Source organism: Oryctolagus cuniculus, chromosome 15 (assembly GCF_051225735.1).
Source record: "Oryctolagus cuniculus isolate XC-2025 breed Fujian yellow rabbit chromosome 15, ASM5122573v1, whole genome shotgun sequence".
NCBI classification, from domain to species: domain Eukaryota; kingdom Metazoa; phylum Chordata; class Mammalia; order Lagomorpha; family Leporidae; genus Oryctolagus; species Oryctolagus cuniculus.
Genome location: NC_142881.1, coordinates 70,681,191 through 70,796,896, shown reverse-complemented (window position 1 = coordinate 70,796,896; position 115,706 = coordinate 70,681,191). Strand labels below are relative to the sequence as shown.

Sequence of the window (115,706 nt, the reverse complement as noted above, 5' to 3'; positions counted from 1 at the left end):
AGCCAGGAGCTTCTTCTGGGTCTCCCATGTGGGTGCAGGGGCCCAAGGATTTGGGCCATCTTCTGCTGCTTTCCCAGGCCACAGCAGAGAGCTGGATCAGAAGTGGAGCAGCCGGGACTCGAACTGGCACCCATACGGGATGCCAGCATTGCAGGCGGCGGCTTTACCCGCTATACCACAGCGCTGGCCCCGGGGACTTTGGATTAAACTCTGCAAGCAGTCATTCTCCTGTGGAAGTAGAGACAACAGCCAGTGTGACTGCAGTCTCCTTCCTGTGCCAGACCGAAAATGCCTACCAAAGCTTGCGGCACTCGAGGCCCACGTTCCGCCCTGGGTCTGGACCCTGGACTGCAGCAGCTGGCTCCCATAGGACAGTCGTTATTTGCTGTCCTCAGCTCTGCTGCTGTCAGTTTAAGTCACGTTCATACCTCAGGGACAGGGGCTCAGGGTACCAGCTCACGGCTCTGCATTCACATCCGTCAAATGGGCTTCCCACCTGGGCCCAGCCTGTCTTCCTTCTCTGTGGCTCTCAGAGGTGGGTCAGCATCCAGGGTCAGGCGGGTGTGCCACGGCAGGGCCTGTGATCCGGAAGGCCCCGCACTTGTGATTGTGTAAGTGACCTGTACTTTGGAAATTAACAGGATCAGGGATTTTGTTTTTTTCATCACCCAAGAAAGGATCAGATGTCATCAAGGGGCCTGGGCTGGAGTGCCGGGAAGTGGATTTGGTAAGGTGATGTCATAGCAATCCTGAGTGGCTGGTAGAGAGGAGGTGCTCAGGGCATGGGTCCACCTGGGTGGGGGTGTCCCCCCCTTCTGGCCGCCTGTGTGGTGAGGTTGTGTTCACAGTGCATTCAACTAGGAGCCAGTGGTTTGCCCGGGCAAACACAGGTGATTTACTTCCAAGAAATTCAGGTCCAAGTAATCCCTTTATTAACTCAACAAATGCTACGGACAAGGCTAGCCCACTGCATGGTCCAGCCTGCCCTGCCCTGAGAGACAGAAAGCTGGTCTCTCATGAGGCTCCTCGGAGAATTGCCCGGGATGACTTACAAAATCACAGGGTTTTGGTCTCAGTGGATTACAAATGTCTGAAATTTGTCATTTTACGGGGGTTCTCGTGTGACCCAGATGTCTGGCCGGTTTTGGAAACCACAGCCCTGGGAAGCCAGTCACTATGGTAGCCTTTTGCCTGTCTCTCACCACCCCTGGTAGGCCCCATATAAAGTAAAGAGGGTCCTGCTTAACTCTATACCATCAGACCCCAAGTAGCCTCCCTCGACTGGCCAGTAACTGCAGGAGTGCATTCGGCCTAGTGGCAAAGATGTCTGCATCCCATACTGGAGCGCCGAGGTGCAATACCCAGCTCCTTGCCTTAATCCACATTTCTGCCAGTGCAATCCCTGAGGGGCAATGATGATGGCTCAGCTGGGCTTCTGCTACTCAGGTTCGAGACCTGGATGGAGCTTCTGGCTGCTGGCTTCAACTCCAGGCCTGGGGCTGTTGTGGGCATCTGGGGAGTGGATAGGAGTTCTCTGTCTCTCCAACAACAACAAAGCCTACCTGCTGACTCAAATCCTTCTCTATACATTTCCAGGGTCTTACCACCTCCCATGTCTTTAGCGAGCAGAGCCGAGATTGGACTGGCTCCGAGGAGTGGCAGAGCGTGGGAAGTGGTGGGCCTGTGAGAAGCTGACTGGGGAACTGTGAGCGTGTGGACCTGGGGCTGTTGGCCTACACCCTTCTGCGTGTTTGAGCAGGTTCTGAGGGTCTGTATGCACACCAGCAGACCTGGTGCCTGAGTCGCAGCGTCCCGCTGTTGGGGGAGGGCACAGTCCCTGGACCTGACCTCCTTAGCCTGGGACTTGCTGCACAACCCTGCTGGCCAAAGGGTGTTTCCAGGGGCTCTGGGTGAGGAGTGTAGGTGCTTGTCCATGCAGCAGATGACCCCAAATGGCCCTGGGCTGCGTTCTAGGACACTGGGGCTCCACAGAGACTGTTGGGCACTAATGCTCTCGTTCTCCCCTGGCAAAGCTCGGATCAGAGGTCACCATCGCCACTCTGTCTGTCCCTGCATGAGTCCGTATCTGACCATGGACTCTGAGGTTGGATCCAAGACAGAAGCCGTTTCTGGGGATCCCTGGCCCTAGTGTGCCAGATACGGTGGCCTTTGCTGCCCTCTGCTGGTTGTCACCAGAGATACTCCATGCACGAGACCCTCATCACTTGGGACACACCTGCTTTCCTCTCTATTTTTGCTCTGGTGGCTATGCCCATTTGGATTGTGCCCTGCCTTGAAGGGCCAGGAACAGATGCACGCTACTCCTGGGTGACCAAGGGCCAAATCCAGTAGTCCTCGCTGTCCAGGAAGCCTCTGGTGCTGGTGGGATCCTCTGCTCCTGCCAAACCTAACCTGTGCATTCCACCCCCAACCTCCTCCTTGTCTGCCCCTCACAGATCTCAGCGCCCAGGGGGATTTCAGGATCCCCTCGCCACAGGACTTGTGGCTGCTCGGTAAAGGCTCTTGGGGGCTTCTACTGGGCTCCCTCTAGGGGGATCGCCAAAGTGCAATCTTTTTTTTTTTTTTTTTTCTTTTCTCATCATCAACAGGGAAAGACTGGACTTTGCTCCGAAGCAGTTGCTTTGGGAAGACTGTACGGTTGACTAACCATCTTTGTGATGGTGTCACACACATCCTCTCGGAAGTACAAAGGGGACCTGTAACTCAAGACACCAAGGCCAGCCACAGAGGCTGCAGTGCATGGAGTGGGGTGGTGGTCACTGGCAGGTGCCAGTGGAGAAGGCATGGTTGCGCCACCAGCTGTCAGCCTGTGGTACAGCACCATCCTGTGTTGTGTTCCCAGCTGCTGAAACACCAGGGTTCTTGCAGAGATCCTAGAAGCTGCTTTGCTGGGCTCATGGATGGAGCTTACGGATATACATTCTCCTTGCTGGGCTCCCTCTGGCCAAACATTAGCACACGCCTTACCCCTCTTCTCGCCCATGTCAGAGGCGAGCACAGCTAATCAACTAGCTCCCAGACACACTGAGTTGTAGGTAAGAGCTTTTCCCGGTGAAAACATCCTCTGGAGAGCCCAGCTCGCCTCGCCGAGCGGATCCTGTGCGGGAGCAGCCCTGGGTGATCGTCTCTGTGTGAGTGGACTCTGATGCCCCTGGGCTGCAAAGGCAGGAATCGGAAAAGGCGGCGAGAATTTTGGATTCACTATGGAAAAGGCACTGGGGAGTCCAGAGGTGGAGGCGCCCGGATGAAGTGGGAAAGTGAGTAGAGATGGCTGAGCATGACACACACTCCTGTATGACCGACTAATGCTGACTAATGTACCAAGGTTCTAGGCTAAATCCTAGGGCAGGGGGAAAGCGTGCTACCCTCCTTCTCCCTAGCCAGGGAGCCGTCAACCACCTGGAGCTTCAGCGCAAGAGGTGTAGAATCCGACTCCATGACACAGAGCAAAAGCAAGAGAGGGGTGGGAGGACGTGCCAAATCCCTCAACCCTGGCCCCCTTTCAACCCGAATCAGTGCCAACAAGGAGGGGACTGTGTTATCTCAAAATTCTTGCCATCTTTGTGATTATCGGTCCTTTCTCATTGCTACGACAGTGAGTCTCTGTCATATGGCGGGTTGATTTATGACTTTTCAATTTTATGATGGTGTGAAACGGATACACATTCAGTAGGAACTCAACTCTGCATTTTGAGTTTTGAGTTTTTTTTTTTCCTCCAAGTTTCCCTCCTGATTCTGGGCAGCTGCAGTGCCGCGCAGCTCCCTGACAGCCTTGCCCCCATGACTGGAGGCACAGAGACACCACGGTGCTGTGGGAATTGTGGATCCGGGGTTTTGTGTTCTCCTATGCCATCCTACCTACAAACCAACCATCTGCGAGTGTCCGTGGGATACTCAACACTTTGTTCTACTACAGGCTTTGTGTTAGGGATTTTTTCCAGCTGTAGGCTGAGTATGTGGGAGGCGAGGCTGAGCGCAGCTGGGCTGTTTGCTAGGGCAGCGGCATTAAAGGCACTTGGATCCACAGTATTTTCAACCTCAGACGGGTTTCTCAGGATGTGATCTCACTGCAAGTCCAAGAGCATCTTTGTACGGTGGCTTCCCCTCCAGTGCAGATTTATCAGGATGTGTTTTTCTAACTTGACTTTTAAAAACTCGAGTTTCCAGGTTAATGTATCACTTCTATTACTTTATTGATTTTATATTTTATTGATTTCACTTTTATGCTTCCTTGTTTTGTCCCTCTTATTTTTCATTGTTGTTATTTTTAAAAGATGAGCTCTTAGTTCAGCTATTTTCAGTCCATGCTTTTAAAATTTTTTTTTTTTTATTTTTTGACAGGCAGAGTGGACAGTGAGAGAGAGAGACAGAGAGAAAGGTCTTCCTTTTGCCGTTGGTTCACCCTCCAATGGCCGCCGCGGCCGGCGCGCTGCGGCCGGCGCACCGCGCTGATCTGATGGCAGGAGCCAGGAGCCAGGTGCTTTTCCTGGTCTCCCATGGGGTGCAGGACCCAAGCACCTGGGCCATCCTCCACTGCACTCCCTGGCCACAGCAGAGAGCTGGCCTGGAAGAGGGGCAACCGGGACAGAATCCGGCGCCCCGACCGGGACTAGAACCTGGTGTGCCGGCGCCGCTAGGCAGAGGATTAGCCTAGTGAGCTGCGGCGCCGGCCTAAAAATATTTTTAAATAATGAAAGTAAGGTTATATTTTTAAACATAACTTAAAAGCAAAGTCATACATTTTCCTCTGAGTTTAGCTTTAACTATTTCCCATAGATCTGGGGATATTTACTGCTGTTTCAGTTAATTCAAATTTTTAAAAAAATTTTATTTTTGAGATAACACATTTTTAATTTACATTATAGTCAAGGGCTCAATGCTCCACCCAATAAAGAGTACAACAAGTGGGGCCAGCGCTGTGGCTTAGTAGATTAGGCCTCCGCCTACAGCTCTGGCATCCTATATGGGTGCTGGTTCTAGTCCCAGCTGCTCTACTTCCAATCCAGCTCCCTACCAATGTGCCTGGGAAAGCAGTGGAAGATGGCCCAAGTGCTAGGGCCCCTGCACCCACGTAGGAGACCTGGAAGAAGTACCTGGCTCCTGGTTTTGGTTCGGCTCAGCTCTAGCCATTGTGGCCATTAGGAGAGTGAACCAGCAGATGGAAGACCTCTCTCTCTGTGTCTCTCCCTCTCTCCGGCTGTAATTCTACCTCTCACATAAATAAAAATTAAAAAAAAAAAAAAGAGTACAACAAGCACTCAGCAGGAATTAGGCAAGGGCGTTTTCCATATCACTGGCAGTATCTCCTTCCGTGAATTTCCTCTCCTTATCCCATTTTTCCTGTTGCAATAGTCATCCTTGCCTTGTTGATTTGTCTGTTATACACATGGAAAATTCATGGCCTTTTCTTTAAGTTTTGCATTGCACTCTAGGCTTCAGCAGAGAGGTTCCTGTATTTCTTAGGTCGTCAGATGTGTGGATATGCGTGCCTCGGGCTTGCCCTGCTGTCAGAACCTTTAAGTAGCTCTCTCCCTCTCCAAGACTTCATAGATCATTACTTATATTTTCTCCTGATTTTGATTTTGATATGGCACCAAAAGAAAATGACCTCACGTTTCTTCTAAATGCCTATCTAATCCAGCATTGTTAATTGGCAAGCCATTGCTTTCTTGCAATTTTTGTACTCGATTTCTATAACTATGTATTTATTCATATTTGAGCCCATTTTTTAGATTTCCTGTTCTTCCTCATCATTCTGACTTCCTATACAATTAATATACTATTTTCTGATTGACCTAGTCTTTCTGACTGTGATTTTAATCAATGTTCCTGACTCTTCTAGGATTCACTTTTTCCTTAAGAGTTTTAGAATCATTTCATGAAGCCTCACAGCTTCCATAGCTCCCTCTTTGTTTTTCTGAAGATCTTACAGGCAGGACACTTGATTTCCCGATTCCTTGGAGGACTCGCGTCCCTTACCCTCCTGTGTGCACTCGGGCGCTCTCTAGCTGGGGACACTGCATCAACACCCCCCCACCCCGCTTTCCTCCCCTTCCTGCCCTGACCCATTCCTCTGGTCACAAAGCATATTTGCTTGGCCTGAAGTTGTCATCTGACCTTTCAGTGCTGGCCTGGGTCCAGCCACTTACACCTAAAATGAAGTATTGAGGGAATTTAAAAATAAATATGTAGAAGGACTGGCAGCAAGGCCTCTCTGCTCGTTCTCAGATCACAGGACCTGGTGGCCTCTTAAAAACACTTTATTAGTCCTACAAGTAAGACTTACAAGTAGGAACCAGGGATTTCATTCATTCGACTCTCACTTATTCACCCGTTCATTCCTCTACTACTAAATAAAAATGGAAAGCACCATTTTTCTCTCCTAAGTCCTTCCCCATGGCTCAACGGTGTTTCAGCCAGGCAGTGTGAGAGAGCCTACAGAGTCTTGCATGGATGGAGGGCAAATGTTTATAATGTATCCAGAAAAGGCAGGCTAGGCGTGCTGCATTTTTTAAAATTTATTTATTTATTTATTTGAAGGGCAGAGTTACAGAGAGGCAGAGGCAGAGGCAGAGAGAAAGAGAGAAAGAGAGAGAGGTCTTCCATCTGCTGGTTCACTCCCAAAATGGCTTCAATGGCAGGAGCTGCACTGATCTGAAGCCAGGAGCCAGGAGCCAGGAGCTTCTTCCAAGTCTCCCACGCAGGTGCAGAGTCCCAAGCACTTGGGCCATCTCTCACTGCTTTCCCAGGCCATAGCAGAGAGCTCAGAAGAGGAACAGTCAGGACTCGAACTGGCACCCATATGGGATGCTGGCACTGCAGGTGGCTGCTTTACTCGCTACGCCACAGCATCGGCCCCAAGCGTGCTACATTAACAGTCCCCAAATTCACTCCACTTCCAAGTGGATCTTGACGATGTTCAAAGGCAATTGTTTTCCATAAGTTTGGTCAAGTTTCTAACTGCTTAATTGTACCACTTCATACCCACAAATCCTTCTGCAGTCGCCACGGCCACAGAAGACAGTGAATTTCAGAGATGTGCCCTGGTCCTTGTGTGCCCTCACCCAGAAGTGACGCATGTCACAGGTTCATGCATGCCTTCAGAAGGCCTCTCATCAAACTGCTGCTGAAGAACTGTACACTACATAAGATTCTACATGTGGGGAGCAACTCGGACTAGACTAAGTTACTGGAATTAAGACTTATTCTATGCATCTGCTCTCCCACAATATGGCACTGGGAGAGGAGGAAACAGCTTCTACACAGCTGCCTCCAGTTCAACCAATAAACTGTAGGACCTGCTCCTGATTGGAGGAGAGCAGCATACTCGGTGTGTGGGTAGCAGAGTTGGGATTGGCGGAAGAGGACTATAAAGGAGGAGAGAGACAACATGCACCAGGAACATCTAAGAGGAACATCTATCTGAAGGAACACCTGTGCAGCCCCCGAGAGAGCTGGCCGGCGGTGTGCCGCTCCCCCGCGGAAGTGGGGAATGTGGCAGGGGGAACCGCCCTTCCACGGAGGTGGAAGGGACAGTAGCCAACCCGGGAAGAACCAGCAGCAAACCCGGGAAGGGCCGAGCAGACGAAAGAACAGCGCAGGGTCCTGTGTCGTTCCTCCACAAAGACGGGGAGCGATACTACACTACATAAGATTCCTGCAATGAGCCACACAGAGGCTTAGAAGTCAGACAATTAGGGGCCAACACTGTGGTGTAGCAGGTAAGGCCGCCTACAGTGCTAACGTCCCATATGGGTGCCTGTTCAAGTCCCAGCTGCTCCACTTCTGATGCAGCTCTCTGCTATGACCTGGGAAGGCAGTAGAAGATGGCCCAAGTTCTGCACCCACGTGGGAGGCCCAGAAGAAGCTCCTGGCTCCTGGCTTCAGATCAGCCCAGCTCAGGCTGTTGTGGCCATTTGGGGAATGAACCAGCAGATGGAAGACCTCTCTTTCTTTCTCTGCTTCTGCCTCTGTGTAACTTTGCCTTTCAAATAAATAAATAAATCTAAAAAAAAGTCAGACAATTAAAGTTGGCCGTCATCAAGAGGGTCTCTGAGTAGCTTGTTGAATGAATGAGGAGATGGATCTCCTCTACTCTGTGCTTAAAAGCTCTTAAAATTCACCCATTCATTTAGAATCTATTAATGGAGTGTCTCTTTTGTCCACTGATGGAACATAATTCTACAGATCATTTCTCTGTAATGTTAGGGATGTGCAGAGCTACAGGACCTATGAGGACATAATTGGCCATTTCCATATTTCTATCCAGTGCCTAGATAGATACTTGACATGTACATTTTTAGAAATAATATTTTATTTTCCCTCACAGATATTTACTTTTTTTTTCACTCTGGGATGTAAAACTTGGGTGTCTTGGAAAGGCCAGGAACATTAAGAAACTTGAATTAAGATGGGCATTTGGACATTTGAAGGCTGAACTTTCCAGAGCTTAGTTAGCTCAGTTGTCCACATTGCTTGTCAGGGGAATTCAGCACAAAGCTGGAGTCCTAGGGAAGCAAGTGGCAGAGGGGTCTCTACTGACCGCCACTGTGCGATGTGGGCAGCGCTGATGCCAGGAGACGTGAGAGGCAGGGGACACTGGAGACTATTCTAGCACACTGCACAGGGGTGAGGACTCTGCAGACTGATCTAGCACACTGCGCAGGGGTGAGGGCACTGCAGACTGTTCTAGCACACTGCTCAGGGGTGAGGGCGCTGCCGGCTGTTCTAGCACACTGCAAAGGGGTGAGGACACTGCAGACTGTTCTAGCACACTGCACAGGGTGAGGGCACTGCAGACTGTTCTAGCACACTGCACAGGGGAGAGGATCTTCAGACTGTTCTAGCACACTGCACAGAGGTGAGGGCACTGCAGACTGTTCTTGCACAATGTGCAGGGGTGAGGGCACTGCAGACTGTTCTAGCACAATGTGCAGGGGTGAGGGCACTGCAGACTGTTCTAACACAATGTGCAGGGGTGAGGACTCTGTAGACTGTTCTAGCACACTGCACAGGGGTGAGGATCTGCATTGTTGTAGCACACTGCATAGGGGTGAGGGCACTGCAGACTGTTCTAGCACACTGCACAGGGTAGGACACTGCAGACTGTTCTAGCGCACTGCGCAGGGTGAGGGCACTGCAGACTGTTCTAGCACACTGCGCAGGGTAGGACACTGCAGACTGTTCTAGCACACTGCACAGGGTTGAGGGCACTGCAGACTGTTCTAGCACACTGCTCAGGGGAGAGGACTCTGCAGACTGTTCTAGCACACTGCACAGGGGTGAGGATCTGCAGACTGTTCTAGCACACTGCGCAGGGGTGAGGACACTGCAGACTGTTCTAGCACACTGCACAGGGGTGAGGATCTGCATTGTTGTAGCACACTGCACAGGGGTGAGGGCACTGCAGACTGTTCTAGCACACTGCACAGGGGTGAGGATCTGCATACTGTTCTAGCACACTGCGCGGGGTGAGGGCACTGCAGACTGTTCTAGCACACTGCACTGGGGTGAGGGCACTGCAGACTGTTCTAGCACACTGCGCAGGGTAGGACACTGCAGACTGTTCTAGCACACTGCACTGGGGTGAGGATCTGCAGACTGTTCTAGCACACTGCACAGGGGTGAGGGCTCTGCAGACTGTTCTAGCACACTGCAAAGGGGTGAGGATCTGCAGACTGTTCTAGCACACTGCGCGGGGTGAGGGCACTGCAGACTGTCCTAGCACACTGCACAGTGGTGAGGATCTGCAGACTGTTATAGCACACTGCAAAGGGGTGAGGGCACTGCAGACTGTCCTAGCACACTGCACAGGGGTGAGGGCTCTGCAGACTGTTCTAGCACACTGCGCAGGGGTGAGGGCTCTGCAGACTGTTCTAGCACACTGCACAGGGGTGAGGATCTGCAGACTGTTCTAGCACACTGCGCAGGGGTGAGGGCTCTGCAGACTGTTCTAGCACACTGCACAGGGGTGAGGATCTGCAGACTGTTCTAGCACACTGCGCAGGGGTGAGAATCTGCAGACTGTTCTAGCACACTGCACAGGGGTGAGGACACTGCAGACTGTTCTAGCACACTGCACAGGGGTGAGGGCTCTGTAGACTGTTCTAGCATACTGCGTGGGGTGAGGGCTCTGTAGACTGTTCTAGCACACTGCACAGGGGTGAGGATCTGCAGACTGTTCTAGCACACTGCAAAGGGGTGAGGGCACTGCAGACTGTCCTAGCACACTGCACAGGGGTGAGGGCACTGCAGACTGTTCTAGCACACTGTGTGGGGTGAGGGCACTGCAGACTGTTATAGCACACTGCACAGGGGTGAGGGCTCTGCAGACTGTTCTAGCACACTGCAAAGGGGTGAGGATCTGCAGACTGTTCTAGCACACTGCGCGGGGTGAGGGCACTGCAGACTGTCCTAGCACACTGCACAGTGGTGAGGATCTGCAGACTGTTATAGCACACTGCAAAGGGGTGAGGGCACTGCAGACTGTCCTAGCACACTGCACAGGGGTGAGGGCTCTGCAGACTGTTCTAGCACACTGCGCAGGGGTGAGGGCTCTGCAGACTGTTCTAGCACACTGCACAGGGGTGAGGATCTGCAGACTGTTCTAGCACACTGAGCAGGGGTGAGGATCTGCAGACTGTTCTAGCACACTGCACAGGGGTGAGGACACTGCAGACTGTTCTAACACACTGCACAGGGGTGAGGGCACTGCAGACTGTTCTAGCACACTGCACAGGGGTGAGGGCACTGCAGACTGTTCTAGCACACTGCACAGGGTTGAGGTCATTGCAGACTGTTCTAGCACACTGAGCAGGGGTGAGGATCTGCAGACTGTTCTAGCACACTGAGCAGGGGTGAGGATCTGCAGACTGTTCTAACACACTGCGCGGGGTGAGGGCACTGCAGACTGTTCTAGCACACTGAGCAGGGGTGAGGGCACTGCAGTCTGTTCTAGCACAGTGCACAGGGGTGTGGACACTGCAGACTGTTCTAGCACACTGTGCAGGGGTGAGGATCTGCATACTGTTCTAGCACACTGCACAGGGGTGAGGATCTGCAGACTGTTCTAGCACACTGCACTGGGGTGAGGATCTGCAGACTGTTCTAGCACACTGCACAGGGGTGAGGGCACTGCAGACTGTTCTAGCACACTGTGCAGGGGTGAGAATCTGCAGACTGTTCTAGCACACTGCACAGGGGTGAGGATTTGCAGACTGTTCTAGCACATTGCGCAGGGGTGAGGACACTGCAGACTGTTCTAGCACACTGCACAGGGGTGAGGATCTGCAGACTGTTCTAGCACACTGCACAGGGGTGAGGGCACTGCAGACTGTTCTAGCACACTTTGCAGGGGTGAGGACTCTGCAGACTGTCCTAGCACACTGTGCAGGGGTGAGGCTCTGCAGATTGTTGTAGCACACTGTGCAGGGTTGAGGGCACTGCAGACTGTTCTAGCACACTGCGCAGGGGTGAGGGCACTGCAGACTGTTCTAGCACACCGTTCCGGGGACCTGAGACAGCTACTGTGAAAGCTCCCCCTTCCAGGTAGGGATGGAGCCCAGCCACTCACACGGTATCACCTGACATTGTGCGCGTCATCGTGTCACCTAGGGTCGAAGAGTCACAGTGCTGGCTTCACTCAGCACCCAGGCTGCTAAGAGGGAGCCTGGCTACTCTGGTTGGAGGGGGAAGGGGGTGGAGACATGCTTTACCGGCTGTGTTGACCTTTGCCCATGATGTTAGCGCAGGAGAGCCCTGTGTGCCCCAGAGTGGGAGTTAGGAAATATTTGCTGTAGTCCTCAGCATTAATCAGGCTGTGTCTCCAAGTACTGGGCTCTGTGGCATAGAATAAACCAGACCCCCATGGCCTTTGGTGCTAGTGGGTTTGAAGATTCTCTTTAGGGTTTGGACAGCTCAACATTCTGGGCTTCACTCTTTGCACAGTACTTACTCTTTCCTTCCCTTGTCCAAAATAATAATAATAATAAAATTAAAAACCCTTTGAGAGAGTCTTCCAAGACCCACACAACTTCCCCAAATCCCAGTGGCTGTGCTGCACTGTGTGGCCCCACCCCCAAGTTCAGTTGATTGGCTCGGGGGTGGGCATCCGAGACAGGCAGACCATTCGCATCAGAGTTTCAAGTTAATGTCAAGTGCGAATTTCTCATCTCGGTGCAGCACTCTCAGGGAGCAGAGGAAGCTGGCTCACAGAGGAGGAAGAAACACAAAGACGCACAGAGAGGCAGAAGGCAGGGAGATGGCAATGCCCAGTGGGCACCCATCCAGAACCCTCTGTTCTTAGAAGAAGAAGAGAAAATGCTGTTCCTTGGTCCAGTTGCTTTCTCTTCCTTGCAATGAGAAGCGCCCTTCTGAGCCCCCTCCAGGGTGCCCTCTGTCTCGGGGAATTGTTTGCTCACTGTTGTGTAACCAGTACTGCAGAAGCTGCCAGGAACTGCGGATTGTTTTCAATGACAGGAGAAAGATCCTAGCAGGTAACACGACCCGCATGCTGCCTGGAAATGCGAGTTCTGTTTTTAGACTCGTTGTCCTACATATGAGGTGTGGCTGCGGGAGAGCTCAGAGAAGGGGTCGGGTTGGGTGCGCCATTCAGAAAGAACGGTTCTTTAGTCCCTGCGAACAAAGGAGAGAGTTTCTGGCTTCCTGTCTGGAGGAAGAGACGATCTGGGTTTTGCCTCTTTTATGGGCCTGTGGTTCGTCCAGGCGCCATTCCCATTTCTTGAACACAGGTGCCTTAAATCACTTTTGAAACAGCATGCCAGCAAAATGAACCAAATATACAAGGGGTCACTGGCCTATATATTTCCAGGTCAAAAGTATAAGCTTTGGGATCACAACGACCCCCTGTGTCCCTGCACAAATCTCCTGTCATTGTGTTTTGGTTTCAATAGTTGCAAAATGAGGAAGAGCTTTAACTAGATTATCTTTGAGGAAGAGTGGGGTAAGACCATTCCTGGAAGGGCCAGCAAGAGGAGGGTTGGAGTGAAGTGGGGCATGGCCAGACGCCCTCTGCTCCAAAGTCTCCTGCAATCCCAGAGGGAGCTAGGATCACGCAGCTCATGGTCCTCCCATGAGCCAAGAGGCTCACGATGACGATAATGGAGAGAGACGGATAGTGGCTTGGAGTGCATTAATGAGAAGGCGCACACTGGGTACAGGGCTGGGTACTCTGGCTGGGGAGGCAGACACTCCCTTCCGGGTCACCTCCCTGTGCTGCGCAGCTTCCTGGACTCAGGCCTTGAAACAGGGGGTGGCCTTGGAGGCTTCTGGCTCTGGGGCTCCGGCCTGCATTGGCTAGAAAAGTCTGGGGACCTCCAGGCAAGAAGCACCAACCTGGAGAGGGGACCTACAGGGGACAAGATGAGGCTGGCTCTGGGGCTGAGTTTCAGGAGAGAAGGGAGCTGACGGTGGAAGCTCAGCCAGTCCACTGGGAAAGGAGGGGAAAAGTGACTGTTAAGGACGAGCCAGGACAAGAGTCAACGCAGGCGAGGGTGGTATTCTGGGGGCCCAGAGGAGAAAGAATTTGAGGGAAAGGAGTGATCACCAGGGCCAAGGGCAGCTGATGGTTTCTGAAGGAGGAAGGCTGCCCTGTGTGACAGGGAACTCAATCAAGACTTAGTTTCAGGGGCTGGTGCTGTGGCATAGTGGGTAAAGCCGCTGCCTGCAGTAGTGCCGGCATCCCATATGGGTGCCGGTTCTAGTCCTGGCTGCTCCACTTCAGATCCAGCTTTCTGCTATGGCCTGAGAAAGCAGTAGAAGATGGCTCAACTCCTTGGGTCCCTACACCTGCGTGGGACACTCGGAGGAAGCTCCTGGCTTCGGATTGGCCCAGCTCCAGCTATTGCAGCCATTTGAGGAGTGAACCAGCAGATAGAAGATCTCTTTCTCTCTCTGCCCCGCCTCTCTGTAACTCTGCATTTCAAATAAACAAATAAATATTAAAAAAAAAGACTTAGTTTGAGTTTTGGCAGCTGGAATGGTTCCTTCTTGCCCTGCTAGGCCTTCCAGTGGGCAAAGGCAGATGTGTAGTTCCCTGAGAGAGAGGCTGTTTGCAGTAGCCCTACCTTCTGGAGAGAAGCCCTGGATGGCAGAGGTGGGCACCTTTTTATTAGGATGTCGGCAGCACAGAGTCTGGGCGCTGACTTGCCAGCCAGCCTCCTGGGCTACAAACCCTGCCCCAAGCACCCACCATGGCTCAGAACTCGCAAACCACAAGGCGTTCCTCTCCACAAGCCTTGTCGTTCCACTTGCCGTTGGTGAAGATCTCCACACAGTTCTCCGCACCGCCGTTGTTGTTGGGTTCCCCCGGGGCCCAGTTGGAGTAGACCAAGGGCTCCCCTGTGGGGTAGGTGAACGTGCCCTCCGTCTTGGTGTCAGTCATGCTCAGGAAAGCAGCCTTGTTCTGGGCTGCGACCAGCTCTTGCAAGGCGTCATTCTCAGCTGCGTTGCGTGGGGAGGCCAATTGGCCACCGGCCTGAACACACACACGCTGTGCATCCACGAAGAGTTTTTCAAAGCCTGCTGCCTTGAAGATCTTCTCCCCAACATCTTGGCCGTTGGGGAAGACAAGGACTAGAGAAGAGGAAAGTTAGATTGGGGTTATGGCAGCACCCTGTCAGAGTGTAGGAACTCCGAAACCCCTGTGCTCCAGCTCGCCTCTGAAACCTGGCCGTACAGAATATACATATACCCACCAGAGAGGAGGAAGTGGACACACAGTGTCAGAGAAGCCCCAGCTCCATGCTACACCATGAGTTTGACCACGCTCCCTTGTTTAGAGGTGAAAGGGTTGGAACTCAATAAGATGCCCAATGTCAAGGCAACCATCAAATAAGCAGTTAGGAATTAAAACTAATGCAGTCTAATAGCAGAGGTTGATCACGCTGAGTTCCAGCCAAGGTTGTGTGCCTAATCTATTTGTTGATTACGAGGTAGAATTGGACAACTGCTGTCGTTGGAACAGAACCTGGCTCCCTGACTCATGCAGTTGCTTAATTCCCAAGGTCAAGGACTGATGGTGCTGACGGGGAGGAGACTTGATCCATCTATTGTGTTGGAAGGTGAGGCTTTCAGGAAGTGATTAGGTTGGGTTACATTGCTGGGTTAGAGCTCCAGGATCAAGTCATGGTGGCTTTATCCAGAGAGACTATCAGGGAGTCCTGTCTCCCTCCTGCCTCCTGGCTCGCCACACAACCGTCCCCCAGTGTGTGTTCTACCCTCCACCACTCTCATCAACCCCAGACTAATGAGGCTGCCTGATCTTCAACAGTGAACCTCCAAAACTGTGAAAAAATTCAACCTTCTCAGTGACTTTCACTGCAGTCATGAAAAGCTAACACGAAAACTTCTCCATGGGAAATGATTATCAAGGCTTTCCGGGCCCGATTCTGAGAATACAGGAAAATGCAATGCAGTGAGCCCAGTGTCCTCCCTGCCATTACACTGTGGGGTTACCAGAGGATGCCTGTGCTCCGTAATGGGGTGAAAAGAGAGGAGAAGAGAGAATGTGAGAGCCAGGAGCTGAAACGTGATGACCCATGCTCTGGCCTAGCTCCACGTTGGCTTCTTGTTGTGCATGTGGGTGAAGCCCCAGCAGGTCAGCCTCCCCTGGAGGCATGGAGGGAGGGGATGAAGGCTGCCTCTCATCTGCCCTGTACCCTCAGAGAACTATGCCAGCCCTAGCTCTCGGATCAACACCTGGATTCTGTGCTACCTTGGACTGTACAACATCTCTGCTCATGCCCGGCTCCATAGACATAAGCAATGTGGTCTGTGCTGGGTGTTCCCATGTCTATCACAGAAACCAGCACTAGGTAGGCAGGAGTGAGGGCTACTGAGCTGCACTGGACTCAGCATCAGTCTGTCTCAGGACGTTGGTGGCACTGAGGTTGGAGGGTGCTCAGTCGCCCAGAAGTCTTGCCCGTGCTTCTGCTAGCCTGGTGAGCAGGTGCCATGGGTCACATCCTCCTACTTGTCCCTTAAATCATTTGCTAGCTCTTGGACCATGTGGCTACCCTGCTCCAGCCCAGCCCTAGCCTTAACCCCCTCCCTGCCCGAGTCCCAGGTCCAGCCCTGCACACAGTTGCCCCAACTCTTTTCCATCCAGTTCTTGGGCCAGACCCAATATCAGGTCTGGTCAAAGGCCCATCCCCACCCCCAAACCAAGGCTCAGACCCAGCATGGGGCCCAAAATCAATGCCAGGTTCAGGTTCAGACCCAGGAACTCACCTTTCCTATATATAGAGAGGGTGGCCTGGAGTTGCTGCAGCCGTCCCTGTAAGGCTTCCACTTGCTGTCTCAGAGTAGTGATGTCTATGGGAGGAGAAATCGCTTTGAGAAGACTTGTCCAATGCAGCCTAGGGATAGCTCAGAGCCCGGGCCACGTGGGAAGGATACCCAGCTGCACACATGAGGGCTGGAGATGAGGAGCTAGACCTACCCCTGGCAAAGCCTGAATCTGCTGACGCAGTTGGCCTCTGTGCAGATTTTTTTTTATTTTTTAATGATTCTGTGATGGTCAAGCAGAACGAGTCCCTGTACCTCAATGACACTGAATCAAATGACATTTCTACTCAAATTCTTGAGACATAGTGACAACTTCATTTGAAGGGAGGGGACAGGAACACAAGGTCCTCACTCCCGTTCATTGGGTTAGTTGATGCTCAAAACTATCCTACGAGGGGCCGGTGCTGTGGTGCACTAGGTTAACCCTCTGCCTGCGGCGTGGGCACTAGTTCAAGTCCCGGCTGCTTCTCCTCCGATCCAGCTCTCTGTTATGGGCTGGGAAGCAGTAGAAGATGGCCCAAGTCCTCGGGTCTCTGCACATGTGTTGGAGACCCAGAAGAAGCTTCTGGTTCTGGCTTTTGATAGCTCAGCTCCAGCCGTTGTGGCCATTTAGAGAGTGAACCAGCAGATGGAAGACTTCTCTCTCTCTTTCTCCCTCTCACGGGCTGTAACTCTACCTCTCAAATAAATAAATAAAATTCTTAAACAAACAAACAAACAAAAAACTGCCCTATGAGTAGGGAAGCCAGCTCTTGTTTCCTGATGGTCAGATGAAGAAACAGCCCAGGTTTGCACTCCCATGAGTCCCAGCTGGCTAAGACCAGAGCCCAGTGTTCTTGCCTTGCAGTCTGTCCTGGTCCCCCACCCCGCCTGTAGTTAATGTAGTTACTTTCCGGAGGAGGGCCTGCCCCAGGCTGGAGAGGCCTCCTCCCCACTCATGCCCTAGGGGATTCCCAGAGCCAGGAGCCTCTCCCTTACCTGGAAGTCCGCTTTCACCTTTGGCTCCTCTGTCTCCAGGAGCACCTCTGTCCCCCTTCATTCCTGGGGGACCCCTGGCACCTGGGGCTCCCTGTGGACCTGCAGCTCCAGGAGACCCTGGGGTCACAGAAGAGCAGTGGGAGCTATGTACCTGTTTCCCAGCATTTTCACCTTCCCTGTGCATGCACACACACACACACACATACACACACACACATACACACATACACACACACATACACACACACATACACACATACACACACATGCTGTCCTCACTGCCCAGCATGACATACTCCTCACATACAGAGCGTGCCCAGGCCCCAGCCACACCCCTTCTCTGCACTCTGAAAGTCTATCACACAGCAATCTTCCCCTGTGCACTGCATTCCCCAGTATCCGACGACCAACTCGCCTAGGCACAGATTATCCCCGTGGCTTAGCACCGCTCCCTGTCTGGATATGTAGCAGTTCCCAGAGCTCCAATGCCTACACGCCTTGGATGTAGACTCTCCCAACACCCAACAATGCCAGCTCTGACTTCAGCGCGGTGGCAGCGGAGGGGTTAGATGTTGGCACCTCCAAGAAGGCTCAAGACAACCAACTCCAGCCCCGCGGGAGCTCATTTGACCACTTACCAGTACTTCCAGGGGCGCCACGCTCACCAGGGGAACCTCTCTCCCCCTTCAAGCCCGGGGGGCCTGTTGCTCCTGCAGAGCCCTGTGTGCCCGGGGCACCAACTTCCCCTGAAGAAGGCACACAAGGGACAAGTGAGCTGAGACCATGTTCCAGCATGAGAATTTCCTCACTAGCAGAGCATTTTACCCACAACCCAGGGTGAGAGAGGGAACTGGGGAGACGTCTCATGGCTGCCTGGGGCTCCTCTGTGGCAGGTTAGAGGCAAATACTGCTCATGTGTGAATGCTGGGTGCTTGGCAAAGCCCTCATGCCCTGGACCCTTCCTGGCACTATCAGGATGCCTCCGGCCACATCACAGGCCACTCCTGCCATTCCTCCCTTCTCCCTCCCAGACTGCCCACAAATCGTCCATCTACCTTTGGGCCCAGCCTCTCCTTTTGGGCCTGGTTTTCCTTGAGGTCCTAGATTCCCCTGCTTCCCCAAGGCACCCTCTCTTCCAGCTGGACCAGGCACTCCCGGAAGTCCTGGAGGTCCTGGGGGAAAGGTGTAGCTCAGTTAGGAATACTGTAGGTCATATATAATACAGGCCAAGAGGCGGCATCATCCAACCACCTGGCAGTAGGCCCAGGGAGCCCTGCAATAACCCCGTGGTGTCTTCTTCCCTCTTCCTGGGATGAGCTCTGTGCACATCCTGGTGGCAGCAGCACCACCTGCAGACATCTGAGTTCTATGCCCAGGTGCTCACCAGGTGGTCCAGCGTCTCCCTTTGGTCCAGGTTCTCCAGCAGAGCCATTGTCCCCTTTGGGCCCCACTGGGCCAGCTGGCCCAGGCATGCCTGCTGGCCCTGCAGCTCCTGGGAAACCTGTAGCAGCAGAAGAAATGGACATAAACCTGGCCCTGAGCCCAGGAGGGGCCAGCTCCCTGCCAGCAGGGTCAGGTCCCCTGCCATTTCACTGACACACACTGGGGTCCAGCGGCGATCCAGAAAATGGGTGTCAACATGCCCCCTCTGAGCATCTAAGACTTCCGAGAGCTGGAGGCAGATTCAAGCCAGGGCCTGTCTGCCTCTCCACGTGGTACCCTTTCCCCTGACTTAGGGCGGCTGTAAGATGGCAGGAAGTCTGTCAACATTTACCTGTGATCATGGACTTCTTGATTGCTTTTATAAACATCACAGGAACCAAAGCTTATATAAGGAATGGCACCATACATGTTGTGATAACCTTAGTTCCTTGTCTGCTCATTTATCTACTCACTAAGAATCCATCTCTGCAACACCTACTTTAGGCATAGCATTGGGCCAGATGCAAATATTAGCATCAGGTCCTAGTCCACAAGAGATTTATAATAAAATGTGAGACAAGGATAACAGACATGGAAGACAATTCATAATACATCGTGTCTCTCATTCTATGCCAGCACACATGTGCATGCACACACACACACACACACACACAGGGAGAGAACCGTCTGCCTAGAGGAGGAAGCGAGACTTGCATGGCAAGAATTTAGAAGGACTGGCCGAGAGATGGTGGTATTTAAGACTTTGTCATCATGCCGCTGTGCCGGAAAAGGCCAGCTCTTCCTGGAGTAAGAGTGTGGTGGGATGGGAGAGTGGAAGATCCTGTGCTGGGCACTGCCCTGCTGCAGGTTCAAACCCTCCCTAGGGATGCTATGGGAGCTCAGAAGGGTGCAGGATGGGCCCTGCCTCTCACATTCGGCAGTGAACTGTGCTAGGGCCTGCAATGCCCTGACCGAGGGGAACAGCTCACTGTCTGGACGGGAGTGTTAGAGGCTGCCCATTCTTGGTGCTCAGACCATAAGTGGCTGTGAGAGCACTGAGACAGAAGGGGGCGCCCTCCTGAGCAGCAGCACCCAGGCCTCCCAAAGCACTACTTTTGCATTCTGGTATCCCCAAAGGCCTAAGGTGTACGCTAGAGATGCCCAAAATGACACCGTGTAGCCCAGCATTTAGGTCCCTTTTGACTGCCCTAAAATTTCTTCTCTCCTTCCATATCACAGTCATTCATTCCACAAAAGCTGGCGAAATAGTAGCAAACAAAACAGACCCCCAAAAAATCTCTTCTTCACGGAGCTTCAACTCAACCACATCATGGAAACAGATTCTAAACGACTAAAATGTATATTCTATGGTCTGTTAGATTATAATAAGTGGCACAGAGAAAGAACTCCAAAGAGCAGGGAGTGTTGGGGATGGTGGTGTCTGTTTTAAGGAGGGTGGTTGGGGAGCGTCACTGGGCAGGTGTTCTGTAGAGGTGAAGAGTGAGCCACAGGGCCATCCGTGAGAGCGAGTGACAAGGTCTCCAGAGGAAGGGGCTGAGTGTGGAGGGGCATCTGCTGGAAGCCAGGGTGGGTGCAGCTGGGTGGACGTGGGGAGGAACATCCCCAGGTGAACCTCACTGAATCATTCCAGGCAGGAGCACCGGGGGTGCTGAGGAGTAAGGGAACCATCCCCGACAAGACAGGGTCTGGGTCTTGGCCGGCGCCGCGGCTCACTAGGCTAATCCTCCGCCTAGCGGCGCCGGCACACCAGGTTCTAGTCCCGGTTGGGGCGCCGGATTCTGTCCCGGTTGCCCCTCTTCCAGGCCAGCCCTCTGCTGTGGCCAGGGAGTGCAGTGGAGGATGGCCCAAGTGCTTGGGCCCTGCACCCACATGGGAGACCAGGAGGAAGCACCTGGCTCCTGGCGGCCATTGGAGGGTGAACCAACGGCAAAGGAAGACCTTTCTCTCTGTCTCTCTCTCTCACTGTCCACTCTGCCTGTCAAAAAAGACAGGGTCTGGGTCTTACTTGCTGTCCATGATATGTGGAGCATCAGCACAGCACCCCGGCTCCGCATTGTCCCTGCTCCAGGGCCTCTCTGGCTGAAGACCACATGCTTCAGGGGATTTTGCCACATGTGTCAACTCCAGCCCCCCCCCCCCCCCATCTATGTGCATCAGGATTCTGAGGAGGCTCCGAGCCCCCCAGGCCTTTCTCAGATGCAGCGTAGTTGAGTGAGTAGAGTGGAACTTCCTCTCCTAGCCTGACTGTGCACGCTCCTCTGTCCGAGCACCAACTGAAAGCCAGGCTGGGATGTAGTGGGCTGGGCTATCCATATAGGAAAGGGAGGTCTTGTCCATACTCTCTGGGTGATGGGTCACTGTGGAAAAGGACCCAGTCCAGGGTCCCTCTGGGAGTCGGAGAGAGAAGGCCAGGACTCAGCGAGAGAGCGAGTCCATGGAATTCCACTTTTCTGCGGTCGGAGCTATGTGACCCTAATGATGTGGAGGGCTGTTTTCTCTTTGTAAAGGACACTCACTTTTCCCATTACCCCACCAGACCTAAGGGTGTCACATAGCAGCTTAAATGTCATTATTTTCCTTCTTCCTCCAGCCAAATAGAAGCCCTGATAGAGTCCTTTGGTTTCTGTTGCTGCTTCATTTTGTTTTGCCTTTTTTTTGCCAATAAGACCCAAATCCTCCCCTATTCCCCAGGAAGGATAAAGCATTACCAGGGACAGCCCCCATTATTCATCAGTACCTCCGGGAACCTCAGGAAAATTCACCTAATTGGTACAGAAGGAAGATGTAGCTTTATCTTGAAGACCTAATAAAAAGCAATGCACTTACTCCTCATGTAGGATCTCTGTCCTTAATGTGCTGTACATTGAGACTTAATGCTATAATGAGTACTCAAACAGTATATTTTGCTTTGTGTTTCTATGGGGGTGCAAACTGTTGAAATCTTTACTTAATGTATACTAAACTGATCTTCTGTAAAAAAAAAAAAAGAAGAAATTATCAATTCCCAACTTGACTCTCACTGGGATTAAACATGACAATAGGTCTGATCTGATTTCATCATCATTTAAAAAATCATCTATTATTTTTCACTTTATGTTTGTGTGGGAGCAAACTGTTGAAATCTTTACTTAATGTATGCTAAACTGATCTTCTGTATATAAAGAGAATCGAAAATGAATCCTCATGTGAATGGAAGGGGAGAGGGAGTGGGAAAGGGGAGGGATGCGGGTGGGAGAGACGATATGGGGGGGAAGCCATTGTAATCCATAAGCCGTACTTTGGAAATTTATATTCATTAAATAAAAGTTAAAAGAAAAAAAAGAAAAAAAAAACAATGCTCTTTGCTCAGTTATTTGCCACTGGATGGCAGTGATTATCCCCTTTGACAGAGAGGCTAACTGAGACTCTGTAACTCTGAGTGACTTGTCCCAGGGGTTCCCCACTGTGTAGACGGCGCTAGCCCTATGTTCTCTTTGATGCAGAAACTCTGCCTTTATGGGGCTGTTGCTGTGGTACAGTGGGTTGACACCCTGGCCTGAAGTGCTGGCATCCCATATGGGCACCAGTTTGAGTCCCAGCTGCTCCATTTCCTATCCAGCTCTCTGCTATGGCCTGGAAAAGCAGCAGAGATGGCCCAAGCCCTTGGGCCCCTGTACCTGTGTGGGAGACCAAGAAGAAGCTCCTGGCTCCTGGCTTTGGATCAACATACCTCCGGCCGTTCTGGCCAATTGAGGAGTGAACCAACAGATGGAAGAGCTCTCTCTCTCTGCCTCTCCTCCCTCTGCATAACTCTGACTTTCAAATAAATAAATAAGAATCTTAAAAAAGAAAGGAAGAAAGGAAGAAAGAAAGAAAAGAAACTCATGCCTTTGTCACCTTCCTGAGGGTATTTGTTTAGCTTTTCTGCATCAGTTTCCTTCCCCATCAAGGGAGATTAGCCTATTCCTTGTAAAACCTTTAAGAGGATTAAATGAACTACTCCACTGAATGCCCCAGCATAGGGCCAAGCAAAGAAATGTGAGCTTCCCATCTCCCCCTGTAATGTGTTAGGGAAAATGCTGTTGATTAGGCCTGAATGTTTGCCCACTTTTAATGCGGTGAAGTTTAATTAAATATTAAAGATATTTAACACTCTGCGTAGGCATCATTAGTCAATGAACACCTGTTAGCTATCTGAAAAGGGCTCTAGAGGGCCCTAAATATCAGTAACTTACCAACTATTTGGGGGTAATTTACTAACTATTTGCTTGTCCTTAGGGAGGGAGCCAGCTGGGGCCTTGGGGAGGAACCCGGAGGGTTGGGTGATACAGGGAGGCAGCTGGGGGCTCAGGAAAGCCTCTCACTTGCCAGCCGATGGAATGGACATGGTGCTGCAGAAGAGGGAACCAACCCCTGGAAGGAAGATCCCATCTCCGGGTTTTCCGTCACAAGCTATCCAGATGGGCTGGATCGGTGACAATTCCAACGCCCACCCCGCCCACCAGGACAAGCCCTGGGTCCCAGCTCTACCTGGATCCCCCTTCTCGCCCCGGGGGCCCTCTCTGCCATCCCGCCCATCTCGACCAGGAAGGCCATTCTCCACTGGGCCACACATGACCAGGGTGCAGGCGTTGCTCACTGTCCTCTGGGAGTAGGTCCTCATCTCTGCTTCCAGGCATCCCCGGGGCTGGGCAAGCAGGAACAGTGGGGTCAGGAGGAGGAGCAGCATGGCCTGCGGAGAAGAACAGAGAGGAAAGGACATGATTTCAGCTCTAGCACACGGTATAGGGCATGGCCCAGCTCCTGAAGGTCAGAAGCAGCCACTCCTTACCCCTCCCACTTCCTGCTATGGAGCTCAAAGCAGCCAGATGCTCAAAGTGGTTTGGAGACAAGATGGGCACATGGTCCAGCCTTGGAGAGCACTGGGACTCTCACATGGGTTGACCACAATGTCCTCGTTCTCACGTCCCCCACGCCATCCTCCATTCTGCCTTTTCTTGGGCACTGCCATTGGCACAGCGGCCAGCATGGTGCGTCTTCACTGAGGCTGCATATTCCATCCCCAAGGACCCAGTGAGTGCTCCCTCTGGGCAGGACTTTTGCCTTCTTGGACTCCTTCACCTTGTCTATACCAGGAGGTGGTTGGCTCAGCTCAGACAGGCAAACTTTTACTCCCTCACTGACATGCTGCCTTGAGTGTGTTAGCAATGGCAACTTACAGTGTTGTGAAAATGAGCGGGGGGTGGGGTGGGAGGGAAGGGCACTGTGGCATAGCGGGTAAAGTCACCGGCTGCAGTGCTGACATCCCATATGGCAGCCGGTTCAAGTCTCAGATACCCAATTCCGATCCAGCTCTCTGCTGTGGCCTGGAAAAGCAGTGGAAGTTGGCCCAAGTCCATGGGCCCCTGCACCCATGCATGACACCCAGAGGAAGCTCCTGACTACGGGTCGTCACAGCTCTGGCTGTTTTGTCCATCTGGGAAGTAAACCAGCAGATGAAAGACCTCTCTCTTTGTCTTGGCCTCTACCTCTCTGGAACTCTGCCTTTCAATTAAGGAAGGAAGGAAGGGAGGGAGGGAGGGAGAGAGGAAGGAAAGAAGGAAGATGAACCAGGGTTCTCAATGCCTAGTGACATCTGACTGAGCTCAGTCTGCAAGTGCAGCTGCATTTGCCAGGCGATTTGTCAGTTCTGAACCAGAGGTGGCCCCCAAGGAGAAGAAAGCCCCCGAGGGAACCCAGGGCACGTTTTCATCCAAGTTTAACCCACCAAGTTAGCAGCTGCAGAGACTCAGCCCCTCAGCTCTTCCCAGTGTACCTGAGAGGGCTGGAAGAGGGGACTTATGAGGGAAGGTGATACACCAGGTGGCCCCGGCCAGGGGAAAGGGCCTGTGGGACGTATGAGCAACTACCCAACAGGACATTCAGTTACCACCTGACAGGAGATGGTAACAGAGCACAAGGTAAGCGCAGGACCCGGGCCACTCTCTGCATCTGGGTGTCTTCCTGCCAAAGAGAGAAACCGTGAAGTAATGAGGGTGGAAGTGGGAGTCTCAGAGGCTGGACACAGAGCCAAAGGGTGCCCTGCAAAGACAAAAGGGTCAGCAGGCCAGCTCGGTCAATGTCAGGAGAGGGGCTACCTGGCCAGAGGGCCCCTCTCCAACAGCTGATAATGCGCCGTGTAGGCGACCCCTGTAACTCACGAGCCTCTCGCGCTGTTGAATTTGCCACCTCCTCAGGTGCCCCGCAAGCCTCTAGAAACACTAAGCTGAGCTCACAGGCTTGCACTCGTCCTGGTAGAGCCTTCCTGATCACCCAGGGGCCGACCCAGGCCAGAACAAGGGCAATGTCCCCTGTCCCACAGCTGCGTCAACTCTGGGACCCTGACACTGATTTGGGGGAAAAATGAAAGCAATACACCTTCTCCCACCAGCTCAAGATGGCTCAGAAATGCCATCACCCATTGCTGAAGGAAGAATCCAGACACAGGCAGGCTCAGAGGTCTCAGGCCTGAGATTCAGGTGGACAAGGCAGCCACAGCCCCTCAACCCATGCAGGGTTCACTTTAAGCTAAGCCTCCAGATAAGATTTTATAGGAAAAAAAGGACTCCTCTGGACACATGGTTGGAAAGCCAGAGTCCTAATTCATTAAGAATCATTTTAAGTCAAGTCTAGAGGCCAAGAGAGAAGCATCGGGATGGGTGTCGAACCCAAGCCTGTGAATGCCGGATCTGTTTCTCCTCCACTTCTCTTTCTGAAGAAACCAGGAGCAGACAAGGAGCCAAGAGAGAAGGTGGAATTGCACTGCCCACCTGAGGCTTCCAGGCAAGAGCATCTAAGAGAGGGTGTCCCATCCTACTCACCCACCGCACCCCCGTTCAGCAAGCAAGTGCCCTGCTGGTTCCATGCCGCTTAGTGGAGGGCAGACGGGCACCTCCCCACCCCGTGTGCCCCCACCTCCCAAACCCAACTGCAAGACCAGAAGAGCTGCAGACCCTCCTCCCTTCAACTCCAGCATGGAACACTGTCCAGACGGCCACAGGATATTCATAGGCCACAGGGAAAAGAAAACGAGACACTCACAGGCTACTTCCTCTGGGGCCCCAGGAGCTCCAGACAAACTGGTCCTGGCTTGGCAGGTGCGCACTCTTTATGCCTGTCCTGTAAGCTGAGCTGCCAGGCCCTGGTCTTCTGAGAACTCCCTTCAAGAAGTGGAGGCAGTTTTCTTCCTTGTTGACTCACTCCCTCTTACCCCCAACTGTGTGCTAAAACCCTGATGCTGATAAACGGAACACTTCCCACATCATCACGTTAGGGTGATTCCCATCTGCACCCCACTGAGGCCCTGGGAGCCCAAAACAACCCCCTCAGTGTCTGTATTTTAGAGATGTCCATGAATCTGAGGTCCAGACATTACTGAGTTGCACAACGACCTAGAGTGACTTCAAAAAGAAACTCACATCTGCAGATCTCAAGAGCCAGGACCTGCCTTGTGCAATTTCCTTCTCCATCTCAACAGCCCGGATTGTGAAAGAGCTGCTTGGCATATCCGGGCAGGGGTGAGGCAGGTGCAGGAGCTGCAGAAGCAGCAGCCTTGGAAGGGGGTTGGGGGAGTGACTCGTGGAGCTGCCACCTGTCCCTCTTTGGCAACCTGCTCCAGGCCTCAGAGAGCCCCCATTTTCCTCTTGTGAGATTGACTTCAGAACCAGGCCTGACCTTGCCTTTGTTCAGACTTGTATTTTCCACTTCCTCCCCTGGTGTCTGCCTTGTGCATTGAGATAAATTAGGACCCCTGAGCTGTGAACACTCTTGTCACAGACCCACGCGAGGGAGCTATTAACTTACAGTGCTTGGGGGGTAGTGGTTCACCCTCTGCCACTGCTGTCATCTTTGCTCCTGTCTTGAGTCTTGTGACTTGATCTTTTGCATCAGTTTTGCCTAATTTTGCATGCAAGCAGACCTATTTCTCCAATATCCCCCCTTGACCACCCACAGGTGCTGCTCACTTGCTCATGGCTTTGGATACTCCTGGTGGCATCTCCTTGCATAATGTTAAATCTACAACATCACGTTTCCCAGACTGGCGAAGAAAGGTTGTTTTAAAAAATATTTATTTCTCTTTTTTTGAAAGGCAGATTTACAACAGAGGCAGAGACAGAGGAAGAAGTCTTCCATCCACTGGCTCACTCCCCAAATGGCAGCAATGACCGGTGCTGGGCCAGGCTGAAGCCAAGAGCCAGGAGCTTCTTGCGGGTCTCCCACAAGGATGCAGGGGCTCTCCTCTGCTGTTTTCCCAGGCATATTAACAGGGAGCGGGATCAGAAGTGGAGCAGCTGGCACTTGAACCCAGGGTCCACTCTGGTGCCTGGCTCAAGTTGGGAGGCCTTGAGGATGGGTGGCAGTGGCCAAGTCTTCTCAGGAACCACTTTCCACTGGAGGACCAGGGGCTGAGCTCTAGGGTGGACCCACAGGCTTTCATGAATGACGCTTTGAAAAGGCACCCTGTTCTCTGCGCTGTTGTGATTCTGCTGCATTGGAAACTGGTCCTGGGAGGGCGGCTCCTGCCAGTAATCCGGAGGCTGCTGGGGCTGCTGAGGGTGCGTTCCCCAGCCATTCTGCTGCCATTCTTCACATGGTGGGTAACGAAAAGAGCTCTTCTGCTCCTGCAGCTGTTGCATCGCTCCCTGAGCACTGGGAACACCGGGTAGCAGGGAAGGCCAATCAGGCTGCATGACCCTCATCTCTGACCTGGACCTCCCAAAATACGGTGCAGATGAAAAAGGATGAATAAACCTTGCTCCTGGAACGCCACGGGGAAAAGATCCACCTCCTACGTTCCCTTGATTCTCCAGAGCATAGCTCGGTGCCTCTTGAGCACCTCGAACCCCAGAATCCCAGGAGCCGTAGAGCGGGCTGGGAACCTCCCATGTGGGTGGAGTGGAGCAGACAGCTCCGCCCTGCACAGATGCCTGGGCAGCCTTGGGAGACCGCTCCTGGGAATTCTGCAGGCTTACACCTGGGGGACCTTGGACAGGGAGTGCATACGGCATCCTGACTTCAAGCACTCTGCGTCTCTTCCTGGCTGGTAGCCTGGCTCTTTTATTTTGGAACCAGTTCTAAAAAAGAAACAGAAATTATTTTCGAGTCTATATATCCCACAATGTAAGAGAATTTTGTAGTTCATCTTAGGATCAGTGTCATCACTGATTTGCTTCGTGACATTGAGTAAGACATGAAAAATGCAAGCACGCTTTCCTAGGGCTTCCTGTGTTATTATATTTATAATATGAGAATGCATTTACAGTAAATATGATATGTAAATGTATATATAAGTATACATTTATAATAATTAAAATCATGTAATTGTGCACAATTCTGGATTCCCATCTGCCTTCACAGGAGGCACGGGCCCTTATGTATGAGCAAATCCCTACTTTTCCAAATCTTCTACCAACCTATTTGCACCCTCTGCATTTAGACGTGAAGCAGCTGTTCTCAAAATACATTCTCTTAGCTTGCTTATTTTACTCCAACTGCTTTTCCAGAATGAATTCCTAATTCAACGTATTCTAAATCGTATTTTAAATGTCATTTTCTTCAAAGGCCATACCCAAAACAAACAAGCGTCTGCCATAACTTAGCAGTGTTACTTCATACCTTACCCTAAGTGTTTCGTGGAACCTCTACTCCTCTTTTTTCCTTTGTAAAATGAGGATAATTGGGGCCAGCGCTGTGGCGTAGTGGGTAAAGCTGCCACCTGAAGAGCTGGCATTCCTTATGGGCACCAGTTCAAGTCCTGGCTGCTCTACTTCCAATCCACCTCTCAGCTATGTCCTGGGAAAGCAGTGGAAGATGGCCCAAGTGCTTGGGCCCCTGTACCCACATGAGAGACCCAGAAGAAGCTCCTGGCTGCTGACTTCGGATCAACATAGCTCCGGCCGTTGAGGCCAGTGGGGGAGTGAACCAGTAGATGGGAGACCTTTCTCTCTCTGCCTCTCCTTCTCTCTCTCTGTGTAACTCTGACTTTCAAATAAATAAATCTTTTTCAAAAATAACACATAATATGTTTTAATATAGTCACATCCACAATGAGATGAAGAAGAAATGGGACCAAATGTCAACCCTGTCTTATGTGATGAAATGCTGTTATACTTTTTCATAATTAGTTGCTTTTTTATTATTGTCCACAAAGACATATTCATGTAAATACCTATGTAGTTTATGTACCTCGATTGTGTAAAACGAACAATGGAGTTTTTTGACCAGTTCCTCCTTGGTCGTATAGTCGGGATAAGGACTCTGCAAATGATTGATTCAGTATGTGCAGTTCCTCAGGTGTAAATTGATGGCGTGCTTTTCCTTGTCTTCTTCCATGTTGTGTTTCTATGTTGTCATGACCATCTCCTGAAAAATACAGAGAGAGAAAACATGAGAATATTAGCAAGATCCAGAAAAACAAAAGACCTCTGTGATAGAATAAAATTTTAGAAAGGTGATACCTTCCCTCTTACCTAGTCATAATAAAATGAATAATGGACTGTGGGCATATCTTTTGAAACTTATGGTGAGAAGATGATAGTATTTAGGTCATAAAGATAACAGGAGTGAAGAAGGTTTTCTTTAGCAAAAATTGATATACTACAAAGACAGAGATGGTGGGAAAACACCCAGCCACATTAGTACTTGAGGCAATGCAAATAAAGCAGCTGACAACAATGTGGTAAACAATAATTTAAATATATGGGGGCAAAGTGTCAAAGGACTAACACGGATTGACAAGGATAGGTCTGGTACCCCTATTGCTTGTTATCACCGCGTGGGCTTTTTTGCTCAATGCAATGAAGTTGAAAGTGGGCATACCCTCAAATGTGTCACTAAATGGCACTTGAAGATTTAACACCAAGTCCACAGGTCATATCCTTCACCCATGTCAGACATGCCAGCGGGAGGAAAGCACCGAGGGTCTAAACCTGTCCTCCGGTATGTGCTCATCTGTTGGATGCTGGAAGGGGAGTAGACTTTACGGACAAACCAATGTGTGCACAGTTCTCTGCTGCAGAGGCCACTAGAAGAACTGACACGAGGCAATCCTGTTTTTCCTAACTCAGAATTTAAGTGAAAAAACTTACAAGGACTGCAAACCGAATTAACAACCTTCATATGCCTGCTTCTAAGGGTATAACCTAGCTGCCAGGGGTTGGGCTGCAGTATGTTAAGCTGCCCCTGGGGACATCAGCATCCCACATGAGCAATGATTTGAGTCCATCTGCTCTACCAGTCCAGCCCCCCGCTGAATCCCCTGGGAAAGCAGTGGAAAACTGGCCAAGTGCTTGTGCCCCCACCACCCATGTGGGAGACCCAGATGGAGTTCCATGCTCCTGGCTTCTGCCTGGCCCAGCCCTGGCCATTGAGGCATTTGGGGAGTGAACCTGCAGATGGAAGACCCCTCTCTCTTTTCTCTTTATCTCTCTCTCTCTCTCTCTGCCTCTCTGTAACTCTGCCTTTCAAATAAATAAAACAAATATTCAAAAAAATTTTTAAAGAAATATCTTAAGCATTTAGCAGTGAAATGGGGTTTTGTGGGTTTTTAAAAAATATTTATTTATTTATTTGCAAGTCAGTGTTACTCAGAGAAAGGAGAGGCAGAGAGAGAGATCTTCCATCTGATGGTTCACTCCTCAATTGGCCTCAATGGCTGGAGCTGCACTGACCCAGAGCCAGGAGCCAGGAGCTTCTTCCTGGCTTGCGTGCAGGGGCCCAAGAACTTGGGCCATCTTCTACTGCATTCCCAGGCCATAGCAGAGAGCTGGATTGGAAGTGGAGCAGCCACTTCTCAAAGTGGCACCCATATGGTATTCCACCACTTCAGGCCAGGGCACTAAACTACTGAACCTTAGCACCAGCCCCCAAAAGGTATACAAGCAATTTGTATCCCTTTAACATACATTTAGAAACACACTTGTTGTTGTTTTGTTTTAAATTCGGGGCTGGTGTTGTGACATGGCAAGTTAAGCCTCTGCCTCCAGTCCAGCATCCCATATGGGTGCAGCTCAAGTCCCAGTTGCTCCACTTCCCATCCAGCTCCCCGCTAAAGCCCTGGGAAAGCAGCAGAGGATGACCCAAGTGCTTGGGCCCCTGCACCCATGTGGGAGGCTGGGAAGAAGCTCCTGGCTTCGGCCTGGCCCAGCCCTGGCCATTTGCTGCCAACTGGGGAGTGAACCAGTAGATGGAAGATCCCTCTCTCTATCTCTCTGTAACTGTGCCTTTCAAATAAATATAAATAAATATTTTTAAACATATAGATTATATGAGTAATTTGTGTAAAGCATTTTGTATGAACCCAAATTCAAACAGAGAACACACTGTTGGTTGTAACTCTTTCCTTCCAGAAGAGGCAAAGAGGGGATAAGGGCACTTTCTGTTCCCAGCAAAACTTCCCTGGGGAGCATCTATCTCTGAAATGCTCCAGGGTATCTGGTCCCTATCCCTGTTACCGGAAGAAATGCAGGGTTCTTGTCTTCATGCAAGAAGAATTCAGGCGTGAGTCAGAGTGTAGTGGGAGGTAAAATAGCAAGGTTTATTAGGGAAGGGGCATCCATAAGGATGGATGGGCACCTCTCCAGACAGGACCTGGGAAAGAGTGCAGTCGCTGGGACTGGGCGGGGGGAGGGGAGGAAAGAGTGAGGTTACATGGTTGAGTGGAGAGAGTACACCTGGCCAGAACAGGCGGGCAGCTCAGCAGAGAGGCAGAGGGCTGAGTGTGCAGTCTGGTTGAGGCCAGGGGTTTTTAAGGAGATGGGTCTTTGTCTTCACACATCTCCTCCTGAAACAAAGGATTTTATGGCTGTAAATATTAAGAAGCTCCTATCTGAGTTTTCCCTTGAAGGTATCAGACAGGAGGAAGCCTAGCTAGCACCATCCTGAGTTCAGAGGAAGGGTGAGGAGGACCCCCTAGAGAATGGGGATCCGGAGCAGGGTGTTTGAAATGCAGACACTGGGCTGCATCTGGGAGATTGTGGATTTGTCAGGCAGAAGGGGTGGGGACCCCCCCCCACCTGGAAGGTTATCAGGAAGAAGGGGGTAGGGCAGAATGTGAATACCGGGCTGCCCCTGAAACATTGTCAGCAGATGCATATGCTGAACATAGATGTCTTCTCTTTAGGCCTTTATGTCACACACACACATAAGCTCATAACTGACTTCCTACCTAACATTCTCCCCTCAAGAGGCAATACCCAAAATTCTTCTTTGGGATTATGGGTGGAGTTCCATTTTCTGTAACTTCTTCGAAGCTGGCATGTGAGCATCGAGGAGGATTTGGGTATTTCCTCTTGCTATTTGTCTTATGGTGTGCAACAGTGGCCTTGGAAAGACTGTCCTGCTCGGTCCAGAGGGCTGCTCAGGTCGTCCAGTGGAATGGGCTGGAAGCCTTGTCTGACGACCATTTGGAATTTGACAGCTTTTAGTCTGTTAGAGACAAAACAAACAAGGGCATTAAAAACACACAGTCCAAAGAGAAGCAGCAAGATTACAGAGTTATTGGGCCAAGGAGAGGAAATAGCCAGGATTTCCATGACCAGATGTCAGGCCAGAAATCCCAGTCCTGCTTGGCCTGGTCCCGGAGCTGTTTGGCTTTATCCAGAAAAAGTACAAATTTGGGTCTGTACCTGTCCAGTCTGATTGACCCAGAGACAACATTCTTCCTGGAACATGGCACAGATACCTCTCAGAGAAGCAGTTAGCATGTCCAATATGTCTTTCTTTTATAACCTTTTGTAACTTCCACGCACCCTCTTCAACTTACTTGAAACATTCCATCATTTCCATTCCAGTCTAGAGTAAACTAGCCATCAGGATAAAGTCATTCTTACAAACCATGTCCTTTCCTCATTTTAAAAAAACTCTTTGCTTCTTAACCTTTCTTACCAAGAACACTCTTTCCTTCTTAACCTTTCTTACCAACCACACATTTCTATACTCGTGATGTTTTCCATAGAGCCTCGTTGGCTCTTTCTACCTTACTGGAAGACTGAGGTCTCCATGCAGAGTGAAGGGATCAGGTTATTCCTAGGGCCTTACAAATCCCTTGTGTAACCTGGGAGATGAGGGAAGACCCATTGTCGCTTTGTAAAGATTTTGGAAGACCAAAGCATGGGATAACTTCCTTCAGGACAGTTTTGCTCACTTCCTGAGCTCTTTTACTTCTGGCTGGGAAGGCTTCTACCCATCCAGTAAAGGTGCCTATAAGTACAAGCAGGCAGGTACCTATAGCATTGACAGAGGCTGTGTAAAATCTGTTTGCCAGCCTTCCTTGGGGTAAGTTCCCTTTTGCTGTATAGACCCCTGGGAGTTATTTTCTCTTATCCTTACCTAGTTCTAGAGCTCTAGTTAAGTGATCAGTTCTGCTAACTGAGCAGAACTTCCTGGGGGCAGAGCACGCTTCAGTAACGTGCCATGCCATAACTGTTGCATACCCTGAGAAGCAGGTCCCGTCTGACAAAGCTGCTTCCATCTATGAACCAAACTTCATCTGTGATAGTCAGGGAGCTGTCTTTTAGGTCCCTTCTGCTGGCATAGATCAAGTCTATAGTCTCAGCACAGGAGTGGAGGATACCCCTTTCTCCTGGAACTGGCATTAAAGTAGCTTGGTTAGATTAGAGCAATGCCTTATTTTTACCTGAGGGTTTTCTAGAAGGAGGACCTGATATTTTAGTATTCTGCTATCTGCGAGCCAGTGAGAGCCCTTTTGCTCTAATAGAGAATTTATTTGATGTGGGGTATAAAGGGCGATGTCTTGTCCCACTGTAATTCTAGATACCTCCTCTGTCAGCAAGGCAGCTGCTGCCATTGTCTTTAGGCAGAGAGGCCATCCTTGTGCAACCATGTCTAAGGTTTTAGAAAAGTATCCCACAGGTTGCTTAACAGGTCCCAGATCCTGAGTTAACCCTCCTAAGGTGCCTCCCTGCCTCCCAGTGATGTACAGCTGGGAGGGTCTCTCTGGATTTGGCAGTCCTAGCACAGGGGCTTTAGTCATAGCATCCTTTTGCTGAGCAAAGGCTGTGGTTTCTCTTTCCCTCAAAGGAGGGGGCTCTGCTTTGGCTGCCTGTCAGGAGCCTGGTTTAGGAACTGTGCTGTTTCCCTGTATCTAGGAACCTGATAGAGAAAACTGGGACTGCCTGAAGTTTGCAGAAGTAGGAATTTGCTGCATGGCCCATATCCTCTCTAGGGCTGGTTTTCTCTCCCCAGGGGTGAGGATAAGGGTTAAATAATTAAAACTCTAATGGACTAGCAATGCTTTGTTTTCCTCTTGTCGCTCCCCCTCTTCGTGGAGGAACGACACAGGACCCTGCGTTGTTCTTTTGTCTGCTCGGCCCTTCCCGGGTTTGCTGCTGGTCCTTCCTGGGTTGGCTACCGTCCCTTCCACCTCTGTGGAAGGGCGGCTCCCCCTGCCACTTTCCCCACTTCTGCGGGGGAGCGGCACACCGCCGACCGGCTCTCTCGGGGGCTGCTCAGGTGTTCCTTCAGATAGATGTTCCTGGTGCATGTTGTCTCTCTCCTCCTTTATAGTCCTCTTCCACCAATCCCAACTCTGCTACCCACACGCCGAGTACGCTGCTCTCCTCCAATCAGGAGCAGGTCCTACAGTTTATTGGTTGAACTGGAGGCAGCTGTGTAGAAGCTGTTTCCTCCTCTCCCAGCGCCATATTGTGGGAGAGCAGATGCATAGAATAAGTCTTAATTCCAGTAACTTAGTCTAGTCCGAGTTGCTCCCAGTTGCTCCCCACACCTCTGGATACCTAATTGCTAGTTTTGCTAGAAAGTTAAGCCAATGTACAAGACTAGAGTCTCAGGCTGGGAAAAGACAAACCAACAAATCATTTACATTTAACCATCTACATTATGGATTATTGTGCACCCCCCTCAAGAGATAGGCCCTTTAAGTCCTCAGTGAGGACCTGTCCAAATAGGTGCAGGACTATCTGAGTTAGCTGTTACTAAAAGCCCTGTTTTTAGGAACTGGCAGGGAGGGCTTTCTAAGCTTAATACTGTTGGATAGACTTTTAAGGCCTGGCTGGGTGTGTGAGGCCCAGACCTATCCATGAGGTGCTGGAAGAGAATCACAAGAGATGCAAATCTCCTTTAAGGGAGGCACCCTGTTGACTTGCATTACATGGCTGGAGTAGGAGGAGAGCTGAATAGGAGGCTGATAGAAATAGGCAACTTACGTTTCACTGACCCTAAGCCATCCCCAATAGCAGTGGCTGGAGCTGGAAGCTGGGCAGAGGCTGGGCAGAGCCAATGGCTTTTTAGCTCAGGGCCACAAGGTCCGCAGTTCTGAACCAGGAGTCCTTCGACACCCAGGGCCGTTCCGTGTCCAGTGGCTTTGCTCTTGGCAGAGCTGACAGAAGGCAGTTGCTGTCATGACAGCTGCTTGCCCAATACCCTGGCTCCTTATATCAGCAACAGGTGCCATTTGGGGTGCACTGGCCTTGCTGGGTCTCCTTGATGGCAGATCACCGTGCAGAACAGCTATTGATTGGCCTGTTGCCCATCCCTACATCACTCCTGCTGCTAGCTTGCTCCTCATTCTCCTGGTCTCTAATAAAGTAGACCATGGAGGCAGCCTCTATGATGTCAGTCAAGGGGGTGCTCAACCCATCCCTGATTTTTGAAGATTTCTTTAATATCAGGGTGAGCTAAAAACCTATGGTCATGGGCAAATTCTGACACTTAGTATTTTCCTGCAAGTTAAGACCATACCCATGAGGAGAACTATGACCTTTTAGGGAAGATCAACTGTGGTGACCTGCTTGCATACTTTGAGGTCATCAGTGCAATTTCCTATCTATCCCTCAGTTTGGTGTAAAGGGGAAGTTCTGCCCATTTACCGCATACACTGAAAAATCAATCTAGCTGTCACATTATTTCATAGTTTAACCTATTTTTCTGGCTATGCTGTTTGGTCCTCTATACTGTGGCCAGGCATTATTATAGAAAAGGTCAGTCATCCCTTACATAAGGTCTGGGGATCAAACTGTACATCACAATGGAGAGTCCTGCAGAACTATAGTAACTTCCCTTCTGGAAGAGAAAAGAGAAGTGAGGCAGCAAATTGGGTCTCTAGCCTGACTTCCTGGGCTTTCAGATTTAACTGGCATTTGACCAGTGTTTACTGCATAGCCTGACTTAGAGGAGAAGTTGTGGCAGACGTCTCTGCCATCCTTTGGCTTCCAGATATTTACCATGTAGCCAGTGGGTTATGGGCCTGGGTTTCCGGGTTTAACTAGTCTTACCGTGTAACCCATAAGTTTAAGTTTTTGGGCTTCTGGGCTTTCACTGTGTAGCCTGTGGACACTAGAGCTTCTTGGGATCCTGGAACCCAGTTCTCTAGCATCTGCCGCATAACCATCCCCCGTCGTCTCTAAGTCTCTTTTGGAACACTTTCTCCCTTTTGGCTAGACCTCCCATTTGATGCACATTTGAACTAGCAATACATTTGAACTAGCAATGCCTGGTTGTTCAGCATTAGCTGGACAGAGACTTTGTCAGTCCCTCTTTAAAGGATCTGGCTTCTGAGCCAGAGACTGGAGCAGCTAGAAAGAAACACGTTTATAACTGAAGTTTAGCATCATTTCACATCTTGGCACCACTTTTAATCTAAACAGCTGATTGGTTATTATCTCTGCAAGATGAGAGATATCTCTTTCGACATCTCCAGGGGCCCTCTGGGGATGTCAAAAGTCCAGATAATTTAGAACTTTGATTTTCAGAACGTCTGTTAAAGGTGCCAAGAGAACTTAGAGTATCTGGTCAAAATTCCTTAACATCCTGAAATGATAGCCATTCAATAGTCAGGGTGATTTTAACACTTTTAGACCAGATCTAATCATAATGATATTTAACAATGCTTTTCATCAATCTGAACTTAACAGAGACAGTAGAGTACACAATAGATTACTTTGGCAGAACATGAATGCTATGTCTCTTGTTGTCGAATAAACCAGAAATAAAAACCTTGAACATTAGAGTTAGCACACAAAATCATCACATAACTCAGAATTATTTAACAGAGTCAAAAAGAGCTTACAGGACCTAACTTTAGAAATGGCAGAGTAACCGATTAAGCAGACACTGTTAAAAAGAGACGTTACAGTTTTTGCAAAAACAGATTTAAGATTTACGATTGAGACCATTTACTAACATTAGTACACATTTTTTAAAAGCCCCATTGTTGGCCGGCACCGTGGCTCACTAGGCTAATCCTCCACCTTGCGGCGCCGGCACCCCGGGTTCTAGTCCCAGTTGGGGCGCCGGATTCTGTCCCAGTTGCCCCTCTTCCAGGCCAGCTCTCTGCTGTGGCCAGGGAGTGCAGTGGAGGATGGCCAAAGTACTTGGGCCCTGCACCCCATGGGAGACCAGGATAAGTACCTGGCTCCTGCCGTCGGATCAGCGCGGTACACCAGCCGCAGCACTCCAGCCACGGTGGCCATTGGAGGGTGAACCAATGGCAAAGGAAGACCTTTCTATCTGTCTCTCTCTCTCACTGTCCACTCTGCCTGTCAAAAAATAAAAATAAAATAAAATAAATGAAAATCCCATTGTTATAATAGAAGATCAGACTTCAACTTTAGGTCAGTGTAATTTTGGCATTAACACTCAACTTAAAGAAAACTCTGTAAACAATTTTAAAATTGTAAACCTTTTAAAACTTTTCATGACTTGCTCACACCTTCTGAAACTTTACATGTGTAGTTACTTTTACATAGTCTTGAATTGTCATGTATGGACAACCTATGAGAATACATGCTAACAAACTCAGTCTCTCTTATCAAATTTGAGATGTTAAAAGTACACATAATACATTTTCCCAAGTTTTACTTAGCACCGATGCCTAGATAACTTAAAACAGAGTTATTAATGAATACCACACCATTATCTGAATTAAAAGTCAAAATTACATTTCCCATGCTTTTAAGTAACATAAGGATAACACCTGAACAGCAACAGGGACACTAGTGCATGTTTACAACTTTGAAAAGATCTTCATCATTAAGAGAAACAAGTTTAAAGCATATCAAAGACATGTAAAACTGAGCAAGTGAGCCAATGAGCAAACCTAAGGGCGTTTGCATTAACTCAATTCTCTGAACCAATCTGTATTGGCTTACTTTAGTTAACAACATAAAGGCCTGTATACACAGAATTTACTTCTCATTTTCATAAGACCACTCTAGCTGGAAAGCAAAAACATGAATACAGCATAGGTCTGACACCATTTACAACATTTTAATACATTTCACATAATCTGAGTTGACTCAAACAGCTGTTACTTTAACAAATTTTAGAGTCTCGTCCTTTGAGAGTTCCAGGGATCTGATTGGAAGCTCAAAGTTGGAAGACTTGGTTTAGAATTTAAGCTGTCAGAGAGTCAAGTGGTTTAGTCAACAATTAGTATGTTTCTGATCAGTTGGGTAATCACTCAAACATTAAAACAGACAAATAATGTAAACAACTTCGCGTTGCAGTTTTCCCAATCAAGACTCATAATGGCAATAGAAAAACACAAAACCTTCAAGGCACGTGAACGAATGCTCTCATCAGATGAGTCAGGGACAGCAGCACAGAAAAGAACTAGTCATCAGCATATGAGCCCATTGCTTAGGCTTCCATGAACTGCAAAGAGAAACCCATCAGGTTGGAAAGGGTTAATGGATTACGTGTTCTGGCTCCCTTAGGTAAGGCCAGCAGTAGTATTGAATTGGAAATTCCTCCAGGGGAGAAAAAAAGCAGCCCTGGGTGGGTGGGGGGAGTGCTCTCCCTAGAGATATCTGGCTATGCCTGCCTGGGTGCAGCAGGCCACAAGGACTGGAATAGAGTGCAGAGAAAGGCTGGGATCCCCCATTTACAGGGAAGACTGCGCACGCCGGGGCCTAGCAGGACTGGCCGTGGGGTTGGGTAGGTGTGCCATTTCACCAAGAGTGCTGGGAACCTCCTATAATTCAACCAAATCCAGATCAATCAGGACTACTGCAGACACTCAGTCAATTAAAACAGATGGTTAACTTCAGCTCCTTTCCAGATTCAGTCCTCAGGCAATCAAAGCTTAGCAACAGTAATGGTTCACAAAAACTTTAAGACGCACCAGAGCTACCATAAGCTGCAAAGACAGAAAACCTTCTACCAGGTTGGAAAAGGTTAACATGTAACAGCTTTTCCCTAGGTGGAGAGACCTGTGGAATTCCCTCTCCCTTTCTCCAGGCCAGCAGTGTAGGAATGGAGATGAGCAGAGCCTAGCCAAGAGTGGGGGAGGGAGACGGAAAGCTACAGAGGATGAGACTTGAGCGACTGCCCTCACCTTCCCCTACAAATCCCAGCTGGAGGAGAGCATAGGGAAAAGCCCTGATGTCTGGGGCTGAGTGGGTGTTTGAAATCTCCTATCACTCAAGATTGCCCACTACCTAGTTGTCCGAGTTTACCTGGAGGGCCAATATTAGCCTCGGCCGAAGCTAAGCCCTGCTCGCGTAGCAGTAGGCAGCGTGACCAGGCATCCCTCCGAGAGAGAGACCTGGTCCTCGGGTCACAGTCCGGCTGCCGGGAAGCCAAAGAAAGCTCAGGGGGTCTCCAGGCTCTCAGCCAACTGCCCTTCCTAATTTCCCTCCCCTTCCTTACAATCCCTCTGGAGTTTCGGCCATAGCTAAGCTGTAGCCTGGGGGACTCCGTGTTCTCAGAGAGCTGTGGGGTGCTGGACACTCAGTGGTCACTTCCACAGATCTGGTCCTGCTTGAGGGAAGGAATACTGACCTCCAATGTCTTCTCAAAGTCCCTCCGTGGTCACCAAAATGTTACTGGAGAAAATGCAGGGTTCTTGTCTTCACGCAAGAAGAATTCAGGCATGAGACAGAGAGTAGTGGGAGGTAAAATAGCAAGGTTTATTAGGGAAGGGGCATCCATAAGGATGGATGGGCACCTCTCCAGACAGGACCTGGGAAAGAGTGCAGTCGCTGGGACTTGGGGGGGGAGGGGAGGAAGGAGCGAGGTTACGTGGTTGAGTGGAGAGAGTACACCTGGCCAGACCAGGCGGGCAGCTCAGCAGAGAGGCAGAGGGCTGAGTGTGCAGTCTGGTTGAGGCCGGGGGGGGGGGGTGGGGGGGATAGGGTTAAGGAGATGGGTCTTTGTCTTCACACATCTCCTCCTGAAACAAAGGATTTTATGGCTGTAAATATTAAGAAGCTCCTATCTGAGTTTTCCCTTGAAGGTATCAGACAAGAGGAGCCTAGCTGGTACCATCCTGGGTTCACAGGAAAGGTGAGTAGGACCCTCTAGAGAATGGGGATCCGGAGCAGGGTGTTTGAAATGCAGACACTGGGCTGCATCTGGGAGATTGTGGAAGATTTGTCAGGCAGAAGGGGTGGGGACCGCCCCCCACCTGGAAGGTTATCAGGAAGAAGGGGGTAGGGCAGAATGTGAATACCGGGCTGCCCCTGAAACATTGTCAGCAGATGCATATGCTGAACATAGATGTCTTCTCTTTAGGCCTTTATGTCACACACACACATAAGCTCATAACTGACTTCCTACCTAACACCCCCAGCCCGGCCACTCACTAGAGCTCCACAGGAAAAGTTCCCAGTATTTCTGACCAGCAATGTGTATACCTTTAACACACATTTTTTTTTAAACTTTTATTTAATGCATATAAATTTCCAAAGTACGACTTATGGATTACAATGGCTTTCCCCCCATACCGTCCCTCCCACCCACAACCCTCCCCTTTCCCACTCCCTCTCCCCTTCCATTCACATCAAGATTCATTTTTGATTATCTTAATATACAGAAGATCAGCTTAGTATACATTAAGTATGGATTTCAACAGTTTGCTCCCACACAGAAACATAAACACACATTTTAAAAACACACTGGTTGTTGTTTTGTTTGAAATCAAATTTGTTTGTTTAAATAAAATCTCAGCAGTAAAACTGGCAGCTGAGCCCACAATCTTCACCTGGGAGGCCCCTCCCTCCCCTGTGATCCAGAGCAGCTTCTGGAAGGGCTTCACACCCTAAGGGCACCATTGTTCTGGGGCCTTGGATTTTGCCTCCAGGACAGAGTGAGGAGCTGAGAGGGCTCCCCCTCCACCATGGGCACTTTCCAAGGATTTTCTGAAGACCTCCTAGAGCTGGGAGGCCTCTGCGAGTTGATTGAGATGTCACACTCACAAGCTGCCAGACAGACTGGTGCTGACCCAGGACTTTTCTCACCCAGTGCTTGTTTAGAGAAAGAAGTCAGGGCCAGAACCCCAAGACCTTGCAACTCCAGGTTGTTTTTTTTTTTTTTCACAGGCAGAGGTAGAAAGAGAGAGAGAGAGAGACAGAGAGAAAGGTCTTCCGTCCATTGGTTCATTCCCCAAATGGCCATAACGGCCGGCGCTGCCTGAAGAATCTAACTCGGCTCCAATAGAAGAAGTCCTCAGAGAAACGAATATCATGAAACACCTATTCTTGGTTTCAAAGTGTTTTTTTGCATGAAAACATTTCTGAATTCCACTTTTCCACTGACACTGTGAAGTTCCCTGCTCCAGCAATACACGACCAAAGCTGGTTCCTACCCCTACCCTTCCCATCTTTCCCCACACCTCCCACCCCTTCATTCTGAAGGGAACCCAAGACACTGTTCTACCTAAACTACTTGCACGTACATCTTTAAAATGCAGAAAACTTTTTAAGGCAACCCCAAGTTGGGTTAATTTTTAAACACCTGAGCCTTTGGGAAATCCTACCCCTGCATTCAGCCAGGTGGTAGCCAGAGACAATGACACCTGTGACACTAGTGGCCCCTGGACCACGAGCCTGTACTTCTGATAGACGAAAGCTCAAACCCCCACAGAACACCAGGACAGAGAGAACCCAGCCTTTCGGACAAAGCCGCACACGGAAACTCACCATTGGAAGCCATGTCTGGGAGCCCTCCTGAGACTGTCTTCCTGGGCAGTGAAGTGAGGGAGGCTTGCACAGTATTCATTTAATATAAACCTGGGATGGCCACCCTAGGCACGCCTTAGATCCAGCCCCTCTCCAGCCCCTGCCACACCCTACACACAGCTCCCCCTAGGCACAACTGGCCTTCCAAAATCTCCATTTGTATCTCCAGTCACTGAACACCCACTGGAACTAATTTTCTCATTTAGCCCTGGCCAAATGATAACTGATAACTGAGAGTTTGGAGGCTGGTGAGGCCAGAGACTCACAGCGAATGAGGACGTTAAAGAATATAAGACTGCAGGCATTGTGGCAAAGCTTGTTAAGCTGCCACGTAGGATGCCCCCAGCCCATAGCAGAGTGTGGGTTCCAGTCCCAGTTACTCTGCTCCCAATCCGGCTTCACACCAAAGTAACCAGGGAAGCAGCAGGTGATGGCTCAGGTGCATGGGCCCTATAGCCTACACTGGGAGACCTGGATGCATTTCTAGGTTCCTGGCTTCAGCCTGACCCAGCTTTGGCTGTTGTAGACATTTGGGGAGTGAACCAGCAAACAGAAGGTTTCTCTCTCTCTTGCTCTCTCTCACTCAGCCTCTCAGGTACACAAAAATAAACGGTTTTCAAAAGTCAGCATAAGGGGCCAGCATTAAGGTATAGCGGGTATGGCAGCATCCCACACGGGTGCTGGCTCATATCCTGGCTGCTTCACTTCCCATCCAACTCCCTGCTAATGGCTTGGGAAAGCAGTGGAAGATGCCCCAAGGGCTTTGGACCCTGCCACCCACATGGGAGACTCAGAAGAAGCTCCAGGCTCCTGGCTTTGGCCTGGCCCAGCCTTGCCTGTTGCAGCCATCTGGGAAGAAGATTCTTCTCTCTCTCTCTCTCTCTGTAACTCTTTCAAATAAAACAAATCTTAAAAAGTCAATATAAGTCTAACATCATACAGTAATTAAATCATTGAAATAATTCATTCAAAACAGCCAAAACCTCCATAGAATAGTTTGAGAACTGGACGTCTGAAAGGACACTAGGGCTGAGAGAAAATGAACTAAAATTAAGTTGGGGAGCCGATGCTGTTGCATAGTGGGGAAAGCCACGGCCTGCCGTGCCGGCATCCCATATGGACACTGGTTCATGTCCAGGCTGCTCCACTTCCGATCCAGCTCTCTGTTACAGCCTGGGAAAGCAGTAGAGGATGGCCTAAGTGCTTGGGTCCCTGCACCACATGGGAGGCCTGGAAGAAGCTCCTGGCTCCTGGCTTCAGATCAGTGCAGCTCCAGCCATTGCAGGCAATTGGGGAGTGAACCAGAGGATGGAAGATCTCTTTCTCTCTCTCTCTTCCCCCCTTCTCCTTCTCTCTCCGTGTAGCTCTGACTTTCAAATAAATAAATAAATCTTTAAAAAATTTAAGTTGGACCTAGCCTGGTTTCCCTGGCTTTTTTTTTTTTTTTTTTTTTTTCTGTAATTCAAAGTTCAGTACCTTAGCACCGAGAATTTCCACTAGATGGTGCCTTTCCCTCTTCCATCAAACTTGTTTCAAAGAATATTTTGACCAGGTAAATTCACTTGCTGTTATGCTCTCCCCAACTCCAGGCAGTCACTTCTATTCTCATGCCATTATTTAGACATCACTGGCAAAGGTCAACATACCAGCTCCCACACTGCCCAATCTTAGGGTTCACCTTCTAAATCATCAACCTCTATTGGACAATCTCTCTTTTTCTACCTGAACAACTCAGGAGAGTTTTCATATTTTTCCTGTGGACCTTGACTTCGCGGGATGTTCACGGAGTAGTGCATTGACCTTGCTTTGTTAAGATTTACAGGCGTTGCTGGGGCATAGTAGGCTGAGCCTCTACCTGCATCACCAGCATCCCAGTTCCAGTCCCAGCTGCTTCTCTTCGGATCTGGCTCTGTGCTGTGGCCTGGGAAAGCAGTGGAAGATGACCCAAGTGCTGGGGCCCCAGCACCCGCATGGGAGACCAGGAAGAAGCTCCAGGCTCCTGGCTTTGGATTGGCCCAGCTCTTACTGTTTCAGCCATTTGGGGAGGAAACCAGCAGATGGAAGACTTTTCTCTCTGTCTCTCCCTCTCTCTCTCTATAACTCTATCTCTCAAATAAATAAATAAAACCTTTAAAATGTTATTTATTTATTTATTTGAAAGCAAGAGAGTGAGAGAGAGAAAGAGATCTTGCCTCTGTTGGTTCCCTCCTCAGATGGCTGCAATGGCTGGAACTGTGCAGATCCTAAGCCAGGAGCCAGGAGCTTCCTACAGGTCTCCCACACGTATGCAGGGCCCAAGGACTTGGGCCATCCTCCACTGCTTTCCCAGCCCACAGCAGAGAGCTGGATCAGAAGTGGAGCAGCCAGTTCTCAAACTGGCACCCATATGGGATTTCAGTGCTTCAGGCTAGGGTGATAACCTGCTAAGCCACAGCTTATCCTATATGCCTGCCTATGACACCAACACACATCCAATCCTGTGTATTGAGCCCTGCAGTGTAGGTGTGACCAGCACAAATATAGTCCCTGAAATAAGTATTCAGGTGAACTTTAGAAACACATGCCTCCCAATTATCACCTACAAGGAAAAGCCAGAACTTGGGGGAATTCCTGGCAGCTTTATGACCTGGCTCCCACTCCCGTTCAGCTTGGCCTTGGAGAATCACCACTGGCCAACTGTGAGCTCCCACCAGGCTTGTACATGTCTGAGAACTGAAAAACTCCGTCCTGCCAGCCTGACACCTGTTTCAAGTGCTACAGGAAGAGTTCCCAGTGATGCTGGAAGAAATTTGACCACAATCAAGTTATCAGCATGGCAATTTTGATAAAGGTCATCAGTTTAAAAAAGAATAAAACAAAGTGTGGTAACAAATGAATTTGAGATTCTGGTGCTCTACAGAGTGGACTTGTGTTTCCTAAATGTCTTTTCTCTGGACTTTTTATTATTATTATTATTTCCCAGAAGTTTGGAATTTTTTTCACTTTTGGGATCAATGACTTATATATTCATTTCCCCCATTGTTTCTGTGATGTCAACAGTTTAACTTAAAGTCCAAACCTATGTTCAGTTCTTGGTTTACCCGTTCAAAATGTAGTATTTTCAGAGCCAGAGTTGGGTGCAGTGGGTTAGGCTGCTGCTGTCTGCAATGCCAGCATCCCACATGGACATCAATTTGATTCCTGGCTGCTCCACTTCTGATTCAGCTCCCTATTAATGTGCCTGGAATGCAGTGCAAGAAGGCCCAAGGCTTTGGGCCTCTGCACCCACTTAGGATACTAGAAGAAGCTCCTGGCTTCAGCCTGGCTCAGCTCTGGCCATTGTGCCCATTTGGGGCATGCACTGGTAGATGAAAGATCTCGACCTCCATATCTCTCCCTTCCCCCCGCTTCGTCTCTGTAACTCTGCCTTCAAATAAATAAATAAATCTTTATTATTATTTGAAAGGTAGACTTACATAGAGAGAAGGAAAGACAGATCTTCCATCTGCTGGTTTACTCCTAAAAGGCTGCAACAGCCAAGCCTGGGCCAGGCAGAAGCCAGGAGCTTCATCCAGGTATCCTGTGTGGGTGCAGGCGAAGTAACACCTTGACAGTAGGGATTCCATTTTGGGGAACCTGAGACTCCATTCTGGGAAGGTGCCCTCCCCCCCACACATACACCATGAGGCTCTGCTCTGAAACTATGGTCTAAAACAGTTGAACAATAGCAGTCCACTACATCACACTGGCAGAGCATAGAAACCCCCTAGCATGATCGCTCAAGCTTGGAAGTGGATAGGCTGCACCTGGGTTAATGATAAAAATGTAATTTGTCTATGCCCTACATATGATTAAAACCAATACCTGGATTAATGTCAAGATTATAATTGAAATTGTTAAGATTGCAACTGGCATTGTCAAGATTATAATTGATACTCGTTTCGCATCGGTTTTAGGTCAGCTTGACCCCCATAACCATGTATTCCCCCCGATCCTAGCAACCATGTATTCCCATCCCAATTTTGCAGTTTTTGCCTTTATAAACCCTGTTGCTTTGGGCTTCAGGGTCGAGAGTTCTTTTGGGCATGAGCCCACTCTCCACCGCCGGCAATAAAGGACCATCAAATTTTATCAATGTGTGGTGCTCCTTTGTTTACACTCACTCAGGTACAACACAGGGGCCCAAGCAACTGGATCACCCTCTGCTGCTTTCCCAGGCACATTAGCAGGGAGCTGGATCAGAAGTGGAGTTCCAGCTGTTGAGGCCATCTGGGGAGAGGACCAGCGGATGGAAGACCTCTCTTTCTCTCCCTCTCTGCCTCTGCCTCTCTGCCTTTCAAATAAATAAATACATCTTTAATAATAAGTGGCACCACTGGGAAACAAATGGATGCCCATATGGGATGCTAGTATCGCAAGCAGCAGCTTAACCTAGTGAACAACACTGGCCCTAAGAAATCTTTTTTTCTTTTAATGTAGCATTTTTTTTCCATGACCTGACATGTTAAAGCCACAGCCCATCAGTTTGGTGAATCCGGTAAACTGTAAACTGGTGATTCATCAAACTGACTTCCAGCACACTGAGTTTTCCTAATGATTTTCTGTCAAATGCCCACTTAATGAGATTGCAGTTTCTTTTTTTTTTTTTTTTTTTTTTTTTGGACAGGCAGAGTGGACAGTGAGAGAGAGAGACAGAGAGAGAAAGCTCTTCCTTTGCCGTTGGTTCACCCTCCAATGGCCGCCGCTGCAGCCGGCGCACCGCGCTGATCCGAAGGCAGGAGCCAGGATCCAGGTGCTTTTCCTGGTCTCCCATGGGGTGCAGGGCCCAAGCACCTGGGCCATCCTCCACTGCACTCCCTGGCCATAGCAGAGAGCTGGCCTGGAAGAGGGGCAACCGGGACAGAATCCGGCGCCCCAACCGGGACTAGAACCTGGTGTGCCGGCGCCGCAAGGTGGAGGATTAGCCTATTGAGCCACGGCGCCGGCTTGAGATTGCAGTTTCTTTATCTTTTTCTCTTTATCTTTCTTTTCTTTTCTTTTCTTTTCTTTTCTTTTTTTTTTTTTTTTTGACAAGCAGAGTTAGTGAGAGAGGGACACAGAGAAAGGTCTTCCTTCCATTGGTTCACCCTACAAAGGCCACTACAGCCAGAGCACTGCGCCGATCCAAAGCCAGGAGCCAGGCGCTTCTCCTGGCCATCCTCCACTCTCTACTCGGGCCACACCAGAGAGCTGGACTGGAAGAGGAGCAACTGGGACAGAATCCGGCACTCCAACTGGACTAGAACCTGGAGTACCAGCGCCACAGGCAGAGGATTAGCCTAGTGAGCCGTGGCGCCAGCAATGAATGTGCATTTTCCCAAACCCAACTTTAGCTACCTGCTTGACCCTTTCTCAGACATCTCAATGCTTAATCCACTAGACTGCAACAATAGTAAGAACAACAGCCAACATTACTTTTTTACTCTGTGCCGCCTCTCACCTAACCATGAAGCAGTTATGAACGAATGTCCTCCATACCCAATTCCTGCAGGAAACCTACTGAGCATCATCATCATCAGTCATCACAATGATTTGAGCTTTACACCCTTGGGCAAGAAACCGCCCTGGTCCCACCCATATCTCAATACCACCTCCTGGGGCCAGCGCTGTGGCACAGTAGGCTAAGGACCTGGCCTGGAGCGCCAGTATCACATATGGGCGCCAGTTTCAGAACTGGCTACTCCACTTCCGATCCAGCTCTCTACTATGGCCTTGGAAGGCAGTGGAGGATGGCCCGGGTCATTGGGTCCCTGGACCCGATGAGACTGGGGGTGGGGTGTTGGGGGAGATTCTGGCTCCTGGCTTCAGATCAGCACAGCTATGGCCATTGTGGCCAATTAGGGAGTGAAACCGGCAATGGAAGCTCTCTCTCTCTCTCTCTCTCTATCTATCTTTCTCTCTCTCTTTCTGCCTCTCCTCTCTCTGTGTAACTCTGACTTTCAAATAAATAAATAAATAAATAAAAATTTATCAGATTTGTGAGCTGGAAGATCAGGCCTCCACCCCACCCCGAGTGACCTCATGCCCCTATCTGACCACACCTCTGTGCCCACCTACCAATCAGGGTAATTAACCTCTTGTCTGGAAAGGCAGGGACAGCCCTGCTATGAGTGGCATTAGGAATCAGAAGAGTTTTGATCTGCGGACAATTTCACAGTTTCTTCTAGCAATGAAATTTAATTTCACATTGTTTCTTCTAGCAACCAAAAACTACCCTAATTCTCCAGATGCATGATGCTTTCTTCATGTTGTTCTCCCCATCCGATGACACTGGGAGAGTGTGGGGTGTTTGCTGTGACTCAGCACATGCCCATCCTGCTCTGCAGACATCTCATCACACTCCTCTGGCACTACTGGACAGCCCTCTACTGCTGCACTACGTGTGAATTTACATGTGGGAGAGGAGAGTTCGAGTCCTGGCTGCTCTGCTTCCAACCCAGCTTCCTGCTAATGTGCCTGGGAGGCAGCAGAGGGTCCAAGTACTTGGGTTCCTTTCTCCACACGGGAAACTCAGATGGAGTCTTCCTGACTGTGGCTTCAGCCTGGTTCTGGCCCCACCCCAGCTGTTGTGAGCATTTGGGGAATGCACCAGAACATGGAATGGTTGTCTCTGTCTCTCTCTCTCTCTCCTGCCTCCCATCTCTGTCACTCTGCCTATGGTAACTAAGCGTACCTAAAAGGTATATATAGAAGTGAAATTGCCACTCTGAGATGCAATGATGGTTTACAGCCCTTGTCTCTACAGTTTGTTGAACTCTTTACTTAGTGTAGGGATAATGAGTATAAAGTATATATAAAGTATATATAAAGTATAAAGTAAACTGAAAATAAATCTTTGTAAAAATTAAGATTGGATGGCTGGCGCCGCGGCTCACTAGGCTAATCCTCCGCCTTGTGTGCCGGCACACTGGGTTCTAGTCCTGGTCGGGGCACCGGATTCTGTCCCAGTTGCCCCTCTTCCAGGCCAGCCCTCTGCTGTGGCCAGGGAGTGCAGTGGAAGATGGCCCAAGTGCTTGGGCCCTGCACCCCATGGGAGACCAGGAGAAGTACCTGGCTCTTGCCATCCGATCAGCAGGGTGCGCCAGCCGCAGTGCACCACCTATGGCGGCCACTGGAGGGTGAACCAAAGGTAAAGGAAGACCTTTCTCTCTTTCTCTCTGTCCACTCTGCCTGTCAAACAAAAAAAAAAAAAAATAGGATTGGGACTAGGAGAGGGAGGAGGAAGAAGGATGGGAGCGTGGGTGGGAAGGATCACCATGCTCCTAAATGTATATATGAAACACATGAAATCTGTATATAATATTTGTATATTAAACTCGTTGCTGGAGACCAGCGTTACCCTGATACTCAAGCCAGACAAGAACAAAACAAGAAACGATAGGTGAACATCTCTGATGAACATAGATGGAAAATTTTTAACATACTGCCAAATCAAAACTTACAGCAATCAAAAACATCCGTCATGGTCAAGTGGTCATAGTTCAAGGATGCCTATATGTGGATGCCAGGGCCACAGGTGGTGGCCTAGCCCACTGCACCCAGCGCCGGCCCCTATTTATCGTTTTTTAAAAAACATGTATGTATTGGAAAGACAGTGTTACAGAGAGCGACGCTTGGAAAGGATGTCCCCTACAGATAGTGACCAGGCCAAGACGGGGCTGGCCGGGCCTCCACCAGCGCTTGGCGAGCCGGGGGCCCTCTCCCTCCCTCGGGCTGGGCGGAGCTGCCGCCCAGGTCCGCCCCTGCTGGTCCCGCGTCCACCACACTAGTAGCGCAGCCGGCCGCGATGCCAAGAACACAGCTGCAGCGATGGCGATGGCGATGATGGCAGGCAACGCGGCCTACTTCCAGAGGGGCAGTCTGTTCTGGTTCGCGGTCATCATGCTCTCCTTAGGCTACTGCACGGTAGGGGCCTCGGAGTTGGGACAACCGCCTGGAGCAAGCGCTCCTCTCATCCATGGGTCCGCCTCCACTTGGAGGAGAGCCCGCGCAGGCGCAGTTCCAGCTCTTCCCCAGAAGGAGGCGCAGGCGCAGGCGCAGGCGCTGGCGCTGGCGCTGGCGCTGGCGCAAGCGCAAGCAAAGGTTTTTGGTAGGTGTTCCTGGCCCTGCGAAACCAGTTGGCCTGGCTTTCCTCACGTGGGGGCGGGCACGTCTCCCCACCTGACCACTGAGAGCCATGGTACTGGCAAACACGATGGCCGGAAGGGATGCTACCGCCTATTGCGTACCGCCTGACCATTGCCATCCCTGCTCACGGGGCTGGGGCTGGGATACTTTGCGGTGAGGGGCGGGGCGCGAGCGCGGGCACTTGTGTTTTGGCCCTCCGGGCTGTCATAGCGCGAGGGGCGCCGTGGGAACGGCGTCGGTACGCATGCGCGCCTGGCGGTTGCCTAGGTTACGAAGCCAGCGGGCGCTAAGCCGGGTTTTAGAAGGTTTAGAGTGTTTGAAGCAGGGGGAGTTGCTTGGAAAACAGCGGATAAAGCCAAGGGATGGCTAGGATTTCACTGGTGAGCAAGAACCGGTGTGACAGCAGGAGGACAGCTCTACTGCGGGGAGGAGTGACTTTCGTCTCACTTCCAGGATAACGAACGGGAAAGAAGCCCGGAAACCGGTTGGGGGTAAATCGGTATCATGTAGGAGGAAGGCGAAGCTAGTTTGGATCTTTCCCGGGAGATCCTGGAACCTGGACGGGTGTCATTTCCACAGCGGCGTCGCTCTGACCACCTCCGCCCTCCTTTCACCTTGTGCAGGATGGAGGCGTGGGACTCTAGTTTTCCCGAGTGCCCTTTCTGTGCCAGGATCCCGCGACCCTGTTCGAACACACAAGCTGGGAAACTGAAGATTCGAGTTGGGATTTAGTGGAACTGGCAGATGCCAGCCCCTCTCCACCGCGTGGTTAGGAGGCCGCAGTGATATGTTGTACTTTATTGGAATATTGACTTTAAACAGCATCCTGGGAGAAGTAGTGTTGCCTTTGGTGCAGATCTAAGTGGAGCACTAAACTTTGGAGGGGTTGACAGTGATTCACAGAAAGGCTTGTAACAGAGCCTGAGGAGGAGTTGGTAAGGTCACCACAAAAACCTTACATGAACGAGGAGTTGCTGTTAAACCTTCGCGAGCCTGATTTTCCGAGTGTGTCTGCGTGGTGTGCAAGAGTGGAAGAGCATGATTCTAACTGCGAGACTGAGCCCAAGCCACCGTTTGCAGGACAGAAGCTGGCCAAAGCACGCAGACTCTTAAAGTCTAGGAAATAATGTTTGGGGTGGAATTCATGAAAAATCGGATCCACTCCGCCAGTGCACGGAGCCTGATCATCACCTCGTTTCTTTGGTGTAAACTGCCATTGGAGCTGCTTTTTAGAAATAGAGGATGGAGATTCGGGTGCCCTCCTTCAGACCCTGTTTCCCCGGTAGTTACTTTGGTAGAATCATTGTTCTTTCCTACCTGCCGGTCTTCAGGTGCCCTAATGGTTTCTCTGTGCCTCTGGTTCTCTTTCAGTGGTTGTCCTCTGGCCGCAGAGCATCCCTTATGAGAGCCTTGGGCTCCTGGGCTCGTTCACTCAGTCCCTGGTGGACCATCATCACACCCTCCTGCACAACAGGTAAGGAGAGCTACAGAAACGACACACTGGTCTCGATGGAGACCTTGAAGGCCTACACACCAAGTAGCTACTAGAGCAGGACTGTGGGGGACAGCATGACAGAGAGGTGCCAGTAAGAAGTGCTGGATTGGGCTGGCGCTGTGGAGTAGCAGGTAAAGCTGCTGCCTGCAGTACTGGCATCCCAAATGGACACTGGTTCTGATCCAGCTCTCTGCCACAGCCTGGGAAAGCAGATGATGGCCCAAGTCCTTGGGCCCCTGAAACCACGTGGGAGATCTGGAAGGAGCTCCTGGCTTCAGGTTGGCACAGCTCTGGTCATTGCAGCCACCTGGGGAGTGAACCAGCAGATGGAAGGACCCTCTCGCTATTCTCTTTCTCTCCCTCTCTGTCTGTCTGCCTCTCTGTAATTCTGCCTTTTAAATAAATAAAATAAACATTCAAATAAAATTTTTAAGAAGTATCTTAAGCATTTGGCAGTGAAATGGAGCTATGTGGGTTTTTTTTTAAACATTTATTTATTTGAAAGTTAGAGTTACACAGAGAGAGGAGAGGCAGAGAGAGAGAGAGGTCTTCCATCCAATGCTTCACTCCCCAAGTGGCTTCAATGGCTGAGCTGTGCTGATCCCAAGCCAGGAGCCTGGAGCTTCTTCCAGGTCTCCCACGTGGGTGCAGGGGCCCAAGGACTTGGGCCATCTTCCACTGCTTTCCCAGGCCATAGCAGAGAGCTGGATTGGACGTGGAGCAGCCGGTTCTCAAAATGGCACCCATATGAGATACTGGTGCTTCAGGGGAGGGCGTTAACCCACTGTGCCACAGCGCCAGCCCCCCAAAAATTTTCAAAAAGTGTTATAGTGCCGGGGCCTGAGGCTCACTTGACTAATCCTCCACCTTCAGCGCCGGCACCCCAGGTTCTAGTCCCAGTTGGGGCACCGGATTCTGTCTCCATTGCCCCTCTTCCAGTCCAGCTCTCTGCTGTGGCTCGGGAAGGCAGTGAAGGATGGGCCAAGTGCTTGGGCCCTGCACCCACATGGGAGACCAGGAGGAAGCACCTGGCTCCAGGTTTCGGATTGCTACAGCGCGATGGCCGCAGTGCCCATTTTGGGGGTGAACCAACGGAAAAGGAAGACCATTCTTTCTGTTTCTCTCTCACTGTCTAACTCTGCCTGTCCAGAAAAAAAACTTATACATTCAGGGCTGGTGTTGTTTCATGGCAAGTTAAGCCTCTGCCTCCAGCCAGCATCCTATATAGGTGCTAGCTCAAGTCCCAGTTGCTGCACTTGTCATACAGCTCCCCGCTTAGCCCTGGTAAAGCAGCAGAGGATGACCTGAGTGGTTGGGCCCCTGCACCATGTGGGAGGCCGGGAAGAAACTCCTGGCTTCAGCCTGGCCCAGCCCTGGCCATTTGCTGCCATTTGGGGAGTGAACCAGTAGATGGAAGATCCCTCTCTCTATCTCTCTGTAACTATGCCTTCCAAATGAATATAAATAAATGTTTTTAAACATATTGATTATATGAATAATTGGTGTAAAGCATTTTGTATAAACCCAAATTCAAACAGAGAACACACTGTTGGTTGGAACTCTTTCCTTCAGAACAGGCAAAGAGGGGATAAGAGCGCTTTCTGCTCCCAGCAAAACTTCCCTGGGGAGCATCTATCGCTGAGGTGCTCCAGGGTATCTGGTCCCTACCCCCAGCCCGGCCACTCACTAGAACTCCACAGGAAAAGTTCCCAGTATTTCTGACCAGCAATTTGTATACCTTTAACACACATTTTAAAAACACACTGGTTGTTTTGTTTTAAATCAAATTTGTTTGTTTAAATAAAATCTCAGCAGTAAAACTGGCAGCTGAGCCCACAATCTTCACCTGGGAGGCCCCTCCCTCCCCTGTGGTCCAGAGCAGCTTCTGGAAGGGTTTCACACCCTAAGGGCACCATTGTTCTGGGGCCTTGGATTTTGCCTCCAGGACAGCGTGAGGAGCTGAGAGGGCTCCCCCTCCACCAGCCCCCAGCCCATAGCAGAGTGTGGGTTTCAGTCCCAGTTACTCTGCTCCCAATCTGGCTTCACACCAAAGTAGCCAGGGAAGCAGCAGGTGATGGCTCAGGTGCATGGGCCCTATAGCCTACACTGGGAGACCTGGATGCATTTCTAGGTTCCTGGCTTCAGCCTGACCCAGCTTTGGCTGTTGTAGACATTTGGGGAGTGAACCAGCAAACAGAAGGTTTCTCTCTCTCTTGCTCTCTCTCACTCAGCCTCTCAGGTACACAAAAATAAATGGTTTTCAGAAGTCAGCATAAGGGGCCAGCATTAAGGTATAGTGGGCAGGTGGCAGCATCCCACATGGGTGCTGGCTCATGTCCTGGCTGCTGCACTTCCCATCCAACTCCCTGCTAATGGCTTGGGAAAGCAGTGGAAGATGGCCCAAGGGCTTTGGACCCTGCCACCCACATGGGAGACTCAGAAGAAGCTCCAGGCTCCTGGCTTTGGCCTGGCCCAGCCTTGCCTGTTGCAGCCATCTGGGAAGAAGATTCTTCTCTCTCTCTCTCTCTCTCTCTCTCTCTTTCTCTCTCTCTCTCTGTAACTCTTTCAAATAAAAAGAAATCTTAAAAAAAGTCAATATAAGTCTAACATCGTACAGTAATTAAATCATTGAAATAATTCATTCAAAACAGCCAAAACCTCCATAGAATAGTTTGAGAACTGGACATCTGAAAGGAGACTAGGGCTGAGAGAAAACAAACTAAAATTAAGTTGGGGAGCCGATGCTGTTGCATAGTGGGGAAAGCCACGGCCTGCCGTGCCGGCATCCCATATGGACACTGGTTCATGTCCAGGCTGCTCCACTTCCGATCCAGCTCTCTGTTACAGCCTGGGAAAGCAGTAGAGGATGGCCCAAGTGCTTGGGTCCCTGCACTGCATGGGAGGCCTGGAAGAAGCTCCTGGCTCCTGGCTTCAGATCAGTGCATCTCCAGCCATTGCGGCCTGTTGGGGAGTGAACCAGAGGATGGAAGATCTCTCCCTCTCTCTCTTCCCCCCTTCTTCTCTCTCTGTGTAGCTCTGACTTTCAAATAAATAACTAAATCTTTGAAAAAAATTAAGTTGGACGTAGCCCGGTTTCCCTGGCTTTTTTTTTTTTATTCCTGTAATTCAAAGTTCATTACCTCAGCACCGTGAATTTCCAGTAGATGGTGGCCTTCCATCTTACATCAAAGTTGTTTCAAAGAATATTTTGATGAGGTATATTCATTTGCTTTTATGCTCTCCCCAACTCCAGGCAGTCACTTCTATTCTCATGCCATTATTTAGACATCACTGGCAAAGGTCAACATACCAGCTCCCACACTGCCCAATCGTAGGGCTCACCTTCTAAATCATCAACCTCTATTGGAAAATCTCTCTTTTTCTACCTGAACAACTCAGGAGAGTTTTCATATTTTTCCTGTGGACCTTGGCTTCAGGGGATGTTCACTGAGTAGTGCATTGACCTTGCTTTGTTAAGATTTACAGGTGTTGCTGGGGCATAGTAGGCTGAGCCTCTACCTGCATCACCAGCATCCCAGTTCCAGTTCCAGTTGCTTCTCTTCAGATCTGGCTCTGTGCTGTGGCCTGGGAAAGCAGTGGAAGATGACCCAAGTGCTGAGGCCCCAGCACCCGCATGGGAGACCAGGAAGAAGCTCCAGGCTCCTGGCTTTGGATTGGCCCAGCTCTTACTGTTTCAGCCATTTGGGGAGGAAACCAGCAGATGGAAGACTTTTCTCTCTGTCTCTCCCTCTCTCTCTCTGTAACTCTATCTCTCAAATAAATAAATAAAACCTTTAAAATGTTATTTATTTATTGAAAGCCAAAAACAGAGAGAGTAAGAGATCTTGCCTCTGTTGGTTCCCTCCTCAGATGGCTGCAATGGCCGGAACTGTGCAGATCCTAAGCTAGGAGCCAGGAGCTTCCTACAGGTCTCCCACATGCATGCAGGGCCCAAGGACTTGGGCCATTCTCCACTGCTTTCCCAGCCCACAGCAGAGAGCTGGATCAGAAGTGGAGCAGCCAGTTCTCAAACTGGCACCCATATGGGATGCCAGTGATTCAGGCTAGGGCGATAACCTGCTAAGCCACAGCTTATCCTATATGCCTGCCTATGACACCAACACACATCCAATCCTGTGTATTGAGCCCTGCAGTGTAGGTGTGACCAGCACAAATATAGTCCCTGAAATAAGTATTCAGGTGAACTTCAGAAACACATGCCTCCCAGTTATCACCTACAAGGAAAAGCCAGAACTTTTGGGAACTCCTGGCAGCTTTATGACCTGGCTCCCACTCCTGTTCAGCTTGGCCTTGGAGAATCACCACTGGCCAACTGTGAGCTCCCACCAGGCTTGTACAATTCTGAGAACTGAAAAACTCCGTCCTGCCAGCCTGACACCTGTTTCAAGTGCTACAGGAAGAGTTCCCAGTGATGCTGGAAGAAAATGCTTTGACCACAATCAAGTTATCAGCATGACAATTTTGATAAAGATCATCAGTTTAAAAAAAAAGTGTGGTAACAAATGAACTTGAGATTCTGGTGCTCTACAGAGTGGACTTGTGTTTCCTAAATGTCTTTTCTCTGGACTTTTTATTATTATTATTATTATTTCCCAGAAGTTTGGAATTTTTTTCACTTTTGGGATCAATGACTTATATATTCATTTCCCCCATTGTTTCTGTGATGTCAACAGTTTAACTTACAAGTCCAAACCTATGTTCAGTTCGTGGTTTACCTGTTCAAAATGTAGCATTTTCAGGGCCAGAGTTGGGTGCAGTGGGTTAAGCTGCTGCTGTCTGCAATGCCAGCATCCCACATGGACATCAATTTGATTCCTGGCTGCTCCACTTCTGATTCAGCTCCCTATTAATGTGCCTGGAAAAGCAGTGCAAGAAGGCCCAAGGCTTTGGGCCTCTGCACCCACTTAGGATACTAGAAGAAGCTCCTGGCTTCAGCCTGGCTCAGCTCTGGCCATTGTGCCCATTTGGGGCATGCACTGGTAGATGAAAGATCTCGACCTCCATATCTCTCCCTTCCCCCCACTTTGTCTCTGTAACTCTGCCTTCAAATAAATAAATAAATCTTTATTATTATTTGAAAGGTAGACTTACATAGAGAGAGGGAAAGACAGATCTTCCATCTGCTGGTTTACTCCTAAAAGGCTGCAACAGCCAAGCCTGGGCCAGGCAGAAGCCAGGAGCTTCATCCAGGTATCCTGTGTGGGTGCAGGTGAAGTAACACCTTGACAGTAGGGATTCCATTTTGGGGAACCTGAGACTCCATTCTGGGAAGGTGCCTCCCCAACACACACATACACCATGAGGCTCTGCTCTGAAACTATGGTCTAAAACAGTTGAACAATAGCAGTCCACTACATCACACTAGGCAGAGCATAGAAACCCCCTAGCATGATCGCTCAAGCTTGGAAGTGGATAGGCTGCACCTGGGTTAATGATAAAAATGTAATTTGTCTATGCCCTACATATGATTAAAACCAATACCTGGATTAATGTCAAGATTATAATTGAAATTGTTAAGATTGCAACTGGCATTGTCAAGATTATAATTGATACTCGTTTCGCATCGGTTTTAGGTCAGCTTGACCCCCATAACCATGTATTCTCCCGATCCTAGCAACCATGTATTCCCATCCCAATTTTGCAGTTTTTGCCTTTATAAACCCTGTTGCTTTGGGCTTCAGGGTCGAGAGTTCTTTTGGGCATGAGCCCACTCTCCACCGCCGGCAATAAAGGACCATCAAATTTTATCAATGTGTGGTGCTCCTTTGTTTACACTCACTCAGGTACAACACAGGGGCCCAAGCAACTGGATCACCCTCTGCTGCTTTCCCAGGCACATTAGCAGGGAGCTGGATCAGAAGCGGAGTTCCAGCCGTTGTGGCCATCTGGGGAGAGGACCAGCGGATGGAAGACCTCTCTTTCTCTCCCTCTCTGCCTCTGCCTCTCTGCCTTTCAAATAAATAAATACATCTTTAACAATAAGTGGCACCACTGGGAAACAAATGGATGCCCATATGGGATGCTAGTATCGCAAGCAGCAGCTTAACCTAGTGAACAACACTGGCCCTAATAAATCTTTTTTTCTTTTAATGTAGCATTTTTTTTCCATGACCTGACATGTTAAAGCCACAGCCCATCAGTTTGGTGAATCCAGTAAACTGTAAACTGGTGATTCAGCAAACTGACTTCCAGCACACTGAGTTTTCCTAATGATTTTCTGTCAAATGCCCACTTAATGAGTTTGCAGTTTCTTTATCTTTTTCTCTCTCTCTCTTTTTTTTTTTGGAAAGCAGAGTTAGACAGTGAGAGAGGGAGACAGAGAGAAAGGTCTTCCTTCTGTTGGTTCACCCTACAAGGGCCACTACAGCCAGAGCACTGCGCCGATCCAAAGCCAGGAGCCAGGCGCTTCTCCTGGCCATCCTCCACTCTCTACTCGGGCCACAGCAGAGAGCTGGACTGGAAGAGGAGCAAATGGGACAGAACCTGGCGCTCCAACCAGACTAGAACCTGGAGTACCAGCGCCACAGGCAGAGGATTAGCCTAGTGAGCCGTGGCACCAGCAATGAATGTGCATTTTCATAAACCCAACTTTAGCTACCTGCTTGACCCTTTCTCAGACATCTCAATGCTTAATCCACTAGACTGCAACAATAGTAAGAACAACAGCCAACATTACTTTTTTACTCTGTGCCACCTCTCACCTAACCATGAAGCAGTTATGAACGAATGTCCTCTATACCCAATTCCTGCAGGAAACCTACTGAGCATCATCATCATCAGTCATCACAATGATTTGAGCTTTATACCCTTGGGCAAGAAACCGCCCTGGTCCCACCCACATCTCAACCACCTCCTGGGGCCAGCGCTGTAGCACAGTAGGCTAAGGACCTGGCCTGGAGCGCCAGTATCCCATATGGGCTCCAGTTTGAGAACGGGCTACTCCACTTCCGATCCAGCTCTCTACTATGGCCTTGGAAGGCAGTGGAGGATGGCGCGAGTCCTTGGGTCCCTGGAACCGATGAGACTGGGGGTGGGGTGTTGGGGGAGATAATGGCTCCTGGCTTCAGATCAGCACAGCTATGGCCATTGTGGCCAATTAGGGAGTGAAACCGGCAATGGAAGCTCTCTCTCTCTCTCTCTCTCTTTCTGCCTCTCCTCTCATGTGTAACTCTGACTTTCAAATACATAAATAAATAAAAATTGATCACATTTGTGAGCTGGAAGATCAGGCCTCCACCCCACCCCGAGTGACCTCATGCCCCTATCTGACCACACCTCTGTGCCCACCTGCCAATCAGGGTAATTAACCTCTTGTCTGGAAAGGCAGGGGTAGCCCTGCTTGTGAGTGGAATTAGGAATCAGAAGAGTTTTGATCTGCGGACAATTTCACAGTTTCTTCTAGCAATGAAATTTAATTTCACATTGTTTCTTCTAGCAACCAAAAACTACCCTAATTCTCCAGATGCACGATGCTTTCTTCATGTTGTTCTCCCCATCCGATGACACTGGGAGAGTGTGGGGTGTTTGCTGTGTCTCAGCACATGCCCATCCTGCTCTGCAGACATCTCATCACACTCCTCTGGCGCTACTGTACAGCCCTCTACTGCTGCACTACGTGTGAATTTACATGTGGGAGAGGAGAGTTCGAGTCCTGGCTGCTCTGCTTCCAACCCAGCTTCCTGCTAATGTGCCTGGGAGGCAGCAGAGGGTCCAAGTACTTGGGTTCCTCTTCTCCACATGGGAAACTCAGATGGAGTCTTCCTGACTGTGGCTTCAGCCTGGTGCTGGCCCCACCCCAGCTGTTGTGAGCATTTGGGGAATGCACCAGAACATGGAATGGTTGTCTCTGTCTCTCTCTCCTGCCTCCCATCTCTGTCACTCTGCCTATGGTAACTAAGCGTACCTAAAAGGTAATCTATAGAATTGAAATGGACACTCTGAGATGCAATGATGGTTTACAGCCCTTGTCTCTACAGTTTGTTGAACTCTTTACTTAGTGTAGGGATAATGAGTATAAAGTAAACTGAAAATAAATCTTTGTAAAAATTAAGATTGGATGGCTGGTGCTGCGGCTCACTAGGCTAATCCTCCGCCTTGTGTGCCGGCACACTGGGTTCTAGTCCCGATCGGGGCACCAGATTCTGTCGCAGTTGCCCTTCTTCCAAGCCAGCTCTCTGCTGTGGCCAGGGAGTGCAGTGGAAGATGGCATAAGTGCTTGGGCCCTGCACCCCATGGGAGACCAGGAGAAGTACCTGGCTCCTGCCATCAGATCAGCGTGGTGCGCCAGCCGCAGTGCGCCACCTATGGCGGCCACTGGAGGGTGAACCAAGGTAAAGGAAGACCTTTCTCTCTTTCTCTCTGTCCACTCTGCCTGTCAAACAAAAAAAAAAAATTTAGGATTGGGACTAAGAGAGGGAGGAGGAAGAAGGATGGGAGCGTGGGTGGGAAGGATCACCATGCTCCTAAATGTATATATGAAATACATGCAATTTGTATATAATATTTGTATATTAAACTCGTTGCTGTAGGCCAGCCTTACTCTGATACTCAAGCCAGAAAAGAACACAAGAAAGGATAGGTGAAAATCTCTGATGAACATAGATGGAAAATTTTTAACATACTGCCAAATCAAAACTGACAGCAATCAAAAAGATCCATCATGGTCAAGTGGTCATAGTTCAAGGATGCCTATATGTGGATGCCAGGGCCACAGGTGGTGGCCTAGCCTACTGCACCCAGAACCGGCCCCTATTTATCGTTTTTTAAAAAAGATTTATGTATTGGAAAGACAGCGTTACAGAGAGCGACGCTTGGAAAGGATGTCCCCTACAGATAGTGACCAGGCCAAGACGGGGCTGGCCGGGCCTCCACCTGCGCTTGGCGATCCCCGGGCCCTCTCCCTCCCTCGGGCTGGGCGGAGCTGCCGCCCAGGTCCGCCCCTGCTGGTCCCGCGTCCACCACACTAGTAGCGCAGCCGGCCGCGACGCCAAGAACACAGCTGCAGCGATGGCGATGGCGATGATGGCAGGCAACGCGGCCTACTTCCAGAGGGGCAGTCTGTTCTGGTTCGCGGTCATCATGCTCTCCTTAGGCTACTGCACGGTAGGGGCCTCGGAGTTGGGACAACCGCCTGGAGCAAGCGCTCCTCTCATCCAGAGGTCCGCCTCCACTTGGAGGAGAGCCCGCGCAGGCGCAGTTCCAGCTCTTCCGCCCCGGAAGGAAGCGCTGGCGCAAGCGCAAGCAAAGGCTTTTGGTAGGTGTTCCTGGCCCTGCGAAACCGGTTGGCCTGGCCGTCCTCACGTGGGGGCGGGCACGACTCCCCACCTGACCACTGAGAGCCATGGTACTGGCAAACAGGATGGCCGGAAGGGATGCTACCGCCTATTGCGTACCGCCCGACCACCTTTGCCCTCGCTGGTCATGGGGCTGGGGCTGGGATACTTTGCGGTGAGGCAAAAGGCGCGAGCGCGGACACTTGTGTTTTGGCCCTCCGGGCTGTCATAGCGCGAGGGGCGCCGTGGGAACGGCGTCGGTACGCATGCGCGCCTGGCGGTTGCCTAGGTTACGAAGCCAGTGGACGCTAAGCCGGGTTTTAGAAGGTTTAGAGTGTTTGAAGCAGGGGGAGTTGCTTGGAAAACAGCGGATAAAGCCAAGGGATGGCTAGGATTTCACTGGTGAGCAAGAACCGGTGTGACAGCAGGAGGACAGCTCTACTGCGGGGAGGAGTGACTTTCGTCTCACTTCCAGGATAACGAACGGGAAAGAAGCCCGGAAACCGGTTGGGGGTAAATCGGTATCATGTAGGAGGAAGGCGAAGCTAGTTTGGATCTTTCCCGGGAGATCCTGGAACCTGGACGGGTGTCATTTCCACAGCGGCGTCGCTCTGACCACCTCCGCCCTCCTTTCGCCGTGTGCAGGATGGAGGCGTGGGACTCTAGTTTTCCCGAGTGCCCTTTCTGTGCCAGGATCCCGCGACCCTGTTCGAACACACAAGCTGGGAAACTGAAGATTCGAGTTGGGATTTAGTGGAACTGGCAGATGCCAGCCCCTCTCCACCGCGTGGTTAGGAGGCCGCAGTGATATGTTGTACTTTATTGGAATATTGACTTTAAACAGCATCCTGGGAGAAGTAGTGTTGCCTTTGGTGCAGATCTAAGTGGAGCACTAAACTTTGGAGGGGTTGACAGTGATTCACAGAAAGGCTTGTAACAGAGCCTGAGGAGGAGTTGGTAAGGTCACCACAAAAGCCTTACATGAACGAGGAGTTGCTGTTAAACCTTCGCGAGCCTGATTTTCCGTGTATGTCTGCGTGGTGTGCAAGAGTGGAAGAGCATGATTCTAACTGCGAGATTGAGCCCAAGCCACCGTTTGCAGGACAGAAGCTGGCCAAAGCACGCAGACTCCTACAAGTCTAGGAAATAATGTTTGGGGTGGAATTCATGAAAATCGGATCCGTTCCGCCAGTGCACGGAGCCTGATCATCACCTCGTTTCTTTGTGGCACACATCCATTGGAGCTGCTTTTTAGAAATAGAGGATGGAGATTCAGGTGCCCTCCTTCAGACCCTGTTTCCCCGGTAGTTAGTTTGGTAGAATCGGTGTTCTTTCCTACCTGCTCGTCTTTCAGGTGCCCTAATGGTTTCTTTGTGCCTCTGGTTCTCTTTCAGTGGGTTGTCCTCTGGCCACACAGCATCCCTTATGAGAGCCTTGGGCTCCTGGGCTCGTTCACTCAGTCCCTGGTGGACCATCATCACACCCTCCTGCACAACAGGTAAGGTGACCTGCAAAAACAACACGCTGGTCTCACTGGAGACCTTGAAGGCCTGCAGTTGCCTTTAGGTATTGAAAATGGATCTAGTTCACGTTTAGGAATCTTTCCAGATTTCTGTTAGATTTTATCATTAGAAATCCCCCTTAAACTAGACTGTTCCCTGCTGCCACTTTAACTGCAGGTGAAACTTCAAGCAGATGCATAGGTAATCCTAGTCACTCTGAGATGTCAGGAAGTCCAGCTGTTAAAGCCATAAGCTTTGTTCTAAATCAGATCATCCGATCATCGAGCAGGGGCTGAGGAGCCTGGCTTAGCGAACAGGGTGCAGCTGGTGCCTTCTCTCTCGTTCTTTTTTCCCTTGTTCCCCAGCAACAGCTGCCTTTGGACCCCTTGGAATGGTGGGAATAGTTAGGGCATGGAGGACATAGTCTTCAGTGGGTGCTGCCTGGGGACCAGGCGTCTGGGAGCTGGGTATGCTGCAGACACAGTGCTGACTGTTTGTCTCTGGGAGGTCCTCAGAGGGATCCTCCTGTGCAGTTCTCTATGGCTGCTGCACGTGCCTCCTCCAGCCTGCCTCTTGCAGTTCCATCCTTGGCATTTGTGTTTAGGGGAAATCATCCTCTTAGTGAGGTTACCTTTGTGTTGGGCCTCCAGGTCAGATTACCATTTAACCCTCCCAATCCCCCATATCAAGTGCCCTCCTGCAAGACCTGCAAGGCTCACAGTAAGCAGCCTCCAGTTCTCCCCGCGGGACCTTCTGCAAGTGGGGTCCTCAGGGAAGTCCTGTTCCTTTGCTCTCCCTCCGTGCAGGCTGAACCCATCTCTATGCTTTGGAGTGACACAGTCGCCCTTTGCCAGAGTGCAAGGGGATTTCCAGGTGGCTTTGTTGAAACTGTTCTCTGGGCTTGAGACTGTGGTAGGAAATGCCCAAGTGTTCTGAGACTCCTTCCCAGTGGCCTCTTGGGCCTCCCTGAGGTCTTAGCCGAGGATGTTTGGCCCAGCCCCACAGCTTGACAGCTCTTGTGACTGGCATTTGGAGCCTCTAATGAAAACCAAAAGACTGTGTTGTGTTGTACACTTCTTTGAAGGGAGAAGGAGAACAAGCCCAGGGAGGTTGCGTCTCTCTTACTGTGTTCCTAAAACCAGTCCTTTAAGGATCTAACGTGTTAGAATGTGCCATAGCTCACTATCAATCAGAATTAATACTCCTTTTGATTTGTGAGATCAATGAAAGAGTAAATAAATTTGAATGCATGAATACATGAAGACATGGTATAAATTTGGAGCTTCCCAAATCCTACTGCCCAGGAATAACTACTTGTAATATTTTGTTGAGTTCCCTTTTGTTTTAATCCATACCTGGTAATTTTTAATTCAGTCATCATCCTGTAGGAAAGAGTACTTTGTGCTGTATGTAGATACAGAACTGACCTTGGAGGTGGCAGGAAACTAACATTTACTAAGCACCTTCCATGTGCCAGTCCCTAAACAGGAGCTCACGGACACAATCAGGTTATAAAATAATCTCTTAAATCCCATGTTTTAAAAATACATACCTTTCTGAATTTCTTTTAACCAGAGATACGATTGGACTATATGTTTAACTTATGAGGGAAGGTGACATGCCAGGTGGCCCTGGCCAGGGGAAAGGGCCTGTGGGACGTACGAGCAACTACCCTACAGGACATCCAGTTACCACCTGACAGGAGATGGAAACAGCACGGGGTAAGCGCAGGACCCGGGCCACTCTCTGCATCTGGGTGTCTTCCTGCCAAAGAGAGAAACCATGAAGTAATGACGGTGGATGTGGGAGTCTTAGAGGCTGGATATAGAGCCAAAGGGAGTCCTGCAAAGAAAAAGGTCAGCAGGCCAGCTCGGTCAATGTCAGGAGAGGGGCTACCTGGCCAGAGGCGCGCCTCTCCAACAGCTGATGATGGGCCATGCAGGCGACCCCTGTATCTCACCACCATCTTACACTGTTGAATTTGCCACCTCCTTAGGCTACCCACAAGCCTCTAGAAACACTAAGCTGAGCTCAAAGGCTTGCACTCGTCCTGGTAGAGCCTTCCTGATCACCCAGGGGCCGACCCAGGCCAGAACGTGAGCAATGTCCCCTGTCCCACAGCTGTGTCAACTCTGGGACCCTGAGACTGATTTGGGGGGAAAAATGAAAGCAATAGACATTTTCACACCAGCTCAAGACGGCTCAGAAATGCCATCACCCATTGCTGAAGGAAGGATCCAGACACAGGCAGGCTCAGAGGTCTCAGACCTGAGATTCAGATGGATAAGGCAGCCACAGCCCCTCAACCCATGCAGGGTTCACTTTAAGCTAAGACTCCAGAGTAAGATTTTATAGGAAAAAAAGGACTCCTCTGGACACATGGTTGGAAAGCCAGAGTCCTAATTCATTAAGAATCATTTTAAGTCAAGTCTAGAGGCCAAGAGAGAAGCATCAGGATGGGTGTCGAACCCAAGCCTGTGAATGCCAGATCTGTTTCTCCTCTACTACTTTTCTGAAGAAACCAGGAGCAGACAGGGAGCCAAGAGAGAAGGTGGAATTGCACTGCCCACCTGAGGCTTCCAGGCAAGAGCATCTAAGAGAGGGTGTCGCATCCTACTCACCCACCACTATTTAGCAGAAATAGCAGAGCTATTTCTCCAATATCCTCCCTTGGCCACCCACTGGTACTGCTCACTTGCTCCTGGCTTTGGATATTCTTGGTGGCATCTCCTTGCATAATGATAAATGTACAATGTCACATTTCCCAGACTGGTGAAGAAAGGTTGTTTTAAAAAATATTTATTTTTCTGTATTTGAAAAGCAGATATACAACAGAGGCAGAGACAGAGACAGTCTTCCATCCACTGGCTCATCCCCAAATGGAAGCAATGACTGGTGCTGAGCCAGGCTGAAGCCAAGAGCCAGGAGCTTCTTGTGGGTCTCCCACAAGGATGCAGTTGCCCTCCTCTGGTGTTTTCCCAGGCATTTTAGCAGGGAGCAGGATCAGAAGTGGAACAGCTAGGACTCAAACTCAGGGTCCACTCCAGTACACCGTAGGGTGGGAAGATCCTGGGGATGGGTGGCCGTAGCCAAGTCTTCTCAGCAACCACTTTCTACTGGAGGACCAGGAGCTGAGCTCCGGGGTTGCCCCACAGATGTCCATGGCTGATGCTTTGATAGGGCTCAGTGTGACTTTGGGACATTGTAGGAAGGGCATGCAAAGAGGATGATGTGCCCCCTACCCCCACCCAGACTCTCCTGTGGGTCTGGATCACACAGTCTCTGTTGAGGAAACCATCAGCATGTCTGTGGCTGCTGTGAATCCACTGTGGTGGCGATTGGACAACCAGGCTCACCAAGCTAAGAGGGACCTCGGTGGAGATGGAGAACTTAAAAATACCTTCGAAATGTCCTCTAGGAGTTGATTTTGACCACATCTCACCTGAGTCAGGTACACTAAGGTACACTTTGTCCACCAAGAAATTCTGCAGTACAACCACCCTGCCAGCAGAATTCACAGAGGAACATGCAAAGACCTTAAAGGGGAGGCACAGAGCTGAACAGGGACTGCCCCAACCCCTTAGCAGGCTCCCCATTGCAGCTGCCCGGACACACGTCACCCTGCTGTTCCTGATTCTGGCTCCCTGCTGGAAGTATTGCACTGTGCCGCACTGCACAGTGGGCCCCTTGGAGCCTCCACACACCAGACAGAGTGAAGGTCTGTAGTAGCCAGACGCAAAGTCCCAGTTCCCACCAGAAACAATTCTTGGGCTTTTCTCTGCACAGTTTCAGATGCAAGGTGCTAGGGCCAGAGACTCAGTGCCTGCTGCCTCAGGTTGTCACTGGGTGGTGCCTGACAACTCAAGTGACCAGGACAGGACCTGACACACTTGCACACTTCCGGTCCCCAGTCCTGCTTTGAAAGAGGTCGCAGGAAATGACTGGCTGGCTTTCCAGGGTTCTGTGCATAAGGAGCAACTGTGTATTGAGAAGGCCCCAAACTACAGGACAAATATGGCCGCATGCCCACCCCTCCAGCTTGGAGTGGACACCTCTCATCAAGTCCTAGAGCAGCTCCCCTGCCCCTCCATATATCAGACAAAAGGGGTTCATTTGCCTGGGGAGTCAACAAATGATTGGACTCCCACGACAATTCAAAGGACTGCTTTATTGTGACAAGGAGATTGGAAAGTACAGCTCCCTAAAACTACTGCCTCTGTGAGAAGCCATTTTTGAGGGATTGTAGAGTGAGGGCGTGGCTGGGATAGAGGAAAAAGAGAAGCAAGAGGGCCCTACCTGCTCAAGCAACCCACAGCAGCACGCATCGTGTGTTCAAAACCCAACTCCTGCTGGGCTCTTGCAGCTCTCCTTGCTGTGAGGCCCAATCCCTGGGGGTACAGCATTGCAAGATCACCCTTCTTGGAATATTCTTGGGAAAACAAGAAAGAGAATAAATTGTTAGATGCTGTGCCCCTGCCCATGCCCCTGCCTGTTGTCTAAATACTACTGTCTGAGTTACAGAATTTTTTTAAAGATGTATTTATTTGAAAGGCAGAATGACAGAGAGACAGACAGGCAGACAGAGTCTTCCATCCACTGGTTCACTCCCCCAAAAGGCCGCAACAGCTGGAGCTATACCAGGAGGAGGAGCTTCTTTCGGGTCTCACACATAGGTGTAGGGGCCCAAGGACTTGGACCATCTTCCACGACTCTCCCAGGTGCATTAGCTGGGAGCTAGATCAGAAGTGGAACAGTTGAGACTTGAACTGGCAACCATATAGGATGGCGGCTTTACCCGCTGCACCAGAGCACCAGCACCTGTAGAGATCTTTTTTTTTAATATTTATTTTTTATTTGAAAGTCAGAGTTTCACAGAGAGAGAGAGAGAGAGAGAGAGAGAGAGGACTTCCATGTGGTGGTTCACTCCCCAGTTGGCTGCAATGGCCTGAACTGTGCTGATCCACAGCTGGGAGGCAGGAGTTTCTTCTGGGTCTGCCACACAGGTGCAGGGGCCCAAGGACAAGGGCCATCTTCTGCTTTCCCAGGCCATAGCAGAGAGCTGGATTGGAAGCAGAGCACCAGGTTTCATACCGATGCCCATATGGGATGCCGGTGCTCAGGCCAGAGTGTTAACCCGCTGTGCCACAGTGCCGGCCTGGGAAGTAATGTTTTTTCACAGTTCCCTACTGGGAGGCAGCAACATACACTGCTCAAGACCAGGGACCGCACCCATGGTGAAATTTAAAGGACTCCATGCAATCTGGGTTTTTCTCCAAACTTTTCTTCCAAGGGACAAATAGCTGGCAATAAAACACCAAGATTAGAAGATGCTAGTCTAAAACTTGAAAATAACACATTTTCCATACACAAATACTCTAGGAATGAAAGCCCTAATGGTACTTCAGATGATTTATAGCAGTAAATTTAAAACCCTAGATGAAATGGACTTAGTATTAGCAAACATAATCACAAATTTTACTCAAGGAGAAATGATAGTTTTCTAATCACCTATAATGAGACCAGCAGGCAAAATCTCCCTATAATGAATCTATCAGAGCCGTCATTGTAAAATCCAAACCTTTAATGAAGGGCTAAGTGCAGTGTTGTACAAAATTATAGAAAATAGTAAGAAAGGTAGCATAACTAACTCCTATAATCCTAGTTTAACATGACACAAACCCCTACAATAACTACCAGTACAAAATGTCCTTCAAGAATATAAATGCCAACATGATAGAAAATATGTTCACAACCCTAACCAGCCACGCACACAAAGGATGTACACTATGAGCTAGTTCCTTTCTTTCAAGAACCTTCGACTCCCAGGTACACAATTGTAGTATCACAGGCATCTGCTGACTCAAAAGCCCAACGCCATTTCCTGCAGCCACATTTCTAGTCCCAGAAGTTGGCACCGGTGTGTTCCTCTTTCAAAATGTCCTGGATTTCAGAACTGGGCATCTCGGGCACCACCTTGCTGCGTATCTTGCTCGTGAGATTCTGTTGGAGAACCGAGTACCCGCAGAGCTGTGCTCAACACCTGCAAGAACATGAGCTCTACATCACCTTGACTATCTCCAGGCTGCTGCTGGGACAGAGGAAAAGGCACCCTGTTCTCTGCGCTGTTGTGATTCTGCTGCATTGGAAACTGGTCCTGGGAGGGCAGCTCCTGCCAGTAATCCGGAGGCTGCTGGGGCTGCTGAGGGTGCGTTCCCCAGCCATTCTGCTGCCATTCTTCACATAGTGGGTAACGAAAAGAGCTCTTCTGCTCCTGCAGCTGTTGCATCGCTCCCTGAGCACTGGGAACACCGGGTAGCAGGGAAGGCCAATCAGGCTGCATGACCCTCATCTCTGACCTGGAACTCCCAAAATACGGTGCAGATGAAAAAGGATGAATAAACTTGCTCCTGGAACGCCACGGGGAAAAGATCCACCTCCTACGTTCCCTTGATTCTCCAGAGCATAGCTCGGTGCCTCTTGAGCACCTCGAACCCCAGAATCCCAGGAGCCGTAGAGCGGGCTGGGAACCTCCCATGTGGGTGGAGTGGAGCAGACAGCTCCCCCCAGCACAGCCACCTGGGCAGTGTTGGGAGACCACTCCTGGGCACGTGGAGCGTTGTAGACAGCTCCGCCCAGCACAGCTTCCTGGGCAGCATTGGGAGACCACTCCTGGGCACGTGGAGTGGGGTAGACAGCTCTGTCCAGCACAGCCACCTGGCCAGCGTTGGGAGACCACTCCTGGGCTTGTGGAGTGGTGTAGACAGCTCTGTCCAGCACAGCCACCTGGGCAGTGTTGGGAGACCACACCTGGGCACATGGAGCGGTGTAGACGGCTCCACCCAGCACAGCTGCCTGGGCAAAGTTGGGAGACCACACCTGGGCACGTGGAGTGGCGTAGACAGCTCCACCCAGCACAGCTGCCTGGGTAGTGTTGGGAAACCGCTCCTGGGAATTCTGCAGGCTTACACCTAGGGGACCTTGGACAGGGAGTGCATATGGCATCCTGGCTTCAAGCACTTTGCGTCTCTTCTTGGCTGCTAGTCTGGCTCTTTTATTTTGGAACCAGTTCTAAAAAAGAAATGAAACAGAAATTACTTTCGAGTCTATATATTCCCCAATGTAGGAGAATTTTGTAGTTCATCTTAGGATCAGCGTCATCACTGATTTCCTTCGTGACCTTGAGTAAGACATGCAAAATGCAAGCACGCTTTCCAGGGGCTTCCTGTGTTATTATATTTATAATACGAGAATGCATTTATAGTAAATATGATATGTAAATGTATATATAAATATACGTTTATAATAATTAAAATCTTAATTGTGCACAATTCTGGATTCCCATCTGACTTCAAAGGAGGCACGGGCCCTTATGTATGAGCAAATCCCTACTTTTCCAAATCTTCTAGCAACCTATTTGCACCCTCTGCATTTAGACCTGAAGTAGCTGTTCTCAAAATATGTTCCCTTAGCTTGCTTATTTTACTCCAACTGCTTTTCCAGAATGAATTCCTAATTCAACGTATTCTAAATCATATTCTAAATGTCATTTTCTTCAAAGGCCATACCCAAAACAAACAAGCATCTGCCATAACTTAGCAGTATTACTTTATACCTTACCCTAAGTGTTTCATGGAACCTCTACTCTACTTTTTCTCCTTTGTAAAATGAGAGTAATTGGGGCCAGTGCTGTGACATAGGAGGTAAAACCGCCACCTGCAGAGCCGGCATTCCATATGGACACCAGTTCAAGTCCTGGCTGCTCCACTTCTGATCCACCACTCAACTATGGCCTGGGAAAGCAGTGGAAGATGGCCCAAGTGCTTGGGCCCCTGAACCCACATGAGAGACCCAGAAGAAGCTCCTGGCTGCTGACTTCGAATCAACATAGCTCCGGCCATTGAGGCCAGGTGGGGAGTGAACCAGCAGATGGGAGACCTTGCTCTCTCTCTCTCTGCCTCTCCTTCTCTCTCTCTGTGTAACTCTGATTTTCAAATCAATAAATCTGTTTCAAAAATAACACATAACATGCTTTAATATAGTCACATCCACAATGACATGAAGAAGAAATGGGAACAAATGTCAACGCTGTCTTATGTGATGAAATGCTGTTATACTTTTTCATAATTAGTTGATTTTTTATTATTGTCCACAAAGACATATTCATGTAAATATCTACGTAGTTTATGTACCTCGATTGTGTAAAACGAACAATGGAGTTTTTTGGCCAGTTCCTCCTTGGTCGTATAGTCGGGATAAGGACTCTCTGCAAATGATTGATTCAGTATGTGCAGTTCCTCAGGTGTAAATTGATGGCGTGCTTTTCCTTTTCTTCTTCCATGTTGTGTTTCTATGTTGTCATGACCATCTCCTGAAAAATACAGAGAGAAAAAACATGAGAATATTAGCAAGATCCAGAAAAACAAAAGACCTCTGTGATAGAGTAAAATTTTAGAAAGGTGATACCTTCCCTCTTACCTAGTCATAATAAAATGAATAATGGACTGTGGGCATATCTTTTGAAACTTATGGTGAGAAGATGATAGTATTTAGGTCATAAAGGTAACAGGAGTGAAGAAGGTTTTCTGTAGCAAAAATTGATATACTACAAAGACAGAGATGGTGGGAAAACACTCAGCCCCACTAGTAATTGAGGCAATGCAAATAAACCAGCTGACAACAATCTGGAAAACAATAATTTAAATATATGGGGGCAAAGTGTGAAAGGACTAACACGGATTGACGAGGATAGGTCTGGTACCCCTATTGCTTGTTATCACTGTGTGGGCTTTTTTGCTCAATGGAGTGAAGTCGAAAGTGGGCATACCCTCCACTGTGTCAATCAACTAAATGGCACTTGAAGATTTAACACCAAGTCCACAGGTCATATCCTTCACCCATGTCAGACATGCCAGTGGGAGGAAAGCACCGAAGGTCTAATCCTGTCCTCCGGTATGTGCTCATCTCCTGGATGCTGGAAGGGGAGCAGACCTTATGGACAAACCAACGTTGGCACAGTTCTCTACTGCAGAGGCCACCAGAAGAACTGACACGAGGCAATCCTGCTTTTCTTAAATCAGAATTTAAGTGAAAAAACTTACAAGGACTGCAAACCAAATTAACAACCTTCATATGTCTGCTTCAAAGGGTATAACCTAGCTGCTGGGGGGTTGAGGTGCAGTATGTTAAGTTACCCCTGAGGACATCAGCATCCCATATGAGCAATGATTTGAGTCCATCTGCTCTACCAGTCCAGCCCCCGCTGAAGCCCCTGGGAAAGCAGTGGAAAACTGGCCAAGTGCTTGGGTCCCCACCACCCATGTGGGAGACCCAGATGGAGTTCCATGCTCCTGGCTTCTGCCTGGCCCAGCCCTGGCCATTGCAGCCATTTGGGGAGTGAACCAGCGATGGCAGTTCTCTGTGTGTGTCTCTCTCTGTCACTCTGTCTTTTAAAAAGGTTAATCTGAACATACTATAGACTACCTAAGGCAAAACCGGAGACACTTCATCACAGAAACTGTGACATTCAAAATATAGTGTGGACATCGCTAACGTGCAGGCATGGGGAGAGAGAGAGAGGGAGACAGGGGGAGAGGGAGGGGGAGGGAGAGGGGGAGGGGAGAGAAGAGGGAGAGATAGGGAGATGGGGAGAGAGGGAGAGAGAAAGAGGGAGGGGGAGAGGGAGAGAGGGAGATAGAAGGGGGGAGAGCGAGAGCAGAGCTGAGGAAAGGGTCAGGGAGTCAGCCACCAAACCTCCAAATACACAAACCCCGAAAGCCCGTTGCTGTTCTCCTCGACTCCCCTTCCTTCAGCTTTCTCTAGCCTCTGCTCCCAGAGCACACCTGCACACCTGCACACCAAGTAGCTACCAGAGCAGGACTGTGGGGGACAGCATGACAGCGAGGTGCCAGTAAGAAGTGCTGGATTGGGCTGGCACTGTGGAGTAGCAGGTAAAGCTGCTGCCTGCAGTGCTGGCATCCCATATGGACACCGGTTCAAGTCCCAGCTGCTCCACTTCTGATCCAGCTCTCTGCCACAGCCTGGGAAAGCAGATGAAGGCCCAAGTCCTTGGGCCCCTGCACCCACATGGGAGATCTGGAAGGAGCTCCTGGCTTCAGGTTGGCACAGCTCTGGTCATTGCAGCCATCTGGGGAGTGAACAAGCAGATGGAAGGACCTTCACCCTATTTTCTTTCTCTCCCTCTCTCTCTGTCTGCCTCTCTGTAATTCTGCCTTTTAAAAATAAAATAAACCTTCAAATAAAATTTTAAGAAGTATCTTAAGCATTTGGCAGTGAAATGGAGCTATGTGTATTTTTAAAAAATATTTATTTATTTATTTGAAAGTCAGAGTTACACAGAGAGAGGAGAGGCAGAGAGAGAGAGAGGTCTTCTATCCAATGCTTCACTCCCCAATTGGCTGCAAAGCCTGAGCTGTGCTGATCCGAAGCCAGGAGCCCGGAGCTTCTTCCAGGTCTCCCACGTGGGTGCAGGGGCCCAAGGACTTGGGCCATCTTCCACTGCTTTCCCAGGCCATAGCAGAGAGCTGGATTGGACGTGGAGCAGCCGGTTCTCAAAATGGCACCCATATGGGATACTGGTGCTTCAGGGGAGGGCGTTAACCCACTGTGCCACAGCACCAGCCCCCCCAAAATTTTCAAAAAGTGTTATAGTGCCGGGGCCTGAGGCTCACTTGACTAATCCTCCACCTGCAGCGCCGGCACCCCAGGTTCTAGTCCCGGTTGGGGCACCAGATTCTGTCCCCATTGCCCCTCTTCCAGTCCAGCTCTCTGCTGTGGCTCTGGAAGGCAGTGAAGGATGGGCCAAGTGCTTGGGCCCTGCACCCGCATGGGAGACCAGGAGGAAGCACCTGGCTTCGGATTGCAACAGCGCGCCGGCCACAGCGCCCATTTTTGGGGTGAACCAACGGAAAAGGAAGACCATTCTTTCTGTTTCTCTCTCACTGTCTAACTCTGCCTGTCCAGAAAAAAAAATTATACATTCAGGGCTGGTGTTGTTTCATGGCAAGTTAAGCCTCTGCCTCCAGTCCAGCATCCCATATGGTGTCAGCTGAAGTCCCAGTTGCTCCACTTCCCTTCCAGCTCCCTGCTAAAGCCCTGGGAAAGCAGCAGAGGATGACCCAAGTGCTTGGGCCCCTGCACCCATGTGGGAGGCTGGGAAGAAGATCCTGGCTTCGGCCAGGCCCAGCCCTGGCCGTTTGCTGCCATTTGGGGAGTGAACCAGTAGATGGAAGATCCCTCTCTCTATCTCTCTGTAACTATGCCTTCCAAATGAATATAAATAAATGTTTTTAAACATACAGGTTATATGAATAATTGGTGTAAAGCATTTTGTATAAACCCAAATTCAAACAGAGAACACACTGTTGGTTGGCACTCTTTCCTTCAGAACAGGCAAAGAGGGGATAAGAGCGCTTTCTGCTCCCAGCAAAACTTCCCTGGGGAGCATCTATCGCTGAGGTGCTCCAGGGTATCTGGTCCCTACCCCCAGCCTGGCCACTCACTAGAACGCCACAGGAAAAGTTCCCAGTATTTCTGACCAGCAATTTGTATACCTAAACACACATTTTAAAAACACACTGGTTGTTGTTTTGTTTTAAATCAAATTTGTTTATTTAAATAAAATCTCAGCAGTAAAACTGGCAGCTGAGCCCACAATCTTCACCTGGGAGGCCCCTCCCTCCCCTGTGGTCCAGAGCAGCTTCTGGAAGGGCTTCACACCCTAAGGGCACCATTGTTCTGGGGCCTTGGATTTTGCCTCCAGGACAGCGTGAGGAGCTGAGAGGGCTCCCCCTCCACCATGGGCACTTTCCAAGGATTTTCTGAAGACCTCCTAGAGCTGGGAGGCCTCTGAGAGTTGATTGAGATGTCACACTCAAAAGCTGCAAGACAAACTGGTGCTGACCCAGGACTTCTCTCACCCAGTGCTTGTTTAGAGAAAGAAGTCAGGGCCAGAACCCAAGACTTCAGAACTCCAGCATTTATATTATTTTATTTTATTTTTTGACAAGCAGAGTTACTCAGTGAGAGAGAGAGAGAGAGAGAGAGAGAGCGAGCGAGCGAGAAAGGTCTTCCGTCTGTTGCTTCACTACCCAAATGGCCACAACGGCCAGCGCTGCCTGAGAATCTAACTCGGCTCCAATAGAAGAAGTTCTCAGAGAAATGAATATCATGAAACACCTATTCTTGGTTTCAAAGGTTTTTTTGCCCCAAAACATTTCTGAATTCCACTTTTCCACCGACACTGTGAAGTTCCCTGCTCCAGCATTACATGACCAGTGCTGTTTCCTCCCCCTACCCTTCCCATCTTTCCCCACACCCCCCACCTCTTCATTCTGAAGGGAACCCAAGACACTGTTCTACCTAAACTACTTCCAGGTACATTTTTAAAATGCAGAAAACTTTTTAAGGCAACCCCAAGTTGGGTTAATTTTTAAGCACCTGAGCCTTTGGGAAATCCTACCCCTGCATTCAGCCATTCGGTTGCCAGAGACAGTGACACATGTAACACTAGAGGCCCCTAGACCACGAGCCTGCACTTCTGAAAGACGAAAGCTCAAACCCCCACAGAACACCAGGACAGAGAGAACCCAGCCTTGCCGACAAAGCCGCACACAGAAACTCACCATTGGAAGCCATGTCTGGGAGCCCTCCTGAGACACTCTTCCTGGTTAGTGAAGTGAGGGCTGCTGGCACAGCGTTCATTTAATATAAACCTGAGATGGCCACCCTAGGCACACCTTAGACCCAGCCCTTGCCACACCCTACACACAGCTCCCCTTAGGCACAACTGGCTTTCCAGAATCTCCATTTTTAAATCATAGCTTCCATTCACTGAACACCCATGGTAACTAATTTTCTCATTTAGCCCTGGCCAGGCCCCAGGTGATCTGCATCACTGACAGCACTGATAACTGAGAGTTTGGAGGCTGCTGAGGCCAGAGACTCACAGCGAATGAGGACGTTAAGAATATAAGACTGCAGGCATTGTGGCAAAGCTTGTTAAGCTGCCACGTAGGATGCCCCCAGCCCATAGCAGAGTGTGGGTTCCAGTCCCAGTTACTCTGCTCCCAATCCGGCTTCACACCAAAGTAGCCAGGGAAGCAGCAGGTGATGGCTCAGGTGCATGGGCCCTATAGCCTACACTGGGAGACCTGGATGCATTTCTAGGTTCCTGGCTTCAGCCTGACCCAGCTTTGGCTGTTGTAGACATTTGGGGAGTGAACCAGCAAACAGAAGGTTTCTCTCTCTCTTGCTCTCTCTCACTCAGCCTCTCAGGTACACAAAAATAAATGGTTTTCAGAAGTCAGCATAAGGGCCCAGCATTAAGGTATAGTGGGTATGGCAGCATCCCACATGGGTGCTGGCTCATGTCCTGGCTGCTGCACTTCCCATGCAGCTCCCTGCTAATGGCTTGGGAAAGCAGTGGAAGATGGCCCAAGGGCTTTGGACCCTGCCACCCACATGGGAGACTCAGAAGAAGCTCTAGACTCCTGGCTTTGGCCTGGCCCAGCCTTGCCTGTTGCAGCCATCTGGGAAGAAGATCTCTCTCTCTCTCTCTCTCTCTCTCTCTCTCTCTCTCTTTCTCTGTGTAACTATTTCAAATAAAAAGAAATCTTAAAAAAAGTCAATATAAGTCTAACATCATACAGTAATTAAATCATTGAAATAATTCATTTTATTCTCAAAACAGTCACCTCCATAGAATAGTTTGAGAACTGGATGTCTGAAAGGAGACAGCGGCTCAGACAGAACAAACTAAAATTATGTTGGGGAGCCGATGCGTAGCGGGTAAAGCAGTGGGTGAAGCTGCCACCTGCAGTGCCAGCATCCCATATGGACACTGGTTCATGTCCAGGCTGCTCCACTTCTGACCCAGCTCTCTGCTATGGCCTGGGAAAGCAGTAGAGGATGGCCCAAGTGCTTGGGTCCCTGCACTGCATGGGAGGCTTGGAAGAAGCTCCTGGCTCCTGGCTCCTGGCTCCTGGCTTCAGATCAGTGCATCTCCAGCCATTGCGGCCAGTTGGGGAGTGAACCAGAGGATGGAAGATCTCTCTCTCTCTCTTTTTTTCCCCCTTCTTCTCTCTCTGTGAAGCTCTGACTTTCAAATAAATAAATAAATCTTTAAAAAAATTAAGTTGGCCTAGCCTGCTTTCCCTGGCCTTTTTTTTTTAAATTCCTGTTAAGTCAAAGTTCAGTACCTCAGCACCATGCATTTCCATTAGATGGTGCCTTTCCCTCTTCCATTAAACTTGTTTCAAAGAATATTTTGACCAGGTAAATTCACTTGCTTTTATGCTCTCCCCAGCTCCAGGCAGTCACTTCTATTCTCATGCCATTATTTAGACATCACTGGCAAAGGTCAACATACCAGCTCCCACACTGCCCAATCGTAGGGTTCACCTTCTAAATCATCAACCTTTATTGGACAATCTCTCTTTTTCTACCTGAACAACTCAGGAGAGTTTTCATATTTTTCCTGTGGACCTTCGCTTCGCAGGATGTTCACGGAGTAGTGCATTGACCTTGCTTTGTTAAGATTTACAGGTGTTGCTGGGGCATAGTAGGCTGAGCCTCTACCTGCATCACCAGCATCCCAGTTCCAGTCCCAGCTGCTCCTCTTTGGATCTGGCTCTGTGCTGTGGCCTGGGAAAGCAGTGGAAGATGACCCAAGTGCTTGGGCCCCAGCACCCACATGGGAGACCAGGAAGAAGCTCCAGGCTCCAGGCTTTGAATTGGCCCAGCTCTTGCTGTTTTGGCCATTTGGAGAGGAAACCAGCAGATGGAAGACTTTTCTCTCTGTCTCTCCCTCTCTCTGTCTGTAACTCTGTCTCTCAAATAAAGAAATAAAACCTTTAATATTTTATTTATTTATTTATTTGAAAGCCAGAAAGAGAGAGAGAAAGAGATCTTGCCTCTGTTGGTTCACTCCCCAGATGTCCACAACAGCTGGAGCTGGGCCAAGACAATGCCAGGAACCAGGAGCTTCTTCCAGGCCTCCCACATTGGTTGCAGGGGCTCAAGCACTTGGGCCATCTTCCACTGCTTTTCCCAGGGCATTAGCAGGGATTTGGATCAAAAGTGGAGCAGCTAGAACTTAAACCGGTGCTCACATAGCATGGAAACTTTACCTGCTACATCACATGGCTGGCCCCTGTACTGATTTTTTTAAAAATAGCTCTTACACCAGTAAGATCCCAAGGTAATCAGAGACAGACCTCTTAAAGGTCCCATCTGAGGTGCCAACTTTTATTGGAGTATGGGGTGCCAATTATATTACCGTTTGCTTCTTAATGAATTCACAATATTAATGAGCATCATGGGTTCTTGCCTAAGAAATCTGGATTTATACCAAGTACCAGGAGCCAGCCATGTCGAGGAAAATGTCTGCCAGAAAGGAAGGAGCAGGTGGCCCAAAGACGATGTGCAAGCCTGCAATGGTGAAAGAGACAGAGGGCCAAAAAGGGCTGGCCCACCAGGTCCCAGGCCTTTAATCAACTTCCAAAGGGGAGTGGTTAATTACCCTGATAGGCAGGTGGGCACAGGGGTGTGGTCAGGTAGGGGCATACCCATCCTGCTCTGTAGACATCTCATCACAACTCCTGTGTTGCTACTGTACAGCCCTCTACTGCTGCACTACGTGTGAATTTACATGTGGGAGAGGAGAGTTCGAGTCCTGGCTGCTCTGCTTCCAACCCAGCTTCCTGCTAATGTGCCTGGGAGGCAGCAGATGGTCCAAGTACTTGGGTTCCTCTTCTCCACATGGGAAACTCAGATGGAGTCTTCCTGACTGTGGCTTCAGCCTGGTGCTGGCCCCACCCCAGCTGTTGTGAGCATTTGGGGAATGCACCAGAACATGGAATGGTTGTCTCTGTCTCTCTCTCCTGCCTCCCATCTCTGTCACTCTGCCTATGGTAACTAAGAGTATCTAAAACGTTATCTATAGAAGTGAAATTGCCACTTTGAGATGCAATGATGGTTTACAGCCCTTGTCTCTACTGTTTGTTGAACTCGTTACTTAGTGTAGGGATAATGAGTATAAAGTAAACTGAAAATAAATCTTTGTAAAAATTAAGATTGGGACTAGGAGAGGGAGGAGGAAGAAGTGGGAGCGTGGGTGGGAAGGATCACTATGCTCCTAAATCTGTATATATGAAATACATGAAATTTGTATACCTTACATAAAATTAAACTCGTTGCTGGAGGTCAGCCTTACCCTGATACTCAAGCCAGACAAGAACACAACAAGAAACGATAGGTGAAAATCTCTGATGAACATAGCTGAAAAATTTTAACATACTGCCAAATCAAAACTGACAGCAATCAAAAAGATCCATCATGGTCAAGTGGTCATAGTTCAAGGATGCCTATATGTGGATGCCAGGGCCACAGGTGGTGGCCCAGCCCACTGAACCCAGCGCCGGCCCCTATTTATCGTTCTTTAAAAAAGATTTATGTATTGGAAAGACAGCGTTACAGAGAGCGACGCTTGGAAAGGATGTCCCCTACAGATAGTGACCAGGCCAAGACAGGGCTGGCCGGGCCACCACCTGTGCTTGGCGAGCCCGGGGCCCTCCTCCCTCCCCGCGGGCTGGGCGGAGCTGCCGCCCAGGTCCGCCCCTGCTGGCCCCGCGTCCACCACACTAGTAGCGCAGCTGGCCGCGACACCAAGAACGGAGCTGCAGCGATGGCGATGATGGCAGGCAACGCGGCCTGCTTCCAGAGGGGCAGTCTGTTCTGGTTCGCGGTCCTCACGCTCTCCTTTGGCTACTGCACGGTAGGGGTCTCGGAGTTGGGACAACAGCCTGCAGCCAGCGCTCTGTCATCCAGGCGTCCGCCTCCACTTGGAGGATGGCCGCGCAGGCACAGTTGCTGCTTGGATCCTCCCAGTAGAAAGGAGAGGAGAACACGGAAGGTGGCACAGGCGCAGTCCACTGCCAAGGCTTTTGGCAGGTGTTCCAAGCCCTGCGAAAACAGTTGGCCTGGCTTTCCTCACGTGGGGGCGGGCACGACACCGCACCAGACCACTGAGAGCCATGGTGCTTGCGAACACGAAGGCCGGAAGGGTTGCTACCGCCTACTTCCCTACGGCCAGCCATTGCCCTCGCTGGTCACGGGGCTGGGGCTGGGATACTTTGCGGTGAGGGGCGGGGCGCGAGCGCGGGCACTTGTGTTTTGGCCCTCCGGGCTGTCATAGCGCGAGGGGCGCCGTGGGAACGGCGTCGGTACGCATGCGCGCCTGGCGGTTGCCTAGGTTACGAAGCCAGCGGGCGCTAAGCCGGGTTTTAGAAGGTTTAGAGTGTTTGAAGCAGGGGGAGTTGCTTGGAAAACAGCGGATAAAGCCAAGGGATGGCTAGGATTTCACTGGTGAGCAAGAACCGGTGTGACAGCAGGAGGACAGCTCTACTGCGGGGAGGAGTGACTTTCGTCTCACTTCCAGGATAACGAACGGGAAAGACGCCCGGAAACAGGTTGGGGTAAACCGGTATCATGTAGGAGGAAGGCGAAGCTAGTTTGGATCTTTCCCGGGAGATCCTGGAACCTGGACGGGTGTCATTTCCACAGCGGCGTCGCTCTGACCACCTCCGCCCTCCTTTCGCCGTGTGCAGGATGGAGGCGTGGGACTCTAGTTTTCCCGAGTGCCCTTTCTGTTCCAGGATCCCGCGACCCTGTTCGAACACACAAGCTGGGAAACTGAAGGTTCGAGTTGGGATTTAGTGGAACTGGCAGATGCCAGCCCCTCTCCACCGCGTGGTTAGGAGGCCGCAGTGATATGTTGTACTTTATTGGAATATTGACTTTAAACAGCATCCTGGGAGAAGTAGTGTTGCCTTTGGTGCAGATCTAAGTGGAGCACTAAACTTTGGAGGGGTTGACAGTGATTCACAGAAAGGCTTGTAACAGAGCCTGAGGAGGAGTTGGTAAGGTCACCACAAAAACCTTACATGAACGAGGAGTTGCTGTTAAACCTTCGCGAGTCTGATTTTCCGAGTGTGTCTGCGTGGTGTGCAAGAGTGGAAGAGCATGATTCTAACTGCGAGATTGAGCCCAAGCCACCGTTTGCAGGACAGAAGCTGGCCAAAGCACGCAGACTCTTACAAGTCTAGGAAATAATGTTTGGGGTGGAATTCATGAAAAATCGGATCCATTCCGGCTGAAAAGCCCATGAGAGTATTTCAGGCATGGAAAGCCAAGACACTCTGGCAAAAAAAAAAAAAAAAAAAAAAAAAAAAAAAAAAAATACAACAACAACAACAAACAAAACCTAAATGAAAGATTTCTGTGAGTGAGATCCCAGTGGAAAGAACAGGTCTTCAAAGAAGGAGGTACCTTTCTCTGAAGGGAGGAGAGAACTTCCACTTTGGCTATGACCTTGTCTAAATAAGATAAGAGTCAGTGAACTCAAAAGACTTCCATAGCCTTGGCAACTCATGTCTGGAGCATAGAGAGATTACTGATGCCATAAACAGGAGTGTCACTTTGTAAAGTCAACAACAGGAGTCACTGTGCACTTACTCCTCATGTAGGATCTCTGTCCTTAATGTGCTGTACATTGAGATTTAATGCTATAACAAGTACTCAAACAGTATTTTTCACTTTGTTTCTATGGGGGTGCAAACTGTTGGATTCTTTACTTAATGTATACTAAACTGATCTTCTGTATATAAAGAAAATTGAAAATGAACCTTGATAAGAATGGAAGGGGAGAGGGATCAGGAAAGGGAAGGGTTGCGGGTGGGATGGAAGTCATTGCGGGGGGGGGGGGAGAAGCCAATGTAATCCATAAGCTGTACTTCAGAAATCTATATTCATTAAATAAAAGTTAAAAGAAAAAGAAAAATAGGATCCATTCCACGCGTCCATGGAGCCTGATCATCACCTCGTTTCTTCTGCGTAAGCTTCCATTGGAGCTACTTTTTACAAATAGAGGATGGAGATTCAGGTGCCCTCCTTCAGACCCTCTTTCGCCGGTAGTTAGTTTGGTAGAATCGGTGTTCTTTCCTACCTGCCAGTCTTCAGGTGCCCTAATGGTTTCTCTGTGCCTCTGGTTCTCTTTCAGTGGGCTGTTCTCTGGCCACACAGCATCCCTTATGAGAGCCTTGGGCTCCTGAGCTCGTTCACTCAGTCTCTGGTGGACCATCATCACACCCTCCTGCACAACAGGTAAGGAGAGCTGCAGAAATGACACGCTGGTCTCACTGGAGACCTTGAAGGCCTGCAGTTGCCTTTAGGTATTGAAGAGTGGCGCTAGTTCATGTCAGGCAATCTTTCCAGATATCTGTTAGATTTTATCATCAGACAGTCACCCCCTTAAACTAGACTGTTCCCTGCTGCCACTCTAACTGCAGGTGAAACTTCAAGCAGATGCATAGGTAATCCCAGTCACTCTGAGATGTCAGGAAGTCCAGTTGGTAAAGCCATAACCCATAAGCTTTGTTCTAAATCAGATCATCTAGTCTCATCGAGAAGGGGCTGAGGAGCCTGGCTTGGGGAAGAGGGTGCAGTTGGTGCCTTCTCTCTCGTTCTGCTTTTTTCCCTTGTTCCCCAGCAACAGCTGCTTTTGGACCCCTTGGAATGGTGGGAATAGTTAGGGGAAGGTGGGTGTAGTCTTCAGTGGGTGCTGCCTGGGGACCAGGCGTCTGGGAGCTGGGTATGTTGCAGACACAGTGCTGACTGTTTGTCTCTGGGAGGTCCTCAGAGGAATCCTCCTGTGCAGTTCTCTATGGCTGCTGCACGTGCCTCCTCCAGCCTGCCTCTTGCAGTTCCATCCTTGGCATTTGTGTTTAGGGGAAATCATCCTCTTAGTGAGGTTACCTTTGTGTTGGGCCTCCAGGTCAGATTACCTTTTAACCCTCCCCACCCCCCATATCAAGTGCCCTGCTGCAAGACCTGCAAGGCTCACAGTAAGCAGCCTCCAGTTCTCCCCGTAGGACCTTCTGCAAGTGGGGTCCTCAGGGTATCCCTGTTCCTTTGCTCTCCCTCCGTGCAGGCTGAACCCATCTCTATGCTTTGGAGTGACACAGTCGCCCTTTGCCAGAGTGCAAGGGGATTTCCAGGTGGCTTTGTTGAAACTGTTCTCTGGGCTTGAGACTGTGGTAGGAAAGCCCAAGTGTTCTGAGACTCCTTCCCAGTGGCCTCTTGGGCCTCCCTGAGGTCTTAGCCGAGGATGTTTGGCCCAGCCCCACAGCTTGACAGCTCTTGTGACTGGCATTTGGAGCCTCTAATGAAAACCAAAAGACTGTGTTGTGTTGTACACTTCTTTGAAGGGAGAAGGAGAACAAGCCCAGGGAGGTTGCGTCTCTCTTACTGTGTTCCTAAAACCAGTCCTTTAAGGATCTAACGTGTTAGAATGTGCCATAGCTCACTATCAATCAGAATTAATACTCCTTTTGATTTGTGAGATCAATGAAAGAGTAAATAAATTTGAATGCATGAATACATGAAGACATGGTATAACTTTGGAGCTTCCCAAATCCTACTGCCCAGGAATAACTACTTGTAATATTTTGTTGAGTTCCCTTTTGTTTTAATCCATACCTGGTAATTTTTAATTCAGTCATCATCCTGTAGGAAAGAGTACTTTGTGCTGTATGTAGATACAGAAATGACCTTGGAGGTGGCAGGAAAGTAACATTTACTAAGCACCTTCCATGTGCCAGTCCCTAAACAGGAGCTCACGGACACAATCAGGCTATAAAATAATCTCTTAAATCCCATGTTTTAAAAATACATACCTTTCTGAATTTCTTTTAACCAGAGATAAGATTGGACTATATGTTTGACTTTATATCTGCTATCATCAATTAATGACTATGCCAGTGTTTTGTTTTGCTTTGTTTTGTATTTCATTTTAAAGATTTATTGTATTTATTTGAAAGAGTTGCACAGAGAGAGAAGCAGACACACACACACACAGAGAGAAGGGTTTTCCATCCTCTGGTTCACTCCCCAGTTGGCTGCAATGGCCAGTACTGCACTGATCCAAAAAAGAACCAGGAGCTTCTTCCGTGTCTCCCATGTGGGTACAGGCCCAAGCACTTGGGCCATCTTCTACTGCTTTCGCAGGCCATAGCAGAGACCTGTATGGGAAGTGGAGCAGCAGGGACACAGCACTGGCCCCGCCATGGTGTTTGTTTTTGTTTTTTCCACCGTGCCATGTTTTTAAAATAACCTTGAAGGCAGGCACTTGGCCTTGCAGTTAAGATGCTACTTGAGGGATGACACTGTGGTGTAGCAGGTAAAGCCTTCGAGACTTGCAATGCCAGCATCTCATATGGGTGCTGGTTGGAGTCCTGGCTCCTCCACTTCCGATCCAGCTCCCTGCTAATGGTTTGGGAAAGCAGAGGAAGATGGCCCAAGTCCTTGGGCCCCTGCAGCTGTGTGGCAGACATGGAGGAAGCTCCTGGCTCCTGGCTTCGGGTTGGTGTAGCTCCGGCCATTGTGAACATAGAGAGTAAACCAGCAGATGAGGACTTTCTCTCTCTCTCTCTCTCTCTCTCTCTCTCTCTCTCTCTCTCTCTCTCTGCCTCTCCTCTCTCTGTATAACTCTGATTTTGAAATAAATAAATAAGAATCTTAAAAAAAATAAAAGAAACTCATGCCTTTGTCATGTTCCGGCTGGCTGTTTTTTAGCCTTTCTGCATCAGTTTCCTTCCCCATCAAGGGAGATTAGCCTATTCCTTGTAAGACCTTTAAGAGGATTAAATGAACTACTCCACTGAATGCCCCAGCATAGGGCCAAGCAAAGAAATGTGAGCTTCCCTTCTCCCCCTGTAATGTGTTAGGGAAAACGCTTTTGATTAGGCCTGAGTGTTTGCCCACTTTTCATGTGGTGAAGTTTAATTAAATATTGAAGATATTTAACACTCTGCGTAGGCATCATTTTAGTCAATGAACACCTGTTAGCTATCTGAAAAGGGCTCTAGAGGGCCCTAAATATCAGTAACTTACCAACTATTTGGGGTAATTTACTAACTATTTGCTTGTTCTTGGGGAGGGAGCCAGCTGGGGCCTTGGGGAGGAACCAGGAGGGTTGGGTGATACAGGGAGGCAGCTGGGGGCTCAGGAAAGCCGCTCACTTGCCAGCCGATGGAATGGACATGGTGCTGCAGAAGAGAGAACCAACCCCCTGGAAGGAAGATCCCATCTCCGGGTTTTCCGTCACAAGCTATCCAGATGGGCTGGATTGGTGACAATTCCAACGCCCACCCCGCCCACCAGGACAAGCCCTGGGTCCCAGCTCCACCTGGATCCCCCTTCTCACCCTGGGGGCCCTCTCTGCCATCCTGTCCATCTCGACCAGGAAGGCTGTCTTCCACTGGGCCACACATGACGTGGGTGCAGACGTTGCTCACTGTCCTCTGGGAGTAGGTCCTCATCTCTTCTTCCAGGCATCCCCGGGGCTGGGCACGCAGGAACAGTGAGGTCAGGAGGAGGAGCAGCATGGCCTGGGGAGAAGAACAGAGAGGAAAGGACATGATTTCGGCTCTAGGACACGGTATAGGGCATGGCCCAGCTCCTGAAGGTCAGAAGCAGCCACTCCTTACCCCTGCCCCTTCCTGCTATGGAGCTCAAAGCAGCCAGATGCTCAAAGTGATTTGGAGACAAGATGGGCACACGGTCCAGCCTCGGAGAGCACTGGGACTCTCACATGGGTTGACCACAATGTCCTCGTTCTCACGTCCCCCACGCCATTCTGCTTTTTCTTGGGCACTGCCATTGAAACAGCGGCCAGCATGGAGGGTCCTCACTGAGGCTGTGTGTTCCATCCCCAAGGACCCAGTGAGTGCTCCCTCTGGGCAGGACTTTTGCCTTCTTGGACTCCTTCACCTTCTCTGTAACAGGAGGTGGTTGGCTCAGCTCAGACAGGCAACCTTCTACTCCCTCACTGACTTGTCGCCTTGAGTGGGTTAGCAATGGCAACTCACAGTGTTGTTGGAAAATGAATGGGGGAGGGGGGTGGGGTGGGAGGGAAGGGCACTGTGGCATAGCGGGTAAAGTCTCCGGCTACAGTGCTGACATCTCATATGGCAGCTGGTTCAAGTCTCAGATACTCCACTTCTGATCCAGCTCTCTGCTGTGGTCTGGAAAAGCAGTGGAAGATGGCCCAAGTCCATGGGCCCCTGCACCCATGCAGGAGGCCCAGAAGAAGCTCCTGACTTCGGGTCGTCACAGCTCTGGCTGTTGCGTCCATCTGGGAAGTGAACCAGCAGATGAAAAACCTCTCTCTTTGTCTCGGCCTCTACCTCTCTGGAACTCTGCCTTTCAATTAAGGAAGGAAGGAGGGAGGGAGGGAGGGAGAGAGGAAGGAAGGATGGAAGATGAACCAGGGTTCTCAATGCCTAGTGACGTCTGACTGAGCTCAGTCTGCAAGTGCAGCAGCATATGCCAGGCGATTTGCCAGTTCTGAACCAGAGGTGGCCCCCAAGCAGAAGAAAGCCCCCGAGGGAACCCAGGGCACGTTTTCACCCAAGTTTCACCCACCAAGTTAGCAGCTGCAGAGACTCAGCCCCTCAGCTCTTCCCAGTGTACCTGAGAGGGCTGGAAGAGGGGACTTATGAGGGAAGGTGATACACCAGGTGGCCCTGGCCAGGGGAAAGGGCCTGTGGGACGTATGAGCAACTACCCAACAGGACATCCAGTTACCACCTGACAGGAGATGGTAACAGAGCACGGGGTAAGCGCAGGACCCGGGCCACTCTCTGCATCTGGGTGTCTTCCTGCCAAAGAGAGAAACCGTGAAGTAATGAGGGTGGAAGTGGGAGTCTCAGAGGCTGGACACAGAGCCAAAGGGAGCCCTGCAAAGACAAAAGGGTCAGCAGGCCAGCTCGGTCAATGTCAGGAGAGGGGCTACCTGGCCAGAGGGCCCCTCTCCAACAGCTGATAATGCGCCGTGTAGGCGACCCCTGTAACTCACAAGCATCTTGCGCTGTTGAATTTGCCACCTCCTCAGGTGCCCCACAAGCCTCTAGAAACACTAAGCTGAGCTCACAGGCTTGCACTCGTCCTGGTAGAGCCTTCCTGATCACCCAGGGGCCGACCCAGGCCAGAACGAGGGCAATGTCCCCTGTCCCACAGCTGCGTCAACTCTGGGACCCTGAGACTGATTTGGGGGAAGAATGAAAGCAATAGACATTTTCACACCAGCTCAAGACGGCTCAGAAATGCCATCACCCATTGCTGAAGGAAGGATCCAGACACAGGCAGGCTCAGAGGTCTCAGACCTGAGATTCAGATGGACAAGGCAGCCACAGCCCCTCAACCCATGCAGGGTTCACTTTAAGCTAAGCCTCCAGATAAGATTTTATAGGAAAAAAAGGACTCCTCTGGACACATGGTTGGAAAGCCAGAATCCTAATTCATTAAGAATCATTTTAAGTCAAGTCTAGAGGCCAAGAGAGAAGCATCGGGATGGGTGTCGAACCCAAGCCTGTGAATGCCGGATCTGTTTCTCCTCCACTTCTCTTTCTGAAGAAACCAGGAGCAGACAAGGAGCCAAGAGAGAAGGTGGAATTGCACTGCCCACCTGAGGCTTCCAGGCAAGAGCATCTAAGAGAGGGTGTCCCATCCTACTCACCCACCGCACCCCCGTTCAGCAAGCCAGTGCCCTTCCGGTTCCAGGCAGCTTAGTGGAGGGCAGACGGGCACCTCCCCACCCCGTGTGCCCCCACCTCCCAAACCCAACTACAAGACCAGAAGAGCTGCAGACCCTCCTCCCTTCAACTCCAGCATGGTACACTGTCCAGATGGCCACAGGATATTCATAGGCCACAGGGAAAAGAAAACGAGACACTCACAGGCTACTTCCTCTGGGGTCCCAGGAGCTCCAGACAAACTGGTCCTGGCTTGGCAGGTGCGCACTCTTTATGCCTGTCCTGTAAGCTGAGCTGCCAGGCCCTGGTCTTCTGAGAACTCCCTTCAAGAAGTAGAGAAGTTTTCTTCCTTGTTGACTCACTCCCTCTTACCCCCAACTGTGGGGAGCAAACCAGACTAGACTGTTACTGGAATTAAGACTTATTCTATGCATCTGCTCTCCCACAATATGGCGCTGGGAGAGAAGTAAACAGCTTCCGCACAGCTGCCTCCAGTTCAACTAATAAACTGTAGGACTTGCTCCTGATTGGAGGAGAGCAGCGTACTCGGCGTGTGGGCAGCCGAGTTAGGATTGGCGGAGGAGGACTATAAAGGAGGAGAGAGACGGCATGCACCGGGAACATCTATGGGGAACATCTAAGGGAACCCGTGCAGCCCCCAGAGAGCCGGCCGGCGGTGTGCCGCTCCCCTGCGGAAGTGGGGAATGTGGCCAGGGGGAACTGCCCTTCCACGGAGGTGGAAGGGATAGTAGCCAACCCGGGAAGAACCAGCAGCAAACCCGGGGAGGGCCGAGCAGACGAAAGAACAGCGCAGGGTCCTGTGTCGTTCCTCCACGAAGAGGGGGAGCGACATAATGGTGCCGTGACTCGGATATGAAGCCTAGGCAGGGCTTAGTGTCGTTCCCCCACGAAGAGGGGGAGCGACATAATGGTGCCGTGACTCGGATAGGAAACCTAACTCGGATAGAAAACCTAGGACGGATTAGGAAACCTAGAACGGATAGCAAACTTAGGAGGGAAGAAACGGGAAGAACTGGGAAAATATTGGAGAGAGAAACTAGCAAACAGCCTAGGGAAAAGCCGGACGAAAAAGGGTGCCGGAAGAAGCTATTGAAAGCCTAGGCATAGACTCGGATACGGACTACGGGGGGAAGCTGGGAGAAATCTCTAAGGTCGAAAGCGAAAGTGAAAGCTAGAACAAACAGACTCGGACGCGGACTGTGGGGAGAGGCCAGGAGAAATGAGGGAGGAATATCGTTGGAGGAAAGTTTGGGGAAACATACCGGGTAGAGAAAAATGTTAGGGAAATTGAAGCCGTGGGGGGCAGGCCAAGGCGGACACGAAAGCCACTTTGGGATTCTCAAGTTAGCCCGGGAATAGGGGGCGAAAAGTTGAAACCAGAAGCTGAAACGTGAGCCTGGTTGGGATCCGTCTGATTAGCCCGGGGAGCAAAGGACGGGAAGCCAAACCGTGGGGCGGAGACGTACGCTGGGTTGAATTCGCCAGGCTAGCCCGGGGAACTTAGATTGAATGCTAGTGGCGGACACGTAAGCTACGCTGTGTGACTCGCGGAAGCCGCCGCGTGCAGAGAGAGCACGGGGCGTGAATAGATAGGGAACGCTGGCGCGAGGCCGTGGTGCGGGCGCGAAGTGCGTGGAGACCGCGGAGCGTGCGCGCAGAGCCGGGAACCCGCCGGCGGGGCGAGGTGCCGGGAAGCCGCGTGGAGCCGTGAAGCTGCCGGCAGGGCGAGGCGCCGGGAAGCTGCGGGGATAAGAGAAACAGAAGTTTAGAAGTAAGATGAGGAAAATAGGAATGCTGGAAGATAGAAGTAAAATGGGAGAAATAGGAATGCCCGGAGATAGAGAAATAGAGAAATAGAAAGGCCTCCCCTCAACATGGCAATTAGAAGGCTTGGATTCGGTCTGCCCGATTAGTGAGGCGATGAGCACCTGGGCGGCTAGCAGCTTATGCGCCGCAGGTCACCGAAGACAGGCACGAATTAACATCAGTAAGGCTTCCCCACAATACCGCAATTAGAAGGCTTGGATTCGGTCTGCCTGATTAAGGCGGTAAGCGCCAGCAAGCAGCTCGACCAGAGTATGAGCTGCAGGTCACCGAAGATAGGCACGAACCAACACTAATAAGTCTCCCCCACAATACGGCAATGAGAAGGCTTGGATTCGGTTTACCTGATAGGTTTTGTAAGCACCTGCAGGCAGTTCTAGCAGAGCAGAGCATGCGCTGCAGGGCACCGAACACAGGCACGCATCAGCGCTTAAAAACCTCCTCACAACATGGCGAAGAGAGGACCCGGATTCGGTTTGCCTGATAGGACTTGTAAGAGCCTGTGGCAACTCTAGCAAGTAGAGCAGAGTGTGTGCCGCGGGACACCGAAGACAGGTGCGTATCAACGCCAAAAATAAAAAGAAAGGGGGATCTGTGGGGAGCAAACCGGACTAGACTGTTACTGGAATTAAGACTTATTCTATGCATCTGCTCTCCCACAATATGGCGCTGGGAGAGAAGTAAACAGCTTCCGCACAGCTGCCTCCAGTTCAACTAATAAACTGTAGGACTTGCTCCTGATTGGAGGAGAGCAGCGTACTCGGCGTGTGGGCAGCCGAGTTAGGATTGGCGGAGGAGGACTATAAAGGAGGAGAGAGACGGCATGCACCGGGAACATCTATGGGGAACATCTAAGGGAACCCGTGCAGCCCCCAGAGAGCCGGCCGGCGGTGTGCCGCTCCCCTGCGGAAGTGGGGAATGTGGCCAGGGGGAACTGCCCTTCCACGGAGGTGGAAGGGATAGTAGCCAACCCGGGAAGAACCAGCAGCAAACCCGGGGAGGGCCGAGCAGACGAAAGAACAGCGCAGGGTCCTGTGTCGTTCCTCCACGAAGAGGGGGAGCGACATAATGGTGCCGTGACTCGGATATGAAGCCTAGGCAGGGCTTAGTGTCGTTCCCCCACGAAGAGGGGGAGCGACACCCAACTGTGTGCTAAAACCCTGATGCTGAGAAACAGAACACTTCCCACATCATCACGTTAGGGTGATTCCCATCTGCACCCCACTGAGGCCCTGGGAGCCCAAAACAACCCCCTCAGTGTCTGTATTTTAGAGATGTCCATGAATCTGAGGTCCAGACATTACTGAGTTGCACAACGACCTAGAGTGACTTCAAAAAGAAACTCACATCTGCAGATCTCAAGAGCCAGGACCTGCCTTGTGCAATTTCCTTCTCCATCTCAACAGCCCGGATTGTGAAAGAGCTGCTTGGCATATCCGGGCAGGGGTGAGGCAGGTGCAGGAGCTGCAGAAGCAGCAGCCTTGGGCGGGAGTGGGAGGGAGTGACTCGTGGAGCTGCCACCTGTCCCTCTTTGGCAACCTGCTCCAGGCCTCAGAGAGCCCCCGTTTTCCTCTTGTGAGAGTGACTTCACAAGCAGGCCTTGACCTTGCCTTTGTTCAGACTTGTATTTTCCACTTCCTCCCCTGGTGTCTGCCTTGTGCGTTGAGATAAATTAGGACCCCTGAGCTGTGAACACTCTTGTCACAGGCCCGCATGAGGACCACATGAGGGAGCTATTAACTTACAGTGCTTGGGGGGTAGTGGTTCACCCTCTGCCACTGCTGTCATCTTTGCTCCTGTCTCAAGTCTTGTGACTTGATCTTTTGCATCAGTTTTGCCTAATTTTGCATGCAAGCAGACCTATTTCTCCAATATCCTCCCTTGACCACCCACAGGTGCTGCTCACTTGCTCCTGGCTTTGGATACTCCTGGTAGCATCTCCTTGCATAATGTTAAATCTACAATGTCACATTTCCCAGACTGGCAAAGAAAGGTGGTTTTAAAAAATATTTATTCTCTTTTTTTGAAAGGCAGAGTTACAACAGTGGCAGAGACAGAGGAAAATCTTCCATCCACTGGCTCATTCCCCAAATGGCAGCAATGACCGGTGCTGGGCCAGGCTGAAGCCAAGAGCCAGGAGCTTCTTCCAGGTCTCCCACAGGATGCAGGGGCCCTCCTCTGCTGTTTTCTCAGGCATATTAGGAGGGAGCGGGATCAGAAGTGGAGCAGCTGGGACTCAAACCCAGGGTCCACTCTGGCACACGGCTCAGGTGGGGTGGCCTTGAGGATGGGTGGCCGTGGCCAAGTCTTCTCAGGAACCACTTTCCACTGGAGGACCAGGAGCTGAGCCCTGAGGTGGCCCCACAGGCGTCCATGCCCGATGCTTTGATGGGGCTCAGTGTGACTTTGGGACATTGTAGGGAGGGCATGCAAAGAGGAAGATGTGCCCCCCACCCCCACCCAGACTCTCCTGTGGGTCTGGATCACACAGTCTGTGTTGAGGAAAGCATCAGCATGTCTGTGGCAGCTGTGAATCCACTGTGGTGGCGATTGGACAACCAGGCTCACCAAGCTAAGAGGGACCTCGGTGGAGATGGAGCACTTAAAAATACCTTCGAAATGTCCTCTAGGAGTTGATTTTGACCACATCTCACCTGAGTCAATGAATAATGCATTTCTAAGGTACACTATGTCCACCTGAAAATTCTGCAGTACAACCACCGGCCAGCAGAGGTCGCAGAGGAACATGCAAAGACCTTAAAGGGGAGGCACAGAGCTGAGCAGGGACTGCCCCAACCCCTTAGCAGGCTCCCCATTGCAGCTGCCCGGACACACGTCACCCTGCTGTTCCTGATTCTGGCTCCCTGCTGGAAGTATTGCACTGTGCCGCACTGCACAGTGGGCCCCTTGGAGCCTCCACACACCAGACAGAGTGAAGGTCTGTAGTAGCCAGACACAAAGTCCCAGTTCCCACCAGAAACAATTCTTGGGCTTTTCTCTGCACAGTTTCAGATGCAAGGTGCTAGGGCCAGAGACTCAGTGCCTGCTGCCTCAGGTTGTCACTGGGTGGTGCCTGACAACTCAAGTGACCAGGACAGGACCTGACACACTTGCACACTTCCGGTCCCCAGTCCTGCTTTGAAAGAGGTCGCAGGAAATGACTGGCTGGCTTTCCAGGGTTCTGTGCATAAGGAGCAACTGTGTATTGAGAAGGCCCCAAACTACAGGACAAATATGGCCGCATGCCCACCCCTCTAGCTTGGAGTGGACACTTCTCATCAAGTCCTAGAGCAGCTCCCCTGCCCCTCCATATATCAGACAAAAGGGGTCCATTTGCCTGGGGAGTCAACAAATGATCGGTCTCCCACGGCAGTTCAAAGGAGAGCTTTATTGTGCCAAGGAGACGGGGAAAGTACAGCTCCCTAAAACTACTGCCTCTGTGAGAAGCCATTTTTGAGGGATTGTAGAGTGAGGGCGTGGCTGGGATAGAGGAAAAAGAGAAGCAAGAGGGCCCTACCTGCTCAAGCAACCCACAGCAGCACGCATCGTGTGTTCAAAACCCAACTCCTGCTGGGCTCTTGCAGCTCTCCTTGCTGTGAGGCCCAATCCCTGGGGTGCAGCATTGCAGGATCACCCTTCTTGGAATATTCTTGGGAAAACAAGAAAGAGAATAAATTGTTAGATGCTGTGCCCCTGCCCATGCCCCTGCCTGTTGTCTAAATCCTACTGTCTGAGTTACAGAATTTTTTTAAAGATGTATTTATTTGAAAGGCAGAATGACAGAGAGACAGACAGGCAGACAGAAGTCTTCCAACCACTGGTTCACTCCCCCAAAAGGCCGCAATGGCTGGACCTGTACCAGGATGAGGTGCTTCTTCCGCGTCTCACACATAGGTGTAGGGGCCCAAGGACTTGGACCATCTTCCACCACACTCCCAGGTGCATTAGCTGGGAGCTAGATCAGAAGTGGAACAGCCGAGACTTGAACTGGCAACCATATGGGGTAGTAGCTTTACCCGCTACACCACAGCACCAGCCTCTGGAGACATGTCGCTTTTTTTTCATATTTATTTATTTATTTGAAAGTCAGAGTTTCACAGAGAGGAAAGTCAGAGAGAGAGAGAGAGAGAGAGAGAGAGGACTTCCATCTGGTGGTTCACTCCTCAGTTGGCTGCAACGGCTGGAACTGTGCAGATCTAAAGCTGGGAGCAAGGAGTTTCTTCTGTGTCTCCCATATAGGTGCAGGGGCCCAAGGACAAGGGCCATCTTCTGCTTTCCCAGGCCGTAGCAGAGAGCTGGATCGGAAGTGGAGCAGCCAGGTTTTAAACCGGTGCCCACATGAGATGCCGGCATCAGGCCAGAGTGTTAACCCGTTTCGCCACAGCGCCAGCCCGGGGAGAGCTGTTTTTTCACATTTCCCTACTGGGAGGCAGCCACATACACTGCTCAAAACGAGGGACCGCACTCATGGTGAAATTTAAAGGAGTCCATGCAACCTGGGTCTTTCTGCAAACCTTTCTTCCAAGGGACAAATAGCTGGCAATTAAACACCAAGATTAGAAGATGTGAGTCTAAAACTTGAAAATAACACATTTTACATACACAAATACTCTACGAATGAAAGCCCTGATGGTACTTCAGATGATTTATAGCAGTAAATTAAAATCCCTAGATGAAATGAACTTAGTATTAGAAATCATAATCTCAAAAGTTACTCAAGGAGAAATGATAGTTTCTAATCAATGATAATGAGATCAGGAGGCAAAATCTCCCTATAATGAATCTATCAGAGCCGTCATTGTAAAATCCAAACGTTTAATGAAGGGCTAAGTGTAGTGTTGTACAAAATTATAGAAAATAGTAAGAAAGGTAGCATAACTAACTCCTATAATCCTAGTTTAACATGACACAACCCCCTACAATAACTACCAGTACAAAATGTCCTTCAAGAATATAAATGCCAACATGATAGAAAATACGTCCACAACCCTAACCAGCCACGCACACAAAGGATGTACACTATGAGCTAGTTCCTTTCTTTCAGGAACCTTCGACTCCCAGGTACACAATTGTAGTATCACAGGCATCTGCTGACTCAAAAGCCCAATGCCATTTCCTGCAGCCACATTTCTAGTCCCAGAAGTTGGCACCGGTGTGTTCCTCTTTCAAAATGTCCTGGATTTCAGAACTGGGCATCTCGGGCACCTTCTTGCTGCGTATCTTGCTCGTGAGGTTCTGTTGGAGAACTGAGTACCCGCAGAGCTGTGCTCAACACCTGCAAGAACGTGAGCTCTCCATCACCTTGACGATCTCCAGGCTGCTGCTGGGACAGAGGAAAAGGCACCCTGTTCTCTGCGCTGTTGTGATTCTGCTGCATTGGAAACTGGTCCTGGGAGGGCAGCTCCTGCCAGTAATCCGGAGGCTGCTGGGGCTGCTGAGGGTGCGTTCCCCAGCCATTCTGCTGCCACTCTTCACATGGTGGGTAACGAAAAGAGCTCTTCTGCTCCTGCAGCTGTTGCATCGCTCCCTGAGCACTGGGAACACCGGGTAGCAGGGAAGGCCAATCAGGCTGCATGACCCTCATCTCTGACCTGGACCTCCCAAAATACGGTGCGGATGAAAAAGGATGACTAAACCTTGCTCCTGGAACGCCACGGGGAAAAGATCCACCTCCTACGTTCCCTTGATTCTCCAGAGCATAGCTCGGTGCCTCTTGAGCACCTCGAACCCCAGAATCCCAGGAGCCGTAGAGCGGGCTGGGAACCTCCCATGTGGGTGGAGTGGAGCAGACAGCTCCGCCCAGCACAGATGCCTGGGCAGCGTTGGGAAACCACTCCTGGGAATTCTGCAGGCTTACACCTGGGGGACCTTGGACAGGGAGTGCATATGGCATCCTGGCTTCAAGCACTTTGCGTCTCTTCTTGGCTGGTAGTCTGGCTCTTTTATTTTGGAACCAGTTCTAAAAAAGAAATGAAACAGAAATTACTTTCGAGTCTATATATTCGCCAATGTAGGAGAATTTTGTAGTTCATCTTAGGATCAGCGTCATCACTGATTTGCTTCGTGACCTTGAGTAAGACATGAAAAATGCAAGCACGCTTTCCAGGGGCTTCCTGTGTTATTATATTTATAATACGAGAATGCATTTATAGTAAATATGATATGTAAATGTATATATAAATATACATTTATGATAATTAAAATCATGTAATCGTGCACAATTCCAGATTCCCATCTGCCTTCAAAGGAGGCACGGGCCCTTATGTATGAGCAAATCCCTACTTTTCCAAATCTTCTACCAACCTATTTGCACCCTCTGCATTTAGACGTGAAGCAGCTGTTCTCAAAATACATTCCCTTAGAAACTCATAACTGGTGCATAGGGAGATTACTGATGCCATAAACAGGAGTGTCAATTGGTAAAGTCAACAACAGGAGTCACTGTGCACTTACTCCTCATGTAGGATCTCGGTCCTTAACGTGCTGTACACTGAGGCTTAATGCTATAACGAGTACTCAAACAGTATATTTCACTTTGTGTTTCTATGGGGGTGCAAACGACTGAAATCTTTACTTAATGTACACTAAACTGATCTTCTGCAAAAAAAAAAAAAAAAAAAAAAAAAAAAAAGAAAGAAATTTTCAATTCCCAACTTGACTCTCACTGGGATTAAACATGACAATAGGTCTGATCTGATTTCATCATCATTTTAAAAAAATCATCTATTATTTTTCACTTTATGTTTCTGTGTGGGAGCAAACTGTTGAAATACTTACTTAAGGTATACTAAGCTGATCTTCTGTATATTAAGATAATCGAAAATGAATCTTGATGTGAATGGAAGGGGAGAGGGAGTGGGAAAGGGGAGGGTTGTTGGTGGGAGGGACGGTATGGGGGGGGGAAGCCATTGTAACCCATGAGTCGTACTTTGGAAATTTATATTCATTAAATAAAAGATAAAAAAAAATACATTCCTTTAGCTTGCTTATTTTACTCCAACTGCTTTTCCAGAATGAATTCCTAATTCAACATATTCTAAATCATATTCTAAATGTCATTTTCTTCAAAGGCCATACCCAAAACAAACAAGCATCTGCCATAACTTAGCAGTATTACTTCATACCTTACTCTAAGTGTTTTGTGGAACCTCTACTCTTTACTTTTCTCCTTTGTAAAATGAGAGTAATTGGGGTCAGCGCTGTGGTGTAGTAGGTAAAGCTGCCACCTGCATTCCATATGGGCACCAGTTCAAGTCCTGGCTGCTCCATTCCAATCCAGCTCTCTGCTATGGCCTGGGAAAGCAGTGGAAGATGGCCCAAGTGCTTGGGCCCCTGTACCCACATGAGAGACCCAGAAGAAGCTCCTGGATCCTGGCTTTGGATCAACATAGCTCCGGCTGTTGAGGCCAGGGGGGGAGTGAACCAGCAGATGGGAGACCTTGCTCTCTCTCTCTGCCTCTCCTTCTCTCTCTCTGCCTCTCCTTCTCTCTCTCTGTGTAAATCTGACTTTCAAATAAATAAATCTTTTTCAAAAATAACACATACTATACTTTAATATAGTCACATCCACAATGACATGAAGAAGAAATGAGACCAAATTTCAACGCTGTTTTATGTGATGAAATGCTGTTATACTTTTTCATAATTAGTTGATTTTTTATTATTGTCCACAAAGACATATTCATGTAAATATCTACGTAGTTTATGTACCTCGATTGTGTAAAACGAACAATGGAGTTTTTTGACCAGTTCCTCCTTGGTCGTATAGTCAGGATAAGGACTCTCTGCAAATGATTGATTCAGTATGTGCAGTTCCTCAGGTGTAAATTTATGGCGTGCTTTTCCTTTTCTTCTTCCATGTTGTGTTTCTATGTTGTCATGGCCATCTCCTGAAAAATACAGAGAGAGAAAACACAAGAATATTAGCAAGATCCAGAAAAACAAAAGACCTCTGTGAGAGAATAAAATTTTAGAAAGGTGATACCTTCCCTCTTACCTAGTCATAATAAAATGAATAATGGACTGTGGGCATATCTTTTGAAACTTATGGTGAGAAGATGATAGTATTTAGGTCATAAAGGTAACAGGAGTGAAGAAGGTTTTCTTTAGTGAAAATTGATATACTACAAAGACAGAGATGGTGGGAAAACACTCAGCCACACTAGTAATTGAGGTAATGTAAATAAACCAGCTGACGACAATCTGGTAAACAATAATTTAAATATATGGGGGCAAAGTGTCAAAGGACTAACACGGATTGACAAAGATAGGTCTGGTACCCCTATTGCTTGTTATCACTGCGTGGGCTTTTTTGCTCAATGCAATGAAGTCGAAAGTGGCCATACTCTCCACTGTGTCAATCAACTAAATGGCACTTGAAGATTTAACACCAAGTCTACAGGTCATTTTTCCTTCACCCGTGTCAGACATGCCAGCGGGAGGAAAGCACCGAGGGTCTAAACCTGTTGTCTGGTGTGTGCTCATCTCCCGGATGCTGGAAGGGGAGCAGACCTTACAGACAAACCAACGTTGGCACAGTTCTCTACTGCAGAGGCCACCAGAAGAACTGACACGAGGCAATCCTGTTTTTCTTAAATCAGAATTTAAGTGAAAAAACTTACAAGGACTGCAAACCAAATTCACAACCTTCATATGTCTGCTTCAAAGGGTATAACCTAGCTGCCGGGGGTTGGGCTGCAGTATGTTAAGTTACCCCTGAGGACATCAGCATCCCATATGAGCAATGATTTGAGTCCATCTGCTCTACCAGTCCAGCCCCCCGCTGAAGCCCCTGGGAAAGCAGTGGAAAACTGGCCAAGTGCTTGGGCCCCCACCACCCATGTGGGAGACCCAGATGGAGTTCCATGCTCCTGGCTTCTGCCTGGCCCAGCCCTGGCCATTGCAGCCATTTGGGGAGTGAACCAGAGGATGGCAGATCTCTGTGTGTGTCTCTCTCTGTCACTCTGTCTTTTAAATAAATCTTTTTAAAAAGGTCAATCTGAACATACTATAGACTACCTAAGGCAAAACCGGAGACACTTCATCACAGAAACTGTGACATTCAAAATATAGTGTGGACATCGCAAATGATCAGGTGTGGAGACAGAGAGGGAGAGAGGGAAAGAGAGGGCAGGGGAGAGAAGGAGAGATAAGGAGATGGGGAGAGAGGGAGAGAGAAAGAGGGAGGGGAGGAGAGGGAGAGAGGGAGAGAGAAGGGGGAGAGCGAGAGCAGAGCTGAGGAAAGGGTCAGAAAGTCAGCCACCAAACCTCCAAATACACAAACCCCGAAAGCCCGTTGCTGTTCTCCTCGACTCCCCTTCCTTCAGCTTTCTCTAGCCTCTGCTCCCAGAGCACACCTGCACACCAAGTAGCTACTAGAGCAGGACTGTGGGGGACAGCGCGACAGAGAGGTGCCAGTAAGAAGTGCTGGATTGGGCTGGCACTGTGGAGTAGCAGGTAAAGCTGCTGCCTGCAGTGCTGGCATCCCAAATGGACACTCGTTCTGATCCAGCTCTCTGCCACAGCCTGGGAAAGCAGATGATGGCCCAAGTCCTTGGGCCCCTGCACCCACATGGGATATCTGGAAGGAGCTCCTGGCTTCAGGTTGGCACAGCTCTGGTCATTGCAGACAACTGGGGAGTGAACCAGCAGATGGAAGGACCCTCTCCCTATTCTCTTTCTCTCCCTCTCTGTTTGTCTGCCTCTCTGTAATTCTGCCTTTCAAATAAATAAAATAAACCTTCAAATAAAATTTTAAGAAGTATCTTAAGCATTTGGCAGTGAAATGGAGCTATGTGGGTTTTTTTAAAAAACATTTATTTATTTGAAAGTCAGAGTTACACAGAGAGAGGAGAAGCAGAGAGAGAGAGAGGTCTTCCATCTGATGGTCACTCCCCAATTGGCTGCAATGCCTGAACTGTGCTGATCCCAAGCCAGGAGCCTGGAGCTTCTTCCTGGTCTCCCACGTGGGTGCAGGGGCCCAAGGACTTGGGCCATCTTCCACTGCTTTCCCAGGCCATAGCAGAGAGCTGGATTGGAAGTGGAGCAGCCAGTTCTCAAAATGGCACCCATATGGGATACCGATGCTTCAGGATAGAGCATTAACCCTCTGTGCCACAGCGCCAGCCCCCACAAAAATTTTTTAAAAGTATTATAGGGCCGGGGCCAAAGGCTCACTTGGCTAATCCTCCACCTGCAGAGCCGGCACCCCAGGTTCTAGTCCCGGTTGGGGCACCGGATTCTGTCCCCATTGCTCATCTTCCAGTCCAATTCTGCTGTGGCCCAGGAAGGCAGTGAGGATGTCCCAGGTGCTTGGGCCCTGCACCCACATGGGAGACCAGAAGGAAGCACCTGGCTCCTGGCTTCGGATTGGCACAGCGCGATGGCCGCAGCGCCCATTTTGGGGGTGAACCAAAGGAAAAGGAAGACCTTTCTCTCTGTTTCTCTCTCACTAACTCAGCCTGTCCAGGAAAAAAAAAATTATACATTCAGGACTGGTGTTGTTTCATGGCAAGTTAAGCCTCTGCCTCCAGTGCCAGCATGCCATATGGGTGCCAGCTCAAGTCCCAGTTGCTGCACTTGTCATACAGCTCCCCGCTTAGCCCTGGGAAAGCAGCAGAGGATGACCCAAGTGCTTGGGCCCCTGCACCATGTGGAAGGCCAGGAAGAAGCTCCTGGCTTCGGCCTGGCCCAACCCTGGCCGTTTGCTGCCATTTGGGGAGTGAACCAGTAGATGGAAGATCCCTCTCTCTATCTCTCTGTAACTGTGCCTTCCAAATAAATATAAATAAATGTTTTTAAACATACAGATTATATGAATAATTGGTGTAAAGCATTTTGTATAAACCCAAATTCAAACAGAGAACACACTGTTGGTTGGCACTCTTTCCTTCAGAACAGGCAAAGAGGGGATAAGAGCGCTTTCTGCTCCCAGCAAAACTTCCCTGGGGAGCATCTATCGCTGAGGTGCTCCAGGGTATCTGGTCCCTACCCCCAGCCCGGCCACTCACTAGAACTCCACAGGAAAAGTTCCCAGTATTTCTGACCAGCAATTTGTATACCTTTAACACACATTTTAAAAACACACTGGTTGTTTTGTTTGAAATCAAATTTGTTTGTTTAAATAAAATCTCAGCAGTAAAACTGGCAGCTGAGCCCACAATCTTCACCTGGGAGGCCCCTCCCTCCCCTGTGGTCCAGAGCAGCTTCTGGAAGGGCTTCACACCCTAAGGGCACCATTGTTCTGGGGCCTTGGATTTTGCCTCCAGGACAGAGTGAGGAGCTGAGAGGGCTCCCCCTCCACCATGGGCACTTTCCAAGGATTTTCTGAAGACCTCCTAGAGCTGGGAGGCCTCTGAAAGCTGATTGAGATGTCACACTCACAAGCTGCCAGACAGACTGGCGCTGACCCAGGACTTCTCTCACCCAGTGCTTGTTTAGAGAAAGAAGTCAGGGCCAGAACCCCAAGACTTCAGAACTCCAGCTTTTATTTTATTTTATTTTATTTTATTTTATTTTTTGACAAGCAGAGTTACTCAGTGAGAGAGAGACAGAGAGAAAGGTCTTCCGTCCATTGGTTCATTCCCCAAATGGCCATAACGACCGGCGCTGCCTGAAGAATCTAACTTGGCTCCAATAGAAGAAGTCCTCAGAGAAACGAATATCATGAAACACCTATTCTTGGTTTCAAAGTTTGTTTGCACCAAAACATTTCTGAATTCCACTATTCCACCGACACTGTGAAGTTCCCTGCTCCAGCATTACATGACCAGTGCTGTTTCCTCCCCCTACCCTTCCCATCTTTCCCCACACCTCCCACCCCTTCATTCTGAAGGGAACCCAAGACACTGTTCTACCTAAACTACTTCCAGGTACATCTTTAAAATGCAGAAAACTTTTTAAGGCAACCCCAAGTTGGGTTAATTTTTAAACACCTGAGCCTTTGGGAAATCCTACCCCTGCATTCAGCCATGCGGTAGCCAGAGACAATGACACCTGTGACACTAGTGGCCCCTGGACCACGAGCCTGCACTTCTGAAAGACGAAAGCTCAAAGCACCACAGAACACCAGGACAGCGAGAACCCGGCCTTGCCGAAAGCCGCACATGGAAACTCACCACTGGTAGCCATGTCTGGGAGCCCTCCTGAGACCGTCTTCTTGGGCAGTGAAGTGAGGGCTGCTGGGACAGCGTTCATTTAATATAAACCTGGGATGGCCACCCTAGGCACGCCTTAGACCCAGCCCTTCTCCAGCCCCTGCCACACCCTACACACAGCTCCCCCTAGGCACAACAGGATTTCCAAAATCTCCATTTGTATCTCCAGTCACTGAACACCCATGGGAACTAATTTTCTCATTTAGCCCTGGCCAAATGATAACTGATAACTGAGAGTTTGGAGGCTGCTGAGGCCAGAGACTCACAGCGAATGAGGACGTTAAAGAATATAAGACTGCAGGCATTGTGGCAAAGCTTGTTAAGCTGCCATGTAGGATGCCCCCAGCCCATAGCAGAGTGTGGGTTCCAGTCCCAGTTACTCTGCTCCCAATCTGGCTTCACACCAAAGTAGCCGGGGAACCAGCAGGTGATGGCTCAGGTGCATGGGCCCTATAGCCTACACTGGGAGACCTGGATGCATTTCTAGGTTCCTGGCTTCAGCCTGACCCAGCTTTGGCTGTTGTAGACATTTGGGGAGTGAACCAGCAAACAGAAGGTTTCTCTCTCTCTTGCTCTCTCTCACTCAGCCTCTCAGGTACACAAAAATAAATGGTTTTCAGAAGTCAGCATAAGGGGCCAGCATTAAGGTATAGTGGGTATGGCAGCATCCCACACGGGTGCTGGCTCATGTCCTGGCTGCTGCACTTCCCATACAGCTCCCTGCTAATGGCTTGGGAAAGCAATGGAAGATGGCCCAAGGGCTTGGGACACTGCCACCCACATGGGAGACTCAGAAGAAGCTCCAGGCTCCTGGCTTTGGCCTGGCCCAGCCTTGCCTGTTGCAGCCATCTGGGAAGAAGATTCTCTCTCTCTCTCTCTCTCTCTCTCTCTCTCTCTCTCTCTCTGTAGCTCTTTCAAATAAAAGAAATCTTAAAAAGTCAATATAAGTCTAACATCATACAGTAATTAAATCATTGAAATAATTCATTCAAAACAGCCAAAACCTCCATAGAATAGTTTGAGAACTGGACATCTGAAAGGAGACTAGGGCTGAGAGAAAACAAACTAAAATTAAGTTGGGGAGCCGATGCTGTGGCATAGTGGGGAGAGCTGCCGCCTGCCGTGCCGGCATCCCATATGGACACTGGTTCATGTCCAGGCTGCTCCACTTCTGACCCAGCTCTCTGCTACAGCCTGGGAAAGCAGTAGAGGATGGCCCAAGTGCTTGGGTCCCTGCACCGCATGGGAGGCCTGGAAGAAGCTCCTGGCTCCTGGCTTCAGATCAGTGCAGCTCCAGCCATTGCGGCCAGTTGGGGAGTGAACCAGAGGATGGAAGCTCTCTCTCTCTCTCTCTTGCCCCTTCTTCTCTCTCCGTGTAGCTCTGACTTTCAAATAAATAAATAAATCTTTAAAAAATTAAGTTGGACCTAGCCCGGTTTCCCTGGCTTTTTTTTTTTTTTTTCCTGCAATTAAAGTTCATTACCTCAGCACCGTGAATTTCCACTAGATGGTGCCTTTCCCTCTTCCATCAAACTTGTTTCAAAGAATATTTTGACCAGGTGAATTCACTTGCTTTTATGCTCTCCCCAACTCCAGGCAGTCACTTCTATTCTCATGCCATTATTTAGACATCACTGGCAAAGGTCAACATACCAGCTCCCACACTGCCCAATCTTAGGGTTCACCTTCTAAATCATCAACCTCTATTGGACAATCTCTCTTTTTCTACCTGAACAACTCAGGAGAGTTTACATATTTTTCCTGTGGACCTTGACTTTGGGGGATGTTCACGGAGTAGTGCATTGACCTTGCTTTGTTAAGATTTACAGGCGTTGCTGGGGCATAGTAGGCTGAGCCTCTACCTGCATCACCAGCATCCCAGTTCCAGTCCCAGCTGCTTCTCTTCAGATCTGGCTCTGTGCTGTGGCCTGGGAAAGCAGTGGAAGATGACCCAAGTGCTGAGGCCCCAGCACCCGCATGGGAGACCAGGAAGAAGCTCCAGGCTCCTGGCTTTGGATTGGCCCAGCTCTTACTGTTTCAGCCATTTGGGGAGGAAACCAGCAGATGGAAGACTTTTCTCTCTGTCTCTCCCTCTCTCTCTCTGTAACTCTATCTCTCAAATAAATAAATAAAACCTTTAAAATGTGATTTATTTATTTGAAAGCCAGAGAGAGAGAGAGAGAAAGAGATCTTGCCTCTGTTGGTTCACTCCTCAGATGGCTGCAATGGCCGGAACTGCGCAGATCCAAAGCCAGGAGCCAGGAGCTTCCTACAGGTCTCCCACACTTATGCAGGGCCCAAGGACATGGGCCATTCTCCACTGCTTTCCCAGCCCACAGCAGAGAGCTGGATCAGAAGTGGAGCAGCCAGTTCTCAAACTGGAACCCATATGGGATGTCAGTGCTTCAGGCTAGGGCGATAACCTGCTAAGCCACAGCTTATCCTATATGCCTGCCTATGACACCAACACACACCCAATCCTGTGTATTGAGCCCTGCCGTGTAGGTGTGACCAGCACAAACATAGTCCTTGAAATCAGTATTCAGGTGAACTTTAGAAACACATGCCTCCCAATTATCACCTACAAGGAAAAGCCAGAACTTGGGGGAACTCCTGGCAGCTCTATGACCTGGCTCCCACTCCTGTTCAGCTTGGCCTTGGAGAATCACCACTGGCCAACTGTGAGCTCCCACCAGGCTTGTACATGTCTGAGAACTGAAAAACTCTGTCCTGCCAGCCTGACACCTGTTTCAAGTGCTACAGGAAGAGTTCCCAGTGATGCTGGAAGAAAATGCTTTGACCACAATCAAGTTATCAGCATGACAATTTTGATAAAGATCATCAGTTTAAAAAAGAATAGCTGGCGCCGCGGCTCACTAGGCTAATCCTCCGCCTTGTGGCGCCGGCACACCGGGTTCTAGTCCCGGTCGGGGCGCCGGATTCTGTCCCGGTTGCCCCTCTTCCAGGCCAGCTCTCTGCTGTGGCCAGGGAGTGCAGTGGAGGATGGCCCAAGGTGCTTGGGCCCTGCACCCCATGGGAGACCAGGAGAAGCACCTGGCTCCTGGCTCCCGCCATCGGATCAGCGCGGTGCGCTGGCCACAGCGCGCCAGCCGCGGCGGCCATTGGAGGGTGAATCAATGGCAAAGGAAGACCTTTCTCTCTGTCTCTCTCTCTCACTGTCCACTCTGCCTGTAAAAAAAAAAAAAAAAAAAAAAGAATAAAGCAAAGTGCGGTAACAAATGAACTTGAGATTCTGGTGCTCTACAGAGTGGACTTGTGTTTCCTAAATGTCTTTTCTCTGGACTTTTTATTATTATTATTATTTCCCAGAAGTTTGGAATTTTTTTCACTTTTGGGATCAATGACTTATATATTCATTTCCCCCATTGTTTCTGTGATGTCAACAGTTTAACTTAAAGTCCAAACCTATGTTCAGTTCGTTGTTTACCTGTTCAAAATGTAGCATTTTCAGGGCCAGAGTTGGGTGCAGTGGGTTAGGCTGCTGCTGTCTGCAATGCCAGCATCCCACATGGACATCAATTTGATTCCTGGCTGCTCCACTTCTGATTCAGCTCCCTATTAATGTGCCTGGAATGCAGTGCAAGAAGGCCCAAGGCTTTGGGCCTCTGCACTCACTTAGGATACTAGAAGAAGCTCCTGGCTTCAGCCTGGCTCAGCTCTGGCCATTGTGCCCATTTGGGGCATGCACTGGTAGATGAAAGATCTCGACCTCCATATCTCTCCCTTCCCCCCACTTTGTCTCTGTAACTCTGCCTTCAAATAAATAAATAAATCTTTATTATTATTTGAAAGGTAGACTTACATAGAGAGAGGGAAAGACAGATCTTCCATCTGCTGGTTTACTCCTAAAAGGCTGCAACAGCCAAGCCTGGGCCAGGCAGAAGCCAGGAGCTTCATCCAGGTATCCCATGTGGGTGCAGGTGAAGTAACACCTTGACAGTAGGGATTCCATTTTGGGGAACCTGAGACTCCATTCTGGGAAGGTGCCCCCCCCACCCACACACACACCGTGAGGCTCTGCTCTGAAACTATGGTCTAAAACAGTTGAACAATAGCAGTCCACTACATCACACTAGGCAGAGCATAGAAACCCCCTAGCATGATCGCTCAAGCTTGGAAGTGGATAGGCTGCACCTGGGTTAATGATAAAAATGTAATTTGTCTATGCCCTACATATGATTAAAACCAATACCTGGATTAATGTCAAGATTATAATTGAAATTGTTAAGATTGCAACTGGCATTGTCAAGATTATAATTGATACTCGTTTCGCATCGGTTTTAGGTCAGCTTGACCCCCATAACCATGTATTCCCCCCGATCCTAGCAACCATGTATTCCCATCCCAATTTTGCAGTTTTTGCCTTTATAAACCCTGTTGCTTTGGGCTTCAGGGTCGAGAGTTCTTTTGGGCATGAGCCCACTCTCCACCGCCGGCAATAAAGGACCATCAAATTTTATCAATGTGTGGTGCTCCTTTGATTACACTCACTCAGGTACAACACAGGGGCCCAAGCAACTGGATCACCCTCTGCTGCTTTCCCAAGCACATTAGCAGGGAGCTGGATCAGAAGCGGAGTTCCAGCCGTTGTGGCTATCTGGGGAGAGGACCAGCGGATGGAAGACCTCTCTTTCTCTCCCTCTCTGCCTCTGCCTCTCTGCCTTTCAAATAAATAAATACATCTTTAACAATAAGTGGCAACACTGGGAAACAAATGGATGCCCATATGGGATGCTAGTATCGCAAGCAGCAGCTTAACCTAGTGAACAACACTGGCCCTAATAAATCTTTTTTTCTTTTAATGTAGCATTTTTTTCCATGACCTGACATGTTAAAGCCACAGCCCATCAGTTTGGTGAATCCGGTAAACTGTAAACTGGTGATTCATCAAACTGACTTCCAGCACACTGAGTTTTCCTAATGATTTTCTGTCAAATGCCCACTTAATGAGATTGCAGTTTCTTTATCTTTTTCTCTTTCTTTCTTTCTTTTTTTTTTTTTTTTTTTTTTTTTTTTTTTGACAAGCAGAGTTAGACAGTGAGAGAGGGACACAGAGAAAGGTCTTCCTTCCATTGGTTCACCCTACAAAGGCCACTACAGCCAGAGCACTGCGCCGATCCAAAGCCAGGAGCCAGGCGCTTTCCTGGCCATCCTCCACTCTCTACGCAGGCCACAGCAGAGAGCTGGACTGGAAGAGGAGCAACTGGGACAGAATCCGGTGCTCCAACCGGACTAGAACCTGGAGTACCAGCGCCACAGGCAGAGGATTAGCCTAGTGAGCCGTGGCGCCAGCAATGAATGTGCATTTTCCCAAACCCAACTTTAGCTACCTGCTTGACCCTTTCTCAGACATCTCAATGCTTAATCCACTAGACTGCAACAATAGTAAGAACAACAGCCAACATTACTTTTTTACTCTGTGCCGCCTCTCACCTAACCATGAAGCAGTTATGAACGAATGTCCTCCATACCCAATTCCTGCAGGAAACCTACTGAGCATCATCATCATCAGTCATCACAATGATTTGAGCTTTACACCCTTGGGCAAGAAACCGCCCTGGTCCCACCCACATCTCAATACCACCTCCTGGGGCCAGCGCTGTAGCACAGTAGGCTAAGGACCTGGCCTGGAGCGCCAGTATCCCATATGGGCGCCAGTTTCAGAACTGGCTACTCCACTTCCGATCCAGCTCTCTACTATGGCCTTGGAAGGCAGTGGAGGATGGAGCGAGTCCTTGGGTCCCTGGACCCGATGAGACTGGGGGTGGGGTGTTGGGGGAGATTCTGGCTCCTGGCTTCATATCAGCACAGCTATGGCCATTGTGGCCAATTAGGGAGTGAAACCAGCAATGGAAGCTCGCTCTCTCTCTCTCTCTCTTTCTGCCTCTCCTCTCTCTGTGTAACTCTGACTTTCAAATAAATAAATAAATAAAATTGAGAAATAAATAAAAATTGATCACATTTGTGAGCTGGAAGATCAGGCCTCCACCCCACCCCGAGTGACCTCATGCCCCTATCTGACCACACCTCTGTGCCCACCTGCCAATCAGGGTAATTAACCTCTTGTCTGGAAAGGCAGGGACAGCCCTGCATTGAGTGGAATATGGAATCAGAAGAGTTTTGATCTGCAGACAATTTCACAGTTTCTTCTAGCAACGAAATTTAATTTCACATTGTTTCTTCTGGCAACCAAAAACTACCCTAATTCTCCAGATGCACGATGCTTTCTTCATGTTGTTCTCCCCATCCGATGACACTGGGAGAGTGTGGGGTGTTTGCTGTGACTCAGCACATGCCCATCCTGCTCTGTAGACATCTCATCACACTCCTCTGGCGCTACTGGACAGCCCTCTACTGCTGCACTACGTGTGAATTTACATGTGGGAGAGGAGAGTTCGAGTCCTGGCTGCTCTGCTTCCAACCCAGCTTCCTGCTAATGTGCCTGGGAGGCAGCAAATGGTCCAAGTACTTGGGTTCCTCTTCTCCACACGGGAAACTCAGATGGAGTCTTCCTGACTGTGGCTTCAGCCTGGTGCTGGCCCCATCCCAGCTGTTGTGAGCATTTGGGGAATGCACCAGAACATGGAATGGTTGTCTCTGTCTCTCTCTCTCTCCTGCCTCCCATCTCTGTCACTCTGCCTATGGTAACTAAGAGTACCTAAAAGGTAATCTATAGAAGTGAAATTGACACTCAGATGCAATGATGGTTTACAGCCCTTGTCTCTACAGTTTGTTGAACTCTTTACTTAGTGTAGGGATAATGAGTATAAAGTAAACTGAAAATAAATCTTTGTAAAAATTAAGATTCGATGGCTGGTGGCGCAGCTCACTAGACTAATCCTCCGCCTTGTGCGCCGGCACACTGGGTGCTAGTACCGGTCAGGGCACCGGATTCTGTCCCAGTTGCCCCTCTTCCAGGCCAGCTCTCTGCTGTGGCCAGGGAGTGCAGTGGAAGATGGCCCAAGTGCTTGGGCCCTGCACCCCATGGGAGACCAGGAGAAGTACCTGGCTCCTGCCATCAGATCAGCGAGGTGTGCCACCTATGGCGGCCATTGGAGGGTGAACCAACGGTAAAAGAAGACCTTTCTCTCTTTCTCTCTGTCCACTCTGCCTGTCAAAAAAAAAAAATTAAGATTGGGACTAGGAGAGGGAGGAGGAAGAAGGATGGGAGCGTGGGTGGGAAGGATCACCATGCTCCTAAATCTGTATATATGAAATACATGAAATTTGTATACCTTACATAAAATTAAACTCGTTCCTGGAGGCCAGCCTTACCCTGATACTCAAGCCAGACAAGAACACAACAACAAAAAACTACAGACAAATATCTCTGATGAACATAGATGGAAAATTTTTAATATACTGACAAATCAAAATTGACAGCAATCAAAAACATCCGTCATGGTCAAGTGGTCATAGTTCAGGGATGCCTATAATATGTGGATGCCAGGGCCACAGGTGGTGGCCTAGCCCACTGCACCCAGCGCCGGCCCCTATTTATCTTTCTTTAAAAAACATGTATGTATTTGAAAGACAGCGTTACAGAGAGCGACGCTTGGAAAGGGTGTCCCCTACAGATAATGACCAGGCCAAGACGCGGCTGGTCGGGCCACCCCCTTGCTTGGCAAGCCCGGGGCCCTCCTCCCTCCTCGCGGGTTGGGCGGAGCAGCCGCCCAGGCCCGCCCCTGCTGGCCCTACATCCACTGCACTGGGAGCAGAGCCGGCCGCGCACCCCAGTAAGGAGCTGCAGCGATTGCGATGGCGATGGCGATGGCGGCAGGCAACGCGGCCTACTTCCAGAGGGGCAGTGTGTTCTGGTTGGCGGTCATCACGCTCTCCTTTGGCTACTACACGGTAGGGGCAACCGAGTTGGGACAACCGCCTGGAGCGAGCGCTCCTGTCACGCAGGCCTCCGCCTCCACTTGGAGGAGAGCCCGCGCAGGCGCAGTTCTCGCTCTCTCGCCTCCCAGCGGGGAGGGAAGACAGAACCCGGAAGGAGGCGCAGGCGCAGTCGGCTGCCAAGGCTTTTGGCAGGTGTTCGAGGCCCTGCGAAACCGGTTGGCCTACTTTCCTCAGGTGGGGGCGGGCACGACTCCCCACCTGCGGACTGAGCGCCTGGGTCTTTCACGATGGTGCTGGCGAACTCGAAGGCCGCAAGGGATGCTACCGCCTACTTCCGGACGGCCAGCCCGTTGCCCTCGCTGGTCACGGGGCTGGGGCTGGGATACTTTGCGGTGAGGGGCGGGGCGCGGACGCGGGCGCCTGTGTTTTGGCCCTGCGGGCTGTCGGAGCGCGAGGGGCGCCATGGGAACGGCGTCGGTGCGCATGCGCGCCTGGCGGTTGCCTAGGTTACGAACGCCAGCGGAAGCTAAGCGGGGTTTTGGAAGGTTTAGAGTGTTTGAAGCAGGGGGAGTTGCTTGGAAAACGGCGGATAAAGCCAAGGGAGGGCTAGGATTTCACTGGTGAGCAAGAACCGGTGTGACAGCAGGAGGACAGCTCTACTGCGGGGAGGAGTGACTTTCGTCTCACTTCCAGGATAACGAACGGGAAAGACGCCCGGAAACAGGTTGGGGAAAACCGGTATCATGTAGGAGGAAGGCGAAGCTAGTTTGGATCTTTCCCGGGAGATCCTGGAACCTGGACGGGTGTCATTTCCACAGCGGCGTCGCTCTGACCACCTCCGCCCTCCTTTCGCCGTGTGCAGGATGGAGGCGTGGGACTCTAGTTTTCCCGAGTGCCTTTTCTGTTCCAGGATCCCGCGACCCTGTTCGAACACACAAGCTGGGAAACTGAAGGTTCGAGTTGGGATTTAGTGGAACTGGCAGATGCCAGCCCCTCTCCACCGCGTGGTTAGGAGGCCGCAGTGATATGTTGTACTTTATTGGAATATTGACTTTAAACAGCATCCTGGGAGAAGTAGTGTTGCCTTTGGTGCAGATCTAAGTGGAGCACTAAACTTTGGAGGGGTTGACAGTGATTCACAGAAAGGCTTGTAACAGAGCCTGAGGAGGAGTTGGTAAGGTCACCACAAAAACCTTACATGAACGAGGAGTTGCTGTTAAACCTTCGCGAGTCTGATTTTCCGTGTATGTCTGCGTGGTGTGCAAGAGTGGAAGAGCATGATTCTAACTGTGAGATTGAGCCCAAGCCACCGCTTGCAGGACAGAAGCTGGCCAAAGCACGCAGACTCCTACAAGTCTAGGAAATAATGTTTGGGTGGAATTCATGAAAAATCGGATCCGTTCCGCCAGTGCACGGAGCCTGATCATCACCTCGTTTCTTTGTGGCACACATCCATTGGAGCTGCTTTTTAGAAATAGAGGATGGAGATTCGGGTGCCCTCCTTCAGACCCTGTTTCCCCGGTAGTTAGATTGGTAGAATCGGTGTTCTTTCCTACCTGCCGGTCTTCAGGTGCCCTAATGGTTTCTCTGTGCCTCTGGTTCTCTTTCAGTGGGTTGTCCTCTGGCCGCAGAGCATCCCTTATGAGAGCCTTGGGCTCCTGGGCTCGTTCACTCAGTACCTGGTGGACCATCATCACACCCTCCTGCACAACGGGTAAGGAGAGCTGCAGAAACGACACGCTGGTCTCGCTGGAGACCTTGAAGGCCTGCAGTTGCCTTTAGGTATTGAAGAGTGGCACTAGTTCACGTTTAGGAATCTTTCCAGATTTCTGTTAGATTTTATCATCAGACAATTCCCCCCTTAAACTAGACTGACTTGTAGAAATAGGTTTGGGCCGGCATTAACAGGTAAAGCCGCCACCTGCAGTGTCGGTATCCCTTATGGTTGCCGGTTCGAGTCCCGGCTGCTGTACTTCCAATCCAGCTCTCTTCTATGGCCTGGGAAAGCAGCAGAAGATGGCCAAGTGCTTGGGTCCCTACACCCATGTGGGGGACCTGGAAGAAGCTCCTGGCTCCTGGCTTGTGATTGGCCCGGTTTCAGCTATTGTAGGTATCTGGAGAGTGAACCAGCACATGGAAGGCTTCTACCTCGCTCTTTCTCTCTCAGCCTCTGCCTCTCTGTAACCCTGCCTTTCAAATAAATAAATAAATCCTTATAAAAATTTTCTTTTTCTTTGGTACAGAGAAATTTTCCATACACTGATTTCGCTCCCCCTGATGCCCCCAACAGCCAGAGTTGGACTAGGCCAAAGGCAGAGCCAGAAACTCCATTCAGGTCTCCCACGTGATGGCAAGAATCCAAGCACTTGAGCCATCACCTGCTGTCTGTCAGGGTGTGCATTGGCCAGAAGCTGACTCAGAAACAGAGTTACCGAGACTCGAATCATACACCTGAATGTAGGATGCTGGTGTGCCAAGGGCAACTTAACCTCTTTGTTGTTGTTGTTTCAGGTATTGGTTTGCCTGGATGATTCACGTGGCAGAGTCCTTGTATGCCATGGTGCTGTGCAAGTAAGTCATTATTTAAGTCCTGGTCACCTTTCTCGTGGTATCTGGTAGAAGCTGAGCCACCACATTTAAATAATTCATGCACGCCTAGGCTGAGAGCACTCTGAGGTAGTGTGGAGTACCCATGTCTGATACTGGGCCTGACGCAGGAATACTCAGTAAATGTTCGGTGAGTGAGTCCATTTAGTTTGTGTTAGTTATTATTTACTCCGTTAGTGCATTAGGCTGACTGTTATTTTGTTTGTTTGTTTTTTTTTTTAACTTTTTAATTGTCTGTACAGCAGCACCTAGAACAAAAGATTAGGAGTCTGCCTCCTAGTGTGTGAAAGAGCTGAGTTACTTTCCTAGGCCAGTAATCTCCTATCTTGATGCCACAGTGAACCACCTGAGGAGCTGTTTCACTGTACATGTCTGGTTTCCACCAGAAAAATTGATCTGGCAGGTCTTGCTTCAGACCTACAAGTCTGTTCTTTCTTGAAGGTCTGCAGGTAATTCTGGAGCTAAATGCAAGTTAAAAGCCCCCAAACAGACCCTACTCAGCAGATGCTACTGTAGGTGACTACTATGTGAGAGTACTGAAAAAGATTCTTTGTACTTTTGGACAATTTGTTCTCCCCTCCGGGACCGTCTGCTAGTGGGGTCCTCCGTGAAGTCCTGTTCCTTTACTCTCCCACTGGGCAGGCTGAACCCATCTCTACGCTTTGGAGTGACACAGTCGCCCTTTGCCAGAGTGCAAGGGGATTTCCAGGTGGCTTTGTTGAAACTGTTCTCTGGGCTTGAGACTGTGGTAGGAAATGCCCAAGCGTTCTGAGACTCCTTCCCAGTGGCCTCTTGGGCCTCCCTGAGGTCTTAGCTGAGGGTGTTTGGCTCAGCCCCACAGCTTGACAGCTGTTGTGACTGGCATTTGGAGCCTCTAATGAAAACCAAAAGACTGTGTTGTGTTGTACACTTCTTTGAAGGGAGAAGGAGAACAAGCCCAGGGAGGTTGCGTCTCTCTTACTGTGTTCCTAAAACCAGTCCTTTAAGGATCTAACGTGTTAGCATGTGCCATAGCTCACTATAAATCAGAATTAATACTCCTTTTGATTTGTGAGATCAATGAAAGAGTAAATAAATTTGAATGCATGAATACATGAAGACATGGTATAACTTTGGAGCTTCCCAAATCCTACTGCCCAGGAATAACTACTTGTAGTATTTTGTTGAGTTCCCTTTTTTTTAATTCATACCTGGTAATTTTTAATTCAGTCATCATCCTGTAGGAAAGAGTACTTTGCGCTGTATGTAGATACAGAAATGACCTTGGAGGTGGCAGGAAACTAACATTTACTAAGCACCCTCCATGTGCCAGTCCCTAAACAGGAGCTCACGGACACAATCAGGTTATAATATAGTCTCTTAAATCCCATGTTTTAAAAATACATACCTTTCTGAATTTCTTTTAACCAGAGATAGGATTGGAGTATATGTTTGACTTTATATCTGCCATAATCATACACTTAAGCACTTCGCCATGTTTTTATTTTTTTGTTTTTCTTTTTAAAGATTTATTGTGTTTATTTGAAAGAGTTGCACAGAGAGAGAAGCAGACACACAGAGGGGGGGGGTTTCCATCCTCTGGTTCACTCCCCAGTTGGCTGCAATGGCCAGTACTGTACCGATCCAAAAAAAGGAACCAGGAGCTTCTTCTGTGTCTCCCATGCGGGTGCGGGCCCAAGCACTTGGGCCATCTTCTACTGCTTTCCCAGCCATAGCAGAGACCTGGATGGGAAGTGGAGCAGCAGGGACACAGCACCGGCCCCGCCATGTTTTTTTTTTTTTTTTTTCCCCTGCCATATTTTTAAAATAACCTTGAAGGCAGGCACTTGGCCCTGCAGTTAAGATGCTACTTGAGGGACGACACTGTGGTGTAGCAGGTAAAGCCTCCGAGACCTGCAATGCCGGCGTCTCATATGGGTGCTGGTAGGAGTCCTGGCTCCTCCATTTCCCATCCAGCTCTCTGCTCTGGCCCGGGAGTGCAGTGGAGGATGGCCCAAGTGCTTGGGCCCTGCGCCCACATGGGAGACCGGGAGAAGCACCTGTCTCCTGGCTTCGGATCAGCGCGGTGCGCCCACCGCAGCGGCCATTGGGGGGTGAACCAACAGAGGAAGGAAGACTTTTCTCTCTGTCTCTCTCTCACTGTCCACTCTGCCTGTCAAATAAATAAATAAATAAACAGTGCTTCCTGTGAAACCATAAGATCAAAATTATGGTGCTTATATTTTGTACTTTTTTTTTTTTTTTTTTTTTTTTTTTAGGTATAAAGGAATCACAAATGGTCGGGCTCAGCTACTCTGGTTCCTACAGACTTTCTTCTTTGGGATAGCATCTCTCCATCTTGATTGCTTACAGACCAAAGCGCCAAAAACAAAATTAAAAGCAAATATACAGAAGTTTCCTCTACTTAATTCAGACACCTTTCCAGGGTGACGGGGACTGCCATTTTCACTCAATGATATTTCTATTTTGTAAAAAGTGTCCCTCAAAGCTATCTAGGACCCTGCAGTTACTCATTTTTCGTATAATATGCTGTGGTTGAGCTTGAATAGACCAGTTAGTTAACAAGGAAATAGGAAAAGTAAATACAAGTTTACAAGTAAATTAAGGAACTAGGAAAAGATTTTAGCCTTCAGCTCTGCGGACTCAGCACAGAAGAGGGCTTCCCCCCCACCTTCTTAAGGGCCTCTGGCGCTGTGGGCTCTGCTGTCATCTGGGCTGAGACACACGCTTGCTAGATTTGCTTGTTGGTTTTTCTTTGCTCCTTTCCTTCTTGTTAAAACATCTTGGCCGCACTACCACCATGTTAGCTCTCCTTCCCTTAAATTCTCTCCATCTTTCTGGACCAAGATGTAGGGACACTTCTACAATACATCAGTTCCTTATACATTTGTTAGGCACCTCTAAGGCAGAATCTTACCCTTTCAAACTTCTGTTTCTCAAATTACAGAGAAAAATAAGGAAGTTGGAACGGGCAGACTGAGTGATCACATAGAGGCACGCTGAGAATCAGGGCTGGTGGCCTTCCCTGCTGCTGACCGAAGTGTCCTTTCCCTACACTGGACCCCGGGACACGGTGCCCTGTGGCTCGCAGGGGTTGATTGCTGCTCCAGCTCAGGGTGCAGCTTAGCTCTACTTCCCCCACCTTACCTGTCCCCCTGCCATGCACGGAGTTGTTTGACCAGTGTTGATTGCTGACTTCACTTTCTACTCGTTCATTATCATTCCAATTTTTATGTGAAAACTACAGGACTCATTGCATACACTGTCCTCTCAAAAGACAGCCGCAAGACCTTTGGCTGACTGTGTCACCTCTTGGTGAGACTCCCCATGGGAAACTGTCTCTTTTTCATGCTTTCATGTTCTCCATCACTGTCTCCAGACTCCAAGTGTCTTCCTCCAGCTCTGAAGAGTCTAGCTCATGGTTTATCCATCAAGTTAGTGTCTTCCATTCTGGTGGATATATCTTACTACTGTTGACTGGTGGGATGACTCTGTCACCATTAGGAGCCATTAGGCCTCCTTCCCTAGAGGATGGCTTACTTGTTCTCTTTGGACTAGTCTTCATACCCCTTCCATAATATGGGGAGGGGGCAAGTTATTTGTATTAAGCAGACATTTATGAGAAACAACTACCTCCCCCAAAAGAGAGCTTCCAATTGAAACCACAATATAAAAGATTATGGACTGGGGCCACCGACCCTGTTGCATAGCACGTTAAACCTCCACATCACACATGGGCACTGGTTCCAGACACAACTGCTCCGTTTCTGATCCAGCTCTCTGCTAATAATGTGCCTGGGAAAGCAGCAGTGGATGGCCCAAGTCCTTGGCCTGCAGCCTCGTGGGAGACCCAAAAGAAGTTCTGGGCCTGGCTTCAGCTTGGCCCCGCCCCAGCCACTGTGGTTATTTGAAGAGTGAACCAGTGGATGGAAGATTGCTGTCTTGCTTGCTCTGTCTTTTAAAGAAAAAAGAATATGGACTATGAATTATTTCTGGTGGTATTTGTCTTAAAGTTTTTCTCTAGTTCTCTTGTGATTATGAGTTGCTTTTCACTAAGGAACCCCATTTTTGACCATGGAGTTAAGCATCATGGAAATCAAACCCAGTTTTTAAGAAGTCCTTTCCAAAGAGAAATAATAATGACTAATATTGGTGGTGCTGGGGACCGTGCTATCAGGTTATTGAAAGAAATGGGGGCCGGCGCCGCGGCTCACTAGGCTAATCCTCCGCCTAGCGGTGCCGGCACACCGGGTTCTAGTCCTGGTTGGGGCGCCGGATTCTGTCCCGGTTGCCCCTCTTCCAGGCCAGCTCTCTGCTGTGGCCAGGGAGTGCAGTGGAGGATGGCCCAGGTGCTTGGGCCCTGCACCCCATGGGAGACCAGGAAAAGCACCTGGCTCCTGGCTCCTGCCATCGGATCAGCACGGTGCGCCGGCCGCCGCGCGCCAGCCGCGGCGGCCATTGGAGGGTGAACCAACGGCAAAAGGAAGACCT

General features: G+C 49.8%; 2 protein-coding genes, 4 long non-coding RNA genes, 1 other non-coding gene and 1 pseudogene across 14 annotated transcripts; 4 read left to right on the top strand and 4 right to left on the bottom strand.

The window, feature by feature from the left end:
• Window positions 1-12,141: 12,141 nt before the first annotated feature.
• On the top strand, window positions 12,142-13,990 carry LOC138845399 (uncharacterized). Its single transcript, XR_011382477.2, has 2 exons — window positions 12,142-12,515; window positions 13,763-13,990. It is a non-coding gene; the product is annotated as an uncharacterized LOC138845399 (long non-coding RNA).
• A 136-nt stretch (window positions 13,991-14,126) lies between these two features.
• On the bottom strand, window positions 14,127-26,169 carry SFTPD (surfactant protein D). 2 transcript variants are annotated; one of them, XM_051833023.2, is made up of 8 exons: window positions 25,807-26,169; window positions 23,257-23,458; window positions 18,689-18,805; window positions 18,360-18,476; window positions 17,943-18,050; window positions 17,305-17,421; window positions 16,270-16,353; window positions 14,127-14,613 (listed from the first exon to the last, which is right to left on the bottom strand). In XM_051833023.2, the coding sequence occupies exons 2-8, from the start codon at window positions 23,453-23,455 to the stop codon at window positions 14,237-14,239; spliced, it is 1,119 nt and encodes a 372-aa protein (XP_051688983.1). In that variant the 5' UTR covers window positions 23,456-23,458; window positions 25,807-26,169; the 3' UTR covers window positions 14,127-14,236. The 2 variants fall into 2 exon arrangements, with proteins under 2 accessions (XP_051688983.1, XP_051688984.1); XM_051833024.3 differs by lacking the exon at window positions 25,807-26,169 and adding an exon at window positions 24,659-24,728.
• A 689-nt stretch (window positions 26,170-26,858) lies between these two features.
• Window positions 26,859-41,830, bottom strand: LOC149122064 (uncharacterized). Of its 3 annotated transcripts, XR_016221015.1 has the most exons (4): window positions 41,664-41,763; window positions 31,931-32,190; window positions 28,951-29,127; window positions 26,859-27,839 (listed from the first exon to the last, which is right to left on the bottom strand). It is a non-coding gene; the product is annotated as an uncharacterized LOC149122064 (long non-coding RNA). The 3 variants fall into 3 exon arrangements; XR_016221016.1 differs by lacking the exons at window positions 26,859-27,839; window positions 28,951-29,127 and adding an exon at window positions 31,281-31,546; XR_016221014.1 differs by lacking the exons at window positions 26,859-27,839; window positions 28,951-29,127 and having other exon boundaries at window positions 31,281-32,190; window positions 41,664-41,830.
• An 18,497-nt stretch (window positions 41,831-60,327) lies between these two features.
• LOC103347245 (uncharacterized) lies at window positions 60,328-94,807 on the top strand. Its single transcript, XR_016221032.1, has 3 exons — window positions 60,328-60,465; window positions 62,030-62,133; window positions 90,621-94,807. It is a non-coding gene; the product is annotated as an uncharacterized LOC103347245 (transcript).
• On the bottom strand, window positions 67,708-101,036 carry LOC149122061 (cytoplasmic polyadenylated homeobox-like protein 2). 4 transcript variants are annotated; one of them, XR_016221010.1, is made up of 3 exons: window positions 74,779-75,087; window positions 70,314-70,505; window positions 67,708-69,205 (listed from the first exon to the last, which is right to left on the bottom strand). XR_016221010.1 is itself a non-coding variant. In XM_089313552.1 (3 exons), exons 1-3 carry the CDS (start codon window positions 100,783-100,785, stop codon window positions 68,483-68,485), a joined length of 981 nt encoding a protein of 326 aa, XP_089169678.1. In that variant the 5' UTR covers window positions 100,786-101,005; the 3' UTR covers window positions 67,708-68,482. The 4 variants fall into 4 exon arrangements, 3 of the variants coding, with proteins under 3 accessions (XP_089169678.1, XP_089169677.1, XP_089169676.1); XM_089313552.1 differs by lacking the exon at window positions 74,779-75,087 and adding an exon at window positions 100,707-101,005 and having other exon boundaries at window positions 70,327-70,505; XM_089313551.1 differs by having other exon boundaries at window positions 70,327-70,505; window positions 74,779-75,100.
• LOC149122063 (uncharacterized) lies at window positions 78,509-83,747 on the top strand. The gene is made up of 2 exons (XR_016221036.1): window positions 78,509-78,929; window positions 81,213-83,747. It is a non-coding gene; the product is annotated as an uncharacterized LOC149122063 (long non-coding RNA).
• Window positions 84,200-88,910, bottom strand: LOC149122062 (uncharacterized). Its single transcript, XR_016221029.1, has 3 exons — window positions 87,718-88,910; window positions 86,950-87,625; window positions 84,200-84,600 (listed from the first exon to the last, which is right to left on the bottom strand). It is a non-coding gene; the product is annotated as an uncharacterized LOC149122062 (long non-coding RNA).
• A 7,383-nt stretch (window positions 101,037-108,419) lies between the features above and the next one.
• Window positions 108,420-113,608, top strand: LOC127489550 (transmembrane protein 254-like; annotated as a pseudogene). Its single transcript, XR_016221013.1, has 4 exons — window positions 108,420-108,620; window positions 110,219-110,322; window positions 111,120-111,179; window positions 113,474-113,608. The product of XR_016221013.1 is annotated as a transmembrane protein 254-like (transcript).
• Window positions 113,609-115,706: the final 2,098 nt, after the last annotated feature.

Excerpts from the sequence above, each read along its gene's own strand:
- SFTPD (XM_051833023.2), bottom strand. The coding sequence starts at position 23,455 with ATGCTGCTCCTCCTCCTGACCCCACTGTTCCTGCTTGCCCAGCCCCGG. Across the intron at positions 18,806-23,256 it reads GGGCGAGAAGGGGGATCCAG|GTTTCCCAGGAGCTGCAGGG; the intron begins GTAGAGCTGGGA and ends CTGCTGCTACAG. Across the intron at positions 14,614-16,269 it reads CCTCTCTATATATAGGAAAG|TCCTTGTCTTCCCCAACGGC; the intron begins GTGAGTTCCTGG and ends CCTCTTCTCTAG.
- LOC149122061 (XM_089313550.1), bottom strand. The coding sequence starts at position 100,785 with ATGAACGCTGTCCCAGCAGCCCTCACTTCACTGCCCAAGAAGACGGTC. Across the intron at positions 96,480-100,706 it reads CCCAGACATGGCTACCAGTG|GAGATGGCCATGACAACATA; the intron begins GTGAGTTTCCAT and ends TGTATTTTTCAG. Across the intron at positions 94,550-96,300 it reads GTTCGTTTTACACAATCGAG|AACTGGTTCCAAAATAAAAG; the intron begins GTACATAAACTA and ends TTTCTTTTTTAG.